Source organism: Anolis sagrei, chromosome 3, assembly GCF_037176765.1.
Source record: "Anolis sagrei isolate rAnoSag1 chromosome 3, rAnoSag1.mat, whole genome shotgun sequence".
Classification (NCBI taxonomy): domain Eukaryota; kingdom Metazoa; phylum Chordata; class Lepidosauria; order Squamata; family Dactyloidae; genus Anolis; species Anolis sagrei.
This window is the reverse complement of record NC_090023.1, coordinates 189499588-189643766: the sequence shown is the minus strand read 5'-3', so window position 1 is coordinate 189643766 and position 144179 is coordinate 189499588. Positions and strand designations below refer to the sequence as shown.

At 40.7% G+C, this 144179-nt stretch overlaps 2 protein-coding genes across 2 annotated transcripts in view; both read left to right on the top strand.

Moving 5' to 3' along the window:
* LOC137096585 (uncharacterized) overlaps positions 1–6387 on the top strand; it is an 8253-nt gene extending 1866 nt beyond the window's left edge. The window contains 4 exon segments of the mRNA XM_067466263.1: positions 1–46; positions 110–2098; positions 2101–2438; positions 6063–6387. The exon segment at positions 1–46 is cut by the window's left edge and continues 1866 nt beyond it. Of these exon segments, the coding sequence (XP_067322364.1) occupies positions 1–46; positions 110–2098; positions 2101–2438; positions 6063–6387 (2698 nt within the window).
* A 19109-nt stretch (positions 6388–25496) lies between these two features.
* Positions 25497–120101, top strand: LOC132771073 (gamma-aminobutyric acid receptor subunit pi-like). Its single transcript, XM_060768684.2, has 10 exons — positions 25497–25648; positions 48730–48815; positions 63750–63853; positions 77266–77333; positions 77739–77956; positions 80800–80882; positions 94073–94210; positions 106446–106598; positions 111676–111869; positions 119467–120101. The coding sequence occupies exons 2-10, from the start codon at positions 48760–48762 to the stop codon at positions 119773–119775; spliced, it is 1323 nt and encodes a 440-aa protein (XP_060624667.2). The 5' UTR covers positions 25497–25648; positions 48730–48759; the 3' UTR covers positions 119776–120101.
* The last annotated feature ends 24078 nt before the right edge of the window (positions 120102–144179 follow it).

Genomic DNA, 144179 nt, shown 5'->3' with positions numbered 1-144179 from the left:
TGGAAGAGGCCGTGGAGGTTATACTCCACACCAGAAGAGGGAAGCAGTAGTGGCTGCAATAGCAGAGGAAGAATGGGAGGATGCAGAGGAAGAGGAATGAACCGACCAGGCTCTCGTTTTGCTGGACCCCGGGGAGCCGATGGTCACTATGGAAGTAGGGGACCAGCAAGTTGACTTTTTAGTGGACACTGGGGCAGAACGATCAGTGGTGAACAAACTTATTGGTCCTACCAGCACAGAAGTCACCAAAGTGGTGGGGCTGTCAGGAAAAATTCAGAAATGCCCTTTTCTACAGGAACGGACATGTAATCTGGCAGGCCATAATGTGAGTCATAAATTACTATATCACCCTGATTGCCCAGTGTCATTATTAGGAAGAGACATTTTGTCAAAATTAAGAGCACAAATCCAATTTTTAGACGATGGCCAAATGGAATTGACAATACCCATGGAAGAGGAATGGAGGATATACTTAGTACAACAGGAGAAGTCTACCCCGCGGCCAAAAGTTGAATGGCCCTGGGAGCGAACTCCTTTGGTGTGGGCAGAAGACAATCCTCCAGGACTGGCTAAATATGTGCCCCCAGTGGTAGTAGAGGTGAAGAAAGGAGCAGTCCCAGTCAAAAGACCACAGTACCCAGTGAGTCGGGAAGCTTCTGCAGGGATACAAGTTCACATTGACAGGTTGTTAAAACATGGAATTATTGTGCCCTGTAGTTCACCATGGAACACACCTCTGTTACCGATAAAGAAGCCAGGAACTAAGAATGAGTACCGCCCGGTGCAGGATCTTAGGGCAGTCAACCAAGCCACGGTGCTCCTCACCCCAGTAGTACCAAATCCCTACATTATGATGAGCCTAATCCCTTCGTGGACGGCATGGTTTACAGTTTTGGACTTGAAGGATGCGTTCTTTTGCATCAGGTTAGCTCCAGTCTCCCAACCCATCTTTGCTTTCCAATGGAACACCCAGCAAGCGGGCCAAAAGACTCAGTTTATGTGGAGGCGCCTTCCTCAGGGCTGGCAAAATAGCCCGACCATTTTCGGCCAGGCGCTCGCTAAGGACTTAGAGGAGTTCAAGATCCCTGAATCTGAAGGAATCTGGCTCCAATATGTAGATGATTTACTGATAGCTTGCAAGACGCAAGAGGGATGCAGGCATTACACCTTGCAGATGTTAGAAACATTGGAAGAAAAAGGCTACAAGGTATCAAAGAAAAAGGCCCAGCTGTGTCAAAAGACTGTAAAATACCTGGGATTTGAAATAACTGAAGGACATAGGTCTTTGGGAACAGAAAGAAAGGAAGTAATTTGTGCAATTCCTACACCGTCCACTAGGAGACAGGTGAGGGAGTTTTTGGGTGCAACAGGATACTGTAGACATTGGATTCCTGGGTACGCTACGTTGGCTAAACCTCTGTACCGAGCTACCCGAGGAAATAGAGAAGACCCTTTTGAATGGACAAAAGAGTGCCAGGAGGCTTTTGAGGCCCTAAAAGAAGCCTTGATGTCATCTCCGGCGCTCGGGCTCCCAGACTTGGAAAAACCGTTCGACTTGTTCGTGTCTGAAAAAGAAGGAGTGGCTATAGGGGTGCTTACCCAGACATTAGGATCATGGCAGAGACCAGTGGCTTATCTGTCAAAACAGTTAGACACGGTAGCACAGGGAATGCCGCCCTGTCTTCGTGCAGTGGCAGCAGCAGTAGATTTGATAAAAGAAGCAAGTAAATTGACTATAGGACAGCCACTGGCCGTCAAAGTACCACACCATGTAAAGGCGCTGTTAGACACCAAGGGACCGCGCTGGCTCACAAATGAGAGACTGACAAAATATGAGGGGGTGTTGTGTGATAACCCGATGGTGACCCTAGAAACTTGTGCCACCTTAAATCCGGCCACCTTGTTGCCTGCCCCAGGAGAGGAAACAGTCCACCAGTGCATTCAGGTGATGGAACAGGTATATTCCAGCCGACCTGACTTAAAGGACGTACCAATGTCCAAGGCAGACATGACCCTGTTCACGGATGGCAGTAGCTTCATGGAGAACGGTGAGAGGCGTGCAGGATATGCGGTGGTACGGGGGGGGGAGAGATTCTGGAAGCAGAGTCGCTCCCCCCGGGAACCTCCGCTCAACGGGCTGAATTGATAGCCCTCACCAGAGCACTGCAGTTGGCAAAGGGAAAACGGGTCAATGTCTACACGGACTCAAAGTACGCCTTTACTACGCTCCATGCCCATGGAGCTTTGTACAAGGAGCGGGGACTCCTTACGTCGGCTGGAAAGGGCGTTAAAAATGCAGCTGAGATTGTGGCCCTCCTGGAGGCGGTATGGGACCCGGACAAAGTGGCTGTAATGCATTGCAAAGGACACCAAAGGGGAGAAGACCCAGTGACACAGGGTAATAGACTAGCTGATTTGGCCGCAAGAGAGGCTGCTAAGCACCCCCACAATAAGCAGCACCTGTTGGCTGTGACGGTAATAAGAGATCCCCCATTAGAAAAGTTTACATACACAAAAGAAGAGGAGAATTGGGCTTTGGGGGAAAAAGGAGAATGGAAGGGAGAGGTCATTGTGATGCCAGATAACCGCGTTTATGTCCCTAAGGATATGGCGTGGCACATAGTCCGACATATGCACTCCAACACACACCTGGGTAAGACAGCCTTAGCTAAGCTGCTAGAACGGCAAATGTACATTGATGGACTCCATAGCCTGACAGCAGCAGCAGCACACCGATGCTGGACATGCGCCAAGAATAATCCTCGAGAAGGACCCTTAAAGCCACCAGGAATTCAACACATAGGCAACGTCCCATTCGAGGCAATTTTGACTGATTTTACTGAGATGCCCCCGCAAAAGGGCTACAAATATTTGCTTGTTTTTGTGGACACCTACACCGGGTGGGTAGAGGCATACCCAACCCGAACTGAAAAGGCAGTAGAAGTTTCAAGAGCACTTTTGAAGGACATAATCCCCAGATTTGGAATACCATTAGAAATAGGGTCTGACAACGGTCCAGCTTATGTACACAAGGTGATTCAAGGACTGTGTCAAATATTGGGCACAAAATGGAAATTGCATTGCGCTTATAGGCCCCAGTCCTCAGCTAAAGTTGAGAGAATGAATCGGACTCTAAAGACTGCTATGTCAAAAATCTGTCAAGAGACAGGGCTGGGTTGGACTGTAATACTGCCCATGGTACTATTGAGAGTAAGGTGTACCCCTCACAAAAGAACAGGTCTGACCCCCTATGAGAGACTATATGGCAGACCACCATTAAATTTGAGGTCGATACTGGACAAAGGGGGAGACCAACATGTGATTGGAGATAAACAAACCATTCAACAAGTGCAAGCCCTGGCTGGACAGATAAAACAAATTGCACAATATACTTCAGAGTTAAATCCACCCTATCCTACCACACCTTTGCATTGTTTCTCGCCAGGTGACGAGGTGCTTGTGAAAGAGTGGAAGATTGACCCACTAGGACCTAAGTGGAGAGGGCCCTATACTGTGCTGATATCAACCCCTACTGCCATTAAAGTGAAGGAAGTTAAACCTTGGATACATTACACCCGTGCCAAGCTGGCACCCCCCATGTGGGAGATAAAAAAGGCAGATCAGAGTGACCTGAGACTCAGGATCGTCCGGCAACTCCCTGAGGGGTCAACAAGGCCATGAAGCTGACCTCTTCGGGAACAACAGATCGTCGCAGGTCAAGTATGACGCAGTGTGGCCCAACGAAAGCCCTATCTTGGAAGTGGTGGATAGAGATTATAATGGGGAGGAGGGAAAGATGCCCTAGAAAACCAATAGGAGTTCGAACGGTTTTTGGATATATGATGCTTGTAAACATGATCACTATGATACAGGGAAATTGGCTAAAAGAGCATGCTAGATTCATGTTTGATCAGCATGGAAAAGATGTGGCACTCCTATATGAACATCCAGAGAAAGTAGGTGACTTCTCTTTCCTCCCTACCCTAATAGCTGACCCCCAGGTGGTGCTCGGGGGGTTACAAGGAACTATTCAAAATCCCACCATATTTTCTCAGGTCCCCGATGGATTAAAACACATTAAATTTAGACGAATAAGATATACTGCCACCACGAGAGGAATGTGTTTTTGTTGTGCAAACAAGGGTACATGGAATCAAAAATGGAAAGGCTGGGAGCACAGAAAAGCCTTCCTAACAAGGTTGACAAATTACACTCACTGTCAGGACAAGTTTTATTTGTATGGAACCTATAACTCTACATATGTTAACAAACAAAATCTGGCCGACACGGACTGGAAGGAACTGTACCCTGAGTACCCACTGTTTGAGTCAAATTACACATCCCTGAGAAATGGAGGCAGTATTTGTTCAGGATGGCATATTAGAGATCCCAATATGTGGTTTTTCTTTGATAAGTGGGCAACCAATTTTCATCCAGGAGGAAACCAGTGTGTTGGGGTAGGATACCTGACATTCCCTGTACGAGTCCTTAAACACCCTAGGAGGCTTCAGAGATCTTTGAAAGCCATAGCACCCTTAGGACCTGAGTGCTCAGACGAAGTGATTATAGACTCACAACTGTCCGAAACTGGAGGCTCAAGGATAGGAGGAGGATTAATAACAGGGCTCCTAACCCTCGGGTCCTATCCTGGAATAATGGCCCAAGAAAACAGAAAGAGTATCATGGGACTTACATGTAGATTAGAGAAAAGCATAAATGCCACAGGAAAAATAGTTAGACAATTACAATCAGAAATTGAAGAACTAAGCCAAATGGCAATGCAACACAAGCTAGCCCTAGATTATTTGTTGGCAACAAAAGGAGGATTCTGTTCTATAATAAAGGGCCGGTGCGTGGTCCAATTTCATAATCTGAACCAAACAATTGAAGATGATTTGGAAAAATTGCAAGAGTTAATAAATCATAACGTAAAGGAAGATGGATGGCAACCTTTCTCATGGTTAACGTCTCTGCTTCCTTCAGCATCATGGCTTAGAGAAATAATACTTGTGATTATGCTATGCGGTTTTGTCTTTTTGTTGCTAATGTGCTGTTTTCCAATTTTGCTTCAAGTTTGCCAGAGATATATGCATCAGGCAGCTTCGGTAGAAAAGATAGCTCTCATTAAAAGGCATAATTGGAGAGATCCGTAATATCTAACCCTTGCTGATTTGCTCTCGCTTTTGTAAACCGCTTCGCAAAACAAAAACATGTGGGAATAAGGCAGAAAGGTACAGCTATAGAAAAGGTAAAAAGCACAGCTGTAGTTTTACCAAAGCTGCCGGGGTTTGCATGAAGAAAGAGAACGGATGGACTTGACCATATATGGGAGACAAAGACAGACTGAAGATGAGTTTTTTTTTGTGAAAGGGTGAAAAATCGGTCATGAGACTTGCCAACTTTGCAAAAAGGAAATAGTCAAGGCTAAAGTTAGAACTTGCCAAGATCAGCAGATGTTTTCAGCTGTATTTTGCATGTCGGCATCTTGAGATGTTTCCAAGAAGGGGCTTGCTTATCGCGAAGCGAAACTTAAAAATATATGAGCTAATTGCTTAATAATTATAATATTGACAGCTTTTTTAACCAATGATTTAATCTTCGGGGCGGCTCTTAAAGCCGAACCCCTTTTGATGTATAAAAGGAACACTACCTTTGATGCTCGGGGGCTTTTCCAGAGACGCCATGTTGTGTCGAAAAGCCACTAGCAGCTGCTATAAATAAACTATGATATTCTTGCTGAACCCAGTTGGCTGCCTTTCCTGACTCATCTGCGTCCGCAATTTGAACTGAAACGGAGCATTTTGGCTGAGCCCCTGAGCAATTGCTCAGGGAAGGAAAAAGCCTGCTTCAATGTGAGACTCTTCCTCTTTGCAGGTCTTTAAACTGATGTTGGATGAGCATTTTCCAGGACTGTTGCAGTTGTATATCCTTACACGGCAGGGGGTTGGACTATATGGTCCTTGTGGCCCCTTCCAGCTCTTAGATTTTATGGTTCTATGAAAATCTTCAACTCTCCTCTACTTAGGCTTTTATTTTGAATTTGTTCACATTGTTTTTTTCAGCACTATAAATCCCTGCTATCCATTTGCCTGCAGTGTAGCTAGAAGAATGGCTCAAGCGTGCATTTCATTTTGCATCCCTTTTAAATTGATGTCACTGAGGTTAGAGGAGTTCTGCAACATCCAATCTATCTCTGACAGTGTTTCTGTTCAGTACAACTCTTCCGCGAAATATTCTCCATCTCTGAAGCATTCTTGGCTGATATGCTCTGAAGGGATTCGAGACAGACCAAAGCTTTATGTTTCAAAAGATGATCATTCCTACCCAGTGGCTGTTGTCTCTGTTGGGAGCTATGATGATCCAGATGTCTTTTGCAATTACAAATGATCGCAGCCCAAAGCCATAGTCACTGGTGGCATTGCTTTCATCTTAAATAACTTTATCATAAAGAAAGCACCCAAGGCACAGGTGCATGTCAGTGTTAACACAGTCCTGTTGTGGCTTTCTCGTTCATACAGAGCTATTGGTCATTGCTTCGGCAAACAAACAAAAACATGCTTTCAAGCTGATGTTATGTATTTAGTGTGTGCTTGTTAGTAAGTCATGGTTCACTGAGGCATTTATTTTGGGCAATATAAGATGTTACCATCTTATGCTGCATCCCAAGTGTGCTTTGGGCAGCAGCTGAATTACTTGAATTACACAAGTTTCAAAGAGATAGCCATGTTAGAGATCCCCTTCTGAATTACAGAGAGATTTTTAAAAGACTCATTTTTTTAAAGTCTCTCATATCCTCACTTTTGAAAGTTATACAAGTGGATCCGTTGTAATGTGAAACTTGGATACTGTAATGATTTAGTAACAGTAGGCTTTATCATTTTCTTAGGGAAGAAACTAGTTCTTCAGTGAGATAATTTGTAAAGTCCAGTAATGGTGAGAATTACATTTTCTCTTCCTGCTGCTAGTTCTTTTGTTTGTTTGTTTTTTGGATAAACAATTTTGAATATTTTTATTTAGTTCATATTTCATAAAAAAGGGGCTATGGTGGTGCAACGGGTTAAACCAATGAGCTGCTGAACTTGTTAACTGGAAGGTTGATCTGTGGAATGGGGTGAATTCCTGCTGTTAGCCCTAGCTTCTGCCAGTCTAGCAGTTCGAACCCCCAGTAGCGCAATGGGTTAAACCCTTGTGTCAGCAGGATTATTGACCGACAGGTCAGCAGTTCAAATCCAAGGAGAGCAGGTTGAGTTCCCTCTGTCAGGTCCAACTCCCCGTGCAGGGACGTGAGAGAAGCCTCCCACAAGGATGGTAAAACATCAAACATTCAGGCATTCCTTGGGCAATGTCCTTATCTGTGTTTATCTGTTTTTAGTTGGTTCCAGGCATTGCATGTTTGTCTTTGTGTTTGTGTATGCTGGAATCTGCCCTGAGTCCCCTTGAGGAAATTAAATACAAATACATCATCATCATTTGGAATTGAAAGAACATGAATAAGAAAGACACTTCGATTCATCCATCTTTGTCCAGGACCTTTTAAAATCAGAGTTAGTCTTCCCACTAAAACCCCTCAGGACAGATCCTGTACTGTTCAAGACATTTCCTTCATAGTTTTCAGTTTTCAGGTTGTAGCAAAAAATAAAATAATGATAATAATAACACTATGTAACAAATTAGGGGAAAAATTATGTACCTGGTTTGAAAGTGTTATTTCCTGTTTAATGTGCAGTGCTTACTTTGAAAGTAGTTGTTCGTCTCCAGAAACTTCGTTTTTGTGGCTGCCTCAAATTATGTTGCATTGGTTGAGATTTTATGAGATATTCACTGAAAATGTATAGCAAAATGTGCTGAAGGATGTCTTGCAAAACCAAAGTTTTTGCAGTTTAATCAACTTTTTCCATGTTGTTATGATAGACCCAGTTAGGAAATAACATTTATAACCCAAGTCCAAAAATTGTTTTACGTCATGTAATAAAAAAATGGAGGCGTGGGGAGGTAGGGAAAAATTATTGTACAAACAACTTCCTATCCACTCTCATTCATTAGATATAAGCCATTGTAGGTTGAGGGGGAAAGCACAGTTCAGAAATCATATTTTATTACTTGTTCAGGTAGGTTACAAAAAGTACACTGTTGTCAGGTTGGCTATGATCTTTGTTTATGCATCAGAGTAATCTAGCAAAGCCCAACCAACCAAACACATCTTAATTATATATTTATAGCTCTTTTGACTGCCATGTGAATAGTGGCATGTAACATTTTAAGCCATTAAATCTTGGCACCTGCCATGCTTTTAATTGGCATGCATTATTGTCATAAAATATGAATTGTTCTTGTTAAAAATAAATAAAATGTGCTCATCAATGTGTTAAAGAAGGAGAATGAGAGAACAAAAAAGAACAGTTAGAAAACAGCTTGCCCTAAGCATCTCTGCTTGCAAAAATGTTTTGAAAGCAAAATGGCTTCTTGGCTACTATTTTGTAATGGCCTCTTTGCGTTTCAGCTGCATATTTGTGTAGGAACTAGCCGTCCCCTGCCATGTGTTGCTGTCTGGTGATCTGGAAAATAAAGTAATGAGAAAGTGTTGGTTTCTAATATATGTAATTTCTTTATGATTGTGTTGATGTGGAGATTGTCTAGTTTGCCTACTCTGGAACATGCAAGAGAGAATTGTCCTTATTTAGGGGTCCCTTTCAAATCTATGATACTCTCTCTCTCTCTCTGTGAATCATATAGATCTCTCTATATCTACAGCTAGATGGCTCTTTGTCAGGAGGGCTTTGATTATGTTTTCTTGGCCTGGTGAAAGGAATTGGACTGGATGGCCTTAAGTATTTTCTGTTGGTCATGGGTGTTCTGTGTGGGAAGTTTGCCCCAATTCTATCATTGGTGGGGTTCATAATGCTCTTTGGTAAATCCCAGCAACGACAACTCCCAAATGACAAAATCAATTTGTTTTGAGTGATGGTCACTCCTTGGGCTTGTAGGTGTCTTGTGTCCAAATTTGGTGTCAGTTTGTCCAGTGGTTTTTGAATTCTGTTAATCCCACAAACGAACATTACATTTTTATTTATATAGATTACATGGAGAGCACTGCTATGTCCTCCTCTCTTTGCCTTCTTGTATCTAAGCTTAGTTGGCCCCATTATCAGGCTATAGCCACTTCTACACTACCAAATAAAACCCAGATTATCTGCTTTGCAGTGGATCATATGGCAGTGTAGGCTCATATCATCCAGTTCAAAACAGATAATGTGGATTATCAGATAATTGGGATTATACTGTATGGCAGCATAGAAGGGGTCTACAACTCTAAACCCTGCTCTGTAGAGATGGTCTTCCCTTCTGAAAGTGCTCTTTCTCTGAAATCTCTTGATGGATGCATTCAATTTTCTCAAAAGTTTTGTTTCTGGAATTGTGTTCCAGGATCCCATCCCTGTGAACTATTTCAGGCCGTGTTTGCTTGATGTGTTATTAGAAGCTACAGGCACCAGAAGAAAGTTGCAATTAGTTTCTTTCTCCACATCAACCGTATTATTACTTGTACACATACTTCAGCCTCAGTGAGATGAATATTTCCTGCTTAGGCTAGCTGAATTTAGGTCTTTTCAGTGATTTCTCTTTGAAATCCATTGCCTTCAGCAAGCGAGCACGTTGCTTCTGCAGCCCTCCCTGTCTCAACAGTAAATGATCCATTCCTAAAGTGTAATGTAACTTAAGGCTACGATTCTATCTAAAGCTAAAGGACTGAGAGTTTGCTGAAAATGAATCACTAAGGCCGCAGTGTTGAACACACTGAGCACAGAACTCCGAAGAGCTTATTTCTGAACAGATATGTACTGCAGAACATCCCAACAACATGACAGCACTATGTAACAAAATTTGAAAAATATTCTGTTCCTGTTTTAAAAGTGTCTTTTTCCTATTTAATTGTGCAGTCCTTACTTGGTAAATAAGTAAGTACTTACTGGGCTGTAGCACAACTGGCTAATCACCAGCAGCAATAGATCACTGCCATCATTTCCCCCCTAATTTGTTACATAGTGTTATTATTATTATTATTATCTTATTTTTTGCTGCAACCTGAAGGTGGCAAGTTCGAAGCCCGAGTTGGATTGAGCACCTGACTGTTAAGCCTAGCTTACTGTCCACCTAAGCAGTTTGAAAACAGCTGAGCCGTGAGTAGAGAAATTAGGCACTACTTAAAATGGGGAGGTATTTTATGACACCATAAAAATGCTGGCGATCAAAGAACAAGGACAAAATGCAATCAAAATGACTACGCATCATAGTGGATGGAGCGACAGCACCCCCTGTGGCTGGAATCAAGCATAACCTCCAGGCTCCAAAGTTGGAAATGCCCAAATACCTCTATCTGGCGGTCTATCTTGTATGTCTAAAAACGGCATTGAATGGGTTGCTGTAGGTTTTCCGGGCTATATGGCCATGTTGTAGAGGCATTTTCTCCTGACGTTTCACCTGCATCTATGGAAAGCATCCTCAGAGGTAGTGAGGTCTGTTGGAAGTAGGGAAATGGGTTTATATATCTGTGGAATGACCAAGGTGGGACAAAGGACTTTTGTCTGCTTGAGCTAGGTGTGAATGTTTCAACTGACCACCTTGATTAGCATTTAATGGCTTGGAAGTGCCTGGGGGGAATCTTTTGTTGAGAATGATTTGATATGCCTGATTGTTTACTCTCTGTTGTTTTGCTGTTGTAATTTTTGAGATTTTTTAATAGGGTAGCCAGATTTTGTTCATTTTCATGGTTTCCTCCTTTCTGTTGAAATTTGTCCACATGCTTGTGGATTTCAATGGCTTCTCTGTGTAGTTTGACATGGTGGTTGTGAGAGTGGTCCAGCATTTCTGTGTTCTGGGCAATGCTGCGTTTGGTGGTCCCTATGTAGACTTGTCCACAGCTGCATGGAATACGGTAGACCCCTGCAGAGGTGAGAGGATCCCTCTTGTCCTTTGCTGAACGTAGCATTTGTTGGATTTTCTTGGTGGGTCTGTAGGTGGTTTGTATGTTGTGTTTCCTCATCAGCTTCCCTATGCGGTCCCTATGCGGTCAGTGGTTCCAACAGACCTCACTACCTCTGAGGATGCTTGCCACAGATGCAGGCAAAACGTCAGGAGAAAATGCCTCTAGAACATGGCTATATAGCCCGGAAAACCTACAACAACCCAGTGATTCCGGCCATGAAAGCCTTCGACAATACACGGCATTGAATGTTTGCCGTGTATATGTGCATTGTGAATTGCCCTGAGTCCCCTTCAGGGTGAGAAGGGCGGAATATAAATACTGTAAATGAATAAATAAATAAATAAAGTAGGTGTTTTACTCCAGAAACTTTGTTTCTGTAGCTGCCACAAACTATGCTGAATTGGTTGAATCTCTATGAGATATTCATCGAAAAACTATAGCAAAAATACACTGCAGGATGTCCTGCAAAAACAAAAAAAAATGCAGTTTAATAAATTTTTTCCATGTTTTTAATATCGAGCCAATTAGGAAATGACATTTAAAACCCAGGAAGAGAATTTGTGTTACATAGTGTAATATGTTATTTAAATTTGGGTTTTATCGATACTTAGGTTTTATCACTTTCTATGACAAAGAAGTGTTAGGACTCCAAGGGAATTTGCTTAGACAAATACTAGAAAATGAGGTTTCAAAGTGAGGGTAATATTAACTGGTAAAATAAATCACTCTAACTGCTCCAGTTTTGCTAGGTACCAATTTTGATGTTCGGTCTGGGGAAGTGGCATTTCAGGAAGATGTCAAATTTCTTTCTGTTGTCTTTACAGTTTAGCTAATGTTAAACATTCATTTACCAATCAGTGTGATCCCATTTGTTAACTGCACAAATTTGAGGGAAATCGGTTCATAAATGGGATTCTACTTACCAAGGTGAAATCTAGCATTAGGTGGTCAATATAAGTAACTTGAGTTTGTAGAAATAATAAGTGCATAAGCCTGTGCAGAACTACAATCGCAGTTAGCAACCCTTCACGCCTTACCACATTGCAGGCATTTGTTATCCAATAAGCTTGAATGCCTTACGGAATTAATTAAGAAAAAATAAACGATAAAAGACAGAAGAAAATTCACTTTCTCATCCATTATTATGTGACCACTTTCAAATCATTTTGGCATTCTGGACCACTCCAGCCCTTGATTCACATTAGTTTTTGCCAAGGACTTTGGGAAATCAGCTATATCTATATCCAGCTCTCTTGGATGCCTGTGGGTATCTTCCATTTGGAAGATTATTTTTTTTTTCTCTGAGGTTAATAAATCTGACATATCTTTTCTCTTGACTCTTAATGCTTCCCTTGAAGAAAATTAAATATGATTTCAGCATAATTACATATTTTAAACACAGCCAACAATAATTTGAACAAATCCCCCTGTTAAGAACAATGTACGTGATCTGATGGCCTAATTGTGCTTAAGGAGGAGGTCGTCTGAGGTTGCTCAACTAGTGGGAACTTATAAGAGGAAAGTACTAGCTCATTGGGGCGAGACTTAACTACATTGACTGGTTGTTTCCTCTCAAATTTCAGAAAAGAATCTTTCCCAGACTTTTCTGAAAGTGTCAAGGACTGAGCTTGGCACCATTTGCATGAAAAGCACATGCCCTATCGTTAAGAAATTGTCCTTTCCTTATAATGTCAGTAGGATTGTCAAACTAAAGGATATGTCTAGGTAAAGACCTATGCAGAACAATGACAAACCAACTTCATAAATCAGGGATTCAGAAATAATATATTCAGGTTGACTGAAAAGGCTTGACCATATCCCTTCAAGTTGCCATTTCACACAGAATTATCTTTTTGAATGTGTTTCATATACTGTATTGCCACCTACTAGTAGACAAACAGGAATGTGTTATTGCCCCAACCATATTTTCCATCTTCATAGCTATGATTCTGAACATTGTTGATAGGAAGCTTCCCACCGGCATGAAAATAATCAATCTGACAGGTGGTAAGCTATTTAACCTCAGCAGATGGAAAGCCAAAACCAAGGTCACAACAACGTATGTTATAGAACTCCAATATGGTGATAATAATGTAGTCTCTGCTCATTCAGAAGACCCACAAGCCACTCTAAACACCTTTGCAGAAGCATACGAAAAGCTGGACCTCTAACTGAACATCGAGAAAACCAGCAGGCACAAGCCAATCCCTCTGCAATGCCAGAAATACAGCTTAATGGTGTAAAATTAGAACATGTTCCACTACTTTGGCAGCCACCTCTCCACAAAAGTCAACATTGACACTGAAATATAGAGCCACCTGACTCTGTGAGTGCAGCATTTTTTCAAATAAAGTAGACAGTGTTTGAGGATTAGGACATCCATAGAGATACCAAGATGCTTGTTTATAAAACTATTGTCCTCTCAACCCTGTTATACGCCTGCAAAACATAGACCATCTATAGACATCATACTCAACTTCTGGAATGATTCGATCAGCATTGCCTCCGAAAAATTATGCAAATCTCTTGGTAAGACAGACGGACAAATGTCAGCGTGTTGGAAAAAGCAAAGACCACCATAATTGAAATGATGATCCTTCACCATCAACTTTGCTGGACTGGCCATGTTGTCTGAATGCCCAATAACCATCTCCCAAAGCAGTCACTCTCAACTCAAGAACGGAAAACAAAATGCTGGTGGACAGGGAAAGAGACCGAAAGATGGGCTAAAAGCTAACCTTAAAAACTGTGGCATAGACACTGAAACTGGGAAGCCCGGGCCCTTGAGCATTCTCACTGGAGGTCGGCTGTTACCAACAGTGCTGTGGAATTTGAAGAGGCACGAATGAAGGGTGAAAGGGAGAAATGTGTCAAGAGGAAGGCAGGTCAAGCCAACCCTTGTCCAGATCGACTTCCATTGGAAATCAATGTCCTCACTCAACATGTAGAATAGGGACCTCATCACACTAAAGCAGTGGTTTTCAACCTGTGGGTCCCCAGGTGTTTTGGCCTGCAACTCCCAGAAATCACAGCCAGTTTACCAGCTGTTAGGATTTCTGGGAGTTGAAGGCCAAAACATCTGGGGACCCACAGGTTGAAAACCACTGCACTAGAGAATGAAGCCACTTTAAATCTGGTTGCTGCCTCCTGCAGAATTCTGGGGTATGTAGTTTATAGAGGGGCCTTTAACAGCTGCACTAAGCTACCATCCCCAGAATTCTGCAGGAGGCAGAAACCATATTTAAAGTGGATTCATTCTCCACTATGATGAAGTAGTCAGTCTCTACAGTCACCTACACATGCACCGCCAAAGCCCTACGCTTAGAAAGGAATCATACTTGGCCACGAGTGATAGCCTACGATATGATGACTAGTAGACAAAGTGTGCATGCATACTATACAATTAACACAGTTTGATGCCACATTGCCTGCCATGATAATGGTGTGGAATCCTGGGAGCTGTCGTTTGGGGAAGCACCAGAATTTTTGCCAAAGAAGGTGAAAGACCTTGTAAAAGTAAAATTCCCATAATTCCATAGCCTTGAGCTATGACAGTTAAGAGTAGTGTCACACTGCATTGATTCTAGAATGTAAGTGCACCCCAAAAGGTTAATAGGAGGTGTTTTAAAACAACATATATGTAAGTCATTTCCAACAAACATGTACTGCAGGAGCTTGGTGACCTTCCTTTTTGTCATCTGCTTAGGATATTGTCAAGATTGAGTTTGGCAGTCCATAATATAAGGCAGGTGCCTTGGCAGGTTTAAAATAGTAAGCTCAACAAATATCCCACTTATACAGAAAATAGAAAATAATAGAATTCAACATATAATTGTATAAACTTGATATACTGTTCAATTTCACAGTAATCACAAACAATATTATATGAGTTTTTGTACAGTCGTGTCTTCTTATGTTGAGTTGCATATGAATCTGCCATCCACGACTGGTTTCGGCCTTACTCCAAGCCTTCCTCTGGTGGACTAAAATTATTATATACATCAAAATTTTCTGCAAATATATATATTGAACATCATATACTGAAATACATTTGAAGATACTTGCAAAGTATCTATTATTTTCTATTTTCTGTATAAGTTGGATATTTGTTGAGCTTACTAACTCAGGAACCCATTCATATTGTAATGTTCAGAGGTTGAAAATAGTGCGATACTGTAAAATAAATTCATTGATCTGAAGCCCCCCTAACATACACATACGCACGTACAAGGAGTCATTACAGTACTTTCTGTAAATGCATTGCCTTTGACTTCACAGTCTGTTATCTTGCCTCCTAAATAATGTGAACTGTCTATATTATTTAAATTATGGTTATCACTCTGTGTCTCCAATGATGAAGGTTGTATTCCATGAAGGTTTTGGTATTAAAAGGTGTTGATCTTCAAAACACCACAGGATCTTTGTTGGTTTTGGTGCAACAGACTGACAGCTACTGATCAGAAAAGTACAGTGAGCCCTTGTTATCTGCTACGCTTTTATTCCAGGACCACTTCCTTTCCTGTGGATACCAAAATCCAAAGATGCTCAAGTTCTTTTATATGCAATGTCACAGTATAATAGTGTCCAGGCATGTAGCCGGGGGGGGGGGGGCTTGAGGGGCTTCAGCTCCCCCCCCCCCCGAAATTCTCATGTTGGTTCGCGAAAAGGCCTTACTGGTGCATTATTTAAACTGTTATGTTTATTCATATCATGATCTGATCACCATACTCAATATATCCCATATGCATGGGGGTATTGGGGTAATGATACAAAAGGTTTGCTAGGGTAGACCCTCTTTCACTCAGACTCAGCCCCCCCCCCAAAACTCAGCCCCCCTGAAACCCCCCCTGAAAAAAATTTAGCCCCCCCCCTCCCCGAAACGAAATCCTGTCTATGGGCCTGATAGTGTCCCTTATATAAAATGACAAAATCAAGGTTTGTTTTAGGGATTTTTTTTTGGGGGGGGGGGGTTATTTCCAAACCACGGATAGTTAAACCCTTATGTCTAATTCATATGGCTCCCCAGTTTTTTCTATGTTAGAGGAGGGAACTATTTTCACTTTGAGAGGTCTGGGGCTTTTGCCTCTCAATGTCCAGAGTATGTTGTAAGGTGTGTGAGAAGCTATTGCTTTAGTTCTTTTGTGTGTGATTTACGTATGTGCCAAATATTCTCTTTCTCTCAGGTATATGAGCCAAATCTTGTTGACTGTAGTATATCCTGCACTCTTTGTTCTGATTTGGATACTACAGTGCTTATTGGTTTAGTGTGGTGGGTGGATTTGCAATTGTGTGCTTTTCACGGATGTAGCCGCTTTGTGATTGTTTGCAGAGCTGCACAATATCCGATTGGAAGGTACTTCAAAGAGAGCATTATGTTCCTCCTTTCATCCTGCTGTACCAGACACTGAACAAAAATCGAATCAGTTGCACCAAATCCTGTGAGCATAGAACTATGGTGGCTTATTTGAGTCTTTTCCCTTTATCTGAGGGGGCTTTCAATATTTTTGGGTAGGCAGTCCCATCCCATCACTTCAATATTGGGGCACCTTTACATTTTGAACTTAGATCACAGTTGAGAATCATACAGACCTTCAGATTACAGCTCCCAGCAGCCCCTGCTAGCTGTGATGATGATGACCGATGCTGGGAAATGCAATTCAATAACATCCGGAAGATCATGCAGTTGCTAGTCCTGATGATTTAGGTAAACCCACATGCTTGTAACAGCTGTGAAGCTGGAGGGACATTTCTGGCTTTTCCTATGGCCGTTGGCTGTGTCTGCACCATAAAATTGTACCCAAAACGAATAATACAATTTGCTCAGAGAAGCCGCATTAGCAAAGTTGCTCCAAGGACATTTTGACAAGAAGCATTAACCCATGATAAAGTTCCTCAAATCAAGTTAGGAGCCATCTCTTGCGTGTGTTGTCTTTTTTTTTTTGTTCTTTTTTTTACAGTGGTCTTACATGTGAGTAAAGAAAACATATACCATAAAGCAATAAACTGAAAATAATGTGAAGAGTAAACAAAATGACAACCAGAATATTATGAATGCTAGACTAATAGAAGACCTGTTTAGTCAGTTCTGAGTAAACAGACATAAAATCAGTCCAGGTGTGAATAATATGAAACAATAAACAATGCACATGGATGAATGAATAAAAGGAATCAAAGGAAACAAGTAGTCATGCCTTATTTGTTATATTTATGCTCCACCTTATCATGAAATAATGCCTGAGATGATCGGAAGCCATAAAATCCACAACAACAAAATAGCCGAGATTATAACAGAGTCTGAGGAGGAGAACAGCAAAAACGAAAATGTTAAAAAGGTAATTAAAATAAAACACAAGAAAGTAAAGAACAAATCAGCTCATCAAACAACTCCTTGATTAAAAAGGTTGTTGTCTAATGCAATGAAGCTATGAGCAAAGGGATTGGAGATCCTGTCCCCATAGGGAGGCCCTTTCCACACTGCCATATAAAAATCCAGATTATCTGCTTTGAACTGTATTGTACGGCAATGTAGACGCATGTAATCCAGTTCAAACGCCCCATACACCCAAATTTGAATATTAGTGGTGTTTGGGGAGGGGGGGGGGATGATTTTGTCATTTGGGAGTTGTAGTTGCTGGGATTTATACTTCAACTACAATCATAGAATCATAGAATCAAAGAGTTGGAAGAGACCTCATGGGCCATCCAGTCCCATGAGGTCTCTTCCAATCAAAGAGCAATCTGAACCCCACAAATGATAGAATTGGACCAAACTTCCCACACAGAACCCCCATGATCACCAGAAAATACTGTGCTTTCTGATGGTCTTTGGCGACCCCCCTCGCAACCCCCAAGGGGTCGCAACCCCCAGGTTCAGAAATGCTGTAATAAAGGCTTATGATTAATTATTTAATCAATGTATTATTACTGTAGGCTAAGGAAAGAGTTATAAAATCCATTATGGTATAGTTATTTGGGTGTTGGACTACATCCAGAAATTGAGATTCGATTCCCTGCTTGGCCATGGAAGCCCACTGGGTGAGTTTGAATGAGCCACAAACTTTCAGCCCCAGAAAACCCTGTTTTAGGATTACTATAAATCGGCAAACGAGTTGAAGGCACATAACAACAATGCAAAGGTTAGTTTAATTATTGTTACATTTCGTCTCTCATAAAGAGAAAATTGCGGGGAATTTCCTGCTTGAAGATCCTAGAGACAATGAGTTGTCATTCCTCTCCACTTAAAGGGAGGACTTTGACTTGCCACAGCCAATCATCCTTATAGGATGACAGGAAATTATAGTTCACAGATGTTGTAGTGAAAAAAACAAGGTAATGGCTACTGAGACTCTGGTCTTCTGCCTCTTGTAATGCTTCCCCCTTCAATCAACCTTTTCTGAGCTTTACGGAGAAATAGCAGGCAAACAAATTAATCCGGCAGGGCTGCAAGTGGGTCAGCAAAGGGAACGCTCATTGGCAGTAGCATTGTCCCTTAAATGTCTTTTTAAATTCTAGTTTGAGGACAGTTGCGTGGCACATTGCTTTGCTCTGTTTTCCAGATGGCTGCAATGAATGTAATACATGTGGAAGATTCCTTTTCACAGTTTGGTGGGTGTATCCCTTTTTAAAAATCAAATGTGATTTTAAATATATAAAGGGGGAAAGGGTGGGGGAACATGCCAAAGAAATAAGGACATAGGACTCAGAACAGGAACACAGAAAGACCTATATATAGACAAAAGCTGGTTATATGCCTCCAAATATTTATTGTCTTGAGGCGGATGTCTGTAAAATATACATTCCTGAATGCACAAAAAAATGAGATCTTTTTGAATTTTGGGATATTCTTCTTCCCACCCATGGAGTTTTCCCTCCTTTCCAACCTTGGAATACAAGTCTTTTTGCAACAGGTTTTGTGGTGAAATATCTTGTTTAGGATTTTTTTTTTTGTGTTGTCAAAGGCTTTCATGGCTGGAATCACTGGGTTGCTGTGAGTTTTCCGGGCTGGAATCACTGGGTTGCTGTGAGTTTTCTATGTTCATACAGCCCAGAAAACTCACAGCAACCAAAACAACATAGTATTGACAAAAACTACTCACACTGCAACGTCGACATCTACAGTGCAACATTTATCAACAAGAATAGGTCTTGTGATGTTTTTAGTGTACTACATGTTTAATATTTATATTTATGAGTGGTTTTTTTAGTTATATTTTACAAGTTTATCCTGATTTATTATTTGATTTGTTGTCCTGATTTAATTTCTCCAGATTTGTTTGTGTGATTACTACTATTTATATTGTTCTTCCTTGTTGTATTAAGGTGCATTAAGTAATAATAATTATTACTTAATGCACCTTAGCACATGGGAGAAGTGAATACAAGCATCTCCATTCTCAGAAGAGAAGGATAGAAGCTAATATCTTTAACTATGGACACATCACAGCAGCTGATTGAACTCTGTCAAGGCTTGGTATTAGCAACTGGCATTTTGGGCACTTGCTGGCTCTTTAAAACTAGTCCAGGTCCTTTGACACCTGTCTTGGGCATTCCTCTTAAATACATATTTTTCCTGGCTGAGTGCTTCCAGGTGAAGGAGTCTGAGACCTCATATACACTACCATATAATCCAGCATCTGATCTCAGATTATATGGTTTTAACTGGATTATATGGATTTCCCCCTGACTTTAAATTCAGTCGTGTCTAAATCTGGGGGTTGGTGATCATCTCCATTTCTAAGCTGAAGACCCAGTGTTGTCCATAGACACCTCCAAGGTCATGTGGCCAGCATGACTGCATGGAAGACCATTACCTTCCTGCCAGAGTGGTACCTATTGATCTACTCATATTTGCATTTTTTCAAACTGCTAGGATGACAGAAGCTGGGGATGAGAGCAGGAACTCAAGCCGCTTCCCGGATAGAGGCTCCTTCTTTGGAAGCTTTTAAACAGAGGCTATATTGCCATGTGTCGGGGTTGCTTTGAATGCAATTTTTCTGCTTCTTCGCAGATTGGGGTTGGACTGGATGGCCCATGAGGTCTCTTCCAACTCTATGATTCTATGATTCTATGATTCAAATCTGCGATCTTTCAATCAGCAAGCTCAGCAGCTCATCCATTTAACCCAATGCACCACCAAGGGCTCCCTATATGGCAGTGTAGACTCATATAATCCAGTTCAAAGCAGATAATCTGGGATCCGATACTGGATTATATGGCAATGTAGATATAACCCTAGTTACTCTTTTGCTATCCCATAATCCCTCTAATACTAATGTCAGTCCAGAGCATTGGTGAAAATTAGAATAGCAGATTAATATATCTGTCTGATATTCATCAGAGTACTGCAACCCAGATATTACTGTTTTAAACCTGCCAGAACCCACACCAAGCATATGAGATGTCCATGCTGGCTGAAGAATTCTTGGAATTCTAGTCCAACCCACCAAACCTATTTTCAATAAGTGTTGCTTACCATCACCTTAGCAAGCCAGAGGGAAAAGAGGACCCAAATGACTCAAGAATGGGCTCATTATACAAGCCAGCATTGCTTCTCTCTAATAAGTTCATTCAGAACCTGGCAGAAGAGCAAGAGAACTGCATGGGTTGCCACTTTGCATCCAATGGGAAAGGACAGGGTACAAATAAAGACCATCACCATCCCAGTGGACTCTTGTTATCCTCTAGAATTTGGTTCTGGTACCATCCATGAATACCAAAATCGGTGGATGCTCAAATCCCATCATACAGTGATGCAGTAATATAGCATCACCTATATAAAATCAAGGTTTGCTTTTTGCATTTTTGGAGAGCCTATTTTATAAATTATGGATGACTGAAGCTGTGATGGCAGAATCTGCTGATACAGAGAACCAACAGTGCTGTTCTTGTTTCTATTACATTATTACTTCCCATATATAAACACCCAATGTACATGTTTAATTCATGCTGTATTATTACAATGTGAAAATAAGATGATGATAATGATGAACTAAAAACAAATTTAATCAAACAGCTATAGTATCCTCTCCACCACTTCACACACACCCTTGAGAAAACTGGGAGGCCACATTTGCCTGGCACATATCTATGATTGGACTTCTTATTTCCTGTTCTTTGTTTACACAAGCTTGTGGTTCCAGAAGTGAGCTGCAGAAGGCACTGGATCTTGTCTGATCTTGAAAGCTAAGCAGGGTCAGAACTTGGAAGGAGAGACTGCCAAGAAACTCTGGGTGCTTTCGGTTATAATTCAAAATAAGGAGCATTAAGGAGCTCCACTGGCTGCCGTTCATTTTCCGGTCCCAATTCAAGGTGTAGGTTCTTACCTACAAAGCCCTGAACGGTTTGGGACTCGCCTACCTGTGTGACCGCATGACTGTGTACGAACCCACATGGTCTTTCCGAACATCTGGAGAGACCCTGCTCACGTTCCCACCTCCTTCACAGGCGCGATTGGTGGGGACAAGGGAGAGGGCCTTCTCGGTGGTAGCCCCTCGACTCTGGAATTAACTCCCTAAGTACATCAGATACGCCCCAACGCTGGCACTGGATCTTGTCTGATCTTGAAAGCTAAGCAGGGTCAGCCCTGGTTAGAACCTGAAGTAGAAACCACCAAGAAACTCTAGGTGCTTTCGGTTATAATTCAAAAGAAGGAGCATTAAGGAACTCCACTGCTGCCGTTCATTTACCTACAAAGCCCTGAACGGTTTGGGACCCACCTATCTGCATGACCGCATTCCTGTGTATGAACCCACACAATCTCTCCGATCATCCGGAGAGGCCCTGTTCACGCTCCCACCTCCTTTGCAGGCGCGATTGGTGGGGACGAGGGAGAGGGCCTTCTCGGTGGTAGCCCCTCGACTCTGGAATTCACTCCCTAAAGACATCAGATGCGCCCCAACGCTGGCTGTCTTTAGGAGGAGCTTGAAAACGTTGTTGTTCAAGTGTGCCTTCCCAGACTAAGGAAAACTCATAGCAATATGTCCTCAAATGCACTTTAATATTGATTTAGGATTGTCTGCGTGCCCTCATCTTTCTCTGAAAACCCTATCCTAGTTTACCTCCTTGCTCATATCCAGCATTTTTAAACTTTAATTATGACATTTGGCCCAGCCATAGGTTTTTAAATGCTGTATGTTACTATTGTTATTGTTGATTGCTTATTGTGCATTTTTGTTTTTGATTTTTTTAAAATTTTAATTGCTGTATTGATTATTTGTTATTGCCTTTGTTTATTGATGTGCTGTGGGCCTGGCCTCATGTAAGCCGCACCGAGTCCCTTGGGGAGATGGTAGCGGGGTACAAATAAAGTTATTATTATTATTATTATTATTATTATTATTATTATTATTATGTTTTATGGCATAAGAAAACCCTATGGAATTCATGGGACCAGTCAGCCTAAATTGAAAAGTGACCTGAATAATAATAATAATAATAATAATAATAATAATAATAATAATGTGAAAGGCAGTCAAGAATCAACATTGAGGGAAGTTCAATAGTAGTAAACTGCTTAAAGTGCAAAAGACAAAGAGTGAATATAGTAAAAACACAATCCAGAGCAGAAGAGAAAACCAGCCAAAGAAGGCTTTCCATGTACAGTTCCTGGCAAAAATTGAGAGCCAAATTGACAAAGAAAAACATGGCTGTGGCCAGGCATGTAGCCCGGGGGAGGGGGGGGGGCCTCGGGGGCTTCAGCCCCCCCCCCCCGAAATTCTCATGGTGGATCGCGAAAAGGCCTTACTGGTGCATTATTTAAATTGTTATGTTTATTCATGTCATTATCTGATCACCATACTCAATATATCCCATATGCATGGGGGTATTGGGGTAATGATACAAAAGGTTTGCTAGGCTAGACCCTCTTTCACTCAGACTCAGCCCCCCCGAAACTCAGCCCCCCCGACCCCCCCAATTTTTTTTAGCCCCCCCCCCCCCCCGAAATGAAATCCTGGCTACGGGCCTGGCTGTGGCTCACAAATGGAACTTTGAAAAAGGAGACAAAGGAGGACCTGATTCTGACAGCCCAAGAACAGGCCATTAGAACCAATGCCATCAAAGCCAGAATTGAAAAGTTGACAGCAGACTCTGCAAGGAAGCAAGATGAAGGATGCCATCCATCCATCTTGCCCTTGGTTGGCCCCTCTTCCTTTTTCTTTCCATTTTTCCAAGCATCATTGTCTTCTCTAAGCTTTCCTTTCTTCTCATGATGTGGCCAAAGTACTTCATCTTTGCCTCTAATATCCTTCCCTCCAGTGAGTAGTTGGGCTTTATTTCCTGAAGTATGGACTGGTTGGATCTTCTCGCGGTCAAAGGCACTCTCAGAACTTTCCTCCAATACCACAGTTCAAAAGCATCTATCTTCCTTCACTCAGCCTTCCCTATGTCATGCTACTCATGCTCTATTCTGCCTTGGTTAGACCACATCTGGAATACTGTGTCCAATTCTGGGCATCGCAATTTCAGGGAGATGTTGACAAGCTGGAATGTGTCTAGAGAAGGGTGACTAAAATGATCAAGGGTCTGGAGAACAAGCCCTATGAGAAGCGGCTTAAAGAGCTGGGCAAGTTTAGTTTGCAGAAGAGAAGGCTGAGAGGAGACATGATAGGTAAAGGTAAAGGTTTTCCTCTGACATTAAGTCCAGTCGTGTTCGATTCTGGGGTGTGGTGCTCATCTCCATTTCTAAGCTGAAGAGCCGCCGTTATCTGTAGACACCTCCTGCAAGGAGCGCTGTTACTTTCCCGCCAGAGCGGTACCTATTTATCTACTCACATTTGCATGTTTTCGAATGACTAGGTTGGCAGTAGCTGGGGCTAACAGCAGGTGCTCACGCCTCACCCTGGATTTGAACCTGTGACCTTCCAGTCAACAACTTCAGCAGTTCAGTGCTAAAGCACTGCACCACTGGGGGCCCAGGAGACATGATGGCCATGTATAAATATGTGAGAGGAAGTCATAGGGAGGAGGGAGCAAGCTTATTTTCTGCTGCCCTGGAGACTAGGACTCGATGGCTTCAAACTACAGGGTGAGGCAGCATAACTTCCTTTTTTCAAAATGTAATAAAACCCATTGTATGAATCAGATTTTTTTTAAAAAAAGAATTATAATGTAGGTGCATACCTAAAGTTTTGTTTTACGTAGTTTTGAAGATCAAATTAGGTAGGTGACGTCCCCCATTCTCCATACACTGAGTAAACCAATTTCTGGCGTTCATCATAAATCTTGCCAGCATAGCAGGCGTTATGTTGGCAATTTCTTCCTGGATGTTGGTCTTCAAATCTTGGACGGTTCACATAAACACGGGATTTCAAAAAAATCCCATAGAAAAAATCACAAGGGGCCAAATCTGGAGAGTGGGCCAGCCACTCCAAATCTGCTCGAAAAGTAGGCCTCAACGGCAAAAGCACGCTCCTCACTGTTCCAATGCATGATGGCAACTGAACTGTGTCAGGACAAAACTTTATCCTCCCGCTTCTCAAACGAGACCACCAGTGCTCCGCTACGTCTTCAACTGACTGAATGGCACGCATTTTAAAAAAGGAAGTTATGCTGCATCACCCTGTACAAGAAAGGAAATTCCTTTCAACAATTTCAACCATGAAAATGAACAAAATCTGGCTTGTTGTTGTTGTTCATTCGTTCAGTCATCTCCGACTCTTCGTGACCTCATGGACCAGTCCACGCCAGAGCTCCCTGTCGGCCGTCACCACCCCCAGCTCCTTCAAGGTCAAGCCAGTCACTTCAAGGATGCCATCCATCCATCTTGCCCTTGGTCGGCCCCTCTTCCTTTTGCCTTCCACCTTCCCCAGCATAATTGTCTTCTCGAGGCTTTGCTGTCTCCTCATGATGTGGCCAAAGTACTTCAACTTTGTCTCTAGTATCCTTCCCTCCAATGAGCAGTCGGGCTTTATTTCCTGGAGGATGGACTGGTTGGATCTTCTCGCAGTCCAAGGCACTCTCAGAACTTTCCTCCAACACCACAGTTCAAAAGCATCGATCTTCCTTCGCTCAGCATTCCCTAAGGTCCAGCTCTCACATCCATAGGTTACTACAGGGAATACCATGGCTTTGACTATGCGGATCTTTGTTGCCAGTCTGATGTCTCTACTCTTTACTATTTTATCGAGATTGGGTTCCTTCTTTGGAGGCTTTTAAATAGAGGCTGGATGGCCATCTGTCAGGGGTGCTTTGAATGCAATTTTCCTGCTTCTTGGCAGACTGGGGTTGGACTGGATGGCCCATGTGAGGTCTCTTCCAACTCTAGGATTCTATGATTCTATGCAGCAGGCCAAAGCCACTTGCTGCCCTCCCGGTGTGAAACTGCATGAAATCCTCAGTGTAGCTGAGCTTGAGCCCTGCAAGTTGAAGAGAGGACTTGAATGCCGGCCAAAACAGATCTCCTTGCTCTTTTCTTTTGCCCCTTCTTTCTTCCTTGGCGAGAGAAGGAGCTGTTTTCCGACCGCGGGTTGGGTGGCCCTCCCAGGATGTGCTGCTGCTGCTGCTGCTCCGATCAGCCCCGCCTCCCTTTGCCTCCTGGCTTTGACTCCCTGCTCTCGCTCTCAGATGCGTCGCTGCTCCAAAGCAAGGCATCGCAGGCGCTCCGCTTCGTCCCTTCCCTTCCCTTGGACATCCACGGCCAATATGACCCGGGAGAGCCTTCTTCCATAGGTGAGTTCTGTCGCTCTCTCTACCTCCTTTGCATCAGCTCCACCTGGGTCGACCGGTGGAACGCCCTGCGACTTGATTTGGATCCGGAAGGGAAATAAGAGGGGAAAATATCTGAAGTTTGGCTTGGGGAGAAAAAGCAGGGGATAAATAAACATCATCACCATCATTATCATAGCCATAATACACTATGGGATGAATGCAGCTTGACCCCAAAAGCTATGGAAGCTGCTCTTTGAAAGTAAATTGACTCAAAAGCAGCTGACTACTAGATTGTTGTATCTTGACTATGTTTTAATGCAAGTTGTCCCCAAGTTAGGAACAAAAGAGGGTCTGGAGGTTTGTTCTTAAGTTTTTTTGGGTTTTTTGGTCGTGTCAGGAGTGACTTGAGAAACTGCAAGTCGCTTCTGGTGTGAGAGAATTGGCCGTCTGCAAGGACGTAGCCCAGGGAACGCCCAGATGCTTTGATGTTTTATCATCCTTGTGGGAGGCTTCTCTCATGTCCCTGCATGAGGAGCTGGAGCTGACAGAGGGAGCTCATCTGCACTCTACCTGGATTCGAACCTGTGACCTGTTGGTCTTCAGTCCTGCCGGGACAGGGGTTTAATCCACTGCGCCACCGGGGGCTTTGTGAACAGAGGTATCTACCTCTTACCCACGGACCACAGTTTGACTTCAGCCAGCATGTCCAAATAGCTAATAATTATGGGAGTTTTAGTACCCAAAGTGATGGGCATCCCTGTTTGGGAAAGCATGCATTATAGTTTGGTAATGAAAATATGGGGGGGGGGGGGGAAATGGCAACCATACAGAGTCAAGGGACCTAGTAAATGAATGGGATGTATATGCATGCTGACTAGGCTTGTGTACGGATTCCGTTGGGTTGATTCCCTTTGGCCAATCCGGATTGTTTTTTTGGTTTGGCCATGTCAGGAGTGACTTGAGAAACTGCAAGTCGCTTTTGGTGTGAGAGAATTGGCCGTCTGCAAGGACGTAGCCCAGGGAACACCCAGATGCTTCGATGTTTTATCATCCTTGTGGAAGGCTTCTCTCATGTCCCCACATGAGGAGCTGGAGCTGACAGAGGGAACTCATCCGCACTTTCCCTGGATTCGAACCTGTGACCTGTTGGTCTTCAGTCCTGCCGGCACAGGGGTTTAACCCACTGCACCACCGGGGACTCAATGTTCTTAAGTTGAATATGTTTGTAAGTTGGAACCAGAGGCGGCCCTAGGTAATTTTCAACAATAAGCAAACAACCAGGCACATCTTAATACCTCCCAACAGGAGATTTTCCCAAGCTCAGGCAGGCCTTCAAATGCTAATGAAGGTGGTCAGTTGAAACATTCACACCTAGCTCTAGCAGAGAAGAGCTCTTTGCCCCACCCCAGCCATTCCACAGATATATAAACCCATTGTCCTATTTTCAACAGACTTCACTACCTCTGAGGATGCTTTCCATAGATGCAGGCGAAATGTCAGGAGAAATGCCTCTAGGACATGGCCCTATAGCCCGAAAAAACCCACAAGAACCTAATAAGCAAACAGTATTTTGGTGCCCCCCCCCCCAACCAATCACTGTTATATATTTTCTGTTCGTCGTGGGGGTTCTGTGTTCTATATTTGGTTCAATTCCATCATTGGTGGAGTTCAGAATGCTCTTTGATTGTAGGTGAACTATACATCCCAGTAACTACATCTCGCATATGTCAAGGTCTATTTTCCCCCAAGAGCGCCCCTGGGCAAAATCAACTATACTGCAAATGCTTACTTTGCGTAATGGGTTGAGCCGCCCTTGGTTGGAACAGATATATATTTTTTAAGTGTAACTCGATAGATAGATAGATAGATAGATAGATAGAGTATATTTTGAAAGTGTAACTCCAGCCATTATGTGTGTGTGTATGTGTGTGTGGTACATTTTAAGTGTAACTCCAGCCATTTATTTATTTTTATTTATTCATTTATTTATATCCTGCTTCATCTCTCAAAGCGGCTCACAAACAAAGACATTACAACTTCAAATATACTCATATGCAATAATAAAACAGTATATCATTATATAGTCTATATTATTATAGATTACCAGCAGTAATTATATTTAATTTATTAGTATTACTATATGAAAAGGTAAAGGTTTTCCCCTGACATGAAGTCCAGTTGTGTCCAACTCTGGAGGTTGGTGCTCATCTCCATTTCTAAGCCGAAGAGCCGGTGTTGTCCATAGACACCTCCAAGGTCATGTGGCCGGCATGACTGCATTGAGTGCCATTACCTTCCCACCGGAATGGTACCTATTGATCAACTCACATTTGCATTTTTTTGAACTGCTAGGTTGGCAGAAGCTGGGGCTGACAGCGGGAGCTCACCCGCTCCCCGGATTTGAACCTGCAACCTTTCAGTCAACAAGTTTAGCAGCTCAGCAGTTTAACCCACTGCACCACTGGGGGCTCCATAGATATAGTATATTTTAAAAGTGTAACTCCAGCCATAATATATATACGTGTGTGTGGGGAGGGGTACATTTTAAATGTAACTCCAGCCATTTATTTGTTTATTTATTCATTCATTTATTTATATCCTGCTTCATCTCTCAAAGTGACCCACAATCAAAGACATTACAACTTCAAATATACAAATATGCAATAATAAAACACTATATCATTATATATTCTATATTATTATATATGATTAGCAGTAATTATATTTAATCTATTAGTATTACTATATTACAATATTATCATTATTATATTGTATTATATTGTACTACATTATAATATTATTACCATTGTTATATGTCTGTACAACATATTATATTATTTGCATAGGACAATATTAGTATTATATATTCCTAGATTGTACTATATCATTAGGCTCCAATATTATTAGTAATAATGCATGTAATATATAACATACACTTATACTATTATTATATAATAGTATGTTGTACTATGTTATTATACCACAATATATATAGTACACTACCAGTATATTATACTATTAGTATGATATATTAATTATATAATATTATTAATATAATTTATTGTACCATATCATAAGTTGTAGTATATATAATGTACAATATATTAGATGACAACATTATTAAAATTATATAATATATATTAGTATTATTACATGACATTGTTATTATTTCTATATATTATAATGTATTGTATATGTTGAGGGGCTCCCAAGTGATGCTGCAAGAGTCACACACCTATATATGGTACATTTTTAAGGTATAAGTCTAGATAAATAGGTGGTACATTTTTAAGTGCAACTTCAGCCTACATATGTATGTATGTGCTCTCTCTTTCTCTCCCTCTCTATATATGAGGGAGTTTGCTTTGTTGTCTGTGCCCCTCATTGGAAGATTGCCTCTCACTTTCTGTCCCTGTAATATTTCGATTTTGAAAAATGTTATGGAAACAAGGATTGGTGAGAAAGCTTGAGTGGAGAGACCTTTTCGCCATGATGTCTCTTCCAAGAGTGATTTCCCCTTCTGAGGGTTGGATTCCTTTCACTTCCTGTTGCCACACCCCCGTTCTTAACTATGAGTCATTTGCAAGTCAGATGTTTGTAACTTGGGGATTACTTGTGTATAATATTATAGATGTACAGTATTTATATGTTGTGCCCTGCCTCGAGTTAAAAGGAGAGGTGTGCAATAAATAATAATAATAATAATAATAATAATAATAATAATTATTATTATTATAGGCATTGTTATTGTTGTTGTTTGTAAATCCCATTAAATTGAGCTGAGGTTTAATGGACTTCCAAGTAAACATGCATATAAGGGTGCATCTACACCAGGCATGGGCAAACTTTTTAACTTGGGGACCGCTCTCTCTTTCCTTCCTCCTTCCCTTCCTTCCATCATCTGCCTGGTGATGGAAGTAAGGGAAGGAGGAAGGAAAGAGAGAAGGAAGGGAGGAAGGGAAGGATGGAAGGAGAAAGAAGGAGCAAGGGAAGAAGGAAGGAAAGAGGGAAGGGAAGACAGAAGGAAAGGAAGGAAGGAAGCTTGGAAGGAAGGAATGATGAAGGAAGGAAGGGAAGGATAAAGGAAAGAAAAGGAAGGAAAGACAAAAGGGAAGGAAGGAAGAAGGGAGAAGAAGGAAAGAGGGAAGGAAGGATGAATGGGTGGAAGGGAAGGATGGAAGGAGAAAGAGGGAGGGAAGGGAAGGAGGAAGGGAAGACAGAAGAAAAGGAAGGAAGGAAGGTTGGAAGGAAGGAATGATGAATGAAGGAAGGGAAGGATAAAGGAAAGAGAAGGAAGGAAAGACAAAAGGGAAGGAAGGAAGGAAGGAAGGAAGGAAGGAAGGAAGGAGAGAGAAGGAGAAAAGAGGGAAGGAAGGATGAAAGGGTGGAAGGGAAGGATGGACGGAGAAAGAGGGAGGGAAGGGAGGGATAGATGGAGGAAGGAAATAAGGAAGAAAAGACAAAAGGGAGGAAAGGACGAAAGGGTGGAAGGAAAGGATGGAAGGAAGGCAAGAGTGAAGGGATAGAATAGTGAGAGAGAGGAGGGCCTGAGAAAAGAACCACCCCCCCCCCCACCCCTCGGGCCTGGGTTTGCCCATACCTGGTCTACACTGTAGGCAGCATGCTGCGGGTCAATGCTATAGGGAGTTGTAGTTTTGTAAGGTCTTTAACCTTCTCTGCCAAAGCAGGCCAGTGCCCCACAAACTACAAATCTAATGATTCCATAGCATTAAGCTATAAGAAATTCAAGTTCAAGCTGGAATATAATGAGCAACAGGGAACATTATGTAGCTGTTGTATTTCTTTTGAAAAATAGTGGAGAAAAGCCTGATTGGTAGTCCCAGTTTAAGGTATCACTGTATGATGACTTTTTAGAAAAGTCAATCATAACAGGGATGGCAGCTCAATGGAAGATGTCCAAATTATCGAATCCATGGATTTGCCTAAATGGATTTGGGCTCAGAGAGGCTTAAAAGAGGTGAAAAGCAGAGTTAACAGTTCTGCGTTGTGTGAAACAGCTCTAGATGATTTGATGATATGTTTCCAGAGAGGTTATTGTGTTATTCTGATTTAGGTATGCTTAGCTTGGAGAAAAGAGAACTGAGAGAGGCCATGATAGCCATGTTTAAATATTTGAAAGGATGCCACATTGAACAAGGGACTCATTTTTTTCTGCTTCTCTTGAGACAAGGACACAGAGCAATGGAGTCAAACTGCAGGGGGGGAAAGTTCCACCTAAACATTAGGAAAAACTTTCTGATGGTAAGAGCTTTTGGGGGGTGGAATATGCTGCATCAGAATACAGTAGAGTCTCCTTCTCTTGAGACTTTTAAGCAGAGGCTAGATGGCCATCTGTTGAGGGTGATTTGATTGTGCTTTTCCTGCATGGCAGAAAGCGGTTGGACAGGATGCCCCTTGATGTTTCTTTCAACTCTATGATTGTGAGTACAAACTTTAGAAAACTCTAGATCTCAAAGTGATAGAAATAGTGCTCGGGTGTGACAAAACTCTGACTTGATATTATGACATTTATGCAGCCAGGGTCTTAAAATGGATAATTGGAGGCAATACAAATGTAAATGAATTTGATTTAAGTGGGAGGGAAGGATGCCAGTTTCACAGGAGGACTGAGAGGTAGTAGTAGTAGTAGTAGTAGTAGTAGTAATAATAATAATAATAATAATAACAACAACAACAACAACAGTACCACTTTATTTATATTCTGCCCTTCTCCCTGAAGGGACTCAGAGCAAATTACAGTATATACAGAGAGACAGGTAAACATTCAGTATCGGAAACATTCAGGCCGGAAACCCATTCAATGTCTTGTTACAAATGATATACAATGAGACACAACTATACAGACAAAAGCAAAGACTTCTTTCATTTCTGACTTGGAGGTGGTGCTCATCTCTGTCTCTGCGGGAAGTGTTTTTTCTCCATTTCCAAGCCGAGGAGCCTGTGTCCATAGACATATCCTGGTCGTGTGGTTGGAATGACTGCTTGGAGTGTCTTTTTTGCCTTTTCCCGCCAAAGCAGTACCTATTTATCTACTCACATTTGCATGTTTTTGAACTGCTAGGTTGGCAGGAGCTAGGACTAACAGCAGGAGCTAACCCCATCCTGTGGATTTGAAATGCCAACCTGCAGTTCAGCAGCACAAGGGTTTAATCCATTAAACTACCAGAGCCCCATCGTGCCACCAGTAAGGATTAACCAGTTTTGGAAATTTAAAATATGAATTGATTTTGACTTAAAAAAAAAAGCACCTGGTAAGTTTGTCATGGGCAGAAGCAATATAAAAGCAGTCCTGAGTTACAAACAAGATAGGTTTGGCAAGTGCGTTCTTAAGTTGAATTTGTATGTAAGTTGGAGCAGGTACTTTTAGAAGTGTAACTCCAGCCAGATAGATAGATAGATAGGTAGATAGAAAGATAATTTTAGATAGCATAGAGAAGGGTTAACACCCCTTTGGGTTTGTTTTCTTTCTGTGTCCCTGTTCAGAAGATTTCACCTCACATCTGTCCCTGTGGGAATTGGATTTTGAAAAATTATGGAAACAAGGATTGGTGCTAAAGCTTCAGTGGTGACAGCTTTCCCCCATATTAACTCTTTCGGGAGTACTTGGATTGTGCATTTCCTGTAAGGGGTTGGACTAGATGGCCTATGTGGTCTCTTTCAACTCTATTATTCTATTATTCTATGAATTTACCCTCCAAGAGGTAGATTTTTGTCTCACTCTGTTGTCTCACCTAGTCCTTAACTAGAAGTTGGATGTTTGTAACTCGAGGACTGCTTGTACTTTAAGGGAAGATCTTCCAATTCTTACACTGGTGATATTTTTTATTTACATGACTGTACTTTCACTCACCTTCCTCTTTACTAGAGCAGTTTTCATGGCTGCAGTGCAAGGGTGTTCATGTCAATCAGGTGTGTAGAGCAACAGGCAGTTTTCCAGTTCTTCCTTCTTATTACTAGATGTATGAAGTGTACTAGTTGAAAATGTGTATTAGTAATTAGTGCAGCTCAGCTGGTTTACATTTTAAAATGCAGTATAGTCAATCATCCCTCATAGAATGATAGAATCATAAAGTTGAAGGAGACCCTGTGGGCCATCCAGTCCAACCCCCTGTCAAGAAGCAGGAAAACCGCATTCAAAGCACTCCTGGTAGATGGCCATCCAGCCTATTGAAAAGCCTCCAAAGAAGGAGACGCCACTACAGTGCAGGGCAGAGAGTTCCACTGCTGAACAGCTCTCACTGTCAGGAAGTTCTTCCTAATGTTCAGGTGGAATCTGCTTTCTTGTAGTTTGAAACCATTGTTCCTCCCACACCCCATTCCTTTGGCTATATATCAATCTTTCTTATCTTATTCTACACACAATAGAAAGTACTACTTTTCAATGTATTGTCGAAGGCTTTCATAGCCGGAATCACTGGGTGGTTGTAGGTTTTTTTCGGGCGATGTGGCCATGGTCTAGAGGCATTCTTTCCTGACGTTTTGCCTGCATTTATGGCAAGCATCCTCAGAGGTAGTGAGGTGACCTCCTAGATATATGAAGTGTACTAGTTGAAAATGTGTATTAGTAATTAGTGCAGCCCAGCTGGTTTAGATTTTAAAATGCAGTGTAGTCAATCATCCCTCATAGAATGATAGAATCATAGAGTTGAAGGAGACCCTGTGGGCCATCCAGTCCAACCCCTGCCAAGAACCTCACTACCTCTGAGGATGCTTGCCGTAGATGCAGATGAAACGTCAGGAGAGAATGCCTCTAGACCATGGCCATGTAGCCCGAAAAAACCTACAACAACCCACTACTACTCTTCAGTTCACCACTGGATATCTTATATTGTTTTGGAACCTTTTCTATATTGTTCCCATGTTAATCTGCCTGTCCATTGCAATACAGGCTGTACTCCAAATGCCCCTCTTCATACAAAATAAGGGGCACTCAGATGAGGGGAAGTAGTGTCTTTTCTGTAGTGGTACCTGGACTTCAATTTCTCCTGGTTGGCTTTCTTGCTGTCTACTTTAAAGAAGTCGTTTTTCCCTAGCTAGAAGCCATTTGACACCTATTGCTGTTGGAAATCTCATATATTACTATTGTTTGAATGGTTGCCAGTGATTGTTCCTTTGTTTTTCCGCACACACACATATGGTGTTAAATCTTGAGTTCATTTAATCACCCTCTAATCCTACTCAAGTCTTGTCCATTGGCATTTTGCTGCTCCAGCAGGCATTGCTTTTTGAGCTTAGCTCTGTGACATTAAGAGAAAAACTTGCCCTTTTCACCAAATCCATGCTTCTTATGTTGTTGAATTTCAGTGTCTGTAAGATAACTCCAGATTTCTGGAATATGCACTATCCAGTCTCTTGGTTGCTGCTGTTTATCATTTATCTCATGTGCCTAAGGGGTTCCTCTTTGTTTAGCATCCTAAATCCAGGCTTTGTGCAGTTTCATAGATTTCATACACAGAAAAAGAAAGCTTGAGTTGCCGCAGCAGTAAAGACAGAAGTTTTCCACAATGTTTGAAAGTAGCCAAAACTTGGGAGCTTACTTAGGCAATCCCTCGTTGTCTGAGTAGGATTGTCTTCCAAGATTGGTGTACTGACAGTGGGTCCATAGGTAACTGTGGAGCCCTATTCTTGAGCTGCATTTTCTCCTGCGGTGAGGGCATTGGTTTCCAGGTGGAAGGCAGTCCCGGTCGGGGTTGGCTTGACATGCCTTCCTCTTGGCACATTTCTCTCTTTCGCCTTCCATTCATGCCTCTTCAAATTCTGCAACACTGCTGGTCACAGCTGCCCTCCAAATCATATAAAACAATACTTACAACAGGCACCATTAACAAGTTTCCCTAACCTCAGGCCACTGAGGTTATTTTTAAAAATAAAATTATACAGCCCCTAAGACATCTATTTTCAAGGTCATATTGCAGTTGCCAGGGGGCCAACAAAGTATTCAAAGGTGAAAAATTACCAGCGGTTATCTGGCAGTGCCTATTATCATTCATCTGGGAAAGTCTGGCTCCACAGATTCAAATTACAGAAAGGATATTCCACTTGAATACTAGGAAGAACTTTCTGACTACAAGAGCTGTTCAATAGTGGAACTCACTGCCTCAAAGTATAGTGAAAGCTTCTTCTTTGGTGGCTTTTAAACAGAAGCTGGATGGCCATCTGTTGGGGTGCTTTGGTTGCGCTTTTCCTGCATGGCAGGGGTTGAACTGAATGGCATATGTGGTCTCTTCCAATTCTATGGCTCTATGAAGAGGCAAGAAATAAGTAGTTCCTTGTTACACTATGTAAGGGTCCTTCCACACAGCTGTATAAAATCCACATTGAACTGGGTTGTATGGCAATGTGGACTCGGATAATCCAGTTCAAAGCAAATATTGTGGATTATCTGCCTTGATATTCTGGATTATATGGCTATGTGGAAGGGCCGTAAAACAATTTTTGTTTGTTCCTGTGTTATAAATGTCATTTCCTAATTGGTTCTATCATTAAAAACATAGAAAATGTTTATTAAAGTTTATTATTACATTTTGCTATAGTTTTTCAGTGAATAGAATCATAGAGTTGGAAGAGACTGCATGGGACATCCAGTCCACCCCCCTGCAAGAAGCAGGAAAATTGAATTCAAAGCACCCCCGACAGATGGCCATCCAGCCTCTGTTTAAAAGCCTCCAAAAAAGGAGCCTCCACTACACTCCAGGACAGAGAGTTCCACTGCTTAACAGCTCTCACAGCCAGGAAGTTCTTCCTAATGTTCAGATGGAATCTCCTTTCTTGTAGTTTGAAGCCATTGTTGCGCGTCCCATTCGCCAGGGCAGCAAAAAACAAGCTTGCTCCCACCTCCTTATAACTTCCACTCACATATTAATGCATGGCTATCATGTCTCCTCTCAGCCTTCTCTGCTTCAGGCTAAACATGCCCAGCTCTTTAAGCCGTTCCTCATAGGGCTTGTTCTCCAGACCCTTGATCATTTTAGTCGCCCTCTGAATAGCTCCTATAATCTCAATCAATTCAACATAGTTCATTACAGCAAAAAAAATATTATGGAGTAGAACAACAACTTTCAAAGTAAGTACTGCACAATTAAAAAGAAAATAACACTTTCAAACCAGGAACAGAAAACATTTCAAAATTTGTTACATAGTGTTATTAAGACTACAAGGAATTTTGAGCTTTCAGTGCTAATATTATGCACAACCCTTGTTCTTTGGACTTTATAGATTTTTAAAATCACTATTTATTTATTTATTTATCGTGTCATCAGCAACCATTGTATTACAATTCTAACAGAGCAAAACAAACACAGAGATTAAAAAGAAAAAAAAGAAAAGAAAAAAAACACACAGATTTTGTAAATTTGGTATTTGGTTAAATGTCCTTTGACCAGTGTCTGGCCACTTGGAGTGCCTCTGGGGTTGCCGCAAGAAGGTCCTCCATCGTGCATGTGGCAGGGCTCAGGGTGCATTGCAGCAGGTGGTCAGTGGTTTGTTCTTCTCCGCACTCGCATGCCGAGGATTCCACCCTGTAGCCCCATTTCTTAAGATTGGCTCTGCATCTCGTGGTGCCAGAGCGCAATCTGTTCAGCGCCTTCCAAGTCGCCCAGTCTTCTGAGTGCCCAGGGGGGAGTCTCTCATCTGGTATCACCCATGAATTGAGGTGCTGGGTTTGGGCCTGCCATCTTTGGACTCTCGCTTGCTGGGGTGTTCCAGCGAGTGCCTCTGTAGATCTAAGAAAACTATGTCTTGATTTAAGTCGTTGACGTGCTGGCTGATAACCAAACAGGGGATGAGCTGGAGATGTCTCTGCCTTGGTCCTTTCACTATTGGCTGCTACTTCCCGGCGGATGTCAGGTGGTGCAATACCGGCTAAGCAGTGTAATTTCTCCAGTGGTGTGGGGCGCAGACACCCCGTGATAATGCGGCATGTCTCATTAAGAGCCACATCCACTGTTTTAGTGTGATGAGATGTGTTCCACACTGGGCATGCATACTCAGCAGCAGAGTAGCATAGCGCGAGGGCAGATGTCTTCACTGTGTCTGGTTGTGATCCCCAGGTTGTGCCAGTCAGCTTTCGTATGATGTTGTTTCTAGCGCCCACTTTTTGTTTGATGTTCAGGCAGTGCTTCTTGTAGGTCAGAGCACGGTCCAAAGTGACTCCCAGGTATTTGGGTGCGCTGCAATGCTCCAGTGGGATTCCTTCCCAGGTAATCCTCAGAGCTCGGGATGCTTGTCTGTTCTTAAGGTGAAAGGCGCATGTCTGTGTTTTAGATGGATTAGGGATCAGCTGGTTTTCCCTGTAATAGGCAGTAAGAGCACCTAGAGCTTCGGAGATCTTCTGTTCTACCATCTCAAAGCTCCCTGCTTGAGCAGTAATGGCACGATCATCAGCATAGATGAAACTCTCTGTCCCTTCTGGCAGTGGCTGGTCATTTGTGTAGATGTTGAACATGGATGGGGCAAGCACGCTCCCCTGAGGCAGGCCGTTCTTCTGTTTCCGCCATCTGCTTCTCTGGCCCTGGAACTCAACAAAAAAGCTCCTGTTTTGTAGCAGGTTTCCTATGAGGCGGGTAAGGTGGTAGTCCTTTGTGATATTATACATTTTTCTCAGGAGGAGGCGGTGGTTCACAGTATCATAGGCTGCTGACAAGTCTATGAAGACAGCTCTTGTGATCTGCTGCCTTTCAAAGCCATCTTCTATGTGCTGGATCAGGTTCAGCACTTGCGATGTGCAGCTTTTGCCTTTTCTGAAGCCAGCTTGCTGTGGGATCAGACAGGGGTCTATATTTTCCATAATTCTATGCAAGATAAGTCTCTCCAGAACTTTGTAGAGGTGGCACAACAGGGAGATTGGTCTGTAGCTTTTTGGGTCATTACGGTCTTTGCCTGGCTTCAAGATGGCGATGACTCTTGCTTTCCTCCAGATTTTGGGGATCTGACAGGATGCAGTGCAGTTGTTCATCAGCTCCAGCAGCCAGCGCCTTGCTTTTGGACCAAAGTTCTTGATTTGTTCCATCCGTAGATCATCCAAGCCAGCTGCTTTGCCATTCTTACATTTGTTGAGAGCCATGTCAAATTCATTAGATGTAAAGGGTTCATGGAGGTTGTTGTTCTCAATCTCTGGTTGTCTGGCTATTGGTTTCTTTCCTACTTTGGTGGCAAGGTTGGGTTTCCCATTCTTCAAGAGTTGGTGTGCTATCTGATCTGCCTTTATGTTGGCATGGGTATTAGTTTGTGAGGGATCGTTGCTCAGCCGTCTCAGCAGCCTCCACGCCTTCTGGCTGCTCCTGCCCATGTCGACCTCTGTGATCAACTTGATCCACTGTTCTTTCTTGGCTTCAGAGATGGAGGACACAATGCTCTGCGCTGCCTGAAGAGTCTGCTCACTGAATGGGTCTTCGTTGTGGAGCCTGTAATAGTTTTCCAACAAGGCAGCTGTTTCAGGAGTAATGCCCTGGAGGTAGTGGGTTCTGCAGCCTCTCGGTATAGAGGCCCGTGAGCAGGTTTTCACTATTTCAATAAAATGTTCATATTCCTCAGGGATTGGCGCGACCGATGTGAAAATCACTACCTGTAATATATTTTCAAAAACACTTAACAAGCTGTAATGTCATTATCACATTACACTCAACCACTGCAGTTAGTTTTTGCAGTGGATGGATCAGATGCTGGCCCTTGACCTGGGAGGCTTTGGTTCAAATTGTTCCTCGCCCATGAAAACAGACTTGCTGGCCTTGGGCAAATGTTGCATCTCAATAACAGTTCTCCCTCTTTTGCTTTAGGCTGTCAAACATCTGTTCTAGAAATACATTGATGACACACATTAACCAGGCATTCATCTGACTCCCAGCTTACATTTCTGTGATTCATTGCATAACTGGGTAGAGATGGCATTTTAAAAAGTTACTTATCAATTGAGACAGTAAAATTTTATTAATAAATCCTGGTCATTTTAAGACTTTTTAAACCCAATGCAACGGTTTACCTACAAACAACTAACTGAAACAACTTAGAGTGGACAAAAATAGGTTGGAAACAGTTCAAATCAGAGTTTGAAAATTGACTACGCTCAGATGTTGACCATTTGATGCTATAATGTATATGTTGCTATTAAAATATATTAAATAAAGGAGAAGCAAGTGAAAGATTGGTTGAACGAATGAGCTCAAAATATAAGAACACAAGTTAAGCTGAGTGATGGGAGAGGAGTTTGAAATTTACTTTGAGAAGTGATTTGAAATGTATTTTATAAGGTGATGTACAGATGATAATAATAATAATAATAATAATAATAATAATAATAATAACAACCACCATCTGCCTGCGACAAAGAACTGGTGGGATCACAAGCCGGAAAAAGTTACAGAGAATGAGCACGCCAAACTCCTCTGGGACTTCCGGATTCAGACAAGCAGAGATTTGGAGCATAATACTCCTGACCTCACAATCGTGTGAAAAACAAAGTATGGATTGTCGATGTCGCAATCTCAGGTGACAACAGGATTGCAGAGAAACAACTGGCAAAGCTGACACGATATGAGGATTTAAAGATCGAACTGTAAAGACTCTGGAACAAGCCAGTAAAGGTGGTCCCATTGGTGATTGGCACACTGGGTGCAGTGCCTAAAGACCTTGGCCTGCACTTAAACACAATCGGCGCTGACAAAATTACCATCTTCCAGCTGTAGAAGGCCACCTTACTGGGATCTGCATGCATTATTCGCCGATACATCACACAGTCCTAGATACTTGGGAAGTGTCCGACGTGATCCAATTCAGTCAGCAGAGTGTCTGCTGTGGACTCATCTTGTTGTGTTTCAAATAATAATAATAATAATAATTATTATTATTATTATAGCTCCCCAAAGGGTGGGGTTGATGTTGTTTTGGGCTGGCTGGACCATCTGGACTCTTACCCACTGCTGCTGCAGATTGTGGATAGTGTGTTTCTGTCTCCAGATTAGTCCATATAAAGGGGGCCCTTGTTGTAAAAACTGCATCCACTCTAAGCTGCTTTTGGCAAAACAGTGGGGAAATATATGCACCTGAGTTTAAAATCCAGTTTTCCCCTATGCTGTCTTCTTTTTCAGATTATAGCGCCAAGAGCTAGACTTTATTAAAAAAAAAAAAAGAAAATGGGGGGGGGGGGGAAATCATGTAACAATGTGTTGCATCTCTTGTCCTTAAATGGAGGTGTCAAAGTTAATGCAGCGGAGACTCAAGACGTAGCATGTATACAGCTACCATAAAAGCCCCCAGGGAATGTGGTTAGACTTGGACAAATCAGCAGAAGCTATGAAAAATTCATACTGAAACATGAAACTTCATATTAGAAGAACAAGGCTTTTTGGGTCCACTTTAAATAACCTTTTTAAAAGCCTCTAATGTGGCAGGTCATTGCGTATTTTGTAGTAATACATGTTGGATATCCCTTTTTCAAAGTGTGTAGGACCAGAAGTGTTTTCAGATTTTTTTTCAGATTTTTGAGCAGTTGTATTTGCATACATGTACATATTGAAATATCTTAGAAGTGGAACCCAATTTTAAATACAAAAATAATTAGTGTTTTATGTGTACTTTATAGCACCATTTCCTGGCATCATTTGGAGCAGATTTAGGACATTTCTTGCATACTGTTTGAGTAGGAAGAAGGAAACTTTGGGACAGTTGACTTAAACTGCTAAATATGTGCAAAGTTTTGTACTCTTTGACAAATCACTTAAAACTAGCATTTTAAAAAAAACGGAAGGATTGGGATATTTTAGGAGTTATAAAATGGGCGTCAAGGCTGTATATGGCCCATAAATGAAATATTTCACACCCCGATGTGGATGGTTGCTATTAGTAGTACCATACCATCCTGATCACATCTTGACTGATTTTAAAAGATAAGTAGGACTGGGTTAATACTTGGATAGACAAGGGAATATGAATGGTTTGGATTATTATAAGTCACTTTCTTATCTTGTGAATTCTGCAGAGACTCTTAGACAAGCAGGTAGGAATGGACAGATTTATTGAAGATGGATGGAGAATTGCTGGGATCTGAAATGCTGTGGTTATATTGGAAAGGACTTACTATGTCATCAGAAGGGCAAGAACTTATTGTTAGCGATGGACAATTAATGCCTATATCTTCCTTTTTGGCAGAATGGATCCCAGCAGTGACAAAAGCATTGTCTCCAGGGGAGATAGGGCGGTCTCCCCGAAGGTGGGGGGGGGGGGAAGAGATGGGGTGGTCTAAAAATAAAGTTTATTGAAGTTTATTATCATTATCATCATATCTGTTCACTTGAGTTGTTGGGTGAAGCCACAGTATATGTGGTCTCCATCTGTTCCATTTTGTTGAATGGTTTCCTGAAATAGGTAGAGTATGTTTGGGAAAGAGGAGTATAATTCGTCTCTAAAAGTTTGCATGGAGGCAAAAAAGGTGTAACTTGAAGCCTCTAATGACCACAGTTAAATGGCTATCTCATGCTCCTTCGACACTACCATATAATCAAGGTTATCAAAGCAGATAATCCAGATTATCCAAGGGCCCTTCCAAGCAGGTCCTATATCCCAGTATCTGGTCCAGGTTTTCTGCTTTAAACTGGATTATATGATAATCTGGGATAAACAGAAAACCTGGCATCAGATCCTGGGATATAGGGCCTGTCTGGAAGGGTCCTGAGAAGGAGTCTCATTTGCTGCTGTAGCATTCAGACAACCTGGTTTTGAAATAGGGATGGGGAAATGTGTGACCTTCTAGGCATGGGCAAACTTAGGCCCTCCAGGGTTTGTGGACTTCAACTCCCACAATTCCTAACAGCCAGTCCAAAATACCTGGAGGGCTGAAGTTTGCCCATGCCTGTTCTATATGCTTTTGTATTGATTCCCATCACAACTGGTCAGTTCAATTGATAGTGAAAACTGATGCGAGTTACACTCCAGCAGCATTGGTCACATTGTGACGGCGCGAGTGGCGCCACCTATGTATAGAACTGTTAGTTGCAAGATTTAAACTGTTGTATCATGCTTAATCCTGCCCCTTTTACCCTGCTTATGTATAGTTGTATGGATTGGTTACTTATAGCTGTCAATCAGTACTGTTTGGCTCCACGTCTTCCTGCAGGAGGGGAGTGCTTCCTTTCTTTTTCATTCTGCCATCAGAGTTTGTACCAGATGGACGTGAGTAATAGACTTGACTCTAAAGGACCCTGATTTAAGTTACCTCTTAGCACCAACTCTGAGGTTTTTTACCCTTGGGACTCATGCTTTATGTCCAGATCATCCTGGAAAACATTGAGGAGACCCAAGCGCCTTCAAACCGGTTCTTTTGGCACCAAAGGAAGATCCTGAGTCTTCAAAACATAGGCCATCTGAACTGGGGTTGTAGTTTGCTCCGGCATTCACAACCATTGAGGAAACAGGACACTTGGTGAGGCTTCTCAGCTTCAAACACCTTGGACCCAGGACTTATTGAGACTGTAACGTATATTTTCCTTCATCCCTCTGAAGTTTCCAGCTCATTGCTTTAAGAAATAACTCTTTGTGATCAATAAAAACTTATTTTGAGTTATTTACAGCGTTTTGGGTTTTTGAGAGTTCCAATTTCCTATAGGAGGGCAAGAAGCAATCCCTTGGGGAAAAGATGCCCCGTCCACCCCTCCTTCATTAAAAATAATAGCCCCCAAGCGCGACTGCACACACATGCTTCCTATCCAATGTATGAAGTAACGTTATATGCTATTGAATATTTGATTGTGCTCACAAGCCTTTATTTTATGTAGTGCCACAATAAATAATATGGAATCTTTAGTTGCATTTGTCCTTCAATGCTCCCAGCACTCTCTATCTCTCCCTGCTTGATGGCAGGCCAGGAACACCCTAGATCCGGATTGCAGAACAGTTGTGAGACATATGTATGTTTACATATGTTTACATACTGTGCATCCCTCTGCAATATATAAGTGAAATGAAAGTTATCTTAAGCACTGCACAATAGAGACAATGACTGCTGTTGTTGTTTCAGATTGACTCAGGCCCCTTCTACTCTGCCATATAAAATCCAGATTATCTGCTTTGAACTGGATTATATGGCAGTTTAGATTCATATAATCCATTTCAAAGCAGATAATATGGAATATCTGCTTTGAAAATCTGGATTATATGGTAGTGTAGAAGGGGTGTCAGACTTATGGTGATCCATTCCTAGAGGCTTGCCACTGCCCTTTTTAAAAGCTGAGAAAGTGTGACTTGCCCAATGGATTTCCACGGATGCTCATCTCCATTTCTAAGCCGAAGAGCTAGTGTTGTCCATAGATGCCTCCAAGGTCGTGTGGCTGGCATGACTGCATGGAGTACTGTTACCTTCCTGCTGAAGTGGTACCTATTGATCTACTCACATTTGCATGTTTTTTAACTTCTAGGTTGGCAGAAGGTGGGGCTGACAGCAGGAGCTCACCCCAGCCAATTTTTCATTTGGCAAGTTCAGCAGCTCAGCAGTTTTTAACTTGCTGTGACACTGAGGACTCCTCTGTTTCTGTCAATTGCATGTAAATATAGACAGATATATCTGTATCCCTTGTATTCCTATATAATAACAGGGTTGAAGCCCCCATGAAGCAACTGTGTATTTCTTCACCCAAGGAAAGCACTTGTTTTCTTGCTCTCCAAAAGCAATTCATCCGCTACTGCTTTCACCAAACCTAATTTTGTAGAATACCATGTGATATTTCAAGTAAACGCACTCAGCGGCAGTAGCCTAGATCTTTGTGGTCAAATATGCAGTTCACAAGGAATACCATTCTCTCCCAGAGGAGATGCTGAAGGTTGGTCCTGTTCCCTGGACATGAACACACATTATGCAAGCTGAATCCCAATCTAAATAGAGCTGCTTTCCCCCTTCTACATATGTCTCAGCTGTCTTCCTTGCATTGCACTTTTGGTAGGCAAAGATTTCAAGCGAGGTTAGAAATTAGAAGTTGGCTGACTGGCATGCCAGGAGCCAACTTGTCAGCGAAATGAAGGCAGTAAAACTGCAGCTTAAAAGAGAAAGCCGACATGACTTCTGGCTTCCTCTCATCAATTTGTTATATTCAAAGAGTGGACGAGGCAGCTGGACCTGGAAGTCCTCTGGCGTTGCTGCCTGTTGGGCCAGCCTTCCTTCTTCCCTAATATATCATATATAAAGATTCTGCAGCTTCCCAGTTCTACCTGCTAGCTAGCACATATTTTCACGCAGTCTGCTGTTTCTTTTCCCTACTGTAATATTATCTCTCCCTTTAATTTAGCATCACCTAACCAGGTAAATAAGCAAGTAAATGAAGGCAATTATTGAAGTCGACAAGGAAGTTAATTAGCTGTATAATTATACAATGTACTTTTGTGTCTATGTTTACCTTGTGGAAATATCATGCACGTTCTAGCCTTAAGCAGTTCTGTAGGTGATGTTCCTTCCTGGAAGAAAGCAAAAGGGATGCATTTACCCCCCCTCAGGCTTTGGACCTTTGCTTATTCTCCAAACTCTTCAAACCAGAGGCTGTTAAAATGGTTCAGCAAAGCAAGATTTGTTTTAACCAAAGTGGGCATCTTTGGGAATAATTGGACTCCTGAGGAAGAAAAGAAAATACCAAGAAAGATGAGGGCTGGGAAGCTTGGAAATACTCTTTGCCTTGGAATAATCTTAATTCTCACAAAGGTATTAGGAATTTTAATTGAGTTAACAGTTGTCCAGGATTAGTTTAGAGCAGTAGTTCCCAACTTTTTTTTGAACAGGGACCACTTGAACAGGAACTAGTGGAAGTCATTTCGGAACCATTTGCAATCATCTTTGAGAGTTCTTGGAGAACAGCTCTGACAGTCAGGAAGTTCTTCCTCATGTTCAGATGGAATCTGCTTTCTTGTAGTTTGAAGCCATTGTTCTGCGAACTAGTCCCCAGGGCAGCAGAAAATAAGCTTGCTCCCTCCTCCCTATGACTTCCTCTCACGTATTTCTGCATGGTTATCATGTCTCCTCTCAGCCTTCTCTTCTTCAAGCTGAACATGCACAGCTCTTTAAGCCACTCCTCATAGGGCTTATTCTCCAGACCATTGATCATTTTAGTCGCCCTCCTCTGGACACATTCCAGCTTGTCAATATCTGCCTTCAGTTGTGGTGGCCAGAATTGGACACAGTATTCCAGGTGTGGTCTAACCAAGGAAGAATAGATGGTTAGCATTACTTCCCTGGATCTAGACACTAGACTCCTATTGTTGCAGGCCAAAATCCCATTGGCTTTTTTTTGCCATGGCATGACTTTGTTGGCTCATGTTTAACTTGTCTACAAGGACTCTTTTTCACACATACTGCTTTTGAGCCACGATGAAGTTGTCTAAATAATGTTGAGAAAGGGAGTAAAAATTGTATCGCATTGGATCTTCTCTATAGATCAGGGTTGGGAACATTCACTAGTACTGTAAATGGTTTGGGATACTGGTATTTTTGAAACAAGGGAACACAGGGCCCTTCCAGACAGGCCCTGTAAGTCAGGATATGATCCCAGGTCTTCTGTTTTAAACTGGATTATATGAGTCTGCATTGCCAGATAATCTGGGATAAACAGAAAACCTGGAATCAGATCCTGGGATATAGGGCCTGTCTGGAAGAGCCAACAGTGACCTTATTTAAAAGGTGAATTGCTGCTCCAAATCAGGAAAATTGTTCAGGTAGTGCTTTTGAGAGATAGTGTGTGTAATGGTTAGAGTGTACGACTAGGACTTGGGAGATCTAAGTATCAGTTCCCACTGAGCCATGGAGTTCAGCAGGGTGAAACACTCTTATCCTAAATAATACATAACTGAGGAGAGTAATTATCACTTTAATTAGGCTTTCTGCTGGAGGAATGAAATCTAACCAGGGCTTGAGAATGTTATTCTTTTGGACTGCAGCTCCTTAAATCCTTTAGCCAGCATGCCTAGCATTGACAGAGGGATTCTGCTATTTGTATAATCTTGCAAGATATAGAAGATAAATAATTCCAAACTAATTTTTAAGAAATGTTTGGGGATGGGAGAGTTAAGTGTGGAGATCACTAGTGGCTTAGAAAGCTATTAAAGGGATTGGACAAGTTAATGGAGGACAGCTGGATCAAATGACATTTGCCATGGCAGCAAATGCAATCTTCATGTACAGAGAAAGTATATCCGTGGACTGCAAATGTTGCAGGTCAATGGTGGGGGTTGTTGCCTTTACGATACTTCATTTGGTTTGCTGGAAAAATCTGACTGGTGCATAGAAGGAAGATATTGGCTTAGCTGAATTGTGGTCTCATATAGCAAGAAGCTTCACTGCCGCTGTGGAAATTCCTGGAAATGTTGCTTCTTCTATCGGTCTATTTCAGAAGAACAAATTGTAATCCTTCAGATGTTCTTGTCTGCACCTCCCAGTCACTCTAATCAGCTTAGTTGTTGAAGAGGAATGCTGAGAGTTGCAGTATAACAACATGTGAGTGTGCCAGAGGGGACTCATGTTGCCAATCCTTGACATACTTGGGCTCTAAGTTCTTCTGATGCGATTGTTCAGAATTCAGTGTTTTTCAAACATGGTCCTCCTGGTGTTTTGGATTTCAGCTCCCAGAAATCCCAGCCAGCTTTCCAGCTCTTAGGAATTGTGGGAGCTGAAGTCCAAAACATCTGGAGGAGCAGAGTTTGATAAACTATGGTTCAGATGAGCTCTGAGTAGTAGTAGCTTTTTTGGACTGTGTTTTCAAAATTCTCCCTAATTGCTATGCTGGTTATAAGAACTCTGAGATTTATAATCTATGTAAATAAAAATGTAAGGTTAGTTTGTGGTATTAACATAACTCAAAAACCACTGGACGAAATGACAACAAATTTGGACACAATACACTGATCAGGCCAACAAGTGACCATCGCTCATAAAAACACTGGAAAACACAGCGGAAGAGACTTTAAAAGCCAAAAAACAAAAATTGCATTACAACACATGCGCAAACCCACATATATATGCAACCACACATCTACACACACATACACACACGCAAAGCACATATACACAGACCATGGTATGGCTAGTCTTTTTTTTTTTTTAAGGAATCATTCCAAGCTCTGGGGACAACCAATAAGTGAGCTGTATCAAGTAGCTAATGGAGAAAGGGTTGTCAAAACAAAAGAGACATTTCCAGGAAGGCCTGACGAATGTCTTTTTTAATGACATTAAGTTGACCTTTCAATTTCCTCATGGCTTTTTTGTTGCTTTAACCATCTGCCCTATCACACTATGCTTTTTTTGTTGTGTCAAAAGCAACTTGAGAAACTGCAAGTCGCTTCTGGTGTGAGAGAATTGGCCGTCTGCAAGGAGGTTGCCCAGGGGATGCCCAGATGTTTTTGATGTTTTACCATCCTTCTGGGAGGCTTTTCTCATGTCTGGAGCTGACAGAGGGAGCTCATCTGCGCTCTCCCCGGATTAGAACCTGCAACCTGTCTGTCTTCAGTCCTGCCAGCAAAAGGGTTTAATCCACTGCGCTACCAGGGGCTCCTATCACACTATGCTATTATAGAGTTATTTTTCCACTGCCATTGCAGCATCTTATGGGATTTGCAGTTGAGTAAGGGACTTTTGGATTATCAACTGCAGAGTATTTGGGTATCATTAAACTACAAAATGTTGTTATGGGAGTTAATGGCATTATAGCAAAGTTGTTGCGCAGCAGCAAATTTTGCCAAAAGTCCAAATGCAAAAAGACTCACAGACCAGAGTAAACATGAAACTGAAAAAGATTTACTCTTTACTTAGCAGAGATATAAACTTGCATACAAAAATCAAATAATGCAAGAAACTTACATAGTCCACAAAAGAAGGCATCTTCATTTTAAAGTAGAATAGAGAGCAAAAATAAACCTTGGATAAATGGTTATTTCACCATAGCCTCCTTCAGAGTAGCTTCTCCAGCATTCACCAGCTGTCCACTACTCAAACCCACCAACAACCACCTACACTCACACTGTAAAAACACATAGAGATAGACACCATTGGGTGTGGTTCAATATTGCTGGCTGACCTACTTTCCCAGCTGTATAAGATAATTAACACCACAAGGCTTTTCTTCACACACACACACGGTCCTGCTATGACTTACTGCAACAAAAGTGAGTCAACATTGACCATCATATCCATCCCAGACATGTCTAGATGTGCCCAGCTAAACCCATTGCAGCCCCATATTGGTATCTGCACAGTCCAGTTGGACTGAAAACGCATAGACCCAGTAGGATTGCCCTCTGTGTTGGTGCCACTGTTCCTAGTTGGACACAGAGCTCCATGTGGAGATGTTGACAAGCTGGAATGTGTCCAGAGGAGGATGACTAAAATGATCAAGGGTCTGGAGAACAAGCCCTATGAGGAACGGCTTAAAGAGCTGGGCATGTTTAGCCTACAGAAGAGAAGGCTGAGAGGAGACATGATGGCCATGTATAAATATGTGAGGGGAGGTCATAGGGAGAAGGGAGCAAGCTTGTTTTCTGCTGCCCTGGAGACTAGGACGCAGAACAATGGCTTCAAACTACAAGAAAGGAGATTCCACCTGAACATTAGGAAGAACTTCCTGACTATGAGTGTTGTTCAGCAGTGGAACTCTCTGCCCCAGAGTGTGGTGGATGACCATCCTTCTTTAGAGGCTTTTAAGCAGAGGCTGGATGGCCATCTGTCAGGGGTGCGTTGAATGTGATTTTCCTGCTTCTTGGGAGGGGGTTGCATTGGATGGCCCACGAGGTTTCTTCCAACTCTATGATTCTATGTGAACTGGCTTTTGTGGGCTCCTTTTTCTGTCAACAGTAGAGGTGCCTGTGTGACTAGTAACAAGGAGGAGGATACGATTATGGGCCTCCAGATGATGTGGATTTCAGTTACCAAAGCCCTGTGCAACATAACCTGTGGCGAAGGATGACAGGAATTTCCTGCTTCTTGGCAATTTTTCTAATTTTGGAGTTGTGGGCTTTATTATACGAAAAAGTTGGTTTTTGTAGGTATCTTCATGTCACCTGTTAAAACTCTTTTCATATTTTTTTATAATGATGTATAAATAAGGCTTTCCTTTGTTTGTTTCTAGGGAATAAAAGGATTTTGGGAGCCAACTCCAATGATGTGCACCTTAAGTCGGGGTTTCAAAGCCCTTTTCCTAATGATAGTATGCAGGTAAGAGACAGTGTTTATTCCATTGTTATTCAATGTATGCAGGATAATTTTTGGGTGGGACAAAAGCGGATTACCGGGGCCTTTCCAGATAATGAAAACAACAGCTGAGATTACTGGACAACTAAACAAGTGCTAATCCAATGTTAGTAGTGTGATATTCTATCTCCCAGCTGCTGAGCGTAGGAGTGTAACTTTGCATCGGGGAAGAGTCCTGCAGACTATTAAATAAGCAGTTGTCTCTTGTTACCTCAACTTGCCTCCTCTACCCACATTCTTGTTTTTAATGTGTGGACTTTAAAAAAAGGCAGACCCACATGTTCCCAATCCCTGATCTAGAATGTTGTTTATAATGCATTTGCATTTTATGCTTTCTTGACTTTCACTGAGCACTCCTTTGTTTGACAAAGTTTCTATAGAAACATTCAAATAAAAATGGTGCCTGCTTAAAGAATTTGTTTACCTAATTTGGAAAGAATCAAATTGATTCGATCATGCATTCTGTGGCGGAGCAGGGTGTGAGCACTCGAAGGGCTGGGTTATTGTAGGTTTTTCAGGCTATATGGCCATGTTCTAGAAGCATTCTCTCCTGACGTTTTGCGTGCATCTATGGCAAGCATCCTCAGAGGTTGTGAGGTCTCTGAGGATGCTTGCCATAGATGCAGGTGAAACATCAGGAGATAATGCTTCTAGAACATGGCCATATAGCCCGAAAAACCTACAACAACCAAGTTATTCCAGCCATGAAAGCCTTTGAGAATACTTGACAGGCACTTCCTCAGGCATGGGAAAAGTGCCAGAAAATAAAGGTATTTCAAAGCAATGTTTGCCGATACCCTGTTTTTTGTAAACTCTATGGGATATAATTTTTTGGAAAACAAAAATCTCACTTTTTCCCCAGAATGATGATTCCATAACACTTTGTCCTCCAAAACACTTTATATTGTTTAGGTCTGCTTGTATGTTTCCACAAACGCCCCATCACTTTTTCGCCCATGTCCAGCATTATTTTTAAATTTTAATTACATTTGGCCTACCCATAGATTTTAAAGTGTGTTGTCCTATTGTTAATGCTTATGTTATTGTCTTACTGTCTTGTTGATTTTAAATGCTTGTATTGTTGTTGTTATTGCTTGTATTGTTGTATTCTGGGCTTGGCTTTGTGTAAGCTGCACCGAGTCCCCTGGGGGAGATGGTAGCGGGGTATAAATAAATCATTATCATCATCATCATCATTATTATTATTATTATTATTATTATTATTATTATTTACCCTAGGTACCTACAAACAAAGTTTGCAAGTTATTTTTCTTTGGTGACTGTGCCCAGACATGGTTTATTAACATAGAAAGAGGCAAATCACGCACTGGGTCATTTGCATGCAGGTCTTTCCTTTATACTGTATTATGAAACTGGAAAGAAGGCTTCTGCAAATAACATGAAAATGTGTATTTTGAATATGTGTCATTATGAGGGTTTGATCCTGTGAGTTTTTATTGTTGTTGCTTAGAAAAAGTCATGATTATGCAAATATAGACATAGCGTGGAAATGCGATTTTTTTTTCTAAAATGAAGCAGTGCAAATGTTTAGTGGTAATTCTCTGCAGTTTGAACTCTGAACTCAAGTGCTATATAATTTACCTTAAGAGGGTTTATTGAAAATAGGCCAGTTTATATTTTCATAAAACTCTCCCTTGCTAGAAAAGGAGCAAGACTGAAACTGCTTCTGCTGTTTCAAATATACCCATAATTCCCATGTCTTTTGTGAGTTTTTAGATTGCACCGTTTTTAGAATGCAAATACATTAGAACCTAGATTTCACAGATGTATAATTGTGGAAATAGATTCAAGTTGCAATCCTATAACCATGTGCCCCTCTTATGACTGTACAGTGTGACAACTGTATCCATGGGGTATATATTCCTGAACATACCATGGAAACAGGAATCCATGAATAATATTTTTTAAAATGTATAGCAATGCATGATCTCTCTCAAAAATTAACATAGGCCCCTTCTACACTGCTATATAAATCCAGATTATCTGTTTTGAACTGGATTATATGGCAATGTAGACTCATATAATCCAGTTCAAAGCAGATAATGTGAATTATCTGATTTGATAATCTGGATTATTTGGCAATGCAGTAAGGGTCATAGAGTCATTTTAGAACAGAGGTTCTTAAACTGCTCCTTCAGATGTTTTGGACTTTAGCTCCCACAATTCCTAACAGCTGGTAAACTGGCTGGGATTTCTGGGCACTGAAGTTCAAAACACTTGGAGGAGCACAGTTTGAGAAACACTGCTCTAGAGGACCAAGAAAATTCCCAGAGAGGCATTCTTTCTAGGAATTTGCCAAGTCCCCTAGGGACTTCCTGTAAAAATTTTTTTGAAGAACATAGAAAATTCTTAGCAATCACATATTTTATTAGATGTAGGCCCCATATATTCTCAAGTAAAAAAGGCTGAAAACCCCGGCTTATACTTGAGTATACACGGTAGGTGAAATTTTGGATAATGTTTCCACAAAAGCAGGGGTACTACTCTGCTTTGATTCTTACTGAAACCAAAGGAACAAATAGTTTTTAAAACCTTTATTGACTTTAATACTGCATGCTTGATCTGGAATCAACCCAATATTTTTAGGGCTCTAATTGAATTATATAAATTATACTAGCTATTCAGTCACCTTGAATAAAAAGCTGGGAGTTGAAGGTGCCCTGACTACGTGATGTTAGATTTAGAATACACAGTTTTTGAGTCCCAACTTTGAGGAAAAGGCAGGATATAACTAAAATGAATACAGTCAGCCCTCCACATTTACTAGGTTCAGCGGCACACGTCCCACATGAAAGTGAACTAGAGGTGTGCGAAATTTTGTTTTCATTCTGTTTTCGAACGGCTCCCCAATTCTGTTTTCGGGAAGATTCTTCCTGAAACACAAATGGAACAGAATCCCAAATTAGAAATCCAAATGGTCCCCCTCCTAATCTCTCAGAATCTTCCCAAAAACAGAATGGTGGCACCTGAAAATTTGAAATGAAAACAGAATAGATTCACAGATCCCTATAAAAAACATAAATTACACATTGCTATTTTTTTAAACTGAGAGAGACCTGTCTTGGAACTTCAAGGCTTTCCAATATGTCTCTGTGGTCAGGTTCTTCTGAAAGCTGACCAAACAATCCAATTAGAAACTAGAGATTTTTAGGGAGATTTTTCCCATAAAATTCCTAGGGAGGTATTCTTTCTACAGATCTCTAAGTCCTCTAGTATGATTGGAGGACGTTGACTATAAGGTCAGACTGGAGGATCTAGAACAGTAGTTCTCAACCTGTGGGTCCCCAGGTGTTTTGGCCTACAACTCCCAGAAACCTCAGCCAGTTTAGCAGCTGTTAGGATTTCTTGGACTTGAAAGCCAAAATATCTGGGGACCCACAGGTTGAGAACCATTGAGTTAGAAGTTCTTAGAACATTTTACATCAATTTTGAGAATAATCAAATCCACAAAAGTCAAAACCAAAGATGTGGAGGGGTCACTATACACAGATTTTTTAAAAAAATAAAGCATAGAATAGGCTATTCTTTATTTTGTATCCTGGAACAGCTACTTCATAAGTATTTGTATTTGCATGCTTGACCAATTCTGTTTGGCACTAGTTCCTTGAAAAAAGGTCTATGAGCAGTAGTTATCTGATGTGGATTATGTTACAAGTCTTAAAGCATAAGGCATTAAGTGACCGTTTTGCACAAAGCAAGATCCAGATTACAGGTAAAAAGAAACCACCTCTCTTCACTCCAGAGTCAAATACAATATTGTAAGTGACGTATTATAGATGCATGGTGGCCTGCTATTTTCTGAAGAAAAGAACCAACTGTTTGCAGCGTGTTCTGTACCAACAGCCGGTGTAAAATATTTTGGATTGGATTCAGTAATAAGTCTTTAGAGAGAGTAAGATTAGATTAGAGAAGTAACCTTGATTTGTAGTCCGCAAACCTGCTCCTCTATAATTGCTTGGCACAAATGCAAGGAAAAGCAACCCACTGGCGATTTGCACTGGAAAATTCACTTCTAGAGGAGCGGTTGGCTGTGGAAAAGCAGCAAGAGAGAAATGATTAGCACTTCCCAACTTTGTTCTACTCCGAACTGCCTGTTCAAGTAACCAATATACTCATGTTTAAGTCTAGAAATTTAGACAAAATATCTGTTTTTAAAAAGACAACATGGGTGAAATAATCTATAGGTCAATGACTGTACTGTATCTTAATCCCGGTGGCGCAGTGGGTTAAACCCTTGTGCCGGCCGGATTGCTGACTGATGGGTCAGCAGTTTGAATCTGGAGAGATGAGAGAAGCCTCCCACAAGGATGGTAAAAAGAAATCCATCAAACATCTGGGTGTCCCCTGGGCAGCGCCCTTGCAGACAGCCAATTTTCTCACCCAGAAGTGACTTGCAGTTTCTCAAGTTGTTCCTGACACACACACAAAACTTACCTTAACTCTTACCAGAAAGAACCATTCCTTTCTCTGAGTAGAGTTGGAAAAGGGAAGATTGGTCCAATCAGCATTGAGTGTTGTGTGTCAAACTATAGGTGCCAAATGTTCTCAATTAAGGAGGAAAAGGCCATATGTTGTTATTTCTTGCTGCTAATTGCTGTGAGAGTGGGGGGGGGGGTCACAGTTTGTGCAAAACCACAATCTTGGTAACACGTTTTCAGAAAAGAGATTTATAATGACACTAGCTGTGCCCTGCCACGCGTTGCTGTGGCCTATAGTAAAACTTATCAAAGTTGAGGTAGATATCTGGACTATTATGAAAGAGAGGTCCCTACCTATTCCTTCCCCCTTTTCCTCCCCCTTTCTCTCCTTTCTTCCTTCTCCACCTCTTTCTTTCTTTCCTTCTTTCACTACTTGGTTTCATCCTTCTCTCTTTCCTTCATTCCCTCCCCCTTTCTTCCTTTGCCTTTCTTCCCTCCCTGTTTGCTTCCTTCTTTCACTTTTTATTTCCTTTTATTTCACCACCATCATAACAATAACAATAATGCAGTGCATTGCCTCTGGGACCTGACACCTCTCCCATTCCCCCTAAAAGGGTCTCTCAGGAAGAATAGCATCATCATAATCATAGAAATAACAACCTTTACCCTCCACGTGTTGCTGTGGCCAATCTTCCCTCTTTCTCTCCTTCTCTCCTTCTTTCCCTCCCTCCCTCCCTCCTTCCTTCCTTCCTTCCTTCCTTCCCATCTTTCCTTCTCCTCTTCTTTCTCTATCTCTTTCCTTCCTTCCCCCTTTTTCTTTCTCTTCTGCTGTCTCTCTTTTATTTCCTTCCATCTTTCCTTTTTTGGTTAAGTTTCGTTGGGGGATTTTTGAGTTTTGTTGTTTTGCCGTTTTGTGAGTGTGTTGTTGTGTTGTTTTTCATTTTGAGTAGATATGTTTGTACCTTGTGGGTTGTGTTATGGGCATGGCAATTTTGGTTAAGTTTTGTTGGGGGGTTTTTGAGTTTTGTTTCCTCGTTGGATGCCCCTAACAAATTTATATATATAGATACTATAAAACAAATATGGCCCATGATGCATGGAAAGTTTCTCATTAAGGTTTCTAGTGTTCAATTTTTCAGCTGCAAAATTTCTATTTCTATCAAAGCAATAATTGCTTCATAAGCTGTTAATGACTCCAATGACAAAGAAAAAAAATATTCCAATTTAAAATTTTCTGGAAAGCTTGCTAAACTGAATGTAACACATTGCCACGTTTGTGACTTGATGACTGCCACTTCAAGTGATTGCTTTAATATGGGATGGCTACTTCATAATTGCAGGACCCCGGGCAGAGATTTCGTATCGCCCTGCATTACTTCAAAGAGCATTTTTGACGGAGGCAGTGTGCACACTGAGCTAGAAGCAACTGAGTCACAGATACATATTATTCTTGTGAAATCAACCTTGCAGTCTACTCCTGACCAAAATACTGGTTTCTTGTAAATCTTTGACTGCATCTGGGCAATTATCAAAGGCTTCATGAGCAATGATTTATGAAAGTGTGAATTAGTGTCATGCCCACACGTCCCTTCTCTTTCATCTTTTTGTGTGCCCTGAGTTCAATTTGAAGATCCTAGCTTTGCATTAAGTTACATTTCCTCATTCTGTATATAAGCTGGTGGGTTATATACAGAATAAGTCAGGAAAATCAACCAAGTGTGTACTGAGTCCTGGAGATCATGATTGATAACCCTAGAAAATGTCCCCTCCTTCCTGGCCTAATTCCGAAAGTAAATCTTTCCTTTCAGTCTTAAGGTGCATCTACACTGTAGAATTAATGGAGTTTGACCCCACTGTAACTTCCATAATTTAATGCTGTTGAATCAGAGGAGTTGTAGTTTGTTGAGGAACCAGCACACTTTGGCAGAGAAGCTAAATGTCTAGTAAAATTGCAGTGTCCATGATTCCATAGCATTGAGCCATGACAATTAAAGTGTTGCCAAACTGCATTGATTCTACAGTGCAATGCATCCTTATGTAAGTCGTAAGGTGGATCAGGGTGTAGGATTTCAATCTGTGTTGAATGGGGTTGCACTCCTCCTGAAGATACAGGTTCACAGTCTGGGGGTGATCCTGGACTCATTGCTGACCCTGGAACCCCAAGTGTCGGTGGTGGTAGCGCCTTTGCACAGTTAAAACTTGTGTGCCAACTACACTTGTAAATTGACATGCCAGACTTGGCCATCGTAGTCCATGCCTTAGTCACTTCCCGTTTTGACTAGTGCAATGCAATGCTCTCTATGTGGGACTCCCCATCTCCCCATCTAGGTCATCTCGTGCACTGCAGTCAGCAGAGGAGGCCCTGCTCTTGGTCCCACCCCTGACTCAAGTATGGCTGAGTGATCGCTCTCCGTGATCGCTTCCCATTACTGGAACTCCCTCCCTAAAGAAATAAAAATGTCCTCTCCTTTAAGAAACTTCTGAAAGCACACTTATGCACTTTAGCATATGGAGACAAGGAGGACTAGTACACTTAACCTTTTGGAACGCTGCCTAACCCATTTGTATTATATGGCTGCTACGATACATCTTGGTTAAGTGGACGAACACAGAGAGTGCTCACTAATGCTTCCTCTTCATCTTGGAAAGAAGTGACGAGCGGAGTGCCGCAGGGTTCCATCCTGGGCCCGGTCCTGTTCAACATCTTTATTAATGACTTAGATGAAGGGCTAGAAGGCATGATCATCAAGTTTGCAGACGACACCAAATTGGGAGGGATAGCCAATAGTCCAGAGGACAGGAGCAGGATTCAAAACGATCTTGACAGATTAGAGAGATGGGCCAAAACTAACAAAATGAAGTTCAACAGTGACAAATGCAAGATACTCCACTTTGGCAGAAAAAATGAAATGCAAAGATACAGAATGGGGGACGCCTGGCTCGAGAGCAGTACGTGTGAAAAAGATCTTGGAGTCCTCGTGGACAACAAGTTAAACATGAGCCAACAATGTGATGTGGCGGCAAAAAAAGCCAATGGGATTTTGGCCTGCATCAATAGGAGCATAGTGTCTAGATCTAAGGAAGTAATGCTACCCCTCTATTCTGCTTTGGTTAGACCACATCTGGAATATTGTGTGCAATTCTGGGCACCACAATTCAAGAGAGATATTGAAAAGCTGGAATGTGTCCAGAGGAGGGCGACTAAAATGATCAAGGGTCTGGAGAACAAGCCCTATGAGGAGCGGCTTAGGGAACTGGGCATGTTTAGCCTGAAGAAGAGAAGGCTGAGAGGAGATATGATAGCCATGTATAAATATGTGAGAGGAAGCCACAGGGAGGAGGGAGCAAGCTTGTTTTCTGCTTCCTTGGAGACTAGGACGCGGAACAATGGCTTCAAACTACAAGAGAGGAGATTCCATCTGAACATTAGGAAGAACTTCCTGACTGTGAGAGCCGTTCAGCAGTGGAACTCTCTGCCCCGGAGTGTGGTGGAGGCTCCTTCTTTGGAGGCTTTTAAGCAGAGGCTGGATGGCGATTTGTCAGGGGTGATTTGAATGCAATATTCCTGCTTCTTGGCGGGGGGTTGGACTGGATGGCCCATGAGGTCTCTTCCAACTCTTTGATTCTATGATTCTATGATTCTATGATCTTAAATGAATACTTGTGTTAGCCATTTTTAATGTAATGTATCTTAATTGCTTTTAGGATATATGCCGTAATATTTACTCATGTTTTAGTTTATTATGTCTTATTGCATTATTTTTATTTTATTTTCATTTCAGTGCTTATAATTCTTTTATTATAAGTTTACTGTTGTTACTGTGCAGTGTTCTGTATTAGTTTTGATGTGTTTGTACTTATTTGAGGCATTGAATGTTTGCCTTTTTTATATGTAAACTGCCCTAAGTCTCTTCGGGGAGAGAGGGTGGTCTAAAAATAAAGTATTATTATTATTATTATTATTATTATTATTATTATTATTATTCTGACACAAAAACACAGTATGTCACAGCAAATGAGATATATTTGCTGGGTTTCGTATCACAAAATCACAAGTCGAACACTTCCCAAGCGTCTAGGATTGTGTGATGCAATTTTGAATGATGAGTGCCAGGCCTGTAGCCAGGATTTTGATTGGGGGGGGGGCTGAGTTTGATTGGGGGGGGGCTCAGTTTAAATAATGTATCAGTAAGGCCTTTTCGCAGACCACCATGAGAATTTTGGGGGAGGGGGGGTCTGAAGCCCCCAAAGCGCCCCCCCCCCCCCCCGGCTACATGCCTGATGAGTACAGATCCAAGTAAGGTGCCCTTTTGCAGTTGACAGATCGTGATTTTGTCAATGTTTGTTGTTTCCAAATGCCATCTGAGATCTTTTGGCACGGCACCCAGTGTGCTGATGACCATTGGGGACCACCTGTACTGGTTTATGTCAGAGCCTTTACAGTTCAATTTTGAGGTCTTGATAATGGTGGAATTTTTCCTGTTGTTTTTTTTCAGTGTGACTGTCACCTGGTATAGTGACATCAAGAATCCAAACTTTTTTCTTTTCCACAATCGTGATGTCTGGTGTATTGTGTTCCAAAACTTTGTCAGTCTGGATTTGAGTCCCACAGTATTTTTGCGTGTTCATTTTCCACTACCTTTGCAGGTTTATTATCCCACCAGTTCTTTACTGCTAGCAAGTGGTACTTGTGACATAAGTTCCAGTGAATCATTTGAGCCATAGAGTTGTGCCTTTGTTTGTAGTCCGTCTGTGCGATTTTCTTGCAACAGTTGAGGATATGATCCATGGTTTCATCAGCTTCCTTGCACAATCTTTATTGTTGTTGTTGTTGTTGTTGTTGTTGTTGTTGTTATTGTTCAGCCTAAACCCCCAACTGTCCTGGTTTGACAAGGACAGTCCCAGTTAATGCTCTGTCAGGAGCTTTTAAAATGTCCCATACTTCACTAGCTGCAAACTGTGTTCAAGGTGCAGAAATACTTGCATTGAATTAATCTAGCGGTATTGAGCGGACAAGTGTGGGAAGACTATTACCCTTCCTTTGAGATCCAGGTCAAAGCAAACTGCTACAGTCTCTTCTTGCTGATCTTTTCTTTCTGATTTATCCCTTTTTGTCACCTTGATCACACTATGATGTTGCTTAAGCACAGATGTTCCAGTTTTCATTGTAGGCTGGATGGTATGCTCAACTGGCTAAAGTGACCAAGGACCAGCTGTGCAAGCATTAGGCCAGCTGAATCCCTCCCAGTTTAGGGATATTGGAAATTAATTATGAAATTACTTTGGATTATCTTGCTATAACCTAACTTTTTGGACCTGGGACAGATGTGGATCTGGCAGAGCTCAGCTTCTCAATTCCAATACCCTTCTGTTCTTACCTCCTTACTTTCTTTGAATTTTTGCCAGCCACAATATATCAAATTGCAGCTTCTACTAGATACAGCATTTCTATTGAGAATTGTTTTAGATGAGCCAGCAGGGAAGAGGTTTGCTCATTGAAAAGCATTTCTCCCAGCCAAATATGCTTGTACCTAATCCTAATATATTTTATTAGGCTTTCACTGAAAATTTTGTCTTTAATTCTATTTAATCTGATTGTATTAGGTTTGATTGCATTGCTGTTCACCTTGTGCAATCTTGGCAGGGCTAAAAGGGTTCTAGAATAAAGTAAAATGTGTGAGAAAAGAAGATTAAGAAAGAATGAGAAACATCGTAGAAAGAAAACTACAGGGATTTAGTCAGCCTGCAAATGATTATATCTCATTTTAATATACTGAGATATGAAGAAGTCTTTTGTGTGTGCGCACTGCACATTTCAACAAGCATGAAATTCTCTAAAACACTGTAGTTTCTTAATTTTATCCTGGTTCACAGTTGTGAAACTCATAATCATTGTTTGGTTAAGGTGAGTAATTAGAGATTTCATGGCTTATCATGCTGAGAAGTGAAGTGGCTGAGTTGAATTCCTGGGCAAAATTCTCTCGTATATATCTCACTGATTTTCAGAACTGAACCACATACTAGCATATCTAGCATTATTTAACACAGGATCTCAGAAGGAATGTTAACCTTTTTAAGACTGTTTGTTACCACTCATGTATACAGACAATCACAGAAAAGGTAAAATGACATCTTTAAAAATATATTTCTTGTAACATGAACTGTTGAAGACAATTTTTTCCCCTTTTATTTCTTACTAGCTTGGGTACCTGATGTTGCCTGGGTATTTGAAAAAGTCATTTTTAATTGTACAAAATTCATAAGGTTGTGTGAGTGAACTACAACTCACATCATGCCAGGTTAACCCTGAAAAACTCCATCAGTACTTAAAAGTTTGTTATGTTGGGCAAGTTTGCTATAGATGCATCATTGGTGGGGTTAAATGTGCTCCCTTGCTGTAGGGTAAACTACAACTCTCACTATGGTGAGCCAGTCCTTTAAAACCCCTTCAGTATCTTGAGTTAATCATGGGGGTTCTGTGTGCCAAGTTTGATCCAGGTCCATAATTGGTGGAGCTCACAGTTTCTCTGGTTGTGTGTGAACTACAACTCCCAGAAAGGAAGGTCAGTTTTCCCCAAACCCCTCCAGTAATCAAATTTCAGCATATCTGGTATGTGTGCCAAGTTTGGTTTAGATCCATCAGTGTTTGGATTCACAGTGCTCTCTGGATGTAGGTGAACTACAACTCCCTCAAATCAAGGTGAAATTTCCCCAAAGACCTCCAGTATTTTTTGCTGGTCATGGAGGCTCTGTGTGCCAAGTTTGGTTCAATCCCATCTTTGGTGGAGATCAGCGTGCTCATTGATTGCAGGTGAACTATAAATCCCAGTAACTACAACTCCAAAATTTCCTGGCCAATTCCTCACAAAACCCACCAGTATCCAAATTCAGGCATATCGGGTATGCATGACAAGTTTGGTCCAGATCCATCATTGTTTGAGTTCATAGTGTGCTCTGAATGTGGGTGAACTACGACTCCTATAAATCCCTCCAAAGACCTCCAGTATTTTTGTGTTGGTCATGGGGGTTCTGTGTGCCAGGTTAGTTCCAGGTCCATCGTTGGTGGAGTTCAGAGTGCTCTTAGATTGCAGGTGAACTATAAAGGTAAAGGTAGTCCCCTGACATTCAAGTCCAGTCATGTCTGACTCTGGGGTGTGGTGCTCATCTCCATTTCTAAGCCGAAGAGCCAGCGTTGTCCGTAGACACCTCCAAGGTCATGTGGCCGGCATGACTGCATGGAGTGCCGTTACCTTCCCGCTGGAGCGGTACCTATTGATCTACTCACATTTGCATGTTTTTGACCTGTATAGTGCCACCGGGGGCACTAGGTGAACTATACATCTCCAATAAATCATGATGAATTCTCCCCAAACCTCTCTAGTATATTCAGTTGCTGAACAATTCCTCTGTTTGCTGTGTGCCATAGAAAAGAATAGGAATAGATTAAGGGAGAAGAAGTGGGCGGGGTCATGCAAATTCCACACCAATTGAGAGAGTAAGAAACACAGATGTCTGTGGTGGAGGAAACACATAAAATCTATGATGAATTTTTCTCCTTATGAAAACTTCACTTGGGTGGTGGGTAGTTGGTGGAGGACATTGGTAGGGCTCTTGTACATGTTTATGGCACTCACTATAACCTGCCATGTCATTGGAGGGAGGGCCTTTGGTGTCTCCTGAGTAGTGGGAGCTATAGCTGTTTGTGGAGGCAGGAACCTGTCTGTAGAGGCGGACACCCCAGCCACACTCATACATACATATTTTCACTTTTATTATGTGTATAGATGTCCAGTAGTTTCATCACGAAGTTTCCTCATGGATGTTTTGCGATGTTTCTGCTTCATCTGTGTTAACTCTGTGCCGTAGATATTCCGTCTAGAAAGCAACCTCCTCCTCTGTGTTTTCTCCCTTGGGCTACTTGGATTGAGCACATTTCTAGTTATATAAAAAGAAGTATCATCTTAACCAGTGAGGAAAGATTCACAGTTATGCAGGGATGGATGAATTCGCTTGTTTGGCTTTCCATTAACATTCACACTTTCTCAAATTCGTTCTGTCCCATTTCTGCATTAGCTTCCTTTTCAGAAGAAATTTGCATAAGTATAAATATATGTATTTTTTCCACATTCCTCTCTAATTCCATGCCTGCCTTTTTTGAATACATTTCCTTCCAGCATTGAGGTTTTTTTTTGTATAAACGATTTGAGTAGAGAAGGGAATTATATCTTTCTGCAAAATTCAGAAACTGAAGGATATTTAAGGCCAGGACAGAAGAACCACAGCAGCATCTATTAAGATGCAAAGCAAACCATTTTCGCCCATTTTTTTGTTATCTATATAAATAAAAATGTAATGTTAATTCGTGCTACCATCAGAACTCAAAAACCACTGGGGGAATTGACACCAAATTTGGACACAAGACACTTAACAGTCCAATTTATGTCCTTCACTCAAAAAAAATTGATTTTGTCATTTGTGAATTGTCATTGCTGGGATTTATAGTTTACCCACAATCAAAGAGCATTCTGAACTCCACCAATGATGGAATTGGGTCAAACTTAGCACACAGGGCTCCCATGACCAACAGAAAAAACTGGAAGGGTTTGGTGGACATTGACCTTGAGTTTGGGAATTGTAGTTCACCCACATCCAGAGAGCACTGTGGACTCAAACAATGATGGATCTGGACCAAACTTGGCACAAATATTCCATATGCCCAAATATTGTGGGCATGGAACATTACCTCTCTTTTATACTTCCACTTTATATTAGAAATTTTTTTACCCGGGCTAGATTTGAGCAGCTCGACATTAAGTCCAAGTTGGGACGACATCAGAATATTCCCTACATGAGGAGAACCTGTGGCTGCCGTGAGGTAGATGCAGAAGTGGAGGACTCAGAACATTTTTTCTTAAAATGTCCCTACTACAACAGGATCCGGTCTTACTACCTAGAGCCTCTGCTGGAGAATCATACTTATTCAGAGAATAAGGAGAAATTGCACATCCTCCTTCAGGGTTCAGATAAAAACTCTATTTTAAAATTGACCCTTTTTATCCAAAAAGCGCTGGCCATCCGTGAGAAGATGGAAGCAGAGAGAGGTGACCTTGCTGCCATCAACAAAACTCAAACTTAAAAACTTAATATGGACACGCCACTAGTTTTACCTACCCATGCCCCCCACTCTAACCCTATTTTAAGGAATTAAACCATTTTAATCTTTTAACCTTTTTATCTCGTAGTTGCTCAATTATTTAGGAGTGGGTTGACAGGCCAGTAGGCCATGATGCCTCGTATTCATATATGGTTTTACTGTATGTGTATGTTTTGTATGTCTAATTGACTAATCAATAAAGAATTGTATTGTATGTTGTATTGTATATGCCAAATATGAACACAGATGGAGTTTAGGGGAACTAAACCTTGACATTTGGGAGTTGTAGTTGCTGGGATTTATAGTTCACCTACAATCAACTCAATTCAACCAAACATGGCATGCAGGACTTCCATGACCAACAGAACACACTGGAAGGGTTTGGTGGGCATTGACCTTGAGTTTGGGAGTTATAGTGCACCTACATCCAGAGAGCACTGTGGACTCAAACAATGATGGATCTGGACCAAACTTGACACAAAAATTCCATATGCCCAAATATGAACACAGATGGAGTTTGGAGGAAATAGACTTTGACATTTGGGATTTTTAGTTACTGGGACTTATAGTTCACTACAATTAAAGAGCATTCTGAAACCCACAAACGACAGAAATGGGGCAAACTTCCCACACAGAACCATCATGACCAACAGAAAATACTTAAGGCCATCCAGTCCAACTCTCTTCACCAGGGCAAGAAAATGTAATCAGAGCCCTCCTGACAAAGGGCCATCCAGTTATAAATATATATAGATAGATATGATTCTCTCTCACACACACAGATATAGTATCATAGATTTGAAAGTGACCCTTAAAGAAGGACTATGATATGTTGCATATTCCAGAGTAGGCAAACCAGACACTCTCCACATCAACACTGACAAAGAAACAGCAAGAAATACTGTTTACTCACAAGCGTAAAGGAATTACATATATTAGAAACCAACACTTTCTCATTACTATATTTTCCAAATCACCAGACTGGGCCACAGCAACGCGTGGCAGGGGACAGGTAGTATCTCATAAAACCAGTGGCAGAAAACTGAAGCACTTTATAAATCCATGCAGCTGCTTAGGGCATTTGTAAACAATTTCTGTAAACCAAAAGACTAGTAGATTTCGCTACTGAGGGATTAATAGGCTTACCAAGTCGAGAATCCTAGGGATGAAGGTTTTGCTTTATGTAGCTATTATGAAACATAAAAATAACCACTCTCAGATTAGGAATCTATCAATACTGTAGACACAGTTTTGCATCTCTGACCCTCAACTAACCCGTCTGTTCTCTTTTCTCATTATGTCTAGATTAACAAATGTTTCCACTGCTGAAGGAAAAGGTGAAATCCTTCCTCCAACCATACAGAAGATAATGAAAGGATATAATAAGTATCTACGACCATTTTTTGACAGTAAGTAAGGGAAAATATTTTGACAAGAATAAGGTACTGAAAAAGCAAGAACGAGATCCAAGATGACAGGTCTCTTGGGCCTCTATTTCTGACAGCATCATGTTATTTTGAAAGGATACGATGACATATACCATGACTTGCAAAGGTTAGAATGAGCCTGAAGACCGAGTTGTACTCTTACAGTGCTAACCTATGAACTTTTATATCTATCGGAAGTAACAAAGTACACAAGCAAAACAAAACCAGAGTAAGTCTAATATATTATATTGAGCAAGAGGTGTTGCAATATCTGAGGATACCATAGATTACCACTTCATTTTTTGACCTGCCATCAAGAAAGGGAAAGGCAAGCCCCCACATTGTACACTTTTTATAAGGACTTGAAGACCTGGATGTTCAAACAAGATTTTGAGAATGCTTGTCCCTAGCTGTTTTGTACAGTTGTTATGCACCCTTGCACTATACTCCATGCCCTTGTCCCATGGCGGCACCTTTGCATCTTTGCACTTATCTCATGCCCTTGCCCATTGTTTACAGCCTGGTCATGTTTACAGTTACATACCACCAGATGAGCATTGTTTTAATTGAGTTTTAAATTGTTGTTTTATATGCTTATTGTGTTACTGAATTGTATTTTATATTATGTTTTATTTTTTGCTGTATTTCTGGGCATTTTTGTGCTGCGTGTAAGTTGACCTGAGTTCCTTCGGGGAGATGGTGGTGGGATATAAGAATAAAGTTATTATTATGGTGCAGTGGGTTAAACCGCTGAGCTGTTGAACTTGCTGACCGAAAGGTCAATGGTTTGAATCCAGGGAGCAGGGTGAGTTCCTGTTGATAGCCCCAGCTTCTGCCAATCCAGCAGTTCGAAAACATGCAAATATGGGTAGATCAATAGGTACTTACTTACTTACTTTACTTAGGCAATCCCTCGTTGGCCAAGTAGGATAGTCTTCCAGGATCAGAATTCTTCTGAGTCTGTAGGTGGCTGTGGAGCCCTATTCTTGATCTGCATCTTCTTCCACAGTTTCCAGGTGGAAGACGGTCCCGGTCAGGGTTGGCTTGACACGCCTTCCTCTTGGCACGTTTCTCTCTTTCACCCTCCATTTGTGCGTCTTCAAATTCTGCAGTACTGCTGGTCACAGCTGACCTCCAGCTGGAGCGCTCAAGGGCCAGGGCTTCCCAGTTCTCAGTGTCTATGCCAGAGTTTTTAAGGTTGGTTTTGAGCCCATTTTTAAATCTCTTTTCCTGACCACCAACATTCTTTAAATCTCTTTTCCTGCCCACCAACAATCTCTTTTCCTACCCACCAATATCTTTAGGCAGTCCCTCATAGCTCGAGGATGATTGTCTTCCAGATGTTTTGTCTTGGTGGTGGGTCTGTAGGTGAATGTGGAGCCCTATTCTTGATTTGCATGTTCTCCCGCAGTGAGGACATCTGTTTCCAGATGGAAGGCAGTCCCGGTCAGGTTTGGCTTGACATGCCTTCCTCTTGGCACGTTTCTCCCTTTTGCACTCCATTTGTGCTTCTTTGTATTCTGCAGCATTGCTGGTCACAGCTGACCTCCAATTAGAGCAATCAAGGGCCAGGGCTTCCCAGTTCTCAGTGTCTATGCCACAGTTTTTAAGGTTGGCTTTGAGCCCATCTTTAAATATCTTTTCCTGCTCACCAACATTCCGTTTTCCATTCTTGAGTTCAGAGTAGAGCAACTGCTTTGGGAGATGGTGGTCGGGCATTCAGACAATGTGGCCGGTCCAGCGGAGTTGATGGCGGAGGACCATCGCTTCAGTGCTGGTGGTCTTTGCTTCTTCCAATAGGTACCGCTTTGGTGGGAAAGTAACAGTTCTCCATGCAGTCATGCTGGCGACATGACTTTGGAGGCGTCTACAAACAACACCGGCTCTTTGGGTTAGAAATGGAGATGAGCACTACCCCCTAGAGTCAGACACAAATAGACTTAATGTCAAGGTGAAACCTTTACATTTACTTACTATAACAAAATAGTATCTTTACTTTTTATTAAATATTTTTAATAGAATGGTGACAAACAAATGAAGGGGGAATAACAAGTTGGAGGCAGAACATATAGCTTATATTACTTATTCTTACATTAAAAGAACTCACATACACCAAGTAATGCAACCATGTGGTAGAAACACATTAAGTTATCAACAATCTGCTTCTTATACTCATCATTTGAGAGTGATGGTGGTGATGGCAGTGGTGTCAAACTGGTTCCTTTGTTCTACTGTACATATGCCTGGATTGAAATAAATGCATACACAAATGCCAGCCCCTCAAATTTATGCTTTCATAGTGTTGTCTGGGGAACGTTTGTGCTTCTTTTAGAGAGCTCCTAGTAGAACCATTAGAAATAATGGAGAATCAGAAATTTATTTATTATCTGAAGAAGATTAATCTTTTCTTTCGTGTTCTGTTATTTTAAAATTTAGAATAGAGAAAAATTAATCCAGCTGTGCAGTAGAGGCTTCAAAAAATTTCTTGCTATAAGCATAGTTATCTCTAATGCAAAATTATAAGCAGATTGAATATATGCACAGTGGATGTTAGGAACGGCATATTTTTGTGTCATCTGCCAGGTTAGTTATTTGAGTGACATGTTTATATTAAAGTAGGTTACTAAGAGTAATTTATAGCTACTACAAATCAAAGAGATGTACTGAGTTCCCCCACTAAAGCTCTCCTTTTAGGAATTCTGAAATGTGTTATACAAAAGTAGAGACAGATGTTTTGATGTTGATTTCTCTACCTCCTGTTGCCCAGGGTGACATATGCTTTGAACACAGGGAATGATATATGAAACATCAAAACATGCTATGAGTTGAATAAGTTATTTTTCAGATTATGCTAGATTTTATGACATTTAGTGAGTTTTACTGGCAAAGTAGTTGTATTCCTGTACTCAATGGTTCAATGGAAACAATCAATTTGGGACTGAATTGGAACTGGGGAGGCCCTTCTCTCCCTTCCATCTCCATCTCAAGTACAGTTGGTGGGGATGAGGGAGAGGGCTTTCTCGGTGATGGCCCCCCAACTTTGGAACTCTCTGCTCAGGGAGATTAGACTGGCACCCACCCTGTCCATCTTTTGCAAGGACCTAAAAATGTGGATGTTCCACTGTGCCTTTGACTAAGCAGTTCACCACATAAGTGGCCCAAACTTACCAAAGTTCTTTCACCTTAGTACGGCCCTCTGCCCTATAATCCTGATATTTTAATTTCCTACCTGTATTGAAATTTTGCACTTTCCTTTAGCCCTATTCAGATACTATTGCACAAACTCTGAGCCCTCTGAACGCAGAATTTATTACTGTTCAGCTATGGGATTGTTTTTATGATGTTATGTCTTGCTATTGTGATGTCTTGTTTTGTTGATTTTATTTGACTTTATTTTATTGTGAGATGGAGGTGGGGTATAAACATATAATAATAATAATAATTGTTGCTATTATTATTATTATTATTATTATTATTATTATTATTATTATTAAGTCTTTGCCTCCTCTGTTTGGCAAGATAGATGGACAGATTGATAGATTAAATATCCTTTATGGATAATGTAGCTGCAGTGATATAGCTATGAAGTGTCTCCTGATTCAACTCCTGCAACCCACCTTCAAAGGCAGCAGCCATATCTACAAGAAAAGTTCAATCCTATTTAAATAGTTATATGCCAGAGATTTTAAACTGCATTTTTAAAATTATTATGAGCTGCTTTGTGTCTCAACTACAGAGGGTTGGTTACTTCTAGGAACCAGTGTGGGCCCTAAGATTGGCTGGGGAGGCCCTTCTCTCGTTCATACCTCGGTCTCAAACATGGTTGGTGGGGATGAGAGAGAGAGGGCCTTCTTGGTGGTGGCTCCCCGGCTTTGGAATGCCCTCCCTAAAGAGATTAGGGTAGCCCCCACTCTCCAAGTTTTCTGCAAACACCAGAAAACATGGCTTTTGAAACAAGCCTTTGACCGTGTTTAGTGATTGTGGCCTTAATCACTATATTCGAGGACTTAGTGATTTGCTTAACTTTTGCATTTTATCTGGACTGATATTGTGTACAGCTGCTATTTTCATAGCATGCTGGGTTTTATAGCATCTTTTAAATTAATAGGGGTTTTATTGTCGTTTTAAGTATAAATGGGTTAATTTTATTGTTAATGTTTACCTTGTTGTATTTTGTTGTATCTGTATATTGTTGCACTATTGAGTGCTTTTTGTGAGCCACCTGGATCCCTTCAGGGAGATGGTGGTGGGATACAAATACAGCTTTATTGTTGTTGTTGTTGTTATTATTATTACATTGGACAGCACTTCGTTTGTTGTGGCACCTTGGTTATGAAGTCTTGTAGATCCGGTTGGTTCCATCCCTCCCGAGTTTCTTTCCTTTTTTTAAATAGTTAAAATTGTTGTTACCGTTGTGTGCCTTCAAGTAATTCCAACTTATGACAACCCCATCAAGGAGTTTTTCAGTGTCACCAGTGGGTTACCATGGCACAATGGGAAAGTGAACCCTAGTTTTCAGAGTTTTAGTCAAACAGTAATATAATATGTTTAGAAAAACATTATTTTGTATAGTTATTTGCTGTGCATTGCCTCATTTACCCTGGCAGCTGAGAGATGCTAAACAAATATTTTTAATTAATAAATATTCACTCAGATTTATTAGAAGTGGTGTTTAGTTCTGAGGCTTGGATTGCCTATTGCTAAAATCACATTTGAGCCTGAATGCAGCTATCTTCAGACTGAGTTCCACAGGGAGCTATCCAAGGTGCTATTACTCACTTGAACTTTGTCTTGATGGAAACCAATATGTTCTGCTATTGGAAACAGCATTATTCTGTCAGATTGAATATAACTTTGCCTTGCCTAATGAAGATCTGAACTCTCCTTTGGTAGTAGTTTTTCTTCAGCTAGAACCCTCTCTAACTCCACTAAATGGGATATAATAGATTGAAGCATTACTATGTCCCATCAGATTTCTTGAGCTATTCCCTGTTGTTGTTGTTGTTGTTGTTGTTGTTGTTGTTTCCCTTAAAATCATTTCCAACTTATAGTGATCTCAGGTCAACCTGTCATAGGGTTTTCTTGGCAAGATTTGTTCACATTTGTTTCTAGTTTGCAATTTGTAATAATGAACCATTACTATTAATGGTTAATATATTAATTCCAATGTTTTTATATTCAAGTTCCGTGTTAGTTATAATTTTCAATTGATTATGTTTTATTTAAATTATAGTAATGCTTAAGTTGCTCTTTAAATGGGTTATGTGGGGTTATTATATTTTTATTTGCTGTTATTGAGGCATTGAGATAGGGCAGAATATAAACAAAGTTATTATTTTATTATTATTTTATTTTTATTATTATTGAAGTTTTGTAGAACCAACTAGTAGAGATAGGGTTCTGGTCATACATTTCACTTCTCCATTTTGCCACTGCAGCTTGACATACAGGGTTGCTTTACCTTTCAAAATTCTTGATATATTAAAATATCTTTTAGTCTTTTGAAATACTGTGATTTATATATGATTTGTAGTATATACTGCCACACACACACACACACACATCTATCTGTTTTTCTCCCTTGTCTCCAGCAGATAATTTCTCTATACAAAGGAATAATAGAAGAAAAATAATAACAAAATCAAACAATCACACCTTTTGGTAGAGATAGTCGTTTCTTGGTGTTCTCTTTTGGATTTCCAGAGCAAGGGGGGGGGGGGAGGCAAGCGATCTCTATCACCATCTATTGGAGAGAAAAAAGGAACGCCTCTGTACAGTTTGCACGAACCAATTGTACAGGTGTGGATGATTATGGAGGGAATTAATCTCAGGCCTCAATTGTGTATAAGAATATATTATAGAGGAGGCCAATTATTACTTGTAAATTAAGGTAACTGCCACCAACGTGAGGTATTTGAGGTACCACCGATGAGATCTGGCTTTACAGACGCAGATTAATTGAGATGAGACGGTCTTCGACAAAAGATAAGTTTATTGTGTACAAAGCGTATGGTTGCAGATTGTTAAATAACTTATAGAACTTTTAATATCACTTGGTTTGTAATACAGTCCACTCTTCCAAATAACACAACTCGTGGCTAACTTTTACTGAGGTGAAGCTCTTTAGTGAACAATGTTTCCTACTATGAATAGCCTTCCAATTTGATCTTTCCTTGATCAAATCTCTGATCTCTAGTCCTTCCTTGACTAGGGATCTTAACAAGCTTCCTTTAGTCTTCCTTGACTAAAGAAACTGGCCAGGTTTCTCTCTTCAGCCCTTCTAGACTGAAAAACCTCCAGCTGCTCACACACACCTCTCTCCCAGGCTTTTCAAGCCTCCATACTCACCCTTTTTCCAAAGACGCACATAACTTTTTCTGCTTGGCTCCGCCCACTTCTCACTCTCCTGAGCTAGCCTGCCTGGTCTCCTTGGCAATGCTCACTGTGGATTCAAACCAGATAACTCTAGTTTTAGCTACTGTTGCAAACACAAATATATACTCTAATAGTTAAACACATACATAGTATCAATGACTTCTGCACAGCCTCCAATAAACTTGTTAAGCAGTGACAAAAATCGGGGATTTGGGTATGGAATGTTGTTATTGTAGTAGCTTGGTGTTTAAATAAATACTACAAGTCCATTGAAAGCAACATAAATCATACGGATTTACATGCTTCTTTTTTATTAAATAGAACTTCTTTGTCAATTAAAAGGAGTGTTGTGGCACCTTTAAATACACATATTTCTCTATGGCATCATGATTTTGGGCTCCATTGAAATGTCAACTATGATCAGGCTCAAACAAATAAATTTAGGCAATCCCCACACTCATGTACCCTCCATGCCTTCACCTTTGCTTTAGCAGCCCCAAGCAGGAGACCAGAAACCTTTCTTTGACCACAACATACCCCAGGGGTAGCCGTCCAGATGTTTTTGGACTCAAACACTCATCATCCATCACCATTGGCTGTCTTTCACTTGCCTCATTTCAGATATAGAAGCTGACAATCTGCCTATCCAGTCTTTCAGCTGATGTTTTGGAGGATGACATTTAGGTTTAAAAATTAAATAAAATTGGAAACCACATCTGTTCAAAATTATTTATATGTCTGTCTCCTTTCAAATATTTTGATTCACTTGGAAGTTGTTCAGTTAGGACTTCTATCCAAGTTTTATTTTGCCAATTGCACAGGGTAAGTCCATTTTCAGTTTTCCGTGATTGAGAAATTCCAGTCCTAGCAGCAGCAAGGAGAAATCCAATCGGATTTAATATGTAAGCTGTTCATTCTGTCTGGCAAATATAGATGATAGTTTGTCATTACATCATAGAGTATATAAAAGCTGGTTTGTCATGCATGAAAAGAATTATGCTATTTGCTTTTTTTTAAAAAGTCGCCCTGCAGTAAAATATCATATGTAAATATAGAAATGGTTATAAATGTAATGGCTGGCATCTTGTTTAATATAATGTTGTGAATATATAAATAGTTATAAATGTCATGGTTGGGATTTTGTTTAATATAATATTGTGATGTAGATTTAACAACCTCATGCATTTTGCTCTTACATTAACAGTCAAGACACCATTGCTTGCAGCCACAAATACCCCTCCCAACCCCTTTTAAAAGCATATGGATACACAAACAAACAGAATACTGGGGTTTTGATGGGTGGGGTGATGAAAAATTGCATATCCAGCCTTCTGCTACAAGTCAGCTATGGTGCAATAAGCAGAATCCCTGCATTTGAAAGGGCTGTCTGGCTTTTAAGGTGGATTTTGGATGGTCAGATTGTTGGGACCAGGAAATGTAAAGTGAATTTTGCAGAGAAGAATAATGGGCCAGAGGGAGTTAAAGGGAGCAAGAAGGAGGAAAAGGTGAGAAATTTGGGGAAAATAGCATTGTCAGGACTTGGGTGAGAGGCAGAAGGAGATCAAATTGACCTGACAGGGATGGGAGGGGAAGAGAAACTTCCTTACCAAAGCAATAGGCATCAGATGAGAAGGAAGAAAGTTCAAACATTACTTGATGACATGGATAATCTGCAAGCAGGAAATTAGGAAATTGTTGTTACTGAATTGTTTACTGAACAGGTCATGAACAAAGGAAAAGAAGGGTGAAAGGAAGTTAGATTGTGTGTGTGTGTCTGACTATAAAACCCATAATGCAGAAACAATCTGATGTGACACTTTGTTGATGCTTTGTTGGCTTGACTTGATTGTAAGTTCTTCTCCATAATTAAACTATTGTATTTTTAATCTCCTTGTTTTTAGTCTTTGAGAGGTAAAAAGACTAGCCGTATTGAGGCACTGTGAATCAACAAGATCAGGAGATGGATCACAGTTGCATCTCCTATGCAGGATCTCAGCCTATGTATATAAACTTTGAAATTGTATATGGGTAGTTGTGGGTTTTTTTCAGGCTATATGGCCATGTTCTAGAAGCATTCTCTCCTGATATTTCGCCTGCATCTATGGCGAGCATCCTCAGAGGCTGTGAGGATGCCTGCCATAGATGCCCGTCATAGATGCAGGTGAAACATTAGGAGAGAATGCTTCTAGATCATGGCCATATAGCCCAAAAAACCCCTACAACAACCCATTGATTCCAGCCATGAAAACCTTATACAAGATTGTATATATATTTTTATCATGTAATGTCAATGACGAGGATTCATGATTCTGTTCTTTCCTCTTATTGGAACTGAATGGAGTATCATTCTGACTATGGCTTCAGTTTTGTTTTTGTCATTGTTTTACTTTATTGATTTGTTCTTTTTGTGTGTGTGTAAAGTGAAAAGCTTTTAAAAATTAGCTACATTGACTAAGACTGGTGAAGTTGAAGTCCTCTACTAACTGCAAGGCCATCAAACATTCTCTATTCAAACCCTGTGGCAAATCTCAATGGTAGTTTGTTGAAATAAGCTGGTTTCATAAACCAAAATTTGAAGTTGGCTTGTTTCTTTAAATCAGTGATTACCAAATTTTGGTCCTTCAGTTGTTTGGGACCCCAACTCCCAGAAGCCATCTTGTCCAATGATCAGGAATTCTGGAAGCTGAAGTCCAAAACTGCTGGAGAGCACAGTTTGCGGGCTAACCATGAGGTGTGGAAAGCAAAAGTGAAATGTATTGTTTATAGAGGGAAACAAATGTCAGCCCATGGTCTGCTCCAGGATAAATCTCACTTCCCTACCTATTAGGGACAGAAGGATCTGGCAGAGGCAAATTGGGAGTCTAAAGATTGCCCCAAACAATAATACTCTGCTTTTGCTACTCTACTATAATGCTCCCAGATATAACAACTGTTCGTTCTCCTTTGCATCTACCCTATCCTCAGAGTTATTTTGTAGTGTCACAATCACAACAGGAAGATTCAAATGATGTGCCTTTCTTTTCCTACCTCAAGGTACCTGTAACCATATTTAAAGATGTTATCTTTCTGTATACGAATTATCTGCATTATAATGCAACAAATTAAGTTGCAGATGAAGCACATTTTCAGATCTATACGACATCCCCTGGAAGACAATCCACCACTGACCGACATCTGGGGAAAGCAGAAGGATGGAAGTCTCTGAGGGAGGGAAATCCTCATTGCATTTGTATTGCTCCCATAACCACAGAAAATATATATGTATGTTCATGTGTGTATTGAGAGGGAAAAAGTATGAATATGCAGTGTTTTTGAACTAATTAAATCACAACAGATTTGCTTAAGGGCATGAAAGAAAGAAGAAAAACAATTGCAATGTTTACTAATATATAAAGGATTGCTCCAAATGCAGTAATGTTAGTTACACAGAGTTGGCCCCATATCACCAGTCATTCTGTGACAGGTCGCAGGTTCGAATCTGGGGAGAGCGCGGATGAGCTCCCTCTATCAGCTCCAGCTCCTCATGCGGGGACATGAGAGAAGCCTCCCACAAGGATGATAAACCATCAAAACATCCGGGCATCCCCTGGGCACCATCCTTGCAGACGGCCAATTCTCTCACACCAGAAGCAGCTTGCAGTTTCTGAAGTTGCTCCTGACATGACAAACGCACACACACACACACACACACACACACACACACACACACAAAACAGTCATTCTCATCCACACCAGGAACTACTGTCTTTTGGAATTTTGAGAACTGAAAATGACATGAAAAAGAGCAATTAGTGATGTTTTATTTTTAATTGTATTGTTTGTTGTTTGAAAATATTTTAAGAGTGTCTATTATCAATAGGATTTAATTCAGTTGGAATTTTTGGTACATTTTAAATTGTAATCTTTTACATGTTTCCCAGTTTTGGGAAAGACCTGGGATGTATATAAAGCTTGTCATCCTCCTCGTCAATCATTCTGTATGAAGATGATAGAATTGAGTTCCTCTATGTTTTGGGACTTTGATGGGCAGATCACTTTTGCTCAATTGGATCAACCAGATCCTGCCTATCTCCTTAAATTTTAGTGCTGAAATCCATGTTTGTTTATTTATCGTGTCAGGAGCAAGCCAAACAGTTGTATTGCATTTTAACTACTAACTAACAAACAAAGCACAAAGTTTGCAAGCTTGGTAGTTGATTAAATGTCCTTTGACCAGTAGCTGGCCACTTGGAGTGCCTCTGGTGTTACTATAAGAAGGACCTCCATTGTGCATGTAGCAAGGCTCAGGTTGCATCGCAGCAGATGGTCTGTAGTTTGCTCTTCTCCACACTTGCATGTCATGGATTCCATGTATCGCAAATGGACATAACCAAGAAATGATGTATTGAGAATAAACAATCCCAGAAAAGATGGTTTCTTAAGTCTGATGCCTTAAACCTAGATGTTATTGAAAGATATAAGGAGAAAGGATCTCAGAAAAGGTGGTTTATTAAGCCTGATGCCTTAAACCCAGGTGTTATTAAAGGCTATAAGGAGAAAGGATCCCAGAAAGGAAGGTTTCTTAAGTCTGATGCCTTAAACCCAGATCTTATTGAATCTTCTTAGGAGAAACAATGCCAGAAAAAGTGGTTTCTTAAGTCTGATGCCCTAAAAATGACTGAAAGGGGATCCTGGGAAGTTGCCCCATTGCCATCATTGCCACTGAATTTTTTGCCCACCCGAATTTGGGAGGCTCCTGAAAAAGAAATTGGGGGGGGGGGGGCGGGGGGGCATTGAAATCCAGACACTGAAAATGGCACAGAGTTTAGTCAAATTGCATACACTTAATAATAATAGGGTCTGGAGGGTAAGGGGGGAGGTGAGGAAAGCGCTGAGCCCCTCAATGTGCTTCACAGAGCCCAAAGGGCTCCATGGAGCACAGGTTGAGAATCACTTCTTTAAACAATGCATTACAAAAATCCCCAAACTATTAAAATCCGTTGAAAAAGTAGGTATGTGCACAGTTATTAAATGTAGTAGGGGAATGCTGGGAAAATACATGCCCCATCTTCTGGATAATTACTGTAATTCCATCCTAGATTATGACTATTTCGTATTTCATTTTTTTTAAAAAAGCATTACAATCTATCACTGAAAGATCATTGGTCCTTGTGAAACAACTTACTAGTTGAAGAATGAACACAATTGTGTGCGTAAAGTTTGGAGAGAAAAGCAAGATAATTAGGGGAGGGATTTAAAAGAATTTCTGAATTAATGACTGTGCATTTAAAGCAGACTGGATCTGGTTTTTTGGTTGAGAAAATAAAGGTCTACAAGTCAATTAGCATATGATAGTGCATATGGTAATTGATAAGTATCAAACCACAGGTTATGGAGTACCATGACAAACATGTTACCTGTGGCAAATAATGAGAAGAAGATACATACATGTAAATGTGTCTTTTGAGAGCCAACATGGTATAGTTAGTGGATTGACCATTGGACTATGACTCTGGAGACCAGGGTTTGATTTCCCATTCAGCCATTGAATTCCTCTAGATGACCTTGGGTGAGTCACAACCTCTGAGTCCCAGAAAACAAGATAGGTTGCCCTCCCAGTGATCAAAGACTTAACTGAGCACAACTCAAGATAGACATTGATGTTATTGAAGTCCCTATTGAAAATGCATAGGGCAGAGGTAACAGCCATTAATGTGTGAATCATCAAACCTGTGAACGTTAAAGCTGCAAATCTAAAGGGATATTTGCTTAATGTTCATTGTAAACTGGTCTTTGAACTTTCTTCCTTTATTTTCTTCAGTAATCATTCAACGTGTCTGGTATTTTATGCTAACAGTACTGTGTCATCTGCAGATCTTAAATTATTGGTGTTCCTTCCTTAATTTTTCACACCTCCTTTCTCCGAGTCTCATTCTGTGTTATGTATGATAAGTTTAACACACAGGTTAAACAGATGTGGTGATAGAAACCCTGAATCCCTTGTCAATTGGAAACCATTTCATTTCTCCATATTATGTCCTGACAGTAGACTCTTGTCCTCGGTACAGGTTACACCCAATGACAATTACATTTTGTGGCAGGCCCATTTCTTTAAAAGTGATTCATAGTTTTTCCTAATCTGCACAATCAATACAAGACTTAAAGCACTTTCTTTTGAAATTATTTGGTGCATTTCATTATGCAAATTATGTTTGCATATGTGCCTCTTCCTTTCCTAAACCCAGCGTGGATATCTGTCATTTCTTGCCACCTGTGTTAGTAAAGCTTTTGCTACAGAATTTTGACCATCCCTTTGCTAGCATGGGAAATGAATGCAGTGATCATGTAGTATTACAATCCTTTATGTTCCTTGCCTAGAGACTGAGATGTTGGTTGAGTGTTTCCAATCTGGGGCCATTGTTTTATTCATGTTTGCTGTCACTGTTTTACCATCTAGTGCTAGTTTTCACAGGAACATCTATCTATATAACACAATTATGCAAACTATGAGTGTTGATCAACTCCTTAAATTGCAACCTCTTCTCTTGATTTCATTTGTTCCGCCAAGGTCGAACTTGCCTGCAATCTACAACTGGATTGCAGGGAGGAGGGAGCAAGCTTGTTTTCTGCTTCCCTGGAGACTAGGACACGGAACAATGGCATCAAACTACAAGAAAAGAGATTCTATCTGAACGTTAGGAAGAACTTCTTGACTGTGAGAGCCATTCAGCAATGGAACTCTCTGCCCCGGAGTGTAGTGGAGGCTCCTTCTCTGGAGACTTTTAAGCAGAGGCTGGATGGCCATCTGTCAGGGGTGCTTTGAATGCAATTTTCCTGCTTCTTGGCAGGGGGTTGTACTGGATGACCTATGAGGTCTCTTCCAGCTTGATGATTCTATGATTCTATGGATCTCAAGAAAAAATGAATTACAAATATATATATATACAAATAAATTAAAGGGTTCAGTGTTCCTCTGGCTTAATACTGTTTACAAATTTCTATACTATTCCTTACAAGTGTGTTTGTGTATTTTTTTTCAGATGGCCCTGTCTCGATTGGAATGAGCATGGATATAGCAAGCATCGATACAATCTCAGAAATAAATATGGTATGGCAATGTTTTGATACAGTTTCCTATTTCAGATTCTTTATGAAATTATTCCAGCAGGAAAACCTTCCATTTGTCTCTCAATGTTTTGACTGTTATGACAGAGATCCAAGGCCATAGTTAATGCAACAAGAAACCCACTCAAACAAATTCTTATGTATATTTTGGATCAGGGCACAGAGGGTTAAATCTCTAGCTTTTGTCATCATTGTTACTAGATCATCTGCATATGCTCTCAGCTTATACTGTTCTTTTTAAAACTCTCACCTGATAAATTCTATGATCTTATTTAATATCTCTTAGTAGAATGTCCAACACAAAATAAAAAGCTAAGATGAGAAGGAAGCCTCGTGTACTCCCATTTTGTGTGTTTCATTGTGTTTTTAAAATGTCCTCTTTTCCTAGGATTACACAGCTACTATCTTCTTAAGACAACGATGGACCGACGAGCGCCTTTGTTTTGAGGGTAATAAGAGCTTAAGCTTAGATGGCCGCCTTGTAGAAATGCTTTGGGTACCAGACACCTTTATAGTGGACTCGAAAAAGTCTTTTCTTCATGATATCACTGTTGAAAATCGTCTAATCAGAATATATCCCAATGGAACAGTCCTTTATGCTATACGGTATGTTTATTACTAAGATTTCTCAGATAGCTTCTGTTCATACTTCCGAGACTGATTTGAATGACTATTGGGCATTTTCATTTAGGTGTCACTTTTTCATCAGATACAAGTCGTCTCTGGTTGCTTCTGGGTGCTCTTACTGCCTATTACAGGGAAAACCAGCTGATCCCTAATCCATCTAAAACACAGACATGCACCTTTCACCTTAAGAACAGACAAGCATCCCGAGCTCTGAGGATTACCTGGGAAGGAATCTCACTGGAGCATTGCAGCGCACCCAAATACCTGGGAGTCACTTTGGACCGTGCTCTGACCTACAAGAAGCACTGCCTGAACATCAAACAAAAAGTGGGCGCTAGAAACAACATCATACGAAAGCTGACTGGCACAACCTGGGGATCACAACCAGACACAGTGAAGACATCTGCCCTTGCGCTATGCTACTCTGCTGCTGAGTATGCATGCCCAGTGTGGAACACATCTCATCACACTAAAACAGTGGATGTGGCTCTTAATGAGACATGCCGCATTATCACGGGGTGTCTGCGCCCCACACCACTGGAGAAATTACACTGCTTAGCCGGTATTGCACCACCTGACATCCGCCGGGAAGTAGCAGCCAATAGTGAAAGGACCAAGGCAGAGACATCTCCAGCTCATCCCCTGTTTGGGTATCAGCCAGCACGTCAAGACTTAAATCAAGACATAGTTTTCTTAGATCTACAGAGACACTCGCTGGAACACCTCAGCAAGTGAGAGTCCAAAAGTGGCAGGCCCAAACCCAGCACCTCAATTCATGGGTGATACCAGATGAGAGACTCCCCCCTGGGCACTCAGAAGACTGGGCGACTTGGAAGGCGCTGAACAGATTGCGCTCTGGCACCACGAAATGCAGAGCCAATCTTAAGAAATGGGGCTACAGGGTGGAATCCTCAGCATGCGAGTGCGGAGAAGAACAAACCACTGACCACCTGCTGCAATGCACCCTGAGCCCTGCCACATGCACGATGGAGGACCTTCTTGCGGCAACCCCAGAGGCACTCCAAGTGGCCAGATACTGGTCAAAGGACATTTAACCAAATACCAAATTTACAAAATCTGTGTGGTTTTTTCTTTCTTTCTTTTTTTTTTCTTTTTCTTTTTAATCTCTGTGCTTGTTTTGCTCTGTTAGAATTGTAATACAATGGTTGCTGATGACACGATAAATAAATAAATCAGATACAAGGGTAATGACTGTTATACTAGTCCAGTGTATCTGGTTCAGGTATTGTTCTGTAGATTGGACTTCAGCTATACGTGCGAAAATCCTGTCATTCTTTTGCCACAAAGAATATGCCAGATTTCACCTTCTCATTGAAATTAATGAGGGATTCTATGTAATAAGATTTTGTAGAGTGCTTGCAGTTCAAAAAGTGGTAACTTAGAGGGATAAACATTCCTGATTTGATTGGAGCTCTTGTGGGATCCGACCCTGTCATTTCAGAAGGCTATTATTGGGAGACCTCCTGTGCAACTCAAAGCAATGATAGATAGAAAGACAAACAATATGATCAAGAGCAAGTTCGCCACCATTCATGTTGGCAGATCCACCTTTTTTTCAAGTTCAGGTGTTCACTTTCTGATTTCCAGGTGTATCAGCACCATTTTTAACATTATGAACACAGGCTGTACATTTTGGAAAATGGCATTCATAACCTTTTGAGAAAACCAAGACTTTCCACAGGCTTTTGGAAGTGTGACCCTTTTGGAGATTAATTGGCATTCACACTATTTGGAATAATTTTAAACTTTTAGAATGGCATGACCTTGTTAGAGATCATAAACTTTTGTTAAGTACGATCTTCCTGGGAAGAGTTAAAAACTCACTTGAGTCAACCTTCACCTTAGTGGTAAACTTCCACTGGTATCCATACAAGGCAATTATGTTTCTCAGCTGTTAGACTGATATGCCTCGATATCTCTTTGAACTGTTAGGAATAAAGATATGCCAGTGCACAAAGAACAGCAGAGTTTTAGAAGTGTTTATTTATTTATTTACTGTATTTATATACCACCTTTCTCAGCCTATCAGTGACTCAAGGCGGTGTTCTTTTCAGTGCCCAAAAAAACATCTACTCTCCCATAAAATATATTGTTTTTAAATCATGCTCTCAAGAGACCAAATTTTTTTGTTAAAAGTAAGATAGTTGATTTATTTACAAACTTCATGTATTCAGCATACAGGTAGATTGCTTATCGATCCACTTATAGATAGGTTCAAAGTGGTTAACACAAGGCATCTTTCTTACAAACTTAACAGTCCAGAGTCTAAAGCATCTCACTGTTCTGAGAGTCTATTGAGTCTGTCTTTGTACAATGGAGTCTGAGATCTGAATAGTCCCAGATCTGGTCACATGGTTTGCAGTCCCTCCCACAACATAGAGTTAAGGAAAACTGCATTTTCACATTTAGTAGACTTCTGTTTTTAATGACTTTAGGAACTGCTGATTGTCATTTTTACATTTTACTGCAGTTACTATTATTTCATTTTATGCTACAATATCTGTTTCAAGGCCTGAGACCAAAATAAGTATATGATTCATTCTATCATTCATCTTTATGTGATTTTTTAGACATTGTGTTTGTTTCTGATTATTTTGTTTGGATTTACTATAAAATATATCTTTCAGAAAAGCAGAGTATAAATTAATAACTTTGCTTTCATAAAATATCAGCTGATCTTTTCCCCTAACCATATGTTTTCTTTTTTTAAAGAAAAGCTCAAATAAGTAGGATAATTTGTTTCTATTTTTGATGTTGAGTATTACGCATAGATGGTAACCATCTGTACTTTGCTTTTAAAGGATAACGACAACAGTTGCCTGTAGTATGGATTTGACTAAATACCCTATGGACAAGCAGACATGCACCTTGCAACTGGAAAGCTGTGAGTGATTTTACTGCTTTAATGGGGCTATATGTGGAGTGCCCTGGTGCTCTTCACAGAGATTGGCCCATCTTTAGGTAGAAAGTGCTGTACTTTATGGTCCCATAGTGGTGGCTTGTAGGTCTCATGTTACTTAGGTGTCAAATGCACTCCAGGTTTAAAAGAAATAACCATCAATAAGTTCTTCTCCAAAGTGAAGGGCCGATTGATGGCTTGGTTACTACAACTTACATCTCTGTCTAAATCATGCAGCACTTTCACTACTTGCCCAATTCAGATGTGATTAAATTGACCTCAATCAACCCAACACTCACCATAAATAGGCTCTTTCTCTAAATTCAGTACAAAGTAAACAAGAGACAATTATTACAAAGTGGAATCTGCAAAGGAGATGTTTTCCTCTTGGGCTCTAGGACAGTTAGGGCGTAATAGGGCTCCAGTATTTCATGGAAGGCTAGTGTGGGCTTCAAGCACTTAGCAATGGTCAATCCTGGTTTAGTACTATGAATATGTTGGCTTGGGATTCAGGTTTGTGTGCATTTCTCTCCTCTCCTCCTTCCAGCATGTCATAGTTTTCACCCTTTCCTATTCAAAATGAATTAGAATTTCATGTGTCTGAACTTAGGAATTGTGCTTAAAGAGATTTTTTTAAAAAAATGAAACTATGATTTATCTTTCTCTCATATGCATGGTTTGAAAAGAGATTTCCTGGTTTGTTAAATCATATTTTGCCACGATGACGGGTTAGGAAAGCTGTACAGTAGGCTTGTGCAATCCGAGTAAACTGTGACCCATTTCGATGTCCTGAATTTTGGTGGGGGGGTCCTGATCCATTTTCTGGGAGCCTCCCGAGTTCAGGAGGACAGAAATCTGGTTTTGATCCAGAAAGCCAAAAGATTCATTTTTTTAATCCGGCCCATTGATGGCAATGAGAGGGGGACTTCTTACAGGCTCTCCTTCCTATCATTTTAGCCATCATTTGCCCGTATATCTTTCATTAAGACCTGGATTAAAAGCATCTAAATTAAGATACCACTCTTTTTGTGATCCTTTTCCTTCTGTCTGTAGAGCAGATCGGGTTTAATGCTTTGTTAAAGCTGTTTCTACTCTAGAGGAGACGGGAGCTGCAAGTGCGCTTGCTCTCTCCCTGCAGCAGGCAGTTTTCTAAGGCATTTTAAGGAGGCTTCCCACTTCCCAGCGAAGGAAGAGGGATCAACATGGAGGTATCCTGCTCTGTGCTTCCTTTAAAAAGCCGTCTCCTCTCTCTTGATTTTGACGTGCTGGAATGATGCCTTCCCCCGCCCCACTTCCTTGCACTTTTCCTTCTAGAGCAGGGGTCCTCAAACTTTTTAAACAGAGTGCCAGGACACAGTCCCTCAAACTGTTGGAGGGCTGGATTATAATTTGGAAGAAAAAATGAATGAATTCCTATGCACACAGCACATATCTTATTTGTAGTGCAAAAAACACTTAAAAACAATACAATAATTAAAATAAAGAACAATTTTAACAAATATAAACTTGTTACAACTGATCTATCTCTAGGTTGCTATATGCTCTATACACCTCATTGACCAGTCTATCTTTTAACTTATTTGCATACCAGCCCCCCCCCCCCAAATGAATATTGAAATACTTCTGGTTGCTGCTTATAATGTTTGTTTTTCTATTTTTATAATGTTGTTTTATGTTGTTTTAATATTTTCTTTGCGACATTTTTAATTGTATGTGTTTGGGCTTGGCCCCATGTAAGCCGCCCCGAGTCCCTTCGAGGAGATGGAGGCGGGGTATAAAAATAAAGTTCTTCTTCTTCTATTAGTATTTCAATGGGAAGTGTGGGCCTGCTTTTGGCTGATGAGATAGGATTGTTGTTGTTGTGTGCTTTCAAGTCATTTCAGACTTAGGTTGACCCTGATTGAGGGCCAGGTAAATGACATTGGAGGGCCGTATCTGGCCTCTGGGCCTTAGTTTGAAGACCCCTGTTCTAGAGGCTTCCTCCTTCCTTGCACTACATATGTAACTGAAAGCAGCTGGTTTTCGACAACCACTGTTCTGTTGTGAATTGTTTTAAAAATGGCAGCAGAGCCCATGCCGTTTTGGGCTTCTGAACCAACCAACCAAGCAAAAGGCAAACATTCATAATGAATCCGTACACAAGCCTACTGTACAGTATTTATATTTCTGGTTTGCAAACCAAGATTAAAGCATAAATTACAGTTCTTGGATAGTCTTTAACCATAACATACAATTTATTACCTCATTTCCGTACCATACTTCAACCTGGTGCAGACAAAAAGGGAAGGAAGGAAGAGGAGTTGAATACTCAAGGTGATCAGTTTGGTGGGGTGGATGCATCATCTCTGACGTGGGCATCTCAATGTCTGAAAAAAAGTAGTAGATAAATAAGATGATCAAATATTTAAAGCAGAAAAGCATTTCCATGCTTGGTTGCATATACCATCCCTAGAGCATTTTTCCATAAAGGGAGAAAAAGACACATTAGTGTGTATCTTTTTGGCAAGACATGATGCTCAAATGCAGCTTTCATCTTCACAGTCTAACAAAATGCCTTTCTTGGCTGCAGTTCGATGCACAGTCAGATTGCTTAAATCCCATTAATGAATGGGAAGCAAGTGGCAGATTTCTGTGCAGAATTACAGCCTTATTAGTTACCCCATTCTTTGCCCCCCCCCCTCCATAAGCTTGATTCAATGCTTTTGACTTCTAAATTAGCCTAAAGTTACAGTCATTCAAGTTAGGTCCCTCCTTCTATCAAGTCATGTCCTAGTCTTACACTGCAGTTGACATTTTTCAAGGGTTGTGTTGACATTACAGGCTGATAGTGTTCGAGTGTGCCAGCTTAGTTTCAGCTTCTGCCACCATTCATGCAAGTAAAACTCAATTACACAATTATTCACAAAGTGAGCCACACATTGGTTTTTGTAGAATACAGCTTTTCCTTTCACAGAATACACCCTACCTTTGACACAACATTAGTACCCCCATACCCTAGTTAGACTCCTCCAGGGAAGGCTAAGCATCTTGGGAAAAGAAAACGATCTTTATTCACCTCCTCTCTATACAGAATAAAAATTGTACACTGACCCAGTTTTATAAACAAAGCCATTTATTAGGAAGTTCACAAATGTTCAGAAATGGCACTAGTTTACTTGAAAAAGAGGTCAGAAAAGGAATATTTCAAGGACTTACATGAAATGGACAATGATTTGCAATGTAATTGATCAAAATTGTGTAATCCTGTCACATTTACTGTTCTGAATTAATAATCCCCCTCCTTCCAAGTCACTTTCTCAATGTTTTAATTTAGCAGTACACATAATTATATGAAATAAACTTATTTTTTCACATTAGCTTTCAAAAGCATGATGGTTTGTTGTAGCAAGAAAGAACCTGATAGTATCTCGAGGACTAATGCATTCATTATAACACAAGCTCTAGGGCACAAGCTCTTGTGATCTTTATTATGGCTTAGATATTAATAAAGGTTTAAGCCATAATAAATTTGTTATGCAGCAAGCAAATGTACTTTTGCAGTGCATGGGAAGGTGTGAAATGGGGCAAACATATACCTTCAGAGGCAGAAAGGAACTGTTCCCAGTATGACAGTGGAGATCTCTCTGTGTGTAGACTTCCTGCCAGTTTGTCCACTGGTGGTAGATGTGCAAATAAGTTATTTCATGGACAAGTGGAGACAAAAAGGCAATTCCATTCTTGCTTCCTTGCTCAGACAATGGACCATAGAGGCAGAAGATGGTCTACTATTTTATTTTGCAGAATCTCATCTCCATATACAAATCGGCTCATGTGTTGCAATCTGCGGAGGAATCCCTGCTCTTGGTCCCGCCCGCATCTCAAGCACGGCTGGTGGGAACAAGAGACGGGACCTCCTCTATGACCGCTCCCCACCTCTGGAACTCCCTCCCATAAAAATGAAAAGCTGTCCCCTCTCCCCTTGCCTTCAAAAAATTGCTAAAACCCATCTATGCACTCTGGAATACGGAGAGGAGGAAGACTAATACGTCTTGACTTAAATCCTCGCCTAGCTATGTTCAATCTTGCCCAGATACTGGAATTGACTTCAGCCTCTTGGTTGCTACAAATTACCTCATCTCTCTATAAGGTTTTAGTTATTAGTTTCTAGATGTTTTTACCCAGTGATAAATTTATACTATGTGTTTATGTTTGTATGAATCATTTAAGTTTTTTTTAATCTTGGTTATTTTTGTTTGTTATCAAGTTTCAAGTTAGGCTGACTCTATGTTGTTTGATGTGGTCCGTTTTGGTGTAATATGCTTGTATGTTTTTCCTTTTTTGGCATTGAATGTTTGCTACATATGCTGGAAACCGCTCTGAGTCCCTTCAGGGAGATAGGGTGGTCTACAAATTATTTATTTATTTATTTATTTATTTATTTACCACATTTGTTTATTGCCTTTCTCAGTCAGAAGCGGTTCACAGTCGGCAATGATTCGATGTCATCACAAATATCAAAATACAGTTAAAACAATTCTAAAAAGAATTCAACATTTAAAATGTAATAGAAAAAGCAAATATATCTTTAAAAACAAGATCCTCACCATCTCCTTACTAAAATTGTCGTCCAGTTGCATTATCAGTCATTTCATTTATTCGTTTACATCTAATTATGCTCCAGTAGAAAAAGCTTGCTCAAAGAATGTTAGAAGGGAGGGAGCCGATCTTATATCCCTGGGGAGGGCATTCCATAGATGAGGGGCTACCACTGAGAAGGCCCTGTCTCTCGTCCCCGCCAAACACATCTGCGAGAAAGATGGGATCGAGAGTAGAGCCTCCCCAGATGATCTTAAAGTTCTAGATTGAGAGATACGTTCAGATAGGAAAGCCAGACCAGAACCATTTAGGGCTTTATAGACTAAAGCCCGCACTTTGAATTGTGCCCGGTAGCAGACTGGCAGCTAGTGGAGCTGGCGCAACAGAGGAGTTGTGTGCTCCCTGAGCGCCGCTCCCATTAGCAACCTGGCTGCCGCTCGTTGGACCATTTGGAGCTTCTGGACAGTTTTCAAAGGCAACCCCACGCAGAAAGCATTGCAGTAGTCTATACGGGATGTAACCATAGCGTGAATTATTATTATTATTATTATTATTATTATTATTATTATTATTATTATTATTTCAATAATTGTTCTGTCTGCTTTTAGGGTACCACAATATTATTTCTGATTTACTTCTTTCCATACTTTTATGGAAGCCTAGCTAACCAGATCTACATAGAAAGAAATCCTACCATTAAAGCTTTTGCATTAACTAAAATGGAACAAGGAGATCTATAGGTTCTTTTCTTTTTTTGGCTGAAAGATCTTGTAATGTGTTTTTTCTTCAGTGAAATGAATGGGACTTTCCTTGGGGAAAAGTGTGCTGCTTATGAGCGTGACAGTCCCCATTGTAATCCGACGTGTTTCAAAGTTTTATTCACTGGGTTTGCAGAAGAAACACGCAAAGGAGGATTGGACCCTTAGGGAATGCACAGTAATTAATGAGTTCATAGTGAACTTAATTAATCCGTGATTGCTCTCATTTTTAAAAAATTAACAATTAACAGAGCTTACTCTTGAATTAAATGATGTAGAGTGCATTCCACAGCTTGCATTTGTGAATACCTTGCAGGGTGTCATTGGAGAAATAAAATAAATACCTTGCTTTGCAGCTGAAAATGGAGAATTTCAGAATCATACCACCTGTCATTGAAAACACACAGGAGTCTCCCAACTAAATATAAAACATAGTGATGTCATTAAAACTTATCACACTACAAATAGAACAAACAATATCAGAACTATATAGATTAACATGGATATAATTATCCTTTTAGAGTGGGAAGGAGAAGGATCTACTGTAGTATTTTCCTTATGTTTTCTTCCATTCAGTAATTGCTGTTTGATAAATTCTGCTGTCTTCTAAACATTAGTCTACAATTTCATTCCTAACTTTTGTTTTAAATAAACCACTTTATTTGTAGACTTCAGGAAAATGAGAATAAAAAAAACTAATTAGTGAGATAAGTTGTCAGGATGCCATGGGCTTAATGAGTAATTTTCAGATATATTGTACATAATCATATATAGGTTGCTGTAAGTTTTCCGGGGTGTATGGCCATATTCCAGAAGCATTCTCTCCTGATCTTTCTTCCACATCTATAGCAGACATCCCCAGAGGTTTTGAGGTTTGTTAGAAACTTGGCAAGTGAGGTTTATAAATCTGTGGAATGTCCAGGATGGGAGAAAGAAGTCTTGCCTGCTTGAGGCACATGTGAATGTTGCAATTGGCCACTTTGATTAGCATTAAATGGTCTTGCAGTTTCAAAGCCTGACTGGTTGCTGCCTGGGGGTTTTAGCTGGCCCTGACTGATTCTTGTCTGAAATTCCCCTGTTTTTGAGTGTTGCTCTTTATTTATTGTCCTGATTTTAGAGTTTTTAATACTGGTAGCCCAGATTTTGTTCATTTTCATGTTCATTGGCTAATCAAGGTGGCCAATTGCAACATTCACACTTGCCTCAAGAAGACAAAGTTCTTTGTCCCACCCTGGGTATTCCAACAGATATATAAAACTCACTTGCCTAATTTCCAATAGACCTCACAACCTCTGAAGATGCCTCCCATAGATGTAGGTGAAATGTCAGGAAAGAATGCTTCTTAAACATGGCCATACAGCCAAAAAAGCTTACAGCAACCCAGTGTTTCCAGCCATGAAAGTCTTCGACAACACATTAATCATATATAAGTCGACTTCATCTATAAGTCGAGGGTAAGTTTTGAGGCCAAAGTTATGGATTTTGATATGACTTATGGATAAATTGAGGGTCATTCCAAGCAGAGGGGACAGTATGAGTTGCCCCTGGCCACTACCAGCATCATTTTTTTACCCAGGCGTTCAAAGAGGTCTTTCATTGCTTTACTCAAAGAAGGCAATGGTTCATTTCTTAAAAATAAAAGTTAAGGTACAGTATTGACTCAGTGCCTTTTTGTTGAGAAATGTCGAATGCCACAATTTTCCCACCCAGGCATTCCAGCAAATCAGAAATGGTGCTGGGATGGAGGGAAGTGAGGGGGTTGGTGCTTCTTTAGGGGTCAGTGGTTCCTAATCTTTTTTTTTTGACAAGAGCCCACTTTGACCAGGACTCACTTTGACCAGGGCCCACTTGACCAGAGACTACTTAAACAGGGACTACTTGACCAGGAACCACTCTCCAACATTAGTACCAAAAGGGGTGGGGCTGGTCAGCTCTGCAGAAAGTAGCAGAAATAAAATAAATAAAGAGGAAGAAGGTTCATGGACGGGATTTTCATTCTCGCAGCCCACTACTGGGCTGTAGCCCACAGGCTGAGAACCACTGTTTTAGGTTCTCCCAGGACAGACTAAGCAGTTGCCTTCTGTCACTCTACTCAGAGAAGGGAATTATTCCCTAAGGTGTGGTATGGTAACTCACAGATAAGGCAACCTAGGATTTTTGGGTTGTTTTTTTTAAACCAAGTGTCTACCAGGGGTCCTCAAACTAAGGCCCGGGGGCCAGATACGGCCCTCCAAGGTCATTTACCCGGCCCTCACTCAGGGTCAACCTAAGTCTGAAACCACTTGAAAGCACACAACAACTACAATCCTATCTCATCAGCCAAAAGCAGGCCCCCACTTCCCACTGAAATACTAATAAGTTTATATTTGTTAAAATTGTTCTTCATTTTAATTATTGTATTGTTTTTAAGTGGTTTTGCACTACAAATAAGATATGTGCAGTGTGCATAGGAATTCATTCATGCTTTTTCTAGTTATAATCCGGCCCTCCAACAGTTTGAGGGACTGTGACCTGGCCCTCGGTTTAAAACGTTTGAGGACCCCTGGGCTAGACTAATACGTGACTTTATAAAGGACATAGAAGGAGACTTCTGCCCATTGTATTTACTGAAGTCACTGCAGCATTCTGATTTGGCACCCCCCTAAATGACAATAGGGGGATTGATAAGGGGGACGCCACTTTCTAAAAGTATTACTTTTATGTTCCCAGGAAGAGATTCAAAAAGCAGGTTCCTCCCATTTTGTGAGTGTCTGAAACTCCTTTTTATCCACAAAGGGGATTAGTAGAATTACAAACCTTTATTTATTCTCAAAGCAGGTTATCCTTTAAATCCTCTCGTTTTTCCCTTTGTCTGTGCGCTCTGAAAAGCAAAAGAAACATGTTTTAAAGGAGAAGGATGACGAGCACACGTTTTAGCTTCCAGACCTCTCAGAGATTTCTTTTCCTATAGCTATTTGCAAACAAACAAACATTAAACATTTTTATAATCTGCTTAGTGTGGCACTCAAAGCTTTTTCAAACAGCAGTGTAGACGTCGTTGTTTTGCAGACAGCAGTACACCCCACAGGGTGCAAAGGAGCAGCATTGATATTCATGTTCATGATTAAGATCTGCAGCAATAGATATTTGTATACATTATGTGCAAAGACCGACTACATAATAAGCTGCCATTATAACCATATGAATATCAATGAATATGATATGACAGGAATATCAAACAAACACGTTGGTTTGAAGTACTTCACTGTAAAATTGGGCTTAGAAATGAGTCGCCGTTCAGAAGGTATAGCTCAGGGGTCCTCAAACTTTTTAAACAGAGGGCCAGGCCACAGTCCCTCAAACTGTTGCAGGGTCGGATTATAATTTGAAAAAAGATGAATGAATTCCTATGTATACTGCACATATCTTATTTGTAGTGCAAAAAAACCCCCCACTTAAAACAATATAATAATTAAAATGAAGAACAATTTTAAAAAATATAAACATACTAGCAGTCCCCTGCCATCTGTTGCTGTGGCCCAGTCTGTTGATCTGGAAAATAAAATAATGAGAAAATGTTAGCCCGCTCATTGTTATGTTATGTTATTTTACTGTGTATGATTTTGCTTTATCGTCTTTGTACTCATATGTTGTATGTATTTTATTGTGTTGTTATTGTTTTGGTTTTACTCTATTGTAATATGCTGTTGGGCTTGGCCTCACGTAAGCCGCCCCGAGTCCCCATTGGGGAGATGGTGGCGGGGTATTAAATAAAGTATTATTATTATTATTATTATTATTATTATTATTATTATTGGTTTCTAATATATGTTATTTATTTCTGCTTGTGGGTAAACAGTATTTTTGTTGTTTCTTTGTCAGTGTTGATGTGGAGAGTGTCTGATTTGCCCACCCTGGAACATGAAACATATAATTGTCCTTCTTTAGAGGTCCCTTTCAAATCTATGATACTATATCTCTCTCTGTGTGAATCATATTTGTCTATCTATCTATCTATCTATCTATCTATCTATCTATCTCTATATATCTATCTATCTATGGCTGGATGGCTCTTTGTCAGGAGGACTTTGATTACGTTTTCTTGCCCTGATGAAGGGAATTGGTTTGTATGGCCTTAAGTATTTTCTGTTGGTCATGGGGGTTGTGTGTGGGAAGTTTGCCCCAATTCTGTCGTTGGTGTGGTGCAGAATGCTCTTTGATTGTAGGTGAACTGTGAATCCCAGTGACTACAACTCCCAAATGTCAAGGTCTATTTTCCCCAAACTCCATCTGTGTTCATATTTGGGCGTATTGAGTGCTTTTGCCAAGTTTGGTTCAGATCCATCATTTGAGTCCACAGTGCTCACTGGATGTAGGTAAACTACAACTCCCAAATTTAAGGTCAATGCCCACCAAACCCTTCCAGTATTTTCTGCTGGCCATGGGAGTTCTATGTGCCAAGTTTGGTTCAATTCCATCATTGATGGAGTTCGGAATGCTCTTTGATTGTAAGTGAACTATAAATCTCAGCAACTACAACTCCCAAATGACAAAATCATAATTTTTTGAGTGATGGTCACTTCTTGTGTTGTGAGATGTTTTGCTGCCAAATTTGGTGTGATTTCGTTCATTGATTCTTTTGTTTTTAAGGTACTCATTATGCACAGAGTGTTGATAGATAGATAGATAGATAGATAGATAGATAGATAGATCGATAGATTAGTATTGCAATGGGAAATGTAGGCCTGCTTTTGGCTGATGAGATATGATTGTTGTTGCTGTTGTTGTGTGCTTTCAAGCCATTTCAGACTTAGGTTGACACTGAGCGAGGGCCGGGTAAATGACCTTGGAGGGCCGTATTCGGCCCTCGGCCCTTAGTTTAAGGACCCCTGGTATAGATAGACTGCAACTTCCATTATCCCTCATACTTGGCTATGCTGTCTAATGTTGATGGGAGCTGCAGTCAAATGATACCTTGAATGCCATGTGTTCTCCAATCCACTATAAAGTTTTGCAGTGTCAACTGCACCTTCTTTGCAACTCTAGCATTGCAGCATTGTTTTTATTTTACCTTGTTAAGTAAGATAACAATTCTATGGCCAAGGAGGTGTGGAAATTTTTGGTAGCTCTGCTCCACTAGCCAAACTCAAGGCACACTTGCAACATGGAATAAACACATAGGTCGACCTGTTCTTTGGGCAAAAATACATTGGTGGAAACATCAAAATGCATCTACGAGTTCTTCTAGATTCACAGTAACCCTTGAATGAATGCTTTTAAAGCATCACCAAAGATTTCTGCATCCTCCCCAGTGTGTTCATTTTTCCTCCCAATTGACTTCTTTTCTTCCAAATGTGCTTCTGTGTGTACACAAAGACCAAAATTGCTACATTGATCAGCTTGAGTGTAATGTCCTATCCATAAAGTTCAATGTCCATCCAGTGGCTGAACTGTCCACAGAAAGATTTCCTGCTGCTTCTACTTATCAATGAGAAGGAGAGGAGCATGAGAAGGCTATTCAGAAGTAGTATCTGTTAGAAAAAGAAACAAGAGTGCACTCACAGGTGGTATGCATCCTTGGGAGCCCAGATCAACTAAACTTGATTTGTCTAAATTGATTGTCATCCTCCCTTCTCCAAGAATAATAAACAGCAACAGTGAGGCATTGATAAGTAGAGAGTGGGGTCATCAGTTTTATCAATTTTATTAATTTTATTCCCAGCACATCTGGCCCGCCCACTGTATTTTATTTCTCTATTATGTTACTTTTAAACTGTTAATTTTATTTTGTTATTTCATGTATTTATTTTGATGATATTTTTGCTTCTGTGTATATTATTTTGCTGTACTGTAATTTTTGGGCTTGATGTCATGTTAGCCGCCCTGAGTCCCCTTTGGGGAGATGGTGGCGGGGTATAAATAAAGTTGTTGTTGATTATTATTATTATTATTATTATTATTATTATTATTATTATTATTATCAGAGAGGGCAAAGCAGGAATGTGCATAGTGCACCCCACATGTCACATGAAGTCCCAAGAGCCATTTTGTGCCCCTCCCCCCATGCATTAATAAGAATCAATTTTGCTACTCCCAAGTGCATCCAAATAGAGCAGTTTTCCTCATGTCTAAGGCCCATGGGAGGACTTTGCCTACATCAAAAAGTAACCAGACATTATCTCCTATTGGTAGAAACATTCTTTCCTCAGCCTAAAATGGTTCTGGGGGTGCCATAACATGATTTAAACTCCCTAGAGGACCTTTTTTTTGGGGGGGGGGGGGGGGGAGGGGACTGTTTTGTGTGTGTGTTGAGGATGCATTGAGGATGTGGCCATCCAAGGTCTCTATGGGTGGAGTGTCCTCCTTACCTTTAACAACTGGCAAAACCTGGGCTAGTGAATATTTACATGATGTCCAACAGAGGCCAGGGCAGATTGTAGTGTCCTCTTTTTGAAGGACTTTGGGACACAGGAGTACACTTCAAACTGTTAATAACCAGCAGCCAGTGAATTCAGTCCTGCTTTGAATTTATTGCTTGTCTGATTTTCTCAACCCAGCTGTAGAGACCCAAATGCACCCTGGTAAGATGGTCTACTACAGGGGTTCTCGAACTAAGGCCCAAGGGCTAGATACGGCCCTCCAAGGTCATTTACCCAGCCCTCGCTTAGAGTCAACCTAAGTCTGAAATGACTTGAAAGCACACAACAACAACAACCATCAGTCAAAAGCAGGTCCACACTTCCCATTGAAATACGAATAAGTTTATATTTAAGATTGTTCTTCATTTTAATAATTATATTGTTTTTAAGTGTTTTTTGCGCTACAAATAACATATGTGCAGTGTGCATAGTAATTCATTCATTTTTTTGCAAATTATAATCTGGCCCTCCAACAGTTTGAGGGACTGTCACCTGGCCCTCTGTTTAAAACGTTTGAGGACCCTGGTCTAGTATATCTTCAAGAGTTCTGTGAACCAATAAGTAATGTGTGCCCCTGGCCTTTTGTAGTTTGCAAGTCCTGGGCTAGATAATATTTTCCCATATTCCATCCAAAAAGTGTGCCTCAACCACACTTTCACGTAGATATTTATTATGTTATTTATTTTTATTTACCATATTTTTATCCTGCCTTTTGCACCCTGCAGGGAACTCAAGGCAGCAATTTGATGCCATACACACATATATCAAATAAACTATTAAAAACAAACAATTAAAGCCAGTATTATTAAAATCAACAAAATCATGCCAACCAAAACATAATCCAGGGCTATTCCATTTGTCAACCACATTGTTTCATAGTCACTTATTGCACTGCTCCAATTACTTGTCAAAATCTTGGTCCCAAAGCCACACCTTAAGTTTTTTCCTGACGTTCAGGAGACAAGGGGCTGATCTGATCTCACTGATCTCTAGTATATTTAAGAATTCTGTAAGCCAATAAGTAATGTGTGCTAAGAAGGCCCTGTCTCTCATCCCCACCAATAATGTTTGCAAAGGAGGTGGGACTGAGAGCAGGGCCTCCCCAGGAGATCTTAATCTCCAAGATATGTGGCTAACAGGACACCACCATAAGTGCAAAATAGTAAACAGACAAAAAACATGGGAGGGCCTCTAGTGATAAGAATCTGTTATGCAACTCTATAAATCATGATATACTTTGTCTTAGACCTGCCTCTTAATCTCTTCCTTTCCACAATTATCAAACATCGACTGCAGTCCAAATCATGAATTTTTCAGGCTAAGCCAAGGGTAGTAAATTGAACTTTGTCAGTATATATCAATTGAAGGTATATTACCTGGACACACTGAACCAGTTTTCCACATTAAGTAGTATTTCTCTTTCTTTCATTCTTCCCAAATATAGGGGGTTATAACATTAATGATGTCATGTTTTACTGGACAAGAGGGAATGACTCCGTAAGTGGTTTGGATACCCTGCGATTGGCACAATATACAGTAGAGGACTACTATACTTCAGTATCTGAAGCTGTTTATGAAACAGGTAAATCATTTTTGAAAACAGTTAAATTATTTAAACCTGTTATAACCAATTCCAGTTGTTTTATTATTTGTCATGTGTTTTATGCTTTAATCTGTTTAAATTATTTCTTACGGTTTTATATTATAATTAAACAGCCACAGTCTGCTTCCTCTACATAAAGGAAGGCAGAACATCCCACCTCAGAGTCTTCTAATCAGACCTATTGTAATAGACTCTCCCACACATTAACAGCAAGTTATGATATATGGTGCATGGAGTCACACAAATAGAAGTTTAAGAATCTAAAATTATCCTTGGGATGCTTAGATTTGCTAAAAAGAGTCTGATTGCAGCCTGGTTTGCACTCAGTGGAAGGAAAATGGCATCTGTAAAACTGTCAGGCCATCAAATGCTAATCAAAGTGGCCAATTGAAATATTCACACCTACCTCCAACAGACAAGAGTTCTTTCTCCCATCCTGGACTTTCCACAGATATATAAACCCAATTTTCCTAGTTTCCAACAGACCTTACAACCTCTGAGGGTTCCTGTCATAGATGCAGGTGAAATGTCAGGAGAGAATGCTTTTAGAACATGGCCATACAGCCCGAAAAACCTACAACAACCCATCACTAAAACTATCTGGGTACTTTAAAAAATAGCACAAATTAAAACAAATTTGAGACCCTGCACAATGCTATTACTTGCCTTGCTATTTTTTCTCAATTGATTTTTAATTTTTAATTTAAATTAATTTTACTTTGTGGCATATTATTGTAAGAGTTATGATATAGATCATACAAGGTAGGGTAGTTATAACTATTTAGATAGATAGATACTATTGAATCCATTAAAATTGTTCAAATATCATTATAAAACTAGGGGGCTCTGGCACTTCATTTCTAAATTGTTTCTAAAGTATACTTAGTGAACATTTTGTTACTATAATAGCACTAACAAAATTTCGTTACTATTTCTTTACAGTAATTGCTAATAATTCAATTGCTATAATTGGGGAAACTTCAGGGGCTGCTATCTCCCTCACTCCCTATTGGGAGTGAAACTTGCTACAGTAGTAGAACACATTTACCACTGTTAGCCCATCAAATTTCATTTATCCATGGAGTTTTGACGACTTTTCAAATTTGTTATAAACAACTTTTTTAATAATAAAGAAAAATTGTTCCTAGTTTCAAAGTGTTATTTCCTATTTAATTCTGTAGTCATTACTTTGAAAGTAGCTTTTCTGTTACAGAAACTTTGTTTTGCGGTAGAAACTTTGTTAAATTGGTGGAGACTCAACAAAGCAAAATGTGATATAGGATAATGTCCCTTGTGCAAAGACAATGTTTTTGCAGTGTAATAAACTTTTGCCATGGTTTTTATGACAGAACCAATTAGGTACTGCCATTTATAAACCAGGAACAGAAATCAAAGTGCAGAATATTAACAAATGTATTTGAACTCTGGCTGGCTACAGATCAATCTCCTCTCCTAATTGGGGCTTTGTGATGCTGATGCATACTGGGAAATGTAGTTTAGGGCAGAGCCTTTTGAGTTCTTCGGCATAGGGCCCTTCCCAAACTACATTTCCCAGAGTTCTATGCTGTTCCCAAAATGCACTTCTCCATCTTTTTATGGCTCCTAATTCTCAGATTCCATTAATTTCAGGGAAGCATTCAGGCAGTCTTTTTGGCTTAATGGCTTTGCTTCCTTGAAATAAATATGAAACCGACTTTAAGAACCTTCTGAGATTTACAAAACTAAAATGACAAAGTTTCAGGTACGTTTTGATTCTAAAATATTTGGTGCGGGCCATACAAATACTTTGGATATGGCTTCCAACTTACAAAACTTCTGATTTTCTTACCATTTCCAACACTTCCAAAATTTTTGCACATACCTAATAGAATAGTCTTGTCATTTATTAGGGGAATAATTACTTAATGTTCTTCTCAAAGAAACCAATAAATAATTACAATATTTTACCTTCTGTAACCAAACCACAATTGTTAAAGCCTGTTCACAATTCAAGAATTATTCTGCACAAAATTTGCATTTGTTTGGTTTGTATACATTATTTGCACAGAAATGAGTGTTTACATGCAGAAAAGATATTTCCCATGCAGAAAAAAAATGTTTCCTGTGTGGAAAATGCAGTTTTGTGCTAATCAACATGTGTGAATTTTTGTGTAGAATAAGTCCCTAGTTTCAGCAGTTTCTGTGAATGAAACAGCACAGTAGGAAATATTTCTGTGCAGAAATACTATTTTTACAAAAACCACATGACAAGATTGCATAGAATACATTCCAAACTGCATTTATTTTTAGTCAGAATTGATTCTTCTTGATAGATTTTTAACACTTGAAAAACATGCTTTCTAAGCTGTTTTCCACTGTTTCGGATCTCATAAATTGGCAAAAAGTTTCCAAAATTGCCCAAACACCCTGAAGTGGATCATGGTATCGCTAAAGATTTGGTGAGAAAGCACCGTTTTTTGTTTTACTGGCTTTGGCAGATGTTTGCACTCTAAGGTTTCTAAGTTGAGGTCGCTCATTATTTTGGAGAATAAAAGGAGGAGAGTAGAACAGCTAGAATGGTTAGTTTCCAAAAATGGGATTGTTTTATAAGCAGTATGCAGAATGGGGATATTTCTTATTTATGGGTAATGCTTTACTTAGGCTAAGTGTTGGCATGAAAACGTTTTATCACCTAACATAGTTGCAAGGAGGACATCACATACTGCATCTAATAAGAGCATACATTAATTTACATTCAGAAGAGGGCTATGTCAGATAGCTTTGACCTCCACCCAACAACACTGAGAAAGACTAGGGGAGTTGCAGTCTGACAACATTTTCCATCCCTGCTTTACTGGAAAAAGCCTAGATCAAGCTGTGGTTTTGTATCTTGGCTTGTTTTAAACTCTAAGCTAAGATAAATCCAGGTTGAGATATAGTGATAAACTATGGTCACTCTAAACAAAAATAGGGAAACTTCCTGCTTTCGTTTCTTTCTCACTTATGTCACAAGAGAGAAGAGAACAAGGCACATACATGGATCAATTTTTTTAATGGCACTTGATCCTAAGGCATGGATTAGCATAGGAAATGAACAAAGTAGAAGTGAAAGCTGCCTCGCTGCTTGCTCCCAAAGGATAATTGCAGCCTTCAGAGGATACAGTCATTCTATCCCATTTGTGGATTTGTTAGTTTCAAAATTGCTTGTGACTTCCTTTAGCATGATATCTGAAGCAGGCCTAAAAGTATTTGGCAATAACTCTATTTGGCAGGGACCCTCTCAGTTAAGTCTCTTATTCCACTTTATCAAATGTTTTCAAAATATTGCAATTTCTCTCTCCTCTTCTCAGTGTACCTGTTTATCCTAAGTTTACTATCTTGCAGAAGAACTTTGCACTTAAATCAACAGGGAGAAGGGAACCAGCTTTGCCCTTCTCAGGGCTCTTCTACACTAACCCCAAACCCATGCGGAAGCGGGTTAAAATAATCTGCTTTCTCTCAAGTTTCACTCCCCACCCCCAACCCAAACCCCGGCTTTCCTGTGGGGGGTGGCTAGATGCAATCTTGGGTCAAACTTGGATTAAGCCCCCCATTTACCCTCTCCCAACTTTCCAGAGGGGCCTGCAGGCAGCACGGGAGGTGAGGTGGAGGAGGGAAATCTCTTCTATTCCCCCCACCTTCTGACATGTCATTTTCTCATGTCAGTAGACCTATACAGAGGGGTCTCCACAGCCTGAAGCCCCTCTCTGATAAGTTGTTTTTGGAAGGGGAAATGGGGGGCTGGAGGGGAGGGGTTGAGTGTCCTCCTGCTCCTTCATGGCTCCAGGAGCTCAAAGAACTGGGGTGGCTATGGGGATTGACCCTCAGGATTGCAGAAGCTGTACCAAGAGTCAATCCCCACAGGGCCCACATCTGGAAAGATACAGACCTCACCTTAAAGTCTGTATCTTTCCAGTAAACGGGGGAAACCCAATTTACTCTACATTAATTTGCTTTTACCTGAGGCACCGTTTGGACGCCTCATGTTAAAAACGATACAGGTCCCACGTTTGGGGCCTAACTTCAGTAGGCGAAAACAAACTGCCACGGCCTCTCTTGCCTTGGGTGTCCTTCCCAATAATCAACTTTTATAACCCTGACTGCACATTTTGCTTGGCTGCACATATCTTGACTTTCGTCTATGAGATGTTGAAGTCTATCCCATCCAATCAAGGCTAGAGGACAACAAGCAGAAGCTTCCTTGTTGTCCTTCTGCCAACAGGCAAAAGACTTTTGTATTCAGGCCGGCCTTCAACAACTGATTAATGTAAATGAACATAGATTTTAAATAGTTGTTAGATTTTTACTATTTTATTCAGGAGTTTAAAATCTTTTGTATTTTATGACAGATTATTTGTGTTTTAATATGTATGCTTTATCATGTGTTTAGTGGTAGATTTTTAAAAAAGTTATGTTGAAAGTAGCCATGGGGCGGGGCATAAATCAAATAAAAAAAATCTTAAAAGAAGATGTAATAGGTAGCTACCTCAACATGCAAATAAGCAATACTATACTGATCTTGTGGCAGAGGTAATTCTAGTAGTATCTGGCATCTCAGGTTGACAACCTGATAATCTTCTGAAGCTCTTCTCTCTAATCCATCAATAAAAAAGGCCTGATTGGTGGGTTTTGTGGCAGGTCCTTCCTTCTGGAAAATGTTTCCTTGGTGTTTGGAAATGTCCTGTTTTTTGGACTACTCCTTCCAAAACCCCATTTTGGCTGGATGTTTGCAAATCATGTGAAGGTCTGGTTTTAAGTGAATGCATAAGTCCAACTTAGATTAATCAATCTTTGATTCAGTCCATCTTTGATTAAACCAGTGGTTCTCAACCTATGGGTCCCCAGGTGTTTTGGCCTACAACGCCCAGAAATCCCAGCCAGTTTACCAGCTGCTAGGATTTCTGGGAATTGAAGGCGAAAACATCTGGATACGCACAGGTTGAGAACCACTGGATTAAATGTTCTATGCTTGATTAGTTGCTACTCTTTATAATTCTTTAGCAGTAAGATAGTTCAACTTCGTTGGCTTCACATAGAGTTACACTTTACTATGGAACCTTCTTTACCACTTTGTGGAGCAACCTGCACTGAAAGGCAATTTGAAAATCTAATAAATGAAATAGTCATCTGAAAAGGGCCTCCCAAATGTGAGACATGAGCAGAAAGTGACTAAAAGTGACTACCTTTAGAAGAAAGGGGGAAATGGCTACCATCCAGAGAGAAATGTCACAAAAATATCTTTGCAAAGCTAGTCCGACTCTATATAAGACTTCCAGAGTTTGTAACTGGCTGTGTACCTCAGTGTGTTAGAAGAAACAGAAGAGGAACTAACTCTGTAGGCATATGACTTCTTGTATCACCATTCCTGAGACACTCCCAGGGCCTCCTCAAGGGCAGTAGAAATGTCAAATACACTTAACGCTCCCAGAGCTCCTTTTCTTAATGTTTTTTTTCCCCTGTGCACACTCTATGGCACAGTTCCTCTTCTGTACATTGCATCAGGAGGAGCTCTGTGCATTGCATAAAGAGGAGCTTTTTCTCCATATGGATTTCCATATGATTTTCTCTCTCTTTTTTTTACTCAATAATTTTGCAATCTTGAGTGTCTGTCTCACTCAGTTTGTTTGAATGTTATGATATGATTTGAAGTACTAAACTGCATTAAAAAAATCAAATGCCCATGAATAAGCATAGAATACCAATTTACATTAGCAGGCTTTTTGATCAGAAAGTGACTTGTTTCTTATATAACTACCATCTGCTTGCTATCCTCCTGACTTTGCTCCCAGCTAGTCAACATGCTCAAAGAAGGCTAATCATTCCATATTGCTGCTCTATCCAGAGAGGAGGCGGAACTCTTCGCCATCAGAAAATGATAATAAAATATATGTTTGCTTCTTCATGTTTTAGGGAGCAAACATGCAAATCATACTGGGAAAGCACAGGAAGAAGTCCCTGTTCCCATTTCAACAGAATAATGTTTGCTAATAATAAATGCCCGGAGCAGAAAGTGCCTACAGCATAAAAATATAACATGCAAAAACTTCCAAACTTCAGTTTTCATTCCATTGCTTCATGTGATGGCTTGTTTTGTTCACTCATTTCAACCATTTGCTTCACAGAGTGGTACAGCGTCTCTGTATGTGTCACTTCTTCTTAGTCTTGATTTTTTTAAAAAAAATAGTTTACTTTTTTGTATGCAAACTTCAGTTAACTATAACTTTTAAAAAAAAATCAGAACTGGTTAAAATTTACAGTGATAGAAGCTCTCCATAACTTGACTGAATTTGATCATAACTGATGCAATCTGTCTTTGAAAGATCAGAATCCCTTAATTGAGCTCCTTTTTTGGGGTGGGGGAGATCTGATAACAATTGGTTTTATTAATTAATATAAGTTTCAGTATGTTGATGAAGATAAGAGGAGGTTGTTTTAAGAGTTAACTTCCACTGCAGAAAAGATAGAAGTTATATTTTGTGTGCGTGCTAATTGGAGTTTCTGTTTTATATTAGTTAGTTTAGATTTGTGTATAGGTATGAAAAGTCAAGTTTGGAGCTTGTGATTTATTGGAATTTTTTGTTATAATAAAGATAAAGGACATTAAGTTCAGCCGTGTCCATACTCTGGGGGTTGGTGCTCATCTGCATTTCTAAGCCAAAGAGTCGGCGTTGTCCGTAGACATCTCCAAGGTCATGACTGCATGGAGTGCCGTTACCTTCCCACAGGAGCAGTACCTATTGATCAACTCACACTTGCATGTTTTCGAACTACTATGTTGGCAGAAGTTGGGGCTAACAGCGGGAGCTCATGCCATTCCCTGAATTTGAACCTGCAACCTTTCAATCAGCAAGTTCAGCAGCTCAGTGGTTTAACCCACTGTGCCACCGATATAATATATGAAGAATTTTTTATCAATTAAGGAAGACAGATGCTATGCTTTAAGCCTATTGGCAGTTTTGAAATTTGATTATTTTTCAAGCTTTCCTCTTAGTCCTGCAACATCTGTCTTCAGACAAAAATGATCAGAAATGTAGAGAAGGCCCAAAGGAGGTGCAGAGACTGGGGGGATGATACATAAAAGCAATAGTAGAGGGTTGGACATACAGTTATTTTGCTTAATTACCACAACTAATGTAAACCCTAACACTCCTCCCTGTAACATTAATAAATTATTGAAAGGAGAAAAAGTTGGGCTGCCAATTCAGCATTACTCTCTTCCTTAAGACAATATTGAGAAACTGCATAGGGGAGCAGGCAAGATCAAGTTTTATATAAATGTAGTGTTTGTTTGTGGGATTAACAGAACTCAAAAACCACTGGACGAATTGACACCATAATTGGACACAAAACACTTAACAACCCAATGTATGTCCTTCACTAAAAAAAATTGATTTTGTCATTTAGGAGTTGTAGTTGCTGGGATTTATAGTTCACCTACAATCAAAGAGCATTCTGAACCCCACCAACGATAGAATTGGGCCAAACCTCCCACACAGAACCTCTATGAGGGCAACAGCAACACATGGCAGGGGACGGCTAGTGTGTGTGTGTGTGATCATAGAATTTGGGCAGACAAAGTTTGACAGGTGGGCTGTCACTGCTTAAGTTGACATTATGTAAACTGGCATGAGAGCAGTCTAGGAATATGGGCCCAGAATTTTGGATACATCACAGCTAACCAACCAGAGTCAGGCACGGGGTGCTAAAATAGATGTTTCCAGATACATTTTAGGAATTTCGGTCTTCTTTTGCAAGATGCTCATGTGGGTGACTAGTGCCCCATCTACACTGACCGTTTAATGCAGTTCCAAGCTAGCTTCAAACTATGGTGCCTAGACAATAAATTCCTGTGAAAGCACATAAAAGAAAGCCCTTAATGTGCACCAGTGCTCTGCGGTTTGTGTGATCACCTTCTGAAAGCCCTTCTACACAGGCACTAAAACCCAGGAGAAACTGGGATAAAAGAGACTCTCTCTATCCTCAGTTCCTTCCTAGGTTTTTTTGTGATGGAACATCATATTGCACAAATGCTCTATGTAGGTAGACATAAATAGTGAGACAGAGAGCCCAGAGATAAATGGAGACATTCGTTCAGGTATTAAAATCGCCAAATCTACAAAAAACAAACTTTAGAGTTGCTTGCTCTGAGATTTGTCTCCGTGGGGCTTCAGCAGTGGTCCTGAAACTTGGTGACACTAAATAATGTTGTTTTATGCAAAAAAAAAAAAGTGTTGCTATCCACCATTTTATTTCTCTTTCAGAACATTTTAGGCTCCAATGCAGCATTGGTCCAGGGCAAAAGTACTACAGATTTCAAGAGGCATTGTGAGGGAATTTAACTAGCCCGTTCTATCAATTGCCACTAACTCTCTATTATTATTCAAAGTGGGGGAGGGTCAACCATTTATTACTAGAAAGACCTCTGGATCATGGTGGCTATAGCTCAGGCATGGGCAAACCTTTTTGCGTTTGGGCCGCATTGCAGGCAGGGCTGGGAGGGTTGCACAGGGGGGTCTTTCGTGCACTGGGTGGGACAGGCCCACAAGGGATAGGGTCCAGGAGAGGGCAGGGGCAGGACAGGGCCTGGATCATCCTCAGGATGTCCTTCTAGCATAAGAACAGGGCTGCTTGCCCCATCCTTATACCAGGAGGAAAGTGGGACATGTGGCGACTGCCCCCGATCCTCCTCTTCTGATCCTCAGGCTGTCCTCTTGGCATTATGCCAGGAGGAGGGCAAGACGGGTGACAGCTGAGAGTTCTCCAGAGGGCTCTCAGCCACCATGTGCCTTCTTTCAGCTGTCCTTCTGGCATTAGGATGGGGCCACTCGCACCGTCCTTATTCCAGGAGGAGGGTGAGACACATGGTGGCCGAGAGGGTTCTCAGCTGCTGCATGCCTTCCTCCCCTCTCTTTTTGGCATAAGGACATGATGGGCCACCGTGTCCTTATGCCAAGAGGACAGGGAAAATGAGGAGGGTTGGAGGTAAGCACCCAGGTCTTAGTTTGCCCATGTCTGCCCATCAAAATAAAAAGGACACTTAGGTTGCAAAAAAAGATAGTTAACCTCCAGTTTGCCCCAAGAGCCCAAAGGAATAGAGATGTGCTTTTCAGATTAAAGCCCACCTCCCTTGCTTGAAAGTATGGCTTACTTTAAATAGATGCTATTAGAGCTTCAAGAAAAAGTAACAATAAATGTTTACCACAGGTTATAAAATGTGTTTACGCTCCCACTTTGGCACTACGTGTTTTAAAAATGTGAAATCTTCAGAACAAGGCCACCAATTTGCTTTGGGCAATGTCTTTTCCAGAACCAGATGATAACAGTTATGATAAAAAATGGTAACTTTGTGAAGGATGTACAACCATAATGGCCCCCAAGGACGTTATTTGTATACATATTTCAGGGCAGGACCTGGACTGTGCTTTTTGTGGGTGACCGCATATTTTTCTTGGGAATTGCATGACATAATAAAAATGCATCTTCCATAAATGCTGAGATGTAGCATTTTATTTAGTTTACAGGAATGTGTGGGAAGCAGAAATGGAGCATTAAATCCTAGGGTTTTAGAATATATAATCAGTAGACCATTGCCACTTGGCCAGAATTTTCTATCATGAGGTAAATTACATAATGTTACATACTCTTCGCTACAGAGCAGAGTCACTAAGAAACCCTGGTAGTGAAATGTGAAGATGTGTAATGGGACATTGGCAAGAGTGTCCCAATATAAATTGGCACTTGCCAGGTCCCTTCCCCACAACCATATAACCAAGAATATCAAGGCAGAAAGTCCCACAATATTTGATGGTTATTTTACTTGTGATATTTGTCTTTACTGTTCCAATGTAGCACAAATCTTTAGGAACCCTTAGTATACTAACCAAATTCAATATGGTTGTTGAGACAGTTTTAACTAGAGGATTTTAATGTCAAAACAAGGGATTTTAATGCTTTTGTATGTGTATGGTCTAGTTTGTTTCGGCATTGAATGTTTGGCATTTATATGTTGTGCTCCGTCCTGAGTCCCCTTCGGGTTGAGAAGGGTGGAATATAAATGCTTTAAATAAATAAATAAACCCTATCTAAAATCATCCTAAGTATTTTTGACATTAATATTGAAAGCTGAAATATATACAGAAAGTCTTTACTTTTTGGGTTATCTGAGTCCACACTGCCATATATTCCATTTCAAGGCAGATAATGTGGTATTCAGCTGTATGGAAGGGACCCAGTGTACAATGGGACTCATGAATATTGGTCACCCTGTGCCACCCTATGCCAGGGAGCTCCTGGTAGCAAAACGGCTTAAACCATTGAGGTGCTGAACTTCCTAATCAAGAGGTCAGCAATTCGAATCAGGGGAGCAGGGTGACCCAGCTTCTGCCAACCTAGCAGTATAAAAACATGCAAATGTGAATAGATCAATAGGTACTGCTCCGACGGGAAGGTAATGGTGCTCTGTGCAGTCATGCTGGCCACATGACCTTGGAGGTGTCTATGAACAACACTGGCTCTTTGGCTTAGAAATGGAGATGAACACCCCCCTTCCCCAGAGTCAGACACAACTAGACTTAATATCAAAGAGAAACCTTTACTTTTATGCTAGACATGGGCAAACTTTGGCCCTTCAGGTGTTTTGGACTTCAACTCCCAGAAATCACAGCCAGTTTACCATCTGTTCGAAATTGTGGGAGTTGAGGTCCAAAACACTTGGAGGGCCTAGGTTTGTCCATTCCTGCTCTATGGATTAGTCATTTTGCTGGCAGCCCTATGTAGCAGCCCTTTACTCAATATGGACATTATAGAACTGCCCAAGTTTAATTCCCACAGATGTAAATCCACTTATGAAAATGTAAATCCCAAATAGACTTCTGTGAATGTAAGCAATTGGCATGTGAGAACAGATTCAGTTGTAATGGGGGACTAACATTTCAAGATAGAAGAGACCAGAGAAGTCACCAAAATAGTTTTGTACAGTTCTGAAAATCGGTTATAATTATGAAAAAGTCGATTTGAATGAGATAACCATATGTTATATAACATTCAGCCAGCAAGAAATCAATATAATGAACTAGGAAACAACACTCTGTTTATCTTCGCATTTCAGGTAAAATGGGAAAACCCACTCTTAAACTATCTCATAGTAAAGTTGCCTTAGGAAATGATCTTTAATCCTTATCACATTTCTATTTCCTCCCCTCCTTTACCTATTTATGTTTGCTCTCTCTCTCTTCTTGGTCATTCCAAGTGATGAAGTTGGGATCTAACAGCAATACGCAAATCTGCCTGCACAAGAACCCTATGCTATCTGACCATCAAGATGACCACGAGTGTGAACTTTGATTCTCGTGTATTACCACAGCTTAGACAGCGTTAAAGCAAGTTTAGACAGTGTTAAAGCAAGTGAAGAGGAGAGTGTTGGAGTTCACAAGATCAGTGGCTACATTATATTCCAGTCATTATTCTGCGGTTACTACGTACAGTCTGCCTCGCAGAGCTGTTTTGAGGGTGGCTTTCCCAATCATATGTTACAAAAACCTGTATTTTCATAGACTTGGGTTTTTCGAGGTGATCTTTGACACCTTCCTCCTGTGCTTGAATGACGCTGTTTGCGTTGCATAGGAATGACTAGTCCGAAAACTGAGACATATTTTAGTAGAACACATTCCTGTTTCTTATCATCCTCATTCCTCAGGCAGAAAGGAAATTAGCCCTAACTGCTCTTCCTGTATCTTTCACAGCACATGGCAAAGGTTTTGGAAAGCTGGGAGATTTGACAGCAGCTAGAAATAAATCTCACTAGTAAAGCTAAGCTACATTTGAGAAGCTCTGATAATAAGTGACATTTGGATGTGCGCCAGGTTTTCTGACCATAATCCAAACCTTTGGAAGCCTTCTTTGCATCACCCAGGCTTCGTGGTGGATGCACAAATCCTCACTTTAGTGCAAACGTTGTTGTCAAGTCCTGTTCTTAAGATATATTTAATATTTGTGACTCACAGCGTGTGATGAGGAGCAGCAAATGGGCACTCCAAAGATAGCCTTAAATGTATACATAGTCAAAACTGGTAAGCTGACAGGTCTGGAAGCTTTTCATATTTGAAGCTTTTAACATGCAAATCAAAAGGTAGCATTTCAAAGTTCTTTCAACTGAATGGCTTGTTGCATGTTTCTTTGATTTTATTGTTTTGCATAGGACATTATCCAAAGCTGGTCTTTCATTTTGAACTCAAGAGGAATATCCTGTATTTTATCCTTGAAACATATGTACCATCCAGCTTACTGGTTGTTCTGTCCTGGGTGTCATTCTGGATAAGCCAGTCATCAGTGCCAGCCAGAATCTGCATAGGTGAGTAAGAAAAATGACAAATGCCCATCTATAGATCACCTTAGATCATATTTCTGTTCCCTACTAGACAGATCAATTAAGCCAATTGGAACAAAGCAATTGGATCCCCAGCTATGTCACATGTGCCTTTTTTTTTAATTTATTTATCATGTCAGAAGCAAATTGAGAATACGGTTATAATGTATAAATAAACCATAAACAAAGTAAAAAACTTGGCATTATACTAAATTTCCTTTGACCAGAAGCTGACCACTCAAGGGCCTCAGGTGTCACTGTAAGAAGGTCCTCCATTGTGCATGTGGCAGGGCTCAGATTGCATTGTACTAAGTGGTCTGTGGTTTGCTCTTTTCCACACTCACATGTCATGGACTGCACTTTGTAGCTTCATTTCTAAAGGTTAGCTCTACATCTCGTGGTCCAAGCGTGCAGTCTATTCAGTGCCTTCCAAGTCACCCAGTCTTATGTGTGCCTGAGAGGAGTTTCTCATCTGGTATCAGCCACTGATTGAGGTTCTGGGTTTTAGCCTGCCACTTTTGGACTCTCGCTTGCTGCGATGTTCCTGTGAGAATCTCTGTAGATCTTAGGAAGCTATTTCTTGATATAAGGCACTGACTTGCTGGCTGATATCCAAACAGAGGGTGGGCTGAAGATGTCAATGTCCTGGTCCTTTCATTGCTGGCTGCTACTTTCCAACGGATGTCAGGTGGTGCAATACCGGCTAAACAGTATAATTTCTCCAGCAGTGTCAAGCATGGAGATCCTGTGATATTGTGGCATTTTCCTGTTGATGTTTATTGATGTACAGTGTTCCTATACTGTCCATCTTGTGGATGGTACATAGGAAAATAAATAAAATCGGAAAATTGAAATAATAATATGAAAGGAACATAACATTGGAAACAAGATAAAATAGTATCAGAAATAGGTCTAGCAGCAGAATCATAGAATATTAGAGTGGGAAGAAACCAAAAGAGGTATAACTGTTGAACTCCCTGACATGCAGGAATATGCCATCAGCAATACACACCAGTGCCCAAGTACTAATGGATGTTAAAAAAATTGAAACACTGAAGCAAATAAAAAAAACTTCATCAGACACTCAAGTGACCACAGTGTAGGCACCACCCTGAATACACTGGATCTTGCCTGATTTTGGAAGCTATGGAGAGTGAGACCTGGTTTGGATGGAAGACCATCTAAAATACTAAGAGGATCTCAGGAAAGAATCCAATCTGAAATCCTAGAGAGTCATTGCAGGTCATAGTGGATAATACTGAATTAGATGTTTCCAAAGTATAAATCAGCTCCTGTGTTCCTGATGAGCTTTTCAGGGGGTGTCATTTCTCAGCTAGATCACCATCACTGAAAAGTTCCCCTCATCTAAGTGGCAATCTGGCTTACTTCATTTGTCAAGGAGAGCAAGACATGTGAAGTTGCCCAGTAGTTAATACTAGGCTTTGAAAGTTAATATTACTATTTTGAACTGGACTTGGAAATATCCTCCCATGTAGAGAGTGCTGGGGTGGTTTATAACACTGACTATGTCTCATCTTTGTTTGCCTTCCAAGATGGAGGAGAGAGCCTAATCAATTTGATAAACTAGTGTAAGGAAGGAGTCATCATCTTGCATTTGATCTTTTAATGATCATTTTCCTGGTAGAGCATTGAATATGTATAATTTTAGAGTTAATTGGTACTTTTTGAGTTGCCCTGAAAAATGTTCTAATGAGGTGACAGGTATTTCTCCTTCATTCATGGACTTGCAGTCCTTTCTGATTTCTTTGAAGACAATTTTTCAGGCCACTTACCCATTGCCTGTCTTATAGGAAGCCTGTTAGAAGCAGAACTTCTGGTTTCCAAAAACACAGAACAGACTATTTTTATTGTTATCAACAATAACATTCAGTAAGAATCTGGAGCATGGCCTCTCATTTATGGTCCCTATTATTGAAAGCTGCTGATTTCCATGTCATTTTCCTCAAAGGCAGTGGTTCTCAATCTTCCTAATGCCACAACCCTTTGATACAGTTCCTCATGTTGTGGTGACCCCCAACCATAAATGCTAATCAAGGTGGCCAATTAAAACATTCACAACTAGCTCCAACAGACAAGAGTTCTTCCTCTCACCCTGGACTTTCCACAGATATATAAACCCAATTTTCCTAGTTTCCAACAAAACTCACAACCTCTAATGATGCAAGCAAAATGTCAGGAGATAATGCTTCTAGAACAGGCGCCCTCAAACTAAGGCCTGAGAGCCAGATACGGCCATCCAAGACCATTTACCCGGCTCTCGCTGAGGCTCAACCTAAGTCTGAAATGACTTGAAAGCACACAGCAGCAGCAGCAACAGCAGCAACAACAACAACAACCCTATCTCATCAGCCAGAAGCAGGTCCACACTTCCCATTGAAATAACAAGTTTATATTTCTTAAAATTGTTCTTCATTTTAATTATTATATTGTTTTTAAGTGTTTTTATTTGCACTACAAATAAGATATGTGCAATGTGCATAGGAATTCATTCATATATTTTTTTCAAATTATAATCCGGCCCTCCAACAGTTTGAGGGACTGTGACCTGGCCCTCTGTTTAAAAAGTTTGAGGACCCCTGTTCTAGAACATGACCATACAGCCCGAAAAACCTACAACAACCCAACCATAAAATTATTTTCATTGCTATTTCATAACTGTGATTTTGCTACTGTTTTGAATCGTAATGTAAATATCTGATATACAGGATGTATTTTCATTGCTACTTCTCTTTCTCCCTGGGATTCGGCCGTGGAGGGGCCACTCCACCTCTCTCTAAGGCCTGCCCTCCGCCCAGTGCCCCCTCCCTAGGCCTCCCTTCCTCTCACCATCTCAGATCCTCCTCCTCCTTCCTCTTCCCTCTTGGCTCCAAAACAAACCTCACCTCTGTCTCTCCCATCTCTTCCTCCTAAAAGGGTGGAGGGGGCAGAGAAGAAGGAGAGGACTCTGGGAAGCAAAGGGGGCAGGAAAAAGTTAGCAGTGTCTCCATTCCTAAGATCATCGGAAATATGTGTTTTCTGATGATCTTAGGTGACCCCTGTGAAAGGGTCGTTTGACCCCCAAAGGGGTCATCACCCACAGGTTGAGAACCACTGCTCTAAGCTTTAAATAAGATTTCTAAGGTTCTATCTTTTATTTATTTGGGGAATGGAGTTCAGCACTTTCAGAAGTTCCTCAAAAGTTCATACAAAAACTTCAGCAACACTACTAAATCTCATGCAGTGAAAAACTCAGAAAGACTGCAAGCAAGAATAACCTAACAAACAGACCAATTTGGTGAGAGAAGTAGATGAAGGTTATCATGTAGCTGCTGTCAAGAATTCCCAGGACACTCACATCTGTGCATCAGACTCACAGGATCAGGCCAATACTAACAGTGCCAAGAAAAAAAAAACACCTCATTAAAATGAAGCATCTTCCTTCTTTGTAGGTTTTTGCCCCCTAGTGAAGCAGCAATACTGTGAGGTTGAGCCTCACTGGCTGCCCAATTATGAAATGTACAGCCTTGCAGAAATCTTGGTGCGCATAACTTGCCTGGATAAGTCTTTCATATCTTCCCAAGAAGCACTAGCCTTGGGAATCATTGGCAGGCATTACCATTCATCCCAAAAAGAAGGAAATCTGTAATATTGTGACCATGTTTTTCTTGTCTGCCTTTTGCCCCTGTAGTGGGGTGAAATGTATAAGACTGATTTGGAGGGCCCAAATCAGTCTTATACAGGCCAGGAACATTCCAATTCCTGAGATTTGGGGCAAATAAAACTGACCCTAAGGAGAAAGTAGTTATGAGGTCACAAAGACATTTATGGTGTTTAGCAGTTGAGGCAAGCAAGAATTTATTTTGCAGGAGGGGTGGCATAATGGAGCTTTTTCTGAGAAAGCTGAACATCTGTCTCCAGGCTTTCGATACTTCAGATAGTGCCATGAAATCTGGCAACTCTGATTAGGTGACTGCTGGAGGTTGGCGGTATATCACCACAAACTAGGATTTGGATGCTGTTGAGTCCTGGGACTATTTCAAATGGCCAGTTAGGAAACAGTTGCTACCTAAAGACTTCAGAAAATGCAACGTTGGATCTAACATTAGGTAGAGTGGGGCAGTCACCTTAGGAAGCTGATTGTGGAGGTTGCAAGTTGCAGAGAAGAGATGTTCTTAAACACCATAATATGAGCCATCTATGCTACCTTGCTGCCCCTAGTTACATTTCAACCAGTGTTGAATATGATTCATTGGCCAATCTGCCTAGGTGGTTCATACTTCAAACCTCATGAAGCATCTCAGGGCACTTCTACACTGCCCTATATCCTAGGATCTGATCCCAGGTTATCTGCTTATCCCAGATTATATGGCAGTAGAGACTTATATACTTTAGTACCAAGCAGATAATATGGGATCAGATCCTGGGATATAGGGTAATGCAGATTTATTTATCTATTTATTTACATCATTTCTATCCCGCCTATATCAGCCCGAAGGCGACAAGTCAGCAACAATTAAATGCCATATATAAAATACAATACAAAATAAAATACAATATAAAAATACATACATTGATAAAAACAGCAAACATCATTATACATTTAAAAGCCACAAAAAGCAATAAATAATAAAATTATAAAAACGATGTCTTCTTGTTTAAATCCTCAGTCATTCCATCATCATCGCTGTTCCAAGTACATTTCAAATTTCAGTTCGCTGATCATGCTGTGGTTCCGAACGCTTGCTTGAAGAGCCAAGTTTTCACTCTTTTTCTAAAGGTCAGGAGGGAGGAGGCCGATCTAATATCCCTAGGCAGGGAGTTCCACAGCCAAGGGGCCACCACCGAGAAGGCCCTGCCTCTCATCCCTGCCAAACGAGCTTGTGAAGCAGGCAGAATTGAGAGCAGGGCCTCCTCAGACAATCTCAAGTTCCTAGAGGGTTCATAGGGAGAGATGCGTTTGGATAGATAAGCTGGGCTGGATCAAAGGAAGCAATGCTGGCAATCTATCATGATTATCCATAGTTTTTTCTCTCCCACTCAGTCTTTCTCTCTCTTTTTGTAGGTGTTACAACAGTACTCACCATGACAACTCTTATGATGGGAGCCAGGACATCACTTCCTAATGCTAATTGCTTCATTAAGGCAATTGATGTCTACCTGGGCATTTGCTTTAGTTTCATCTTTGGCGCTTTATTGGAGTATGCTGTGGCTCACTTCTGTACCCTTAATAGAGCTGGTATGAAAAAACTGACAAAGGTATTTGCATCTCTCTGAACCCTTCTCCCCTTTGTTTTGTGTGCTGTGATTCATCTGTGTGCACCAGCATTACCAGTCTACAACAGTACTAGTTCAGAAAGCCTCTGGGTGCATCTGCACTGTAGAAATAATGCAGTTTGACCCCATTTTAACTGCCACGACTCAGTGCTGTGAAATCCTGCAATTTGTAGTTAGATGAGGCACTAGCACTCTTTTAGCAGTCCACCAAATCTGTTGCAGAGGTTATATATTTCTGTAAACTAACACATAGAGTTGATAAATGCTGTGAAGCCATGACTAGCCACAGCTCTCCGTGGTGTCTTTACAGACATAGATCTGCCTTGTTGGCATTGTAGACGATCACTGATAGATTGTAGCTGACAAGTTAAATTTCTATGGGCCATGAGAGGCCTGAATATGCACTGTTCTGCTACAGGTTATGGATTTAATGGCATTTGTCGCAGTATGATATAATAAGCACTTTAGCAGCGGTGTGAAACATTAAACAGTCTGAAATGTTCTCCTGCCTTTGAGTTGTGTCTTGTAATTATCCCAGATAAAAGATGGAAGTTTAAAAAGTAGAAAAATGAAATAGATACCATTATTCAGTTTGAAAGATATCAAATCCTCTCATATTTAAGAGCCTCGATCTAAGAAAAACATACCTTGAATTGTTCACAAAATGTTATTCAGCCCCAAGGGCCTATAAATGATCTGCCACTGGCAGCTCAATGATATGTTCACTTAGGAACATGTCATCCTTTCAATTAAGATTGATTGATAAACAGATAGATAGACACATGCATACATACAGAAATACACTGAAAGGGTGTCATGTTAAAAAGTGAATCACCATGGTCATTATTATTTCCAGGAACCTTTCTGGACTTCATAGGCTTCAGGTATTTATCTTAGAAAACAAAATTGCGGTATGCTCTTGGTATCTGCTGAGGTTTGGTTCCAGAATCCTTTTGGTGACCAAACTCCATGGGTGTTCAAATCCTGTTATATACAATGGTGCCCTGTCCCTTATAAATAATAATAATAATAATAATAATAATAATAATAATAATAATAATAATAACTGTATTTATATACCGCACTATCTCCCCTAGGGGACTCAGGGCGATTTCCATGTAGGCAAAATACACAAAAAAACAACAACATATAGAGTAAGCAAAACACAGGCATAGAATTTTCGACACACACCTATACATTAAAAAGACCAATCCCACACTATTATTTCATGCAAAATAAACTGTTAGGTCCAGAGCTTTGGAATGGGCCTAGGCAATTTAAGAGGGCTGGACCAAGGCTAGTGTAGAGCAAGACATGGGGGGGGGGGGGACGGGGCGGGGCAGGGGAATGAGTAAAGTGCAATGACCGCTCCCTTTCACATAATCCCCGTTTGTTCCTTGTATTGCTTACTGCCCAAAGTCTTGGTCCCACAGCCATGTTTTTACTTTTTTTCTGAAGGCCAAGAGGGAGGGAGCTGATCTAGTTGCATTGGGGAGGGAGTTCCCTGTCTCTCGTTCCCACCAATTGCACCTGCGAAGAAGATGGGACCGAGAGCAGGGCCTCCTCAGACAATCTTAACTTCTGAGATGATTAATAGAGGGAGATAGGTTTGGATAGGTAAGCTGGGCTGGAAGGAAAAGGGGTGGTCCTTCAGTCCCAGGTCTAAATCCGTGGCCCTTATGGAGGGGAGCCTAACACTTTCTATCAGTCCACTTTTTTTTGTCGTGTCAGGAGTGACTTGAGAAACTGCAATTCGCTTCCGGTGTGAGAGAATTGGCCGTCTGCAAGGACGTTGCCCAGGGGACGCCCAGATGATTTGATGTTTTTATCATCCTTGTGGGAGGCTTCTCTCAAGTCCCCTCATGAAGAGCCGGAGCTGATAGAAGGAGCTCATCCGCCTCTCCCCGGATTCGAACCTGCGACCTGTCGGTCTTCAGTCCTGCCGGCACAGGGGTTTAACCCACTGTGCCACCGGGGGCTCCTCTCAGTCCACTGAACCAACCCCACAAGAGTCTCAACTCCCACACATACATGTACACACTCACATGTATGTCAAAATCATGGTTGGCTTTTTGTTTTGTGTGTGTGTGAATATTTTCAAGCCATAGATGGTTCAATCTGTGGATGCGGAATCCATGGCTATAGTCTTTGACTGCACTCCAGTCACTGTTTTGTTACCACACATGTGGTAACTTTTGAGGTTGTGCATGCACATGTGTGTGAAAGAGAGAGAAAGACAGAGAGAGTGGTCACCTGTGTGTTCTATCTGCGCAGAAATCCCATGAAAACCTACTAAGTGGCCTTGGGCAAGTCATACAATCTCAAAGTTCAAAGGAAGGCGAATGCAACTCCCCCACAACCAATTTGGTCAAGAAAACTCCATGATAGGTTCTCCCTTGAGCTACTGCAGCATGTCATTTCAGAAATATATGTAACCTGTCTTCTGGATGTATTATAAAGTGACAGGAAAAATGAAATGGAAAAGGGGACAGATATTACAGAAGACATATCCAACGCATAGTCAGGTCACGTTGTTTCCTGCTGTTTCTGTATAGCATATCAGGTTGCCTTGACAAATATATTTAGAAATGGATTCACAGAAAAATTCCTAGGCTTCCAAGATCTTATGGCACTCTGTAAGAGGAAGTATGGAGTGTCTTGAAAATCTATAGCTTTCCATGAGAAGAACATCTTTTCTCCATCCCGCGGGCTGTTGGATTTGAACAAGTGCATCCATTAATAGAAGCAGGAAGCAGCAGCAGATGCCATTTTCCAGTAGGTTTCAGCTGTCATACAGTTACTATCCATAGACAGTGCTTCTGACTTTTATATCCCTTTGATATTACCATCTGCTTACTATTCTCGATTTGAGACTAGAAACGAGGAATAAAACGAATAGTATTTCTATTTATTAAAGAAATATACTTGATAGGCAATATTGATTTCCAGAATCTTAAAGTTAATATTCTTCTTTCAAAGCTCTCAATAGTCCTCTAAATGACACTAAACATTTCCAGGTTTTTCCCCCTTCTCTTTATTGAGGCAATGGAATAAGTAATCTCGTGCTGAAAACAACTCTTAGAGATCCCTTGGAGAAGAAAAAAATTGTAACCTATCATTGATAGGCTGGTATATACCATTCCAGATGCTTTATTTTTCCACACATCGTTTAGCTTCCTCACAGGGAACATAAAGAAGCTAAAAGCAATCTGATAAAGCATCAGCCACCTGCAAATAACTTTCAGAAACTTGCAGAAAACAATAAATAATATGTGTACAACATTCTTTCCTGCTGTGCAATAAACCTGCTGCTTGGTATAAATTTCCCCATTTTCCCCATTAGAAACAGAAATGTAACTGAAAATGCACTCTTGTCTCTTGTTTTTTTAAGCATATAAATGGTAAGGTAGACTATTTCACTTTTATAATGAATGAGACATTTGAAATGGTTAAGGTTCTTTTCTCAACGTTCATATTTTCTTAGCCACCAGGTGTACTTTCTACACTGTAATCATTGTTCTCTGATAGATATTAAGTGGATGTAATTTGCTTTTCCCAGTCTTTCATGTTTAAAAAAACCCAGTAAAGTGAAAAAAATAGTTATCAAACTGTCATTCTAGCACTCAGATCCTGGATATATTTTCAGTGAACGAGGTTTTCCATATCTTTCTATAATGGGTTGAACATTGTTACATGTGAGATAGAAATAGAAAGAGCATATCTATAAAGTAGGAATGGGTACATATCTAGATCAGGGGTCCTCAAACTTTTTAAACAGAGGGCCAGGTCACAGTCCCTCAAACTGTTGGAGGGCTGGATTATAATTTGAAATAACAAACAAACCATGAATGAATTCTTATGAATTCCTGTGTGCTTTGAAGTCGTTTCAGACTTAGGTTGACCCTGAGCGAGGGCCAGGTAAATGAACTTGGAGGGTCGTATCCGGCTCCCAGGCCATAGTTTGAGGACCCCTGCTCTAAATGTTGTAGTGCACGCCTTACACTGTCTTATCATTAGTTATGAAGGCAAGGACTGCTAGAAACTGCAGTCCAGCAACACCTGGAGGACATTTATCCACCCCTGATAAATAGGAAGACACATAGATCAACTTCACAGTCATGAGTTATGGGGAGACACAAGACATTAGTATCAGGTGTGTGGAAGAAAATACCCAGTTTATCTGAATTTAATATCCATGCAATTTATTGGTAAGCACTGGTTTACATCCCACCAACTGCTTTACCTTTCCATGCTGGTGGAATTATGTGCTTTTATAAGGCAAGAGGGTACTCTGATGGCAGCAATGCTGTTGGTAGGGTCCTACATCATATTATTAAACAGAATGTGAATGGCAGTAAAATATTCAGAAGAGCACTGAGAATTGGAAGGACGGGTGTGAAGGAACTAGACAAGGTCCTGAAGTGCCATACACTGTAGATCAGTGGTTCCCAGCCTGTGGTCCATGGAACACCAGTGGTCTGAAAGAACTAAAATATGGTTCGCGACCTCACTGTTAACTACTACAGAAAATAACAGAGCCTAACCAAAACAAAAAACAAAACCAAAAACACATTTTCTTGGTGTCTTCATTTTTGGGCCTGTTCCTGGGGTTATTTGGGGTGGTGATTCAGAAAATTGCATTGTATAGACCACATATGGTTTTCTGTGGGCGAGCAGATGGTGGCAACTGTTTATATGCATATGTTTTGTATCAGAAACTAGAGCTGATGTGGTCTATCCAATGCAATTTTCTGAATCACCAACCCAAATAACCAAACCAAATCTAAAGTTGACCAAAAACTGATTTGTAACCCTTTTGGTACTAACGTTGGAGAGTAGTCCCTTGTCAAGTGGTCCCTGGTCAAAAAAAGGTTGGGAATCACTGCTGTATATACTCACTTATATAGCAGAAAATCAACCCCAAAAACTTGGGTTGACTTATTCACAGGTCAATGGAAATACTGTACCTTAGCTCATATCATAAAGGAACCATCTCTTTCTCTTAGTAGATAGGAGAATGGAAAGAGTTTAGTCCATCCTGGGAGAACTTTAAAGAAGCATGAACTCTTCTACTTTCATTGCTACTGTGCTGCTTCTGACCTTTTCAAATGGCTAGTTGGCAAAATGGTGATGATTCCTTGGAACTTCCTCTAAAAAAAAAACAAAAAAAAAAAAAAAACCACCAAGAGAGTAGATGAGGTTGGTGCTTCCTTTAAGTTCTTCTGGAATAGACTACACTCTTGCCTTTCACCACTCTACTCCAAGAACGGGATTGTTCCTATTGTGATAAGTATTAAGGTACAGTATTAACTTGTATCAAAAAATGATACAAGTTGAGTGGCAAAAAGCTTTCTTGAATGCCTAGGTGGGGAAATGAGAGTAGTGGTCAGACTTGGCTGACTCCCTAAAGTCATGCTGTCACTTCCCTTTCCATGTAATGACCCTTGGCTCATCCATGAGCCATATCCAAATCCATAATTTTAGCCTCAAAACCTGCCCTTGATTTATACATGAAGTTGAGTTATCCATGAATATATATGGTAATTGAATACTAAACGTAAGCTTGTAGATTCCATCATTTACCATTTCTATGCTAGATTATTTAAGCTGGAAGGTGAAGAAAGCTCATAGGAAGAAAATCAATGTATTTGCTTGGGTGATGGTGGAGAAGAGTCCTACAGATACCGTGGACTGCTAAAAACTCAAAGAAGTGGGTCCTAAAGCAAATGCAGCTTGAACTCTCTCTAGAAGTCAAGATGACTGCAGTGAGACTGACGTACTTTGGATAGATCATGCGAAAGCATGATTCATTCAAACAGACAATAATGCTTATTAAAGTAGAAGGCAGTAGGAAAAGAGGAAGATCACATTACAGATGGATAGATTCAATCAAGGAAGCCATGGGCTGGGTTTGCAAGAGTTGAACATGGCTTTTGAGGCCAGGGGTGACTTGGAGATCTCTCATTCATAGGGTCATCATAAGTCAACCTTGACTTCACAGTATTTTAATATATAGTATTAACAGCCTAGATTACATACTACTGAATCTAAGTACAAAGAAATATGAAATTGTAATAAATCAGCCTGAGATCAACATATACTGACAGAATCAGAATATTGGACTGTGGGGTTGATTCCTTCATTGTAATTTTCTAAAAGAAGGTGTTAAGATTCCAAGTATCCAGGGTTCCAATGCAAAAATAGAATACTGGTGTTCTATATGATACCCCATCATTTTGGTTTAATGTAATTTCTTAGTTTAGATGGAAATAGAGATGCAGACAGGCCTGCACATTAAAAATGATCTCTAGAGAGTAACATGTTGGATCTCATACTTGTTTTCCCATGTTCAAATTAACTTGATCATACTTGAGTGCTCTGGATGATGGCTGCTGTGAAATATGAACAGCAACTCCCCAGTCATTCCACAGATATATAAACCCATTTTCCTTATTCCAACAGACCTGACTACCTCTGAGGATGCTTGCCATAGATGCAGGTGAAACGTCAGGAGAAAATGCCTCTAGAACATGGCCATATAGCCCGAAAAAACCCACAAGAACTCTAGGGTTTCTAGTAGGCATGTGCAATCCATGGCTCTAAATCAGTGGTTCTCAACCTGTGGGTCCCCAGGTGTTTTGGCCTACAACTCCCAGAAATCCCAGCCAGTTTAGCTGTTAGGATTTCTGGGAGTTGAAGGCCAAAAACATCTGGGGACCCCAGGTTGAGAACCACTGTTCTAAATGGTTCTAAAGTACTTACAAAACTAAAATTCTGGTGGTGAAAACTAGGGGGCACTGGTGCTTTGCTTTTACGGGGTTGCTAAAGTTCTGGTGATGAAAATTTCAGAACTCTAACAAAACTTTCAAAATTTCATTATTATTTCATTATTGATGATTTTTATGACAGAACCAATTAGGAACTGCCATTTATAATGAAATTTTGAAAGCTTTGTTAGAGTTCTGAAATTTTCACCACCAGAACTTTAGTAACACTGTAGAAGCAAAGCACTTGCGCCCTCTAGTTTTCACCACCATAACTTTAGTTTTGTAAGTACTTTAAAACCATTTAGACCCATGGATTGCACATGCCTAGTTTCTAGTTTGGTGAGGCACAATCACTCTTTGAGAGTTTTTTAAGACTTTGTAAAACTACAATTCCCAGGGTTACATAGCATTGTAATACAGTTTCAGACTGCATTATCTTTGCAATGTAGAGGCATCCTGAGTTAGGAAGAAATTTCTGGGATGGTTCAAGTCACAGAGAACATACTAACTTGATATGAAGCAAGATGTGGAAATATGTACTGCATATTGGCATGTTTTTTTTCTTGCAGATTGTATGACCGCATATAGATTTCAGCAGACAAAAATATGAGCCTAGGTGTTTTACCTGTGCTTTTTGCTTAATGGCAGTTGAGAATTTGAATCACATCCGATTATTATGTGTGGGGAACGGGCCATTCTTCTTTGGCGGTGCAACTCTTCCTTCTCATTGTGTAAAGATAGGTACATGGATAAATGTAAGGATTTATAGTGGGTGTTGGAATGTATTGAAATCTAACTGCTGTTCTTACCAGGAGGAAGATCAAGAGGCTGAGGAAGAGATCAATGGCGTCCTGTCTGCGATTGCCAACAGTTGCAAGGCTGAAAAGCTGAACAGAGCTGATTCAGACAAGCTCACCAAAACCTCGAGCGGTAAAAAAGAAGAGAAAAGGAGACACAGCAGGTGTCATTCGCCAATGACCGTGATGAAAAGACTGTTCTGTATATTTGACTGCTTCCATGTTAAAAACCCATACCACATAGACAATTATGCCCGGCTTTCATTCCCCTTATCATTTATCATAGTAAATGTTTTTTACTGGGTGTATTACTTGTATTTTTAAGTGTTTACTATTTCTCATGAAAGGGGCACCAACTTGTGTCAGAAAAAAGCACTGCACTGCATTTGGATGTCAAAAGGAGCTTGTCATTTTATTGAGTAGTATTTATGTTGTTTCTGAGTAAATTACACCTGTTAAATGACCATAGTGCAAAACCTGTTGTTTGTTCAACAGCTTTTTTTAAGGACCTCATTTTTAGCATGCTTGCTATTATTGTTTGTAATATTGACTGAATGGCTGAACACTTTTTCAAAACTTACTTGTAAAACTTTGTTAAATGATGCTTACATAACACTACTTTGGGCTGTGATAAAAATCTTGAAAAATGAGACTAGGAAAGTTTTATTCTCAATTGCCCTCTCCCACCCCACGAATAAGATTCCGTACCGTATTCCCTTTGGCGTTGCACAGGCATTCGGGGATATTATGTAAAAAAACTATCAGTGCCAATCAACCTTTTTTTTTTTTTTTTTGCTAAAAAGGAAAAAAATGCACTACTTCAAAGACTGAGCCGATATAATAATAATAATTTATTAATTAATTAATTTATTTATTTATACCCCGCTACCATCTCCCCAAGGGACTCGGTGCGGCTTACATGAGGCTGAGCCCACAATACAACAATAAACAATAACAATAATACAAAACAATAAATAACTCATGAGCAAAAATAAGCAATAAACATTAACAGTAACACGACATGTTTAAAAACCTATGGCTAGGCCAAACGTAATAATTTTAAAAAAAATTAAAAAATAATGCTGGGCATGACAAGGTGACATGGAACTGAGATAGAAGTTTTGGAGAGGGATGAGTGTGCAGACAATCTTAAATCACTAATAAAGAGCATTTAGGGACATATTGTTGGGAGTTTCCTTATTCTGGGAAGGCACACTGAAACAACCACGTTTTCAGGCTCCTCCTAAAGACTGCCAGAGTTGGGGCTTGCCTAATGTCCTTGGGGAGTGAGTTCCAGAGTCGAGGGGCCACCACCAAGAAGGCTCTCTTCCTCGTCCCCACCAATTGCACTTGCGATGGTGGTGGGAGCGTGAGCAGGGCCTCTCCAGATGATCGAAGAGATCGTGTGGGTTCGTACACAGAGATGCGGTCACGCAGATAGGCGGGTCCCAAACCGTTTAGGGCTTATATGCAACTGGTGGGACACAAAATTATTTGCAAGTAGACTTGTGTGCGGAATTTGTTTCTTCTTTTTCTCTGTTTGTTTGGGGTTTTTTTGGGTACCTTCAGTGCTTCGGGAGCTCGTAACAGGAAAAGACCTCCAGGTACAAAAACTCACTCAACACAAAAGCAGGCAAGAGCCAATCTGGCTCCTCTGCTTTTCGGCATCACAGTTCAATATTTTTTATGAATCCCCAGCAAACATAAGGAAAACCCTCATTCTCTGAAAACTACTCTCCTCTTCCAGGAGGTCATCGCTCTTTCTTACCTGGAAGTGGGAAACCTCCTTAAAATGCCTTGGAAAGAGTGCATGGCTGCTGGTGTGGTGCAGACCAGGAGAGAAAGCATGCGTGTCTGTCTGAAGCTGAGCACCTCCTCTAGAGTAAGAAACAGAAAAGTTGCCTTGGAAAAGTGCATGTGGCATGTTTGCAGGCCCAGAAAGCACGTGTGCATGTCTGCAGCCGAGCACCTTCTCTGGAATAAAAAACAGAGACCTTGCCTCCTTGCCTGGGAAAGTGTATGTAGCATGCAAGCCCAGAAAGCGTGCATGTCTGCTTGCGTCCAAGCTTCTCCAAGCTTCTCCTGAGTAGGAAACAGGTAAGAAGCCTCCTTAAAATGCGTGCCTGCCTGCAGCAGTTTAAATGCCTAAAATGATGGGAAGGGGAGCCTGGGTAGCCCCCCCCCCCCATGGGTTTATAGAAAATGGATCTTTTGGTACCCCAGAGTGAAAACAGTCTCCCAAAATATGGATCAAGGCCCTCACCAAAAGCTAGGACACAAAATACTTCAAAGTTTACCCCAAATGCACAACACTACTTGCAAGCTTTTTAATTTTAGGGAAATTTCAGTGCTATAATATTGACAGTAAATGATGTATGCTCATTTTCCTTATGATTGTCCATTTATCCCTATTTTAACATTAGCAATATTGCCTTTTTGTGCTCACTCTGCTTCTACTGGTTCATTTTTAATATGCTCCTCAAGAGACATTCAACATGAAGTCTTCCTTTACGCTCCTAAGCTTTATTACAATATTTCATATGCAACCGGGGGCTCATTCATACTGCAGAATTATAGTGCTGTTCTTCCACTTAACTATCATGGTTCCTCCCTATTGAATTCTGGGATTGGCAGTTTTTAGAGGAGGATTTAGGCTTCCAGTGCCTTAGCAAACAACAAATCCCAGGGCTCTATAGTATGGAACCATGGCAGTGAAAGTGGAATTGCAGCACAACAATTCTGTAGTTTGAATGGGCCCCTTGTGTGCTGTGCTACAACAGAAATATAGGTAACATTACCACCTTAACTGCAGTGCAGTCCCTAATAAATTGACACTTCTCAAATCCATTTAGCATCGAGAGATTGAATTTATTCAAGCTATCTTGTGGAGTTTCTTTTGAAGAGCTTGATGCCGTGAATTGCATCCACTGGGACATTTGAACAGGTTGTTCCACTAGCTAGTTATTGCAGTGTTGTTGTTGAGCACAGCTATGCTGTAACTAATGGAATTGATGATTTCCTGGGCATTACTTCTTTTACAAAGAATGTGGTACCAGAGGTAGAAATAACATGGAAAAACCAAAAAAAAGTTCATCTTTCAGCACACCTTTTTCTCAATAGTCACATGTAAAATGAAATAGCAGGTCAGGCATTGAAGTTTGAAAGCACATTCCAAAATGTATCTGGAAATTTGTTGGTTTTTTTTTTCCAGCTTCCACTTATGATCTTCATGTTAGTGGATAAATTTATGCTTTTTTAAACAGCCTGACCTCAGGACCCTCTACACTGCTACATAATGTGGTTTGAGAATGCAGTTTAACTGCATTGAACTGGATTATATGAGTCTATATGCTGCTATATAGTTCAGTTCAGTGCAGTTAAACCTGGCCCTGCCATATAAAGCAGTTCAGTGCAGTTAAACTTGGCCCAATCTACACTGCCCACAATCCAATTTCAGGATGCAATTTGACTGCATTGAACTGGATTATATGGCAGTGTAGATCAAGCCAGTGTAGAATCATGTAATGCAGTTTAACCGCATTAAACTGCATTATATGAGTCTAAGGTTAAACGTAAAGATTTCCCCCTGACATTAAGTCCAGTCGTGTCCGACTCTGGGGTGTGGTGCTCATCTCCATTTCTAAGCCAAAGAACCAGCGTTGTCCATAGACACCTTCAAAGTCATGTGGCCATCATGACTGCATGGAGCGCCATTACCGTCCTGCTGGAGTGGTACCTATTGATCTATTCACATTTGCATGTTTTTGAGCTGCTAGGTTGGCAGAAGCTGGGGCTGACAGCAGAAGCTCACACCACTCCCTGGATACAATTCTGTGACCTTTTGGTCAACAAGCTCAGCAACTCAGCGTTTTAACCCACTGCGCCACTGGGGGCTCCAATATGACTACACTGAGCATATAATGCAGTTTGAAACTGCATTATGTGGCAGTATAGGTGGGGCCTGTGTTTCTCTTTCACATCTTTCCAATACCAATGCTTCTTAAAAACATCCAGTTTGACAGAGGATGAGGATGGAAAGTAGGGTTGGTCTGGTAGAAAAGGTCTTTGTAAAAAAGGAGCTTATTTCTCAGAGACATTGCTAAATGGTATAGTTGTATTGGGAAATGGCTCCCCTTACAGTGCTACATGACAGTAATAATCCCTCTCATATATGCAAAGAAAAGTAGATTAAAATTATGACCCTCCTGAAGGTTGATAAATATCCAGTTTCTGTAAACTCTAACCAGACACAACCACTGGTGACGTATGGAGACATGTTCATCAACATCTATCTCAGTGTTTCTCAACCTTCCTAATGCCACGCCCTCTTAATACAGTTTCTTATGTTGTAGTGACCCCCAACCATAGAATTATTTTCATTGCTACTTCATAACAGTAATTTTGCTACTGCTATGAATTGTAATGCAAATATCTGATATGCAGGATGTAGTTTCATTCACGGGACCTGATTTGGCACAAATACCCGATACGCCCAAATTTGAATACTGGTGGGAATTTTTCGGGGGGGGGGGGTTGATTTTGTCATTTGGGAGTTGTAGTTGCTGGGATTAATATTTAACTTATAATCAAAGAACATTCTGAACCCCACCAACGATGGAATTGAACCAAACTTGGCACACAGTTCTCCCATGACCGACAGAAAATACTGGAAGGGTTTGGTGGGCAGTGTGCTTCGGTTTTGGAGTTGTAGTTCACCTACATCCAGAGATCACTGTGGACTGAAACAATGATGGATCTGGACCAAACTCTACAAGAATACTCCACATGCCCAAATGTGAACACTGGTGGCGTTTGGGGAAAATAGAATCTTGATATTTGGGAGTTGTAGTTGCTGAGATTTATAGTTCACCTACAATCACAGAGCATTCTGAACTCCACCAACGATAGAATTGGGCCAAACCTCCCTCACAGAATGCCCACGTGGGCCACAGCAACATGTGGCAGGGGACGGCTAGTCTACATAAATAAAAATGTAATGTTCAATGTATTGTCGAAGGCTTTCATGGCTGGAATCACTCAGTTCTTGTGGGTTTTTTCGGGCTATATGGCCATGTTCTAGAGGCATTTCTCCTGACGTTTCGCCTGCATCTATGGCAAGCATCCTCAGAGGTCTGCTGGAGCTGGGAAAAAGGGGTTTATATATCTGTGGAATGACCAGGGTGAGACAAAAGGCTTTTGTGAGTTGGGCTAGGTGTGAATCTTTTCAACTGACCACCTTGAAAAGATTCACACCTAGCCCACCAGTATTCAAATTTGGGCGTATCGGGTATTTGTGCCAAATCAGGTCCAGTAAATGAAACTACATCCTGCATATCAGATATTTGCATTACAATTCATAGCAGTAGCAAAATTACTGTTATGAAGTAGCAATGAAAATAATTCTATGGTTGGGGGTCACTACAACATAAGAAACTGTATTAAGAGGGCGTGGCATTAGGAAGGTTGAGAAACACTGAGATAGATGTTGATGAACATGTCCCCATACGTCACCAGTGGTTGTGTCTGGTTAGAGTTTACAGAAACTGGATATTTATCAACCTTCAGGAGGGTCATAATTTTAATCTACTTTTCTTTGCATATATGAGAGGGATTATTACTGTCATGTAGCACTGTAAGGGGAGCCATTTCCCAATACAACTATACCATTTAGCAATGTCTCTGAGAAATAAGCTCCTTTTTTACAAAGACCTTTTCTACCAGACCAACCCTACTTTCCATCCTCATCCTCTGTCAAACTGGATGTTTTTAAGAAGCATTGGTATTGGAAAGATGTGAAAGAGAAACACAGGCCCCACCTATACTGCCACATAATGCAGTTTCAAACTGCATTATATGCTCAGTGTAGTCATATTGGAGCCCCCAGTGGCGCAGTGGGTTAAAACGCTGAGTTGCTGAGCTTGTTGACCAAAAGGTCACAGAATTGTATCCAGGGAGTGGTGTGAGCTTCTGCTGTCAGCCCCAGCTTCTGCCAACCTAGCAGCTCAAAAACATGCAAATGTGAATAGATCAATAGGTACCACTCCAGCAGGAAGGTAATGGCGCTCCATGCAGTCATGATGGCCACATGACTTTGAAGGTGTCTATGGACAACGCTGGTTCTTTGGCTTAGAAATGGAGATGAGCACCACACCCCAGAGTCGGACACGACTGGACTTAATGTCAGGGGGAAATCTTTACGTTTAACCTTAGACTCATATAATGCAGTTTAATGCGGTTAAACTGCATTACATGATTCTACACTGGCTTGATCTACACTGCCATATAATCCAGTTCAATGCAGTCAAATTGCATCCTGAAATTGGATTGTGGGCAGTGTAGATTGGGCCAAGTTTAACTGCACTGAACTGAACTATATAGCAGCATATAGACTCATATAATCCAGTTCAATGCAGTTAAACTGCATTCTCAAACCACATTATGTAGCAGTGTAGAGGGTCCTGAGGTCAGGCTGTTTAAAAAAGCATAAATTTATCCACTAACATGAAGATCATAAGTGGAAGCTGGAAAAAAAAAAACCAACAAATTTCCAGATACATTTTGGAATGTGCTTTCAAACTTCAATGCCTGACCTGCTATTTCATTTTACATGTGACTATTGAGAAAAAGGTGTGCTGAAAGATGAACTTTTTTTTGGTTTTTCCATGTTATTTCTACCTCTGGTACCACATTCTTTGTAAAAGAAGTAATGCCCAGGAAATCATCAATTCCATTAGTTACAGCATAGCTGTGCTCAACAACAACACTGCAATAACTAGCTAGTGGAACAACCTGTTCAAATGTCCCAGTGGATGCAATTCACGGCATCAAGCTCTTCAAAAGAAACTCCACAAGATAGCTTGAATAAATTCAATCTCTCAATGCTAAATGGATTTGAGAAGTGTCAATTTATTAGGGACTGCACTGCAGTTAAGGTGGTAATGTTACCTATATTTCTGTTGTAGCACAGCACACAAGGGGCCCATTCAAACTACAGAATTGTTGTGCTGCAATTCCACTTTCACTGCCATGGTTCCATACTATAGAGCCCTGGGATTCCCACCAGTTCTCCCATGACCGACAGAAAATACTGGAAGGGTTTGGTGGGCAGTGTGCTTCGGTTTTGGAGTTGTAGTTCACCTACATCCAGAGATCACTGTGGACTGAAACAATGATGGATCTGGACCAAACTCTACAAGAATACTCCACATGCCCAAATGTGAACACTGGTGGCGTTTGGGGAAAATAGAATCTTGATATTTGGGAGTTGTAGTTGCTGAGATTTATAGTTCACCTACAATCACAGAGCATTCTGAACTCCACCAACGATAGAATTGGGCCAAACCTCCCTCACAGAATGCCCGCGTGGGCCACAGCAACATGTGGCAGGGGACGGCTAGTCTACATAAATAAAAATGTAATGTTCAATGTATTGTCGAAGGCTTTCATGGCTGGAATCACTCAGTTCTTGTGGGTTTTTTCGGGCTATATGGCCATGTTCTAGAGGCATTTCTCCTGACGTTTCGCCTGCATCTATGGCAAGCATCCTCAGAGGTCTGCTGGAGCTGGGAAAAAGGGGTTTATATATCTGTGGAATGACCAGGGTGAGACAAAAGGCTTTTGTGAGTTGGGCTAGGTGTGAATCTTTTCAACTGACCACCTTGAAAAGATTCACACCTAGCCCAACTCACAAAAGCCTTTTGTCTCACCCTCGTCATTCCACAGATATATAAACCCCTTTTTCCCAGCTCCAGCAGACCTCTGAGGATGCTTGCCATAGATGCAGGCGAAACGTCAGGAGAAATGCCTCTAGAACATGGCCATATAGCCCGAAAAAACCCACAAGAACTGAATGCAATGTTCGTTTGTGGGATTAACATAACTCAAAAACCACTGGACAAATTGACACCAAATTTCGGCACAACACACCTACCAGGCCAACGAGTGACCATCACTCATAAAAAAAACTGAAAAACACAGCAGAAGAGATTTTAAAAGCCAAAAAAACAAAAATTACATTACAACGCATGCACAAAACCTCATATATATATGCAAACACACATATACACAAACAAAACACATAAACACAGACTGGGCCACAGCAATGCGTAGCTGGGGTCAGCTAGTAAGTTTATATTTGTTAAAATTGTTCTTCATTTTAATTATTGTTTTTAAGTGTTTTTTGCACTACAAATAAGATATGTACAGTGTGCATAGTAATTCATTCTTTTTTCAAATTATAATCTAGCCCTCCAACAGTTTTAGGGACTGTGACCTGGCACTCTGTGTACAAAGTTTGAGGACTAGAACATGGCCATACAGCCCGAAAAACCTACAACAACGCAAAGAAGTAATAAATATGTGCACCCATGCAGGCATGTAGCCGGGGGGGGGGGGGGCTCGGGGGGCTTCAGCCCCCCCCCCCCGAAATTCTCATGGTGGTTTGCGAAAAGGCCTTACTGGTGCATTATTTAAACTGTTATGTTTATTAATATCATGATTTGATCACCATTCTCAATATATCCCATATGTATGGGGGTATTGGGGTAATGATACAAAAGGTTTGCTAGGCTAGACCCTCTTTCACTCAGACTCAGCCCCCCCCGAAACTCAGCCCCCCCCAAAACCCCCCCTGAAAATTTTTTAGCCCCCCCCCCCCCCCCGAAACGAAATCCTGGCTACGGGCCTGCACCCATGTATTTGTTCTAACACAAAAAATGCTAGTGATACAAATCCCCTGAAGAAATATGGAGAAAATGGGGGGGGGGGGGGGGGATCCTCAAAATGAAGCCAAAACAAACAAGCAAGCAAACAAACAGACCAATCTTGCATACCAACTCCCTACTACATAGTGCTTTATCATAACACATCTAATGAGAAGTCACAATTTTTGCAAGAGACCACAAGAGAGCGCTCTCAGATCAATGGTTGCTGCCTCGATGTGGTTTGCTTTTCATCTTGCGTTGTTTCTTTGAGGAATTTTCCTTGCAACACATTAGCAAACAAAATGCTTTTTTTCAATATACTAAATGGTGCAGCTTCTGTCCAGTGAAAAATTATATCTGACTAAATTAGTTTTACAGCTTTGCATTGCTACAGAGTCCTTAGCAAAACCCGCTTCTTTGATAAGCCAGTGAATCTGATGCTGGCACCGTTGCAACCAATTGGTGATATGATATTTAACGCTCTCTCGTTTTAAATATGTGAAAGGATCAACAACAGTATTATTGGAGGCAAAGAAGGTTTCAGGGGAGCATCCACACCTCCATCAGTTTTGTTTTCTGTTTCCAACAAGCAACAATTAATAATAGTTTGCGAACACAAAACCTAATGATGAAACAGAGGAGATCGTTTGTTTTAATAATCCCAGGATGGAATGAACAGCTCCTATTTAAACAAAATGCATATTGCCTCATTAATATTTATAAATCTTTTCCGTGACTGCAAGGAAGATTCATAGCAAGGCTGACAAACGTGGAAGTTCCTCAGTCCTTTGAGAGATGAAAGTACCACACACCTAAATGCTTATCCACAACTACTGCTTATTGCTTCTGGAAAGAATGGGAACACACTTCTGTTTTGTACTGTTGATTTGTTCCAATGTTTTCACCAGGGGCTCTTTAACGCTTCAGAAGTATAGCAATATGATTTCATCATAACTGCCGGGGCTCAGGTTGCGTTAGTTAGAGAGTATATATAACTCTCCTCACATACAAAGAGAATCACAGGGTGCATCTACACTGTAGTATTAATGCAGTTGGACACCACTTTCACTGCCATTATAGTATCAGAAGCAAACCCAATACACAGAGTGTAAAAACTTGGCATTTACTAAATGTCCTTCGACCAATAGCTGGCCACTTGGAGCGCCTCTGGTGTTGTTATAAGAAGGTCCCCCATTGTGCCTGTGGCAGGGCTCAGACTGCATTGTAATAGGTGGTCTGTCATTTGCTCTTCTCCACTCTCACATGTTATGGACTCCACTTTGTGGCCCCATTTCTTAAGGTTGACTCTGCATCTTGTAGTGCCAGAGCGCAGTCTGTTCAGTGCCTTCCAAGTTGCCCAGTCTTCTATGTGCCCAGGAAGGAGTCTCTCATTTGGTATCAGCCATAGCTTGAGGTTCCAGGTTTTAGCCTGCCAATTTTGGACTCTCTCTTGCTGAGGTGTTCCTGCAAGTATCTCTGTAGATCTTAGAAAACTGTTTCTTGATTTAAGACGTTGGTGTGCTGGCTGATAACCAAACAGGTGATGGGCTGGAGATGTCATTGCTTTTTCCTTTCATTATTAGCTGCTACTTCCCGACAGATGTCAGGTGGTGTAGGGCATAGACATCCTGTGATAATGCAGCATGTCTCATTAAGAGTCACATACGCTGTTTTAGCGTGGTGAGATGTGTTCCACACTGGGCATTGCAGGACACCCAAATACTTGGGAGTTACCCTGGACCATGATCTTTTGTTGTTGTTGTTGTGTCAGGAGCGACTTGAGAAACTGCAAGTCGCTTCTGGTGTGAGAGAATTGGCTGTCTGCAAGGACATTGCCCAGGGGACGCCTGGATGTTTTGATGTTTTATCATCCTTGTGGGAGGCTTCTCTCATGTCTCCGCATGTCTCATTAAGAATCACATCTTAATGAGCGGCATGTCTCATTAAGAATCACATCCACTGTTTTAGCGTGGTGAGATGTGTTCCCCACTGGGCATTGCAGGACACCCAAATACTTGGGAGTTACCCTGGACCATGCTCTTGTTGTTGTGTCAGGAGCGACTTGAGAAACTGCAAGTCGCTTCTGGAGTGAGAGAATTGGCCGTCTGCAAGGACGTTGCTCAGGGGATGCCTGGATGTTTTGATGTTTTATCATCCTTGTGGGAGGCTTCTCTCATGTCCCCGCATGAGGAGCTGGAGCAGATAGAGGGAGCTCATCCGCGCTTTCCCCGGATTCGAACCTGCGACATGTTGGTCTTCAGTCCTGCCGGCACAGGGGTTTAACCCACTGCGCCACCGGGGGCTCCCGGTGGACCATGCTCTGACCTGCAAGAAGCACTGCTTGAATATCAAGCAAACAGTGAGTCCTAGAAATAATATCATACGAAAGCTGACTAGTACAACCTGGCGTTCATTGCCATGACTTGGTGCTATGGAATCATGGAAGTCGACTTTTTACAAAGATGTCATTCTTCTCTGCCAAATAGTGCTGGTGCTCATCAAACAACTCCTGGGACACCATAGCGTTGAGCCCTGGCATTTAAAGTGGTGTCAAACTGCATTAATTCTACAGTATAGATACAGCCCCTGTTTTAGAGGGAAAGAAGGGTATAAACAAAGATACTGGTGGTGATGATGAAGATAAAAATGAAGATGATAGAATCAAGGCATTGTGGCAATGACTTGGAAGAAAAATCACATTTATGGATATCCATTGCTGGTTTTAGAATCCCAACAAAACACATGATCTACTTGCATTGATGGACATGAATGAATGTAATTGTGGGAGAAGTGGCAGGGTAGCCTGATCCATTCTAAACTTGTCTGAAATATGCTACTTGTTAGGACTTCATATCTCTAACCTCTGAGACCCCTTCTACACTGCCCTATATTCCAGAATCTGATCCCAGATTATCTGCTTTAAACTGGATTATATGAGTCTCCTTTACTGCCAGATAATCTGGGATAAACAGATAATCTGGGATTAGATCCTGAGATATAGAAGCAATTTGGAAGGGGCCTGATATAGTGAAGGGAAGGGGCCTGAAATATATTTCATTTTTCTCTATTAGCATGCCATGCGCCCAACTGTAGCACATTAGTTTCCACACTCGAAAGGAATCCCATTGTCTTATGCCTTGTGGAAAGAGAAGAATGTAACCAGGGGTACTATCTGGATTAATATCTGTATTGTGTTTTCCTCATTGATATTCTACAAGCGCCTACATTTGTACAGGCAAACCAACATAATGGCTGTGACAGAAATCATAAACTTGGGATGCAAAGAAATCTCGATGAATTTTCTTAAGTGAGGAAGCCGTCTTGACAGACCAAGACAGGCCACTGAGAAATGGCTGAACCCAGCAAGATCTCTTGGTTTTTTACACTGAGAGTTATACATTATGTATAAAATGTTTCATTGTAATAGGTGAAACATAGATGCTAACAAAGATGCTAACAACCCATTTCGAACGGATCTGCATTGCCAAATAAGGCAGTTCCAGAATGCAGTTTAACTGCATTGAACTGGATTCCATAAGTCTATACTGCCATATAATGCAGTTCAATGCTGGTTGGATAAACACTTCCACACAGCCATATAACCCAGAATATCAAGGCAGATAATCCACAATACCTGCTTTGAACTGGGTTATCTGAGTCCACACTGTGCTGCTTTATTTATTTTTATTTTGTAACAAAAGCATTGCATAAATTGTCGAAGGCTTTCATGGCTGGAATCACTCAGTACTTGTGGGTTTTTTCGGGCTATATGGCCATGTTCTAGAGGCATTTCTCCTGACATTTCGCCTGCATCTATGGCAAGCATCCTCAGAGGTCTTACCTCTGAGGATGCTTGCCATAGATGCAGGCGAAACGTCAGGAGAAATGCCTCTAGAACATGGCCATATAGCCCGAAAAAACCCACAAGAACTGATTGCATAAATTAGTACAAGACCAATAAAAATAGAATGAGCTGAGGTGGTTAAATATCTTTTGACCAAAAACAGGCAACAGCAATGGCATTGTCTGTAGCCTCCAACAATTCTTCCTCTGTACATGAGGCAGGGCATAGTGAACAAGCATACAGATGTAGAGTTATCTGTTCTGCTCCACAGTCACATAAGGTGTGGGATTCTTTTCGGTAGTGCCATTTTGCCAGGTTGTCTTTTGATCTGCGCACTCTGCTTCTGAGTCAGTTCAGGGACTTCCAAGTTGCCATTCTTGGTTTGCCCCTGGAGGAGGACCCTTGTCGGGGGCCATCCAATTGGGGTTTCCTGATTTAGCTGCCCAGAGGGAGACCCTTGCTGTTGCTGGGGGGACGCCAAGAGGAGTGCTAGTTCTCATAAAGCTTTTCCTTGATTTGAGTCTACTGGGAGGAGGCTGGTAGCCATGTAGTGGGTAGCTTTCAGTGTTCAAACATTATTTCTCTCACATTTAGCAGCAACTTCCCATCGCACATTGGGGAGGTGGGGGGGGGCAATGCCAGCTAGCTTGTAGAATTTATCAACAGGTTTAGGTTTAAGACATCCTGTGATTATTCTGCATGGTTCGTTCAATGCTATGTTCACCCTGCTTCGCATGGGCAGACCTATATCAAACATATGCTGCTTAAAATATTAAAAAGTTACTATAATTGTATACAATATGAGCTTCATATCTGTAGGGGTTGTGCTCCTAGATTTGGTGTGGATATGTGAAACTGCCAATAACAGTGAACCAAATAAAAGAACTGAGAAGAGAGTGTAGCTTTTATAGGAGACACTTGGGTTCCACCTAAATGGGATTATATGAGGGCTCTTCCATACATGACTAAAAACTGCACCGAAGCAGGTTAAAGTAACCTGTATCTGTGTGGGTTCTAGTTTCCACCAACAAACCCAAACCCAAGCTTTCCCGAGCGGGGGGCACATGCTATCCTGAATCAAATTGGGATGGCACGAAGCCACCCTGACCCCCCCCCCCCCCATTTAGGTCCACAAACTTACTGGAGAAAATGATTTATATACTGCTTTTCTCATCCCTAGGGGGACTCAAAGCAGTTTACACATAGATAATGGCAAAAATTCAATGCCTTACAACTACAGTATTAAAACCATACTTTAAACATAAATCATATTAAAAACAGTACATCATCAAATATCAAAACAGTTATTATGGTCTACGCTGACAATGTAATGCAGTGTTAAACTACTTCATATGGCAGTGTAGATGGTGTCCTAAGTGAACAAGCAAAACTGTGGATAAGAGAAACAGTGTACATCAGTTCTACATATATGGGAGCTAGACTGTAGCATGAATACAACCAAGCAGGACTTAACCCCACCTAAAGGATGCAATCTGGCTTAGTCTAAAGTGTTCAAATTCCTATTGAGACCAACACAAAATCTTGATTTTTTTTTCCAGGCAAGCATTTTTAATTTTTTTTATATTCTCAAGAGTTAGAATGAGACCAGTGACTATTTACATTCATCCCTTAAATTTGATCAACAGTTGTGGCTCAAGTTTCCGTATCATTTTTTAGACATTGGTTGTTCCACTGTTTCCATGTTCTGACATTTCATTATGCACTTTCTACCTAAAAGCTTTTGTAACTTTGTCAAGCCGTCCATGAATTGGCTCTTCATTTTCAATTATGCTTTTAAAATCGACATACATTGGGATCATTCTGGAGCAGACAATATTTCTCCTTCCTCTTTACCAGCTGTTGCTTCACAGCTGCTGCACACAATAATCACTCCAATCATCTTTATTTAGTGGAGTCAGACTTCTCTCTAGAGATTTTATGTTTGCTGAAATATTCTGCAGGAAGGAGTTTAAGAATGCTGGGAAAAGACAAAAACACAATTCAAATGGCTAATGTAGATATTGCTAGGAAAGACATATGTGGCAAAATGCAATTTGTATATGCAGTTTAGCTCTTGAATTACAGCAAAAAAACCTCTCTTCACAGTGGAGATTAACATTCTCTTTTCAAGTCTATATCCCATTGTTGGTAGTGGCTGTAGGGCTGGAGTTGGTGAAGAATGGAGAGAAGTGTATGCTGTGAGAAATAAATTAATTAAGGGTGCCTACGAAGGCAGAGACCTACAGGGAAGAAGGTCTGGAGTATCTCTACGTGACACATTGCTGTAATGTTGGGAAGGTGTTTCTGCTTTTGGTATGATTCTCCAATAACTGCTTCTCGATCAGCCTTGGGTCAGACTTAGGGCAGGACTGTGAGATAAATACAGAATTATTTACGTTCAGAAGTAGCTCTACTTGCATTTCTGCAGGCAACCAGTGTGACATAGTAGCTTTCAGTGTTGAACTGGAGCCTCGAATTCCCAGGCTGCATACTCTGAGACTCAGAAACCCTTTTGGATCACTATAGGTTGGAAACAACAACAACAACAACAACAACATTTTATTTATATTCTGCCCTTCTCACCCCGAAGGGGACTCAGGACGGATCACAGTTCACATGCACGGCAAACATTCAATGCCACTTTGTATAGACAATACACAGACAGACAGAACAGAAGGAAGGTTGGGCTCGAGCTCAGGGGGTGCTGTTGCTCTATACTCCATGACGAAGAGCCGTCAGGACTTCCTTTTGGTCGCCCAGCATTTTCTGATCTTCTTTCTTTATGGCACCGTAAAACACCTCCCCCACTTTTAGTGGTACCTAATTTCTCTAATCACAGCTAAAGCTGTTTTCGAATTGCTTAGGTAAACAATGAGCTAGGCTGACAGATGGCAGCTCACGCTAACCCAGGGATTCGAACTTGCAACCTTTTGGTTGATGGATCTTATAATTGCTGATGATTTACTAGCTGTGCTAAACCTCTGGCCCAACAACAACAACAACAGGCAAAAGAAGGCTCTCTCCATGGACAGTTCCTGGGAAAAATAATAGCGAAGCTGACAAGAAAAAAACATAGATGTGGCCCACAAATGAACCTCTGAAAAAGGTGACTGGGGGGCTGATTCTTGCAACCCAAGAACAAGCAATTCGAACAAGTGCCATCAAAGCCAGAACTGAAGTCGACGACAGATTCCAAGTGTAGACTTTGCAAGGAAGCAATCAAAATGATGGATGACATACTCAGATGATGCAAAAAGATCACACATATGGACTACAAGCAGAGTAGATGCTCAGATGATCCACTGGAAATTGTGCCACAAATACCATCTGCCTGCGACAAATAACTGGTGGGATCACAAGCCTGAAAAAGTTACAGAAAATGAACACGTCACACTACTCTGGGACTTCCAAATTCAGACTGACAGAGTTTTGGAGCACAATTCTCCTGACCTCATGAAAATAAAAGTATGGATTGTTGATGTTGCAGTCCCAGGCGATAGCAGAATTGATGAGAAGCAACTGAAAAGCTTACTTATTTAAAGATCGAACTGCAAAGACTCTGGAACAAGCCAGTGGTCCCAGTCGTGATCGGCACACTGGGTGCAGTGCCTAAAGTCCTTGGCCTGCACTTAAAAACAATTGGCGCTGACAAAATTACCATCTGTCAGCTGCAAAAGGCCACCCTACTCAGATCTGCACACATTATCCACCAATACATCACACAGTCCTAGACACTTGGGAAGTGTTTGACATGTGATCGAATACAAAAGTCAGCATAGTGATCTTGTTTGCTGTGTACTAATCATGCTGTTTACCAAATAATAATGTTATTTGTTACCTGCCTCTCCCCGGGCTTGCATTGGGGTACAATCCAGTTAAAACACATAGCTAAAACCAAGGCCATTAAAAGTCATATATTAAAATACAGAAATAAGATTAAAACACATTAAAATAATATATACCAATAAAATGTGAGTTTAAATTCAAAGGTTAAAATTGACTGGGTAGGCCGGCTGGAAGAAATACCCTTATTTACGTGAGTCTAATGCACCATCGAATCTAATGCACACCCCAATTTTCGAAGCCCTGAAACCAAAAAAGTGTTTGCTGGCCTAATGTAGCACACTGTTTGTAATTTGGACAAAAAAGATGTGAATTACAGTGGCTGCATGATTATAATTCCTTCTTTTTTTTAAAAAAATAATAATAATGTTAGATCACCAAAGCTTTAAGCAACAGAAAAATCTTGGGGTTCATCTGTGCTGTAGAATCAATCTGCTTTAGCTTTAATAGGCCCTCCAGCCGCTCAGCATTAAGATTACTATATTACACAAATCTAATGCACACCCTAATTTTGGGAAGGTAATTTAGCCAAAAAATGTGAGCATTAGATTCGGGTAGATACGGTAGGTCATAGAATCATAGAATCATAGAATCAAAGAGTTGGAAGAGACCTCATGGGCCATCCAGTCCAACCCCCTGCCAAGAAGCAGGAATATTGCATTCAAATCACCCCTGACAGATGGCCATCTAGCCTCTGCTTAAAAGCTTCCAAAGAAGGAGCCTCCACCACACTCCGGGGTAGAGAGTTCCACTGCCGAATGGCTCTCACAGTCAGGAAGTTCTTCCTAATGTTCAGATGGAATCTCCTCTCTTGTCGTTTGAATTGGTCTTTAATTTTATTTTAATTTGGACAACTCAGTTGGGTGTTTCTGTCCAGAGAGATATCTCCTCGACTTCCTGTTGTTCCTTATATCCTATTTTATAAAGGAAAACCTTTAGAAAGTTTACCACTGGACAGTCCCTTGGTTGAAGGGTGACTCCATTTAGACCTGATTCAAAATCAAAGAAATGGCTTTGAATACAGTATAATTCTGGGTGCTTCTTTCCACCTATCTGTTAAAGAAGCTCCTTTGGCTATATAACGGATTTTACTATGGCATTATTTGTGTCTTCCAAACTTCACCAGACTGCTGTTCTAGAAAGCTGGAGATAAGAACAGAGACGGGTGTGGAAAGCCATGGCATAAACTGTCAGAATGAAAGCAGATGGCACCCAGCTAAGGCTAGAATCATTGCTGATAAAGCTGAGATGAAGAAATGCCCCGTGACAAGATTACGTGTCGGTGATTGCATTACAGTTATCAAAATTCTCAGTGTGAACTGTCAAGGAAAATTTTTGTTGTGCAAAGAAAAAGAAGTCACTGATCCAAGTACACATCCCTCATATTGACCACCAGGCAATCTAATGCAGCGCTGTCTGCTCAGACTTAATGTTTGATGACTCTCCAGGGTGTCAGGTATAGAAAGCCGGAACAGAGAGCTGTCTTTTCAAGCCTGCCAACTGATTTCCTTTTAATGGGCATGGTAATGTCAAAGGATACCCGTGCTAGAATCCGATAATGCCACTTGAGGGTTTTCTCTCCATCGTTAATTGCTATGCAAGACAGAGGGCAGGATTTCAGGAAGCAAACAACTTCATTTCCTTCTCAGTATTCAGTGGTATTGATCCAGACCCGGCATGTTAACTCCGAAGGAAATAAAAAGGAAGGGGACTTTTGTTGCATAATATATAATTAAAATAGCATGTATTTTTCAATGCCATAAATAATTAAGTGAGGAATGCAGGTAGCGTGAGACAAAACACAGGTCAAAAGCAGATACTGGGCTCATCCACAAAGAGCCACTGGGAAAGGGAGGAAACTCTGGAGGTACTGACAGTTTTCAGGATTTTTGTTTTGATTTTATCTGCATACCCCTAGGTTTGCATCCAAATTCTTTCTTCAATTAACCTGGGTTTCCTCACTCCCCCATTCTTCGTGTTCTTCATGTCTCTTCCTCCCATTGACCACATGAAACATTTCAGAAACTGATTTTCATCCATTTTCTCTGAGCGTTCTTTATTATTTTTCAGGCACTGTAAAGCCAAGGGGCTAAAGCGTTTTAGCAATAATGCACTACTTAAACATTATGTTCATTTTGTTATGATGCAAATATACCTTTCCCCCATTTGATCTCTGATGAATCTGCAACCTGGAGACAATAACTGTGTTTATTGGTAGTGATGATCATCATAACTAGTTCTGGGACAATACAGACAGAGAGCCAATTACCACATTAGTCAATTTAATTAATTGGCCATACAATTAATGCACACATCTGTGAACCTTTGTGGTGCTTTTGTAAATTAATTCGGATGTTTTTATGTTCATTTTTTATGCTAGTTATAATTTTTGATAGCTTATATTTTATTTAAGTTATAGTTGTTACGTATTGCTGAAGGCTTTCATGGCCGGAATCACTGTGTTGTTGAAAGGGTTTTGGGGCTATATGGCCATGTTCTAGAGGCATATATGCCTCTAGAACATGGCCATATAGCCCCAAAAAACCTACAACAACTATAGTTGTTATGTTTAAGAAGTGTTTTATGTGAGGTTATTCTGGGTTATTATATTTGTACTTATTATCACTGAGACATTGAATGTTTGCCCTTTTGTTTGTTGGAATGCACCCTGAGTCCCTCAGGGCGGAATATAAATAAAGATTATTATTATTATTATTATTATTATTATTTTACTGACACAAAACCACAGTATGTCACAGCAAACGAGATCTATATGCTGGATTTCGTATCACAAAATCACAAGTTGAACACTTCCCAAACATCTAGGACTGTATGATGTATTATTATTATTATTATTATTATTATTATGGTGTATTATTATTATTATTACAGTGATATACATTGACTTAAGAGTTTAATTCATCCCGTGACCAAGCTCTTAACTCAAAACTCTCTTATCTCAAAGCAAAACTTCTCATTGGAATGAATTTAAGTCCAATTAATCCATTCTGGGCCCCCAAATCCCCCCCATATTTTTGTTAGGTGTTTGAAATAAGAACATGTGCTTTATAAATAACAAATAATGTTTAAATGCACATTCACAAGAAACAATAAAAAAGAAAGATCAACTTTAAAATGGTAGAAGCACAAATTTATAAGCAAGCAACAGCTCTTAACTCAAATCACTCTTAAGTTGAGATGCTCTTAAGTAGAGTTTCCACTGTAGAGATAGATTTAATTACAGAAAATATTGATTTAGTTTATAGTGATCTGCGAAGCAGGAATTAAAAGTTCCCCATAGTTCTGGGAGTTCCTAGTTTACTAAAATAAAATAAAATAAAATAAGCTTGTACAATAATAAAACCAAACTTTTGTCTTGTCTGAGGATTCAAAGTTAATCTGAGGTGAAAAAAATCATATCAATCTTGGATCTGTGCTGGCATAATATATAACATTCTTGAGGATTCAAATCTAATTCAACCTTTTTTCATTTTTGAGGGCTTACATCCATTTTTTTTAAAGAACAACCTTTAGGGCCTTTCCAGACAGACTCATATCCTGGGATCTGTCCCGGTTTTACCTGAGGTGTCGAAGAACCCTTCCACACAGCCATATAACCCAGAATATCAAGGCAGATAATCTACAATATCTGCTTTGAACTGGATTATCTAACTCCACATTGCCATATAATCCAGTTCAATGTGGATTTTATACAGTTGTGTGGAAAGAGTCCCAATGAAACGGAATCATTCCGCAGCAAACTAGGATTTCCCAGTTTGCTCCTGATTAATAAAAATAACTTGGAAAGATCCGGACATTGAGGTCTTTCTAGGTGAGGGCCCTGTGGGGATTGGCTCAACAAACTTATTTTATAATAGAAAGGAACAGTTGTCAACAGTCCCTAGAATAGTATTCTCAGACTCTAGTTCTCCAGGTTCTCCAGGACTTCAACTTCTAGAAGCCTCAACTGCATTGCTCAATGATCAGAGACTCTGGGAGCTGAAGTCCAAGAGAAGCAGTGCTTTAAATTCATTAGACACTCTCTGCCATGGTTGTTTTTCCACTTATGCATCAAAGAAAGAGCTGACTGTTGGGTAATCTCTAACACCGTACGAAGAAGAATCAATGTGAGTCTTAAACAAATCCTCTTCTATTTCATTTGTCCATGCTTTTCTATGACATGTACAATTATAACATGGCATGTCTCAGGCTCTGGACTCTGAAGCCAGCTTGGCCACCCCGTCCCCTAAGGCAGAAGAGCTATAAAGGCTTCCTGGTAGGTCTATTTCCTCCCAGAACAGCAGGGTCTTCCTAGTGTATTTCTGTCCTCTCTTCATCTATGGCTTCTTGCAGTGACTCAACCTTTATCAAAACCAGAGATGGAGCTGGAAGGTAGGCTTGGCATGATCTCCTAGTAAAACCCTTGACTGTTCCCCAATGTTGCCTTGGAAATCCATCCAGCCTAGTTTCTTAAAGGGATTATAATAATTTTAGTTACAAGTTCTATTTTGTTATGCCTGGAAGAAATCTGGCAGAAGTATAATGAGAAGCCCGCAAAATGGCATTCGTGTACTGCCATTTTCTAATTAATAGAAAGGCTGCAAGGTTGCCTGAGGAGGAAATGCAGCATAGGACGTGAGGAAAGAAAATCTTCTTATAACATTTCCTAACAGATTAGTGACTAAAAAGAGCCAAATGAAGGGGGCTAGCTGATTTATTGTTTCTTATGCTTCCCTTGCCATGGGTTATTAAAGGCTTAAAATGTCTCTTATTTTACTTTAAAGGTTTTGATTTTTTGCCTTATCGCTTTAAATGAATGTGTATTTTGGTCAGATTTTTAAAAATAATACTAGATGTTATTGTAGAGTTCTATTTATGGTTTCGTATGTTTTGTCTGAATGTCTGTTATAACAAGCTGTGCTTTTTATTTAATTTAATTTTGTTACATTATAATTTGTATTTATATGTTGGGTTGTATACATTTTGTTAGCATGGATGTATTGTTGTTGTATTCGGGCATTGAATGTTTGCCTTTTATGTTTGGAATCTGTGGAATATAAATGATAATAATAATAATAATAATAATAATAATAATTATTATTATTATTATTATTATAGCAGTGGTTTGAAATCTGTCAGACCATAGAGTCAGAATCACAGGGTAGGAAGAGACTATAGAACAGGGGTCCTCAAACTTTTTAAACAGAGGGCCAGGTCACAATCTCTCAAACTGTTGGAGGGCTGGAAAAAAAAATGAATGAATTCCTATGCGCACTGCACATATCTTATTTGTAGTGCAAAAAACACTTCAAAACAATACAATAATTAAAATGAAAAACAATTTAAACAAATATAAACTTATTAGTATTTCAATGGGAAGTGTGGATCTGCTTTGGCTGATGAGATAGGATTGTTGTTGTGTGCTTTCAAGTCGTTTCAAACTTAGGTTGATCCTGAGCCAGGGCCAGGTAAATGACCTTGGAGGGCCGTATCCGGCCCTCAGGACTTTGTTTGGGGACCCCTGCTATAGAGTCTACCCAGTCCAACTGTCCATCAAAGCGTTCTCAACAAATGACCATCCAGTTTCTAGTTAAAAACTTCAAAATATAGATACTGCACAGTGATGCAGAACACAGTTGGTTCTCCACATTTGCAGGTTTGACTTTTGTGGGTTTGATTATTTGTGGATTTGATGTAAATGTTCTCTTGAAGAATTTCCAGGTTTTCCAGTGTGATTCTACAGTTAGGATTGGAATCTGATGGACTTCCGGTGAGGGATAATGGCGACAGGACGGTCCCTCTGAGAGCTCCTCCGAGGGGGAATCGCGTCGAGAGGCTGGTAGAGCGGTAGCTCCCCACCTTCGAGCGGATCGAGACTCAAAGGTGTGCAAAGACCCCCCAGGCAAGTCTGAGGTCCCAGATCCCCCCACCCCTCAAGGGAGGAGGGTGAGAGGACCCGGACAGACCGGGGGCAGCAAGCCACTCCGCGAGAAGCTGCCAAAAGGCAGCAATAACTGTCGCTGCCCATCACAATCAACAACAAGAAGAAACAATAAGAATTCCATACTGGAACGAGAGAAACGTAAGTTTCCTAAGAAGAAATTTTGGGGAATAAGTTGCACAAATCCCTCCCCGATAACCATAAAGGATAAAGGGAGGAGAGAACCCAAGCTAAGAAAGATCAGATTTAACGGATCGGAATTAAAGTTAAACGAGGATACATCGTGAAGATGTGCTAACAAGGAAAAGGACTGTTATAAACGGTGACAGTAACATATCGTTTGAATAAGGGGCACCTGGAAATCTAAAAACAAAAGGAGATTAACTATTTACGGGGGGAGGTAGCGGATAGCAGACCCTCCCACTCCAAACCGTAAGAGAAAATAAGTCAGTAATAGAAATTAAAAATTAATTAAAAATTAATAAGGAAAGGCACCCCTGACCTTGACGCCATGATGTTTAGTCTGCGAGGAGCTTCTTTATAAACATTCAGAAGAAACCGCGCGAAAGCCCGGGACAAATAGGAAGCCAGATCGACATTCCGGATCTGGCGTAAGACGCAGACGCACGGGCGGAAGAAAGAGGACGTGCCAAAGACACTAAGGGCGGAAGTAAAGAAGAAGTGACGACGGAGACTACGTAGCTGGCGGAAACAACGGCTGCGCAGCTTAAGGAAGTTACGGACCTCCGTAAACTTGGGTGTAGAGAAATCACGGAGTGGAGCACTGAAGGCGGAGCGGAGGTAGGGACTCATTGGGAGGCAAGAGTTCCGAGAAGAGAGGAGAGAGGCGGAGCGGAGGGGAGAGAAGAAGTGAAACGGAGTAACTGGACGTCGGGAGGCAAGAGAGTTGGAGTGTTGAAGGGAAGAAGTTCGTCGGGAGGCAAGAGTTCCGAGGAGGGGAAGAGAAGAGGAGACGTAGCGGAGTGGAGCAACGGAGTGGAGCGGAGCGGAGTATTGCAGCGGAGTGGAGATACAGGGCTTCAGGAGATAAGAGAGAGGGAGTGCCGAAGAGAAGAGAAGAGAGCTACAACACTAGATCCTAAATTCTAAATAATCCTAAATAATAATAACTACAACAATAAATTTAATAAATAAATAAATAAATAAATAAAATAACAATTAAGGGGAAGATATTACAGAAGTAATTAAATTATAATATTAATTAAAATAATAATAATAATCAAATAACTTAATAACAATAATTTAGGATAAAAAAAAAAGGAGAAGCGGCCCCCAAGATTTTTACTTCTAATCTACAAATTATACTGTATATGAGAACAAAAAATTGATCTGATGAATTAGTATTGACTCTTCCCTCCTTATATAGATTTAGAAGATAAGAAAGTCAACACTCAAGAACAAAATGGAAAAAGATAGAGATTTAAAATTAACTGTAGCGGCAAGAAGAGGCTCCCAAGGCTCAGAAGAAGGTGTAAAATTGAAAGATATACTGAAAGAGATACAACAGATTTCCAAGAAACAAGATTCAATGCAAGAAGAAATCAAGGCGATAGCAGAGAAGCAAGAAGCAAACTATAATGCGATGCAAGCAGAATGGAAAGAGATGAAGAAAGAACTCAAAGAAGAATATGGGATAATAAAGAAAGATGTAAAACAATTAAAAGAGGAAACCAGAGAATTGAAAAAAGACAAGGAGAAAATTGAAGAAAACCAAACCAAATTGCAGAAAAGGATAAAGGATCTAGACAGAAAACAAGTAAAATATGAGAGGGAACAAGCTCTTTTTTCAATGGGATTCCTGGCCCTCCCCCAAGCCCCACACATACCAGAGGAGGTGATGTCTCCTCCCATGTCACAGTTTTAAAACACTCCTTTTAATGGGATCTTCACCTCTTCTCTATGAGTAGACCATCAGAATTTTAATTCCACTTTTATCACTTCTTTCAATGAAATTTTCTTTTCACATTTAACACTCCTTTAAATTTTGTGATTTATCTCTAGAGGAGGCCAATACATTTTTAAAACACTTATTTCAATACAACTCATGCTGTCTTTAGACCACTTTAAACAACAGAAGGATCATGGAAGAGTACTTCATAAAATAGAGTGTAATGGAGAAATCTATCACTTCCTATGGAGCCCAGATTACTATTAAGGAGAAAATGCAGTGAAAACAAAATGGTAAGGAACGCCCATTCCCTCATGTCACAGAAACGATTCTACATGGGTGAATCTGTCAGATCCTATCACATGTGTTTTTCAGGATTAGCGATGGTTCTGCCACACATCTGGAACTCAGAACACAATTATTTGTGTTCTGAACTCCCTCCTTTCAGCACGCTTCATCTTCATTTCAAGGATGAAGGGCAATGGATGA

Bases quoted from the DNA above. Each gene is read 5' to 3' on its own strand.
- LOC132771073 (XM_060768684.2), top strand. From the start codon at position 48,760: ATGATGTGCACCTTAAGTCGGGGTTTCAAAGCCCTTTTCCTAATGATA. The intron at 48,816-63,749 runs GTAAGAGACAGT...CATTATGTCTAG, and splicing joins TTCCTAATGATAGTATGCAG to ATTAACAAATGTTTCCACTG. The intron at 77,957-80,799 runs GTATGTTTATTA...TTGCTTTTAAAG, and splicing joins ACAGTCCTTTATGCTATACG to GATAACGACAACAGTTGCCT.